The sequence below is a fragment of the Eptesicus fuscus genome, chromosome 13, assembly GCF_027574615.1.
Source record: "Eptesicus fuscus isolate TK198812 chromosome 13, DD_ASM_mEF_20220401, whole genome shotgun sequence".
NCBI classification, from domain to species: Eukaryota; Metazoa; Chordata; class Mammalia; order Chiroptera; family Vespertilionidae; genus Eptesicus; species Eptesicus fuscus.
In genome coordinates this window covers 14,731,811-14,875,989 of record NC_072485.1, presented here as the reverse complement: position 1 = coordinate 14,875,989, position 144,179 = coordinate 14,731,811, and the positions used below count along the sequence as shown (strand labels likewise).

The 144,179-nt window shown below is 41.1% G+C and overlaps 1 protein-coding gene and 1 pseudogene across 5 annotated transcripts; one reads left to right on the top strand and one right to left on the bottom strand.

Annotated features, from left to right (window-relative positions):
• Nucleotides 1-30,941: 30,941 nt before the first annotated feature.
• Nucleotides 30,942-123,189, top strand: RDX (radixin). 5 transcript variants are annotated; one of them, XM_054725760.1, is made up of 17 exons: nucleotides 30,942-31,155; nucleotides 34,725-34,751; nucleotides 47,786-47,861; nucleotides 58,942-59,025; nucleotides 63,744-63,839; nucleotides 64,332-64,606; nucleotides 67,661-67,744; nucleotides 67,936-68,082; nucleotides 71,771-71,867; nucleotides 72,702-72,865; nucleotides 83,138-83,268; nucleotides 88,228-88,388; nucleotides 89,078-89,170; nucleotides 93,255-93,497; nucleotides 94,695-94,855; nucleotides 119,289-119,382; nucleotides 122,633-123,189. In XM_054725760.1, exons 3-16 carry the CDS (start codon nucleotides 47,850-47,852, stop codon nucleotides 119,353-119,355), a joined length of 1,815 nt encoding a protein of 604 aa, XP_054581735.1. In that variant the 5' UTR covers nucleotides 30,942-31,155; nucleotides 34,725-34,751; nucleotides 47,786-47,849; the 3' UTR covers nucleotides 119,356-119,382; nucleotides 122,633-123,189. The 5 variants fall into 5 exon arrangements, with proteins under 5 accessions (XP_054581735.1, XP_054581734.1, XP_054581736.1 ...); XM_054725759.1 differs by lacking the exon at nucleotides 34,725-34,751; XM_054725761.1 differs by lacking the exons at nucleotides 34,725-34,751; nucleotides 119,289-119,382; nucleotides 122,633-123,189 and adding an exon at nucleotides 99,789-100,688 and having other exon boundaries at nucleotides 30,943-31,155.
• Nucleotides 123,190-138,382: 15,193 nt separating this feature from the next.
• Nucleotides 138,383-140,251, bottom strand: LOC103303068 (hydroxymethylglutaryl-CoA synthase, cytoplasmic-like; annotated as a pseudogene).
• Nucleotides 140,252-144,179: the final 3,928 nt, after the last annotated feature.

The window sequence follows — 144,179 nt, the reverse complement described above, 5'->3', positions numbered from 1 at the left end:
GCTTACTATGTAAGTCTGAGCATTGATCACATACTCAACATATTACCCAAAGTATGAAACATAATGTGACCATAACACACTCATGCAGCCAGTCTCCTTCCTGGTTTAATTTTACGATGTTTTGTTAGGTGTAATTTAAACATTTATTTGCATATAGTAAGAGCAAAATTCATTCCATTGTAAATTGGACTGCTTTTCATTTATGCAGAATGTTTTCTTGGTGATTGAGAAGACACTTGTTTCACATCAGTTTTCATTTCCATGGTCTCAAATGTAGGCTATGCTAACCACTGCGGCAGTGAGGATGTGAGGTAAAGGCTCAGTTCTTTCTTTCCTCCCTCTCTTATTACACCTCAGCCTTAAGCCCTTAATTTTAATTCTGGGACTGAGTTTGTTGATGTGCAGTGGGAGAGGAATGGCTATCTCTGGAGGAAAGTAGAAGAGAAGAGACGAAAGTGTATCTGTTCCTGAGAGAGCAAAGTACCAGGGTGTGTATATAAGGTTGTCTGGCTCTAAACTAATGGCCCAGAGTTACCAAGCTGCCTGCGTACTGACCCTTTTCTTTGCTAAATGTCACCAGCCCAGGGCCCACCAGTCTGGCTCACTGGGCTCCATCATTTTCGGATGGGTTTTATTTCCTCTCCTGAGTTTATCCAAGGTCAAAAATATATGGCACAAATTATATTGATCCTTAGCTACTTGGTGCAAGTCTACATCACTATCTCCTGCCTTCACTGCTCAATCTAAGTACTTCAGAGCCTGTAGGCCTTCACCCCCATCAACAGTATATATATATATATATATATATATATATATATATATACTGTTTTAATATACACACTTGATTTGTATTCCCACCTGTACAATTTTTATTTCAAGAGCAGGAATAGGTAAGCCTGTTCTGGAAACCCTAACACATATATAGGGAGATTAGGGTTGGAGTTAACCAGTTTTTCTGGAGTCAGAACATGGTGCACCATACTTGTGTGAGTGCCAGAGAATATGATCTGAAGAATTGGAGCCTTGGGTGATTGACCAACAAGGCATTGGCCAGGGACACAGAGAAGTGTGTCAAAGTGTTAGAGAACATGGGAACCTCTTCAGAGCCTGTAGGCCTTCACCCCCATCAACAGTCTTTCTAACTATCTCTTTTGGCTTTGCCTCAAGTGGACAGCATTCCAATTATACCCATGAGGCTCAGAAGTGGGAACTGCCCTCCAGAACAGCCAGGAAAGGGTCTGAAAGGCTGGAGCTCTGGTGTTGAGCTGAGCTCTAGATCCATGGTTCTTGTTTCTAGCAACCGGTTTCTAGTTCCTGCTCACTTCCTAGTTTTCCTGGGCCACAGAAGAGGCCATTCTCATATAAACACCTTAGAGATGACCAGACCATTTGTCTTGAAGTTTGTGAAGGGTCCAGTGGACAACTCACAACCATGGGAAACAGCTGCGCCTGCAATGTTTGTTTTCTTTTCCACTTGCAGCTATGTTCCCCTTGGGATAGAAGAGAAAAACAATCTCATTGTTTATTGCAAAAGTTTATCTCCTATCTCCAGTTCCTGTGGTCACGGCAACTTTGTCATCTCCTTACCAACGACTGCTGCCTTTCCCATCACCAATAAGGCCTGTTGTCCTTGGGCTGCAGCCACCTTGGCTGTTGTTGCCATTGGATTTATCACAAGGAGATATCATGGCACACACGTCACTAGACTGCTATGCTCTTGACCACTCCTGCCTCAGCAGCCATTGAGTCTGCTGTGATCATATCTGCCACCATCTTCTCCACCACCACCTCCTCAGCAGCAGCCACTGCCCCTGCCACCTGCGGGCCGGTTGTCAGCCTTCATGGTCATCTCCTCAGCTTCCACTCTCTGTTGCCTGTTTTCCCCTCTATAAGGGAAGAGTAGAATGACCTCTATGTCCCTTTTCCAAGAGGACGACTAGTCTATTCAAGTTGGAGGGTTTTTCTTGCACTAGTTGTTTACATCTCTACATAGGGAATAGATTATTTAATACAAGTAAGTTATATACTGTACTGAAAACTCTTTGATCACAAACAGGGCAGCTTGGAATAATAATTCTAACAAAAATAATCTACACGGCAAAGTCAAGTTATCTATTAGATTCTCCTGAAGAAGTGACTCTTTATAGCTAACAAAATTTGAAGCAGCCTGTGCAAAGGGGTAGGTATGGATCTGCCAACATTGAGCTGCCATAGACCTCCTCTTGGTAAATGATATTTCTTCACTAAATCCCTTCAAGAGGTGAGAGGCTGAGCAACTCCCTACCGTTCAGGCTTTGGTCATCACTAAAATGAATAATCTTTTGCTTTAAATTTTTAAAAAACTTTCAGCTATGCCTGATGTTCCAGAGTTCAAAGCCTGGCTGGTTCAATTTCTCCAGAGTGAACTTAGTTCCACTTTTCGCAGAGGTGAGGAAAGGGTCCTATAGTGGGGGAGCAGATCTGGATGTACTAACTGCTCCTTTCAACTAAACCTCCTGTTTTTCAGCCCAACCCTACACCCCTGCCTTCAAAGGTGGCTTAGGACTACATGCTGGATTGTTCTGTAATTCAAGGGCAGAAACTATTTCACTTCTGGTTATCTTCTCCCTGTAGGCACTTGGGTTATATTAGCAAGTTTCGAGGAGAAAAAAAAACTTGTCTTTTCTTTTGTTCATTCTATCAAAATCCCTGTTATTTTCCTACTGTATTTCACTTTTTAAAATTTCATCTTTGGTCTATCAAATATTAATTTTTGTGTGTGAAGGGAGATGAGGAGATTAGATGAATCTTGCTCTATATTAGGGCTAGCCGAAGCTCCATCATTTATTGAACATCCTCTTACTTGTAACACATAAGGGCGTAGCGTATACTTTGCCTCAGAAATCAGAAATGGCATCACAAATTTTACAACATTTTCTTTGGGTCTCAAATGATCAGGCGAGTAGAAATGTGTGGAGGGAAGTTATTAAGGCATAGGAAATGATGTGTGGAAACTGCATGGAGAAATAAAAACAGATGGGAAGTGAAAAATGAGGCTGCTAAGAAGACACTAAGACAGATCTTAAAGAGCACTTAATGCCATATAAAAAATTGAACTTTATGTATTGGACCTCCAGGTCATAATATAAGATAAGCCTAACATTTTAAGAGATACACACAAATCATCTTGTCATCAATTAATTAAGTGGCCTCCTGGAGGTCCCCTTTTCAATTATATTTGACAGGTAATTTTTTCAGCTTTTCCTCTCCCAAGCACACTTCATGATTCCATCACTGCTTATGCCTCTATGGTCTTTACTTCTTTTTCATCTGAATGTGACACCACTGAAAAGTTACTCATCTCACATATGCCAAATAAGCTCTTCACACATCAGTAGAAAGCAAAAGGCAAGGACCAGTGGACAATCGGCTAAGCTTTGAGTGCACTCCCCAACCACCACACAAATGAATCAGCAGTGTTCGGAAGCCTTAAGGCTTGGGGTGTTTGAAAACAACCTCTGTTGGTGTCCCTCATTAGGGCACCATAATGCTGGGGGTCTTTTCCCAGCCTTACAAAGGGTTCAGCATTCTGGAGAAAGGGGCTGTGTGTAGATGATTAAGAAGGAGTCCAAGGACGAAAGATATTTTTGAAAGGCATTGGGGGTCAGAGGAGCTTCAGCTGAAGGAGCTGTAAGACTCTCCTTGTCTCAGGACCCCATGCTTTTATTAAACACAATTTGTCCCAAGGCAAGGTGGAAATATACACTTCAAAGGGTAAGGTATCAAAGGGTACAGAAGCATTATCAGTTTGGGGAATAGCCTACAGCTGTTCAGGTGTTTGGCCAACAGGAGGCAATATAGTGCCCTGAGCTGTCTGGCAGCAAACAATCATCCTATTCAGGTTTGGGGAAAGTGCCTTTTCCCAACAGGTAAATTACATGTGACTCAACCCTGTTGAGCTCCCCAAGTCCCATCAACCTTTTGATGGAACTCTTGTAATTATTACATGCTGGAATTGGTTCTCGGCAAACCTCTGCCCAAATAACTGGCTGGCTACTAAGCTATGCAGATACAAAAATAAACCCTAAGAGGTTAGACTGAAAGAAATAAAAATTACAATTGAAATCCCAGCATACACATCAGCAGCTACATATTATGGGGAAGACAAACCCTGCAGTTCAAGTTCAGGAGAGCTACAACCCCTCTCCCCGCAAAAAAACCCTCAAAATTTGTAGTTGCTATAACATATTAGCTAAAATGTCCAGTTTTCTAAAAAAAAATATGAAATATGCAAAGAAAGTGTGACACATAGTTAGGAGAAATAAGCAATCAGTAGAAACTGACTTTTAGTGAGCCCAGATGTTGGCTTTATTAGGAAAAGACTTCAAAGCAACAATTACAAATAAGTTCAAAGAATGAAAAAAAAAAGATAATTTAACAAGTCAAGGATATCGATGGAAAAATAAAAACCACACACACACACACACACACACACACACACACACACACACACAAAGATTTAGAGTTGATAAATACCATGTTGAAATTTTTAAAATGTCACTAGATAGGCTCAACAACATATTAGAGATGGCAGAAGGATGGAAGTATCAGTGAACTCATAATAGAGCAATAGAAATTACTCAATCTGAACAATAGATTGAAAAAAAAAGATTAGAGAAAAATGAACAGAGCCTCAAAGACCTGTGAGACAACGTAAACATATACTAGAAAATCCAGAAAGAAAGAAGAGATAGAATGGGGCAGAAAATCGCATACAAAGAAATAATGGCCCCATACTTCTCAAATTTGATGAAAAACATAAATCTACAAATTCAAAAAGCTCAACTAATCCTATGTAGGATAAACGTAAAGATAGCCACTCCTAGACAAAGAAAAAAATATTGAAAGGAGGAAAAATATATATATAAAAATCCCCCCCCCCTTTTTTTTTGTCTAGATGTGGATATCTTTGTAACACACTTTAAAATCAAAGACTCAAATAGGTTGAAAGAAAAAGAATGGGGAAAGATACTTAATACAAACAGAAACTATATGGTGCTGGACTGGATTTATCAGTCAAAATAAACTTTAAAAATATATTTCTTGAGACCAACAGGAATATTTCATGATAAAGGGTCAATATGTTAGGAAGATTTAACAGTTGTAAATGGACAACACCAGTTCCAAAATACATGAAGCAAAACTGATAGAACTGAAAGTAGAAATAGACAATTCAACAATCGTAGCTGGGAATTTCAGTACTCTTCTTATAGTAACTGATAGGACAACTAGACAGAAAATTAGTGAAGATATATAGAGAAGACATGAACTTAAACCCCGCCCTTATAACCCACTTGAGATAAGCCAACCAAGCAGGAAGGAAGGGATTAGAGCAAAAGCAGGATGTCCGTGGGCCAGAGCCATAAAGGCTAAGCGGAGAGCCAGTGCTAAGTATGAATGCCGAAGATCAGAAGACAATCCTTACAAAACACAGAGGGAAATGATTTTTCTACTTAGAAGAACAGAGAAACGAAGCTGGGCCACAAGAGTCAGGGGTGGTATAAAGGAAAATCAGTTGAGGCCCACACTGGAACTGACAACAGAGGGCTGATCCCAGAGAACAGACACAGAAGTAAGTTCCAGAAGGAATGAAAAAATCCTTTCTGAGATTCCACCAGAGATCATTTGTTCCAAAGTAACGTTGGGCCAGAAATCTGAGGAGCTCGGTCCAGCCTCCACCCTGTTGGGCCAGACAGAGTGGAGGCAGGAAAAAAAACTGGAGCTGAACAATGGTGCCAATCCAACCAGACTATGGCTGGGCCTCGGTGAGATTAGGATAAAAAATCTCGGGTTTGTAAACCTATCCATTTGTCTGCTCTCATATTTGCTTTCTTTTCCTTCAGTTTTTTTGTTTGTTTTTGTTTTTTTAAAAAAATTCCAGCAAGTCCCAGCTGAACCCAGAGGAAAGCTGGGTTCCCACACCTAAATCAAGATAAACAGTGGACATGCTCCAGAAGCAGCAGTGGGGGAGCAGGACCTGAACACGAGGAAGTGGAGTGGAAAAGAGTTCCAACAAGAGACATACCAAGACCTTCCTGCCTAGGGATTTTTGCCTTTCCTTGTGCTTTTTCGTGAAGTTTGTGCTTACACAGTGGTCTTGGACATGAGGTGAAGGAGACCTTGTGACTTCCCATTGTCAGGAGAACAAATAGAGGATTGCCTTTGTGGAGTTGTAGAATGTTTATCATCCTAAAGAAAAGCATTTGTCTCCTCTCACAGGGAAATTCTGTCTTCTTATCTTAGACCAGCCCCTAAAACAAATAGTCTTCAGTGCCCTTCCCCTCCCCCCCCAGATTTATAGAAATACTAGAGGCCCAGTACATGAAATTTGGGCATGGGTAGGGTTCCTAGGCCTGGCCAGCAAGCCGGGCCGATTGGGGCCTTCCAGCTGCTGGCCGGGGCCTCCCTTCATTCTGTGACACCCCCTGGTGGTCAGCGCACATCTTAGCAAGCGATCGGTCTCCTGGTCAAACTCCCGTGGGGACAATTTGCATATTAGGCTTTTAAATCTATCTATAATACTAAAAGGGTAATATGCTAATTAGACCGGGCCAACCAGCCATCTTCCAGATGTCCGACTTCCTTCCAGACAAAGCCATGGTGGTGGGGGCCAAGGCAGAGGCCGTTAGGGGTGATCAGACTGGCAGGGGAGGGCAGTTGGGGGCGAGATCAGGCCGTCAGGGGAGGGCAGTTGGGGGCAACCAGGCCAGCAGGGGAGGGCAGTTTGGGGTGAGATCAGGCTGGCAGGGGAGGGCAGTTGGGGGCAACCAGGCTGGCAGGGGAGGGCAGTTTGGGGTGAGATCAGGCCGGCAGAGGAGGGCAGTTAGGGGTGATCAGGCAGGAAGTTGGGGGTGATCAGGCAGGTAGGCAGAGGGGTTAGGGGCAATTAAGCAGGCAGGCAGAGGCAGTTAGGGGCGATCAGGCAGGCAGGCAGGTGAGCAGTTAGGAGTCAGTGGTCCCAGATTGCGAGAGGGATGTCTTACCGCTGGTTGTGGGATCGGACCTAAACCGGCAGTCGGATATCCCACAAGGGGTCTCCGATTGGCGAGGGTTCAGGCTGGGCTGAAGGAACCCCCCTCTGCATGAATTTTGTGCACCAGGCCACTAGTATCTAGATGATTGACACATAACATTGTGTAAGTTTAAGGTGTACATGTATTTGATACATGTATATATTAAAAAATGATTATTACAATAAGGTTAGTGCCTGTAATACAAGGGAAAACCGTAAGCACTGGAAGGTTAGGTGACTTGTCTATGGGTAGAGGTAAAGTTCAAAAGCAACCTCTATAGCTGCTCAGGTTAACATGACTATGAAATTAAACCCTCTTACCTGATCCCAACCATGGTTCCTGCCCGGTGCTTTCCTTCTCCTCCCTTGCCAGGGAGCAGGATTTCAGAGGCTATAGATTGGAGTAGAGCATCAGGGCTCAACCCCAAAGATGGGAAATGGAACTCATTGACCAATATTGCTGTGAACTCCTAGTGTGTTTAAGAGCTTGGAGGTAGCCAGAAAAAGCTGTATAACCCAGAGAGTACTAGGATACTGTTGTGGGCACACAACTGCTTTCACGACTCTGAAATTGCCCAGATGTTGAGGGAAAGTCTATTTCTAGTTTTTTAAAACATACATATCTGGCTCCTTTGTGTTAAGATTTTAGACATCATTTTTCCTTAATCTCTTCCGTATAATATAAACAGATGAAATATGATATTAACAAAAAGTTGTTATATTTTGTGACTAATATGTAAATAATTTACAATGCTACTTCCTGTCTTTTTCTTCTTTACTTTCTATTGTGATGCTCACTTTTCAAAACACCTTTCCAAAGGAAATTTAGGAACTCAATGTCTTTGTCTTCCTATTTTTTAAATATATTTTTATTTATTTCAGAGAGGAAGGAAGAGGGAGAGAGAGAGAGAGAAATGTCAGTGATGAGAGAGAATCACTAATCAGCAGCTTCCTGCATGCCCCACATCCAGGCATGTGCCCTGACCGGGAATTGAACCATGACCTCCTTGTTCATAGGTCGATGCTCAAACACTGAGCCATGTCAGCCGGGCTGTCTTCCTATTTGAACTGTTCTTCTCTGCAGTCTTGTCTATAATAAATTTATGTACCCAAACCAAAAGAAAGCATAGTTATAAATTTATATAGCATAGTTTCTGTTATCATGCTTTTATAAAACCACATTTAGAGATTTGTAAAAATACAGTTAACAGGCTTAGAGTCCTATTGACCAAATATTTTTATTTCTAAAGAGGGCAGAAGTGGAGGATTTTGAGATTAAAATGCAAAGGAAATTTCAGCAAGAGAATTGTACAACCCTGGTAGTATAGAAGTTAAATGGTGGAAAAAAAGAACAGAGGACACAGTGAAATCTTAATTTCCAGAAGATGAAAGCTAGCATAGAAATTCTATGAGAATTTATTCCTAAATAAAATCAGGTCTCTTCTTTTTTTTTTAAAGATTATATAATTTTGTAACACTACCTCTAATTCTGTGTGCTAGAGTTAGTTTTCTCATGGCTTACCAAATATGATTTTGTTTATATTAGTGAAATTTAAAAGGATTCGTTGTCAAATCAAAGAAGGGAGAAAATGTCTCTACCAAAGATAAATGTAGCTGATTTTATAATAGCTAAGGCAATATGGTTTTACACATTTCCTCTATTTACCAATATTGGAAGTATACTCATCACATGTAAACCTTGCAAATTTTTTATCCAATGTATGTTTATTAAACAAACGAATTGTTATTTTAGACAAGTAGAGACTTTTAAGCTTCAGGCTTTTGATAAATTGCAGAAGCCCGTGTAACCGCCGAGGACCAATCTGACAGGAATTGGCAGCAATAACAAACAGAACAATGAAGGTCCATTATCTTAGAGTTCACAGAAAAATGACTTGGCACCTAGCCAGTTGCATAATCAGTCTATTTTAGTATTTATCACACAAACCAATGGATTTTTCCAAATAGTAGTAAATTAGGTGTGGTTCTTTTTTTTTTTTTTTCTTTTTTTAAAAAGAGGATTTCCTGACAATCAGTCAGGAAGTTATGATAATATCTTTGTATATTTTCATAATATGGTACATTATGCACCTATGATAAGAAACAATGGGCCCCTGGTATCAGCTTTTTTATTCTGCACTTTTGGAGAATTTTATTTTCAATGGTTCTTTTTTGACTTTGTTAGTCTACTTCAAGGATGACTTTACTATAGTCTAATTTCCTTGAAATATGTGCTTTGCCACACTCCATTGCAATAAATGAGGAGAGTCACATTGCCTACATGGAAGCCTGGCTTTCTCTCATTAGAAGAGGAGAGCAAAGCAGAGACAACACTGCTACTGAAACATTCCCTACAACATATAATTCAAGGGTCACTCATGTATGTATTTGAAGTCCAATACAGTATCTGTATTTATTAGCACTTTGCAGTAATTTCTACTTAAGTAACTTTTCTAGTTGTCACAATCAAAATTAAACTTTTAAGTTGTTGGTTCTGAAGAGAAAATATTCCTGAACCTCAAATCATTTAAGGTTATACCTAATATTGAATTTGCCATAAAGAAGGCAAATATTTGTTTTCAAATATTAATAAGAAAATTCTTGATTTTTATGAATCGAATATACATACTATAAACCTATTGACAGGTCTACCAATAAAATTAAAACATGACTTACTCTTGTATGTATTTAGTGAAAATTTTTAAATTACATTAAAATAATTGCTCAAACATCAAATAATGTTCAAAATGTTCAAATATTCAAAATCCATTCAAAATATGAGTAAGGAACTCCTTCATGTAAAATTGTATAAAGGGCAGCAAGAAAAAACTACAGCTAACATTATATTAGTGGTAAGGACTGAATGCTTTCCCAGAAGGAATGAGGCAAGGATATCTACTTCTATGTAAGACTGTACTGGAGGTCTTAGGCTGTGCAATACATTAAGAAAAAGAAATAGGAGGCACACATATTGAAAAAAAAAGTTAAGTTGCCTTTATTTGCAGGCAACATGATCACCTATAGAAAATCCTATGGAATTACAAAAAAATGCTACTAAAACTAATAATTGAGTTTATCAATGTTGCAAGATATAAGATCAATGTATAAAAATCAATCATATTTCTAAATATTAGTGAAAAAGCAACTTAAAATTTTAAAAAGGAATACCATTTAAAATAGCATCAAAAATATTAAGTTTTTAATGAGAAATTTGACCTAACATGTTCATATCCATACATTGGAAATTATAAAACCTTGAGAGAAATTAGAGAAGACTTAAATTAGTGGATACCTAGGGTGTGTTCACGAATTAGAAAATGTGATATTATTAAAATGTCAATTCTTGCAAAATTGATCTGTAGATTCAGTGAAATCCCAATCAAAATCTTAGCATTCTTTTTATCTGTAGTAATTCATAAATTGATTCTAAAGTTCATATGAAAATGCAAAGTACCTGGAATAGTCAAACTAAAATTATATAACATATTTTGCAATTTTCTTATTAATGCCCTGCAGAAGAGCAGTATGCAAGCTTTGAGTGATTTCCTGAGTGTAAATCCTGGCCTCACTGATTACCAGCTATGTTAACATCGCCATTTGTTTCCTTATATATAAAATTAAAAACAAACAAACAGGACTCCAACATCGTGGCTGGCAGGACCAGAGTGAGGGAGAGAATGAGTGAGGGAGTGAAGGAGAGGGTGAGTGTGTGGGCTTGCGGGGGGGGGGGGGGGGGGTGGTGTGGAGGGAGGGTCATTCAGATCTTGTGCAGGAGTCTTTAGGGAGGGTGATTCAGCTCTCCTGGCCTGGGAGCTGCTGCTACCCCCACAGCCACTCCCCTGGCATGGCTCCTGCTTCAAGATCTAACCATCTTGATAGTTTTACAAGGTCCTCCTGGAGAGGAAGCTGCAGGGAGCAGCAGGGGCTAGGCACCCAGCTTCACTGCCACCTGGACTCATTCCCGGCTGGGCCCAAACCCACATGCACCCCACCCTGAACTTTGAGCCAGAACATCAAGGACTCTAGCCAAGGACACTGTCCCAGACACCAAGCACCTGCAGAGGACAGGAAGGACCTGACATGCAAGACTGCCACTGACCAGGCAGGACTCTGGGCCCTGCTGTGGACTTATCAACCACCACCACTACTGTGCTGCCACCACTGCCCCAGAGCCCAGTGCTCTGCTCCACCTCCAGGGCTCTGGGCCCCAGAGCAGGACCTGTGCTGAAGGCCAGGTGGGTGTATGTAGTCTCCCTGCCCTGGACCTACTAGAACTGAGGACCTGGGGATACGAAGAGCTGCAGATCTGTAGGAATTTGTGCTGGAGAGCAGAAAGGGGACTGGATAGTAGGGCCAGGAAGGATGATATGCCCTGCCCACCTGAACCCAGGGGAGGTGCCCTCTTTCCCACCAGCAAAACAGCTGCTTCTGACCCAATCTGCAGCAACCTAAGATAAGGGGAACAGCCTGGTGCTGGAAATCTGTGCCCCTGCAGGTGGCAGCGAGGAAGAGCCAGCAAGCCAGGCAGAGCTGAAGCACTGGAAGGAGAGGAAGTACCTGTCCCCTTCCCCTCCCCTCCGCCCCCCAAGCTACTGGCACCACTCCCAACACTAGTCTGATCAAACCATCCTGGCCAAGGCCAGGATACCCCCCGCAGAGCCCAGCTCCATGGGGGAAGGGAGAACAGCTCAGAACAGGGAAACGCAAGGCATGAGACTCTAAGCAGACCCTTCCTCTGGGCTAAGGAGGCCCCACCCACTGGACTACTAGGGACTTCAACCGATCAGCCTCAATCAGGATGTCCAGGGCCAGTGACTCACAGTGACTGCACCAGAGAAGCTCCCGGGAGGCCCAGGATAAACATACCAAGGGACCAGATTCAACATCAGAACAAAATCCAGTGAGTTCCACAAATAGCGGACCCAAAGGTTTTTGAATGTGTGAGTGGTATGGTTTTGTTTGTTTTTTTGTGTGTGGGGGGGGAGTGGCTTTTGTTTTTGTTTTTTGTTGTCTGTTTTCCCCCATTTTTTTTTTTTTCTTCACTTTTTTTTTTTTTTTACTTTATATTTCTTTATTGATTAAGGTGTCACATATTTGTCCTCATCCCCCCATTCCCATCCCACCCCTCTCCCCACGCATGCCCCAGTCCCCTGTTGAACTTAACCGTTGGATAGGCTTTATATGCATGCATACAGGTCCTTTGGTTGAACTCTCCCCCTCCCCCCACCCTCCCCCTACCCTCCCCTATCCTCCCTCTGAGGCCCGATAGTCCGATCGATGCCTCCTTGCTTCTGGTTCTGTTCTTGTTCCTCAGTCTATGTTGTTCATCATTTCCCCTAGATGAGCGAGATCATATGTCACTAGATATATACTAATAAGAACTGAATGTGAGATGAGCAATAATAGTTATGCTGACAGGCAAATGAATCAATCTGTAGCGAGCTTCCCCCTGGACCAACAGTTCTTTTGAGACCCAATTTCAATGTCCAGTAGTTCCTTATGTGTACATGTCAGCACTGACCCCTCAGCTCTGGATGGTGGACAAATGGTGGTAATGGAGGTCCGACTCCCTCTGGTTTGGTCTCGGCCGAACCCAGGGGCACGGCGTCACCCGGATTAAGGGGCACGTGGCCTCACCCATACCCAAGGGGCGCGTGGTCTCACCCGGGCCTGGGACCCAGCCTCACCCGGATGGATCCAGGGGCGCATGGCCTCACCCGGACCCAGGATCTGGCTTCACCCGTACCCAGGGACGCTTGGCCTCTCCCAGACCCAGGGGCACGTGGCCTCACCCGGGCTTAGTTGCACAAGGCCTCACCTGGATCCAGGGACACATGGTCTCTCCCGGACCCAGGGTCGCTTGGCCTCTCCCAGACCCAGGGCCACTTGGGCTCACCCGGGCCTAGGTGCACGAGGCCTCATCCGGATCCAGGGACGCATGGTCTCGTGAGTGGTATGGTTTTGTTTGTTTTTGTGTGTGGGGGAGAGTGGCTTTTGTTTTTGTTTTTTGTTGTCTGTTTTCCCCCATTTTTTTGCTTTCTTCGCTTTTTTCTTGCATATCTGTAAATCCTCTCTTTCCTTTGATTCTATTATCTTTTTGTTTCTTTTTATTGTTTTAATTTTTCTCACTTTTTTTTATTCTTCTTTTCCCATTTAACTTTTCCTATCTATATCTTAATATATCTATTGTTACTATGTATTAAAATCATTATTATTATTTCACTTATTTTCTGTTTTCTTTTCCTTTTCCTTCCTCTACTGGTTCTTTTAGCTTTCCTCTGGTTCCCATATTGCCATCTTTTTTTCTTATTTCTCTCTCTTTCTTTATATCCCCTCTAAGTCTTTGGTCTCATGTCTTTTAGTATTATTTTTATTTTTTATTTTCTTTGCTTTCTCTTCTTTTTCCTTCTTAGTCTTTCCTGTTGTTGCTTTGAGTAACTTGATTTTCATGGTGTTTTGGGTTTATTCTTATTGTGTCTTGCTCTGTTCTGTCAGGGTCTGTATAACAGTTGGTACAATGAGGTTAGCCTCACTGTGAACAAGTCATAGGGGAGATCACTTCCACAAATTGGGCATCAATAATCAACTCCCAATTACAGCAGGAGAGCCCAAATAATGCAGACAAAAGACAATCCTAGAGCACCCAGCTCAGGATATCAAAGAGACTGCACCACTAAATCCTCAAGACACTTTCTACACAAGGCTATTCCACAAAGACTGGAAGACATAACAGTTCTATCTAATACATTGAAGCAAATACAAAGAGACAATTAAAATGGGGAGACAAAGAAACAACCTCCCAATGAAAGAAAAGGAGGACTCTCCAGGAAAAGAACTAAATGAAATGGAGGCAAGCAACCTAGCAGATAGAGTCCAAAGCAATGGTTATAAAGATGCTTAAGGAACTTAGTGCAATTTACAACAGCATGAGAAAGGAAATAGAAACCATGAACAAGAACCAGTCAGAAATGAAGAATAATATATCTGACTTCAAGAACACACTGGAAAGAATTAAAAGTAGATTGGATGAAGCAGAGAATTGAATCAGCCATTTGGAAGACAAGATAGAAATAAATACCCAATGAGAGCAGCAAATAGAAAAAAAAGAATTAAGAAGCCTCGGGGGGAGGGGAGGGAAGGGTGGGGGTAAAGGGGGAGATCAACCAAAGGACTTGTGTGCAGACATATGAGCCCAACCAGCGGTTAAGGACAACAAGGGGGTGGGGGCATGTGTGGGGAGGGGGGTGGGATGGAAATGGGGGGACGAGGACAAATATGTGATACCTTAATCAATAAAGAAATTAAAAAAAAGAAACTTCAAAAAAATAAAAATAAAAACTAGTAAGTGAGCAAAAAAAAAAAAAAGAAGTAGGGAGATAGCTTAAGGGAGCTCCAGGACAACATGAAACATAACATTAGCATCATAGGAATACCAGAAGGGGAAGAAAGTGAGCAAGGGACAGATAACCTGTTTCAAGAAATAATGATAGAAAACTTTCCCAACTTGGTGAAGGAAAAAGTCACACAAGTTCAGGAGACACAGAGAATCCCAGGCAAGATGAATCCAAAGAGACCCACACCTAGACACATCATTATTAAAATGGAAAACATTAAAGACAAAAAGCAGCAAGAGAGAGACAGAAAATTACGTACAAAGAAGTTCTCATTAGAATTTCAGCAGAATTCTCAATAGAAACACTTCAGGCCAGAAGGGAATGGCATGAAGTATTTAAAGTAATTAAAAGCACAGGCCTGAATCCAAGACTACTGTATCTAGCAAGGCTATCATTTAAACTTGAAGGTGAAAATTTTTTTTCCAGACCAAAAAAAAAAAAAAAAGATAAAAGGAGTACATTACCAGCAATGAAAGAAATGTTAAAAGGGACTGCTTTAAGAAGAAGAAAAGGAGAGAGGATCATAGTCATAAAGAAAATAAAAATGGCAATAAATAAATATCTGTCAATAATAACCTTAAATGTAAATGGATTAAATGCTCCAATCAAAAGATGTAGGGTGAGCCTTAGCTGGTTTTGCTCTGTGGATAGAGCATCAGCCTGCAAACTGAAAGGTCCCAGGTTTGATTCCAGTCAGGAGACATACCTTGGTTGTAGGCTCAATCCCCAGCTATGGTTGGAGCACCTGTGGGAGGCAACCAATTGATGTGTCTCATATCGATGTTTCCCTCTCTCTGGCTCTCCCCCTCCCTTCCACTCTTTCTAAAAATCAATGGGAAAATATCCTTAGGTGAGGATTGACAACAAAAACAAAAGGATTTGGTGACTGAATTGACAAAAAACATGACTTATATGTGCTGTCTAAAAGAGACCCACCTCAGAACAAAAGATACTCACAGACTGAAAGTGAAAGAATGGAAAAAAATATTTCATGCAAATTGAAAGGAAAAAAAGCTGGGGTAGCAATACTCATATCTGACAAAATAGACTTCAAAACAAAGGCCATAACAAGAGACAAAAAGGCCACTTCATAATACTAAAGAGAATGACTCATCAAGAAAATATAACCCTTGTAAACATATATGCACCCAATACAGGAGCACCCAAATATATATATAAAAAAATTCTTGATGGACTTTAAGGGAGAGATCAACAGCAATACAGTCATAGTAGGGGACTTTAACACCCCACTGACATCACTGACCAAAAAATCAGTAAGTAAACAGAAGCCTTAAATGACACACTGGATCAGATGGATCTAACTGATATTTACAGAACATTTCACCCCAAAGCAACAGAATATACATTCTTCTCAAGCACACATGGAACATTCTCAAAGATAGACAACATGTTAGGGCATAAAATAAGTGTATAAAAATTCAAGAAGATTGATATCATACTAAGAATCTTCTTGGACACCAATGGCATGAAGTTAGAAATCAACTACAGCCGAAACCGGTTTGGCTCAGTGGATAGAGCGTCGATCTGTGGACTGAAAGGTCCCAGGTTCAATTCCGGTCAAGGGCATGTACCTTGGTTGTGGGCACATCCCTGGTAGTGGGTGTGCAGGAGGCAGCTGGTCAATGGTTCTCTCTCATCGATGTTTCTAGCTCTCTATCCCTCTCCCTTCCTCTCTGTAAAAAATCAATAAAATATATTTTTTTAAAAATGAAATCAACTACAATAAAAAAAAAACTAAAAATACATCAAATACATGGAGGCTAAATAGCATGTTATTAAACAATGAGTGGATTACCAATGAGATCAAGCAAGAAATTAAAAACTTCCTGGAAACAAATGAAAATGAACACACAACCACCCAAAACCTAAAAGTGAAAGCCATCGTGAGAGGGAAGTTCATAGTATTACAGGCCTACCTCCAGAAAACCACTAATAAATTATCTAACCCTACAACTAAATGAATTAGAAAGAGAACAGCAAGAAAAGCCCAGAGGAATTAGAAGGAAGGAAATAATAAAGTTCAGAGAGGAAATAAATGACATAGAGAATTAAAAAATATAGTACAAAAGATCAATGAATCCAATAGCTGGTTCTTTGAAAAAATCAAATTGATGAAACCCTAGCCAGGCTCATCAAAAAACAAAGACCCAAGTAAATAAAATCAGAAATGAAACAGGGGATATAACCATGGACACCACAAAAACACAAAGGATTGTAAGTAAATACTATTAACAACTATGTGCCAACAAATTGGACAACCTGAGCAAAATTGACAAATTCCTAGAAACATACAATCTTCCAAAACTCCATCTGGAAGAATCAGAAACCCTGAATAGGCCAATAACAACTGATGAAATTAAAGCAGTAATTAAAATACTCCCAGCAAACAAAAGTTCTGGACCAGATGGATTTCAGGAGAATTTTACCAAACATTCAAAGAAGAACTAACACCTTTCCTCCTCAAACTATTCCAAAAAATTTAAGAGGAAGGAACACTTCAAAGCTCTTTTTATGAAGAAAATATAGGCAGCAAAATATCAGACATCTTGTCCTAGCCTATTTGGCTCAGTGGATAGAACGTCAGCCCACGAATCGAAGGGTCACAGGTTCGGTTGCAGGCTGGGTCCCCGGCCCCAAATGGTGCTCGTGCGGGAGGAAAGCAATCTATGTGTCTCTCTCAAATTGATGGTTTCTCTCTCTCTGTCTCTCCCTCCCTTCTACTCTCTCTAAAAAAAAAATCAATGGAAAAACATTCTCGGGTGAAGATTAACAAAAAATATCAGACATTTCATGTAGCAAAGTTTTCACCAATACATTGCCTAGGACAAAAGAAACAAAAGAAAAAATAAACAAATGGGACTACATCAAAATAAAAGGCGTCTGCACAACAAAAGAAACCAGCATCAAAATGAAAAGGAAACCCATTGTATGGAAAAAAATATTTGTCAATGATACATCTGATAAGGGTCTAATATCTAAAATATATAAAGTACTCATACAACTCAACAAAGAGAAGACAGCAACCCAATCAAAAAAATGGCAAGAGACCTAAATAGACACTTCTCCAAAAAGGACATACGCAGGCCAAGAGCCATATGAAAAAATTCTCAAGGTCACTATTCATCAGAGAGATGCAAATCAAAATGACAATGAGGTACTATTTCACACCTATCAGAATGGCTACCATCAACAAACAAGAAGTGCTGGAGATGCCATAACGTAACCGGTTTGGCTCAGTGAATAGACTGTCGGCCTGTGGATTGAGGGGTCCCGGGTTCGATTCCGGTCAAGGGCATGTGCCTTGGCTGTGGGCGCATCCCCGGTGGGAGGTGTGCAGGAGGCAGCTGATCGATGTTTCTCTCTCATTGATGTTTCTAACTCTCTATTCCTCTCATTTCCTCTCTGTAAAAAAATCAATAAAAAATATCTTTAAGCCCTAACTGGTTTGGCTCAGTGGATAGAGCGTCGGCCTGTGGACTGAAAGGTCCCAGGTTCAATTCCAGTCAGGGGCATGTACCTTGGTTGCGGGCACATCCCCAGTAGGGGATGTGCAGGAGGCAGCTGATCCATGTTTCTCTCTCATCGATGTTTCTAACTCTCTGTCCCTCTCCCTTCCTCTCTAAAAAAAATCAATAAAATATATTTTAAAAAATATATATCTTTAAAAAAAATAAGAAGTGCTGGAGAGGATGTGGAGAAAAAGGAACCCTTATATACTTCTGGTGGGAATGCAGTCTGGTACAGCCACTCTGGAAAACAATGTAGAGTTTCCTCAAAAATTAAAAATGGAACTGCCATTTGACCCAGTGATACCACTTGTACGAATATATCCCAAGAACTCTGAATCACCAATCAGAAAGAATATATGCACCACTATGTTCACAGTAGTGTGCCCAGTGTGCCAGTTCATAGCTAAGATCTGGAAATAGCCCGAGTGTCCATCAGCAGATGAGTGGATAAAAACACTGTGGTATATTTACACAATGGAATACTATGCAGCTATAAAAAAGAAGGGTCTCTTACCCTTTGAGACAGCATGGAGGGACCTAGAGAGTATTATGCTGAGTGAAATAACTCAGTCAGAGAAAGACAAGTATCACATGATCTCACTTATATGCGGAATCTAATGAACAAAATAAACTGACAAAGTAGATCCAGATTCATGGAAGCATCCAACAGACTGAGGAAATGGGAGTGAGGAGGGAAGAGATCAACCAATGAAGTTACCGTATTTTCCGGTGTATAAGACGACTGGGCGTATAAGATTTTCCTGGGTTAAAAAGTTGTCTTATACGCCAGAAAATACAGTAGTCCAATATATCTAATCCATTATATCTAATCCCATCAATATAGTCCAATATACCGTATTTTCCGGCATATAAAATGACTTTTTAACCCAGGAAAATCTTATACACCCAGTCATCTTATACGCCGGAAAGTACGGTATATGCCTTTTGGAAAGGAAGAAGTAAAACTGTCATTATTTGCAGATGACATACTATGTATAGAGAACCCTAACATTCCACCTAAAAACTACTAGAAATGATAAATCAGTTCAGTAAAGTAGCATGAGAGACAAAATAAATATTCATAAATTGGTTGCATTTTTTTTAATCCTTACCCGAGGATATTTTCCATTGATTTTTAGAGACAGTGGAAGAGAGAGGGAAAGTCAGAAGATATTAATGTGAGAGAAACACATCTATTGGTTGCCTCCTGCATGAGCCCTGACCAGACCCGGGCAGGGGAGGAGCCTGCAACCAAGGTACGTGCCCTTGACCGGAATCGAACCCAGGACCCTTCCATCCACAGGCCGACACTCTATCCATTGAGCCAAACTGGCAAGGGCTATTTTTAAACACCAATTTGAACTATCAGAAAGAGAAACTAAGACAACAATCCCATTTACAATTGCATTTTAAAAAATAATAAAATACCTAGGAATAAATTTATCCAAGGAGGTAAAACACCTGTACTCAAAAAATTATAAGACATTGAAGAAAGAAGTTGAAGAAGACACAAACAAATAGAAGCATATATCATGGTCATGGATGGGAAGAATTAATATCCTTAAAATGTCCATACTACCAAAAGCAACTTATAGATTCAATGCAATTTCTATCAAAATACCAATGGTGTTTTTCACAGAACTAGAACAAATAATCCAAATATGTGTGTGGATCCCCAAAAAACCCTGAATAGCCACAGTAATCTCAAAAAAGGACAAAGTTGGATATCATGCTACCTGATATCAAACTACACTACCGTATAGGGCTATAGTAATCAAAACAATGTGGTACTGGCATAAAAACAGGCAGATGGGTTAATAGAACAGAATTGAGAGGCCAGAAATAAACCCACACCTATATGGTCAATTCATATATAACTAAGGAGACATGAACATACAGTGGGGGTAAAGACAGTCTATTCAATAAATGGTGTTGAGAAAACTGGACAGATACATGCAAAAGAATGAAACTAAACCACCTTCTTATACCATATACATGAATAAATTAAAAATAGATTAAAGACTTAAATGTAAGACTCAAAACCATAAAACTCCTAGAAGAAAACATAGGCAGTAAAACCTGACATTTCTCCTAGCAATATTTTATCTGATATATTTCCTTGGGCAAGGGAAACAAAATAAATAATTAAAAAATGGGACTACATCAAAATAAAAAGTTTTTTCACAGCAAAGGAAACCATCAACAAAACAAAAAGTGAACCTACTGAATGGAAGAAGATATTCTCCAATGATACATCCAATAAGGAGTTAATATCCAAAATTTATAAAGAAGTCAGTCATACAACTCAACACCAAAAAAAGTACAATCTAAACCAGTGATGGTGAACCTATGACACGCGTGTCAGCACTGACACGCGTAGCCATTTCTGATGACACGCGGCCACATGCCGAGGATGAAACATTTGCTGCTCCTGAGGATGAAACATTTGCGACTAGAGTCTTGGAGTTAGTTTTTTTTCCTCAAAGTGACACACTACCCGAGTTATGCTCAGTTTTTTGGCGAAGTTTGACACACCAAGCTCAAAAGGTTGCCCATCACTGATCTAAACAAAAAGTGGGCAGAGGACCTGAATAGACACCCAAAGAGGACATACAGATGGTTATGTAAAGACGCTTAACATCACCAATCACCAGAGAAATGCAAATTAAAACCATAATGAGATTATATCTCACACCTGTCAGAATGGCTGTCATCAATAAATCAACAAAAAACAAGTGTTGGTGAGGCTGTGGAGAAAAGGAACCCTTGTGCACTGTTGGGAGAAATGCAGACTGGTGCAGCCACTGTGAAAAACAGTATGAAGTTTCTTCAGAAATTAAAAATGAAACTGTCTTATGAATCAGTGTTCCACTTACAGGTATATATCCAAAGAAATCCAAAACTGTAATTTGAAATAAATATGCACTCTTATGTTTATTGCAACATTATTTACAACTAGAGGCCCGGTGCATGAAATTCGTGCATGGGGGGTGTGTGTCCCTCAGCCCAGCCTGCACCCTCTCCAATCTGGGACCTAAACGGGCAGTCAGACATCCCTCTCACAATCCAGGACTGCTGGCTCCCAACTGCTCTCCTGCCTGCCTTCCTGATTGCCCCTAACCGCTTCTGCCTGCCAGCCTGATCACCCCCTAACCACTCCCCTGCCAGCCTGATTGATGCCTAACTGCTCCCCTGCCAACCTATTTTCCCCTAACTGCCCTTCCCTGCAGGCCTGGTCCCCCCAACTGCTCTCCCCTGCAGGCCTGGGTCCCCCCCAACTGCCCTTCCCTGCAGGCCTGGTCGCCCCCAACTGCCCTCCCCTGCTGGCCTAGTCACCCCTAACTGCTCTCCCCTGCTGGCAATCTTGTGTTGGCCATCTTTGACCACATGGGGGTGGCAATCTTCTGCAAGGGTGTGAGGGCTAATTTGCATATTACTTTATTATACAGAAATATTATAATAACTATTTTAGCAAATTAACTCTGGTTTCAGTATTGATAAGTCATTGTAGGGGACACAAGTTGACATGAGAAGATTAGTTAGGAGGTTATCGCTTAGAGTCCAGAAGAAATTATTGTGGTGTGACCTGACTGGAAGTGGTATAGATATAAAAGAGGGGACAGAGGCAAGAGGAGATAAAAGCAATGGTATAAATAAGAAGTTGAGTATGAAGGATGTGAAGGAGAATGAAGTGTTAATAATGGCTCCTACATTCCCAGCTGACTTTGGGAACAGAAGCACACCAGATTTAAGCAAGACAAACTTTGCAGATCTTAATTGCTGTTTCTGCAAAATAAGAGGCACTCTTTTCTTTCAAGTCTTGTCTAGTTCTAAAACTGAATGTTTATATCATCTAATTCAATCATTTTTTGAAATAAGGAGTGGGCTAATTAGAGTAGAAATATAGGTAAATGCATTAGTTATCTATTGTTATATAAAAAGTTACTGCATACCTTAGTGACTTAAAACAAGAAACATTTATCATCTCACAGTTTCTGTGGGTCAGGGATTCCAGAACAGCTTAGCTGGGTGGTTCTGGCTCAGGCCACAGCCAGCTGAAGGCTTGACTGAAGTGGGAAAAGTCATCTGCTTCCATAGAGGCCCCCATGGCTGTTGGCAGAAGTCCTCAGGTTCTCACTGGCTCCTGGCAGGCCTTCATTTCTCCCCATCTGGGCCTCCCTATAGGTTGCTTGAATGTCCTCATCACATGGCACCTGGCTTGCCCCAAAGCCATTCATCCCAGTGATCCCAGGGAGAGCCAGGGAGGAGGTTGCAGTGCCTTTTATGATCTAGTTTCAGAAGTCACATAACATCAATTCTACTTTATTCTAGTTGTTAGAAGCAAGTCACTATGTCCAGCCCATACTCACGGGGTAGGGAATTAGGCTCTAGCTCTTGAAGGAAGGAGTCTCAATTAATTTGTGGATGTATTTAAAAATCACCACAGTAAAATTTAAATCTCCTACACTTGAAATTTTGCAAAGTGCTGGTCACCTTTTCTCTATTGCAAATAACACTGTTTTTTTAAAAATATATATTTATTTATTGATTTCAGAGAGTAAGGGAAAGAGAAAGAGTGAAACATTAATGATGAGAGAGAATCATTGATCAGTTGCCTCCTGCACGCCCCCTACTGGGGATCGAGCCTGCAATCCAGGCATGTGCCCTGACCCAGAATCGAACCAGTGACCTCCTGGTTCCTGGATCGATGCTCAACCATTGAGCCACACCAGCTGGGCAACACTGTTTTATAGACTCAACTAAATTAAAATAAAATGGAAGTGTTAAAACAAGAAAGCCCACTGCATGGGAGAACATATTTGCCAATGTTATCACCGATAAGTGTTTAATCTCCAACATTTACAGGGAACTCATACAACTTAACAAAAGGAAAATAAACAACCCAATAAAAAAAAAATGGGCAACAGACCTAAATAGAAACTTTTTGAAAGAAGACATAAGGAAGGCTAAGAGACATATGAAAACAGGCTCAAAGTCACTAATTATCCAAGAGATGCAAATCAAAATGACAATGCAGTGCCATCTCATCAACAAATGAACAAACAACAAGTGCTGGTGAGGATGCATTGAAGAAGAAACCCTTGTGCACTGCTGGTGGGAATGCAGACTAGTGCAGCCACTGTGGAGAACAGTATGGTGTTTCCTCAAAAAGCTAAAAATGGAACTCCCATTTGACCCAGTGATCCCACTTCTAGGAATATATCCCAAGAAACTAGAAACACCAATCAGAAAGGATATATGCACCCCTATGTTATAGCAGCACAATTTACCATAGCTAAGATTTGGATACAGCCTAAATGCCCATCAGCAGATGAGTGGATTATAAAAGTTTGGTACATCTACACAATGGAATACTACGCTGCGGTAAAAAAGAAAAAATTCTTACCATTTGCAACTGCATGGATGGAACTGGAGAGCATTATGCTAAGCGAAATAAGCCAATCAGAGAAAGATAAGTATCACATGATCTCATTCATTTATGGAAGATAATGAACAACATAAACTGATGAACAAAAACAAATCCAGAGACAGAGAAGCATTGATCAGACTGTCAAACCTCAGAGGGAAGGTAGGGGATGGTGGGGGTAAGGGGAAGAGATCAACCAAAGGACTTTTATGCATGCATATAAGCCTAATCAATGGACATAGACAACAGGGGGGTAAGGGCATAAATGGGGGTTTGGGGGGTAATGAAGGAATAAGGACACATATGTAATACCTTAATCAATAAAGAAAATAAAATTTTTAAATGGAAGTGTTATAAATTAGAAAACAGTTGCCTAGAATGCTCAGTGCTAAAGTTCAAGAGAGTTTTATGATTTATATATTTACATATCTGTATTATTGAGTGTCATTGAGCAACAAACTAACAGATATTTGGGTCAAAACTTACAAAATATCATGGTAAGTGATTCTGTATATAAATGTTTGATTCCTATGTTGTAAAATACACAATGAATTCTAGAAATTACACCGTGTTATATATGAGAATCAAATATTTTACATGTGAATCAATTAAAGAATTTTGGAGCTTTAAGAAAGTTTACCGATGGTCTGTTTAATCCAGCTCCCTCATTTAATAGATGAGAAAACTAAGAGTCAAGTTTTTTAAAAACTGGTTTTTTTCCTAGAGCTTTCACAGTTAGTGGCAGAAAAACACTGTTGATGGTATGGCCATCCTATCTAATAAAAAAGTAATATGCAAATTGACCATCACTCCAACATACAAGATGGCCGCTCCCATGTGGACACAAGATGGCCACCACAAGATGGCTGGCAAGGTAGGGCAGTTGGGAGGGAACCAGGCCTGCAGGGGAGGAAAATTGGGGTGGACCCAGGCCTGCAGGGGAGGGCAGTTGGGGGGGACCAGGCCTGCAGGGGAGGGATGTTAGGGGTGACCAGGCTGGCAGGGGAGGGCAGTTAGGGACAATTGGGCCGGTAGGAGAGCGGTTAGGCGTCAATCAGGCTGGCAGGGGAGTGGCTAGGGGGCAATCAGGCAGGCAGGCAGGTGAGCGGTTGGGAGCCAGCAGTGCGATTGGGCCTAAACAGGCAGTCGGACATCCCTTGAGGGGTCCCAGATTGGAGAGGGTGCAGGCTGGGCTGAGGGACACCCCCCCATGTACAAATTTCGTGCACCGGGCCTCTAGTTTCACAATAATGTTGGAGAGGGAATTCAATGCTATTTTAGTCCTGCAAATCTGCATGTCTGAAAACAATCTCTGGGAAAGGCACAATAGGTATAACATTCTCCCTCTTTTAATGTTATTTGCAAGTAAGTTAGAGACTAGTCCATTGGCTCTTTCAAGTTTACTTAGGAACTTGCTTATAGAAATTGGGAATCAAGCCAAAGGTATAGATTGCCTCATTTAGACTCTTTTCACTCCTTTATTGCTTACCTCTGAAATTTTATTGCTGTTATCACAGACTAAATTGGCTTCATTATATAAGCAAAGATGGTTGAGTAAAAACTTTTACTTTGTCTTAGTTGAAGATTAAAATGCTTATATCTGTGAGCACATTATGAATTATGTACATAATAATTTGATCTTAGATAGGGAGAGAACAAAGCTAGAAATACTAGTATGTCTGCGGTTTCTTGATTTTTAGTTTAGGTACATTAGCCATGAAACCTCTATTGACTGTACTGAAATTTTATAGCTTATATCAGCAATTAAATTTGTATGGCTTTATAGGCATACAAAGCAAATGATAAGATAGTTTTATTTACCTTGTCTATTTTTTTCTCAAGGGCTATTATATAGGCAAACAAATTGTGAATATGTACTTAAATATGCAAGATAGTGTGAATAGGGTAAAATATCATGGTTTATAATAAAAAATTTTCTTTTGCATTTCTTTCTATTCAAAGGTTTTAAAAATAATTGTTATTTTAGATGGTTATGTCTTTTATAAAATGATAAATAAAAATTTTTGATGGAAAATTTTATTACATTACTATGCTTTAGCTTTATTCAATATCTAACTCTAGTAAAATCATTGGATGAAACTATATTTTTCAAAGAAATAGGAAATGAAAGGCGTTCTTAATCATGTTATATCTATAAGTTCATTTATTTAACAAGTATTTATTGGACGTCTCACCTGCCATTGTTCTTATAGTTCCTATATTTCCAGTTACTCAATATACATTTTTTCGTAGGTTGCCTATTGACACTTAAAAGTCAGCATCTTCCTAAACTGCCTAGTTATCTTGATCTCTCAGTTCCACTTCTTTTATACTCCCTACTTATCATAATGGTACCTACTGGAAACCCTGAAATCATTTTAATATCTCTCTCTTACTCCTCAAATCTTTTAAAAGATTCTACTTCTTCATCTTCACAACCTCCCAAGTTCCATCCCTCATCCTCTCGGTCCTCGACCTTTATAGCAAGTCTGTCTAAGGTGTCCCTGATGACCTCACCATCCTCTCTTGCTATCACACTCTTTCCCAAGCAACCCACATGGCTGCATTACTTACTAACACAATTCAGATCACATCATTCCTCTTTTGGATTCCTATTTCCTCAAAGATGAAGGGCAAATTCTGAACTTCCCAACCTCATCTCAATTCACCTTTCTGAAACCTCTGGTTATAAACATGTTTGTCTATATAAACATCAACCCATCTTGCTACTCAGTCTCCAAAGCTTATTCCCCCCTACCACTTCTTCCTTTAACTTCCCCTCCTTTGTGGCTCTCTCTTCTGTAGGCAGAGCTAATTGCCTTCTCTTCTGTCTCCCTCGACACACTTTGTCTATCTTTATTATAGCTCATATTGCACAGTTTGTTTGATTTTCTCATTACTGAATCTAGGGGGTAGGGACCAAGTCTTATTTACAGCAAAGGGTTGATTTTGTTCTATATCAAAAAACTTCCATTTATAAACCACTAGAAGCCCGATGCACAAAGATTCGTGCAAGAATGGGCTTTCCTTTCCCTGGCTGCCGGCACCGCCTTTCCACTCTGGCCCAGCCCCTTTCCGCTCCGGGAGCCACCTCTTTCCACTCCGGGAGCCACCTCTTTCCACTCCAGCCCCACCTTCCAACGCTGCCCAGAGGCCTTGAGAGACTGGGGGTGGGGCAGAACGCCTGCGTTGTCGCCATGGCGACGACCCAAGCGTCCTGCCCCTGTCACTCGGAGCCTGTGTATGCAAATTAACTGCCATCTTTTTTTTGGGTTAATTTGCATATCACTCCTGATTGGCTGGTGGCATAGCAGAGGTACGGTCAATTTACATGTTTGTCTATTATTAGGTAAGATACTTGCAAAAATGAATTTACTTCATTTTCAAGAAGTACTTTTATATGTGCTAGCGAGACAAATGGTTTGTAACTATTCCAGAATTCAGAATTAGACAACATATTGTGGTGGAGCACTGTAGGATTGTAGCAAAAAGACTTAGTAATAGATTGTTTTTGGCTTTTCCTTTTTATACATATTTTGTGCTATATATTTTTAAAAATTTTGTAACTACTGATGATAGCATCAGATTTTTTTTTTTTCTGAAAAAGGTTTCAGCAAATATATACTGCCCCTTTGAAATCTGAAGTGTTGGAATTAAACTGAGAAAGAAAATTGTCAATTGTCTCTAATATTTCATTTAAAAGTGCATATAGCCCTGGCAGGTGTGGCTCAGTTGTTTGAGTGTGGTCCTATGCACCAAGAGCTTGCTGGTTTGATTCCCAGTCAGGGCACATGCCTGGGTTGTGGGCTCCATCCTCAGTAAGGGGCAAGCAGGAGGCGGCCAATCAATGTTTCTCTCTCACATTGATGTTTCTCTCCCTCTCTCCCCCTCTCTCTTCTACTCTCTTTAAGATCAACTAAAAACAAACCATATTAAAGGTGCATATATTTGATGTAAGGAACAAGAAAACAATGGTCTTTTGTAGATGAAGTTATAGTCAATAGTAAACTTGACTCCTGACTATAAAATCCTGTCCACTCAGTTCCCAGGTCTTCACAGAAGAACCTCACACTTAGGAAACAGTGGCTTTGTTACCAGTGATGTTGGCTCTCAGTTCTTGAGTTTCGCAAAGAAAGAATTCAGAGTGCAAAAGAAAGTTTATCTATTATGCAAAGCAAAGGTACACTCCAAGGGAAGATTCCAGCGGGCTGCTCAGAGAACTGCCTTGGTCCTTTAGAAAGAGAGTCCCAGAGGCAGAAGAAGTGAGCCAGCTGGGCTGCATGGATTCAGGAAACAAGTTACAGAGGCAAAAAAAAAAAAAAAGGCCCCTGGAGAGAGGTTCAGGGGGTTAGCCCAGGACGAGCTGCCTCGGCCTGCTGCCCCCCTGCTTGCCCCCCCTCTATGAGGCCTCTTAGAGCTTAGAGAAAGAAAGCAAAGATAAATGTGTGAAGAAAGAAGGTATGGGCTTGCTCTAGTTTAGAGAGAGAGCAATTCGCTGGTCCTCTGTCTTTAGGGATTTTTAAAAATCTGTTTTCTAAAGGCAGGGATTCTAGAGGAGGTCTCAGGAATATTCATCAGCTTTCCAGGAGTGTCCTTTAATATGCTGATTCATCAAAATGAGCTTATAGAGTCAGGGTCATGGTTTCTACCTATTGGTCGGCACTAGGGTAGGGGGTCAGTAATCATTGCATCTGGTCCTCATGTCAGCTATCACGTAGTTTCCTCTGGTTTTGCTGTTTTTCTGGGCCTGGAGCTAAAACGCAACTGAAACCTAGATGTTATCTCTATTTTGACCAAAACTCTGTCTCTATGGTCAACAGACCCGAGGCTTTGTTCCCAAGATTATTTGATGCTGATCAGAACCTCATTGTCTTGAGGGCTTAATGCTTAAGGGAGTGATCATGCAAGGGGCAAGGAGGCAGGTGAGTCAGGGTGCTGGATGAGGCATGTTTGAATCAGCCACCTGTCTCCATTTCCCTATTCCACTTGCCAAGGAATTGTCCAAGCTTCTTACTATCCTTCCTCAGCTTTGCTATTTTTGTGTGACAACCCACATTGTAGTAACACTTAGATTTCTTTACACTGCGAAAGTAATGTAGAAAATACTGAAGAACAGAATAAAGGAAAAATATGCCCATAGAAACTCTATCGAAAGACAACTCTGGTTTCAATCTTTCTTTTTTTCCTAACACCTTATAGTGGTTGTTTTTTGTTTGTTTGTTTTAATCCTCACCCGAGGATATTTTTCTATTGCTTTTTTAAAGTGTATTTTTATTGATTTCAGAGAGGAAGGGAGAGGGAGATAGAAACATCAATGATGAGAATCATTGATCAGCTGCCTCCTGCACTCCCCCTACTGGGGATGGAGGCCGAAACCCAGGCATGTGCCCTTGACTGGAATCAAACCCGGGACCTTTTGGTCCGCAGGTCAATGTTCTATCGACTGAGCAAAACCGGCCAGGGCAGTGTTTTTTTTTGTTTGTTTTTTTTTGTGTGTGTGTGTGTGTGTTTAAACGTGGATGTGATCATACTGCATGGATAGTTTTATGACTTTCCCCCCCCACTTAATATTATAAAATCCCACTTGCCATGATATTATGTACATCATATAAACATTTAAAATTGTTACTAAAATGCTATAGAGTAGACATACTTTTTATTTTTTGCAGCTTATAAATAATACTGTGATGTAGAGTTTATGAATAAAGCTTTTGCTCTGTTTCAGATTTTTGCATTCAGAAAGAATCCCAGACATGGGAAGAAGTTTCCATGTACATTTTCGTAAGTTGAATCACAGTGCCAAATTGCTTTTTAAACAGGTTGTTTCTGTTTATACTCCCACTCAATGTCTGGGAGTATCCTATTTATCTCATTAGTCTTGGATATTATCTTTTACTTAAACATTTACTAATATGATAGCCAAGGGAAATGTTACAATTTCTGGTCTGGTTGCTGTTGCCTAGTGTGGAGTAAACTGAAGGTTTTGGAGTCAAATGTAACTGATTTGGTCATGGCTTTGCCACTTTCCAGCTGTTACATTGAGCAAATTACTTCACTACTTGGAGGTTTTCTTTAGTCATTGCCCTCCCCCCTCTATCCTCAAACACAGGGCTGTTGCCATTAGTAAAAAAAAAGTCATATAAAAGCATTTCACACCGGTGGGTGGCACATGATGAACAACAGTGACTCCATTTTCCATTGCAAAAGTATTTTATATACTTTTAATTCATGTACCACCTAGGAACTTATATGTTACTTTGACTATTATGCATGCAGCTTGATGTGGATAATTCTTCCAATCCAGGAAGAAGGTCAGGGAGCAATCTTTTAGTTAAAACACACACACCTGGTTTCCATCCTTGAGAAATAAGCAATCTAAAGGCTTTGGAGTTAAACTCTTGGGGCTTTTCATTGTTTGCAGGGCAGTTGTGGAAAGTCACTGAAGAGTAAGCACAGTCAAAGTGATCTACGGAGAGTTCCAGGAAAAGCTACTGTCTCAGGGAAGGCAAATGATAAGGAAGGAAGGATATGAGTTATTGTTCTATAAAAGTTAAGTATACTCGTGAGGTTTTATTTGAATCTAAAGTTTGTTCATAAAAGGTAAACCATATGAAGTGTTGCAAACAGGGCAAACTAGGCTAATCGGATTTTGTGCACTTGCTTTTTTTTATACTCATAGCAAGTTTTGGCCTTTGCGTCCCAGCAGAAAATAGCGAGGAGAGGGAGCAAGATGACACAACACTGACCAGAAATCCATCTACTCCCAGCCAGGAACACGCCTAGGCTAGTGTTATACTATGATCCGATGTCTTTCTCTAAATTTAGAATAATTTAGGTTTGGTGGCTCTTTGGGGGCCCCACTTCCAACTTTTTAAGGGACTCCACAACTGCCAAAGAATGTGTGGGTGGTGATACAACATTATCCAATGTCCTTGCCTGGATACAAATCTGCACTCTCGTTTGAGGCCGTATCCACCGAGGTTTTGGCAGAGTTTAAAAGACTGCCCCTGAAAAAGCAAGTTTTTCTAGTTGGGTAAAACCTGCCAAAATAACTTAAACGTTCTTTGTTGCAAATATAAATTCCCCTGAAAGGCCCATTTTTCTCTCCCGCTCCAGGCTTTGCAAGCCGAACGGCCGACGAACACGCTCGATTTGGTCCTGGGTTCCCTGCGGGAGGAATTCCTCCTCGGGGGCCGCGGAGACGCCCGCGGTGCGTTCTCCGGCACCAGCGGGAGTTTCAAGTTTCCACTCGTGGGGAGCGGCGGGCGCGCTCCGGGCTGTGGGTGGGGCGGCTCCACACAGCCGGCTTCCCTCCAGCCCGGCCCCGGATGGGGTCCCCCTTCCTCGGCGCGCGCCCCACTTCCCTCCGGGCTCCGCGGCCCAGCCCGGGCCGGCGAACCCCGCCGACGCCCCGCGGGGGGGGGGGGGGGGCAGCTGGGAGCCGCAGGGCAGGGCGGGGCGGGGCGGGGCGGGGCGGGGCGGGGCGGCCCGGGCGGCGGCGTTGGCGCTCTGGCCGCGGCGCGAGGCGGCCGCCGGCAGGGGGAGGCGGGGGGCGCGGGGCAGCCCCGCCTTCCCCCCCCGCCCCCGGAGCCGCCGGGCGGCCATATTGCGGAGCTGTCTGCGGCGGCGGCGCCTCTCCTCTCCGGGGCCCGGGCTCCTACCGCGCCTCTCCCTCCCTCCAGCCGCAGCCGCGACGCCCGGCCCGCGCTCAGCGCCCCGCCGCGCTCGGGTGGGAGGACCGCTCGCAGTGGGGTAAGCCGCCGGCGCCTCCCCCGCCCCGCTCCCCGCTCCCCGCTCCCCGCGCCGCCGCAGCTGCGGAGGTGGCGAGAAGTTGCGGGGCCCGCGCTGCCCGTCGGCCGCGCTGCTAGGGCCTCGCGCGCCTCCGTGCGCGCCCTGTGGGCCGCGGCGCCGCCCTAACGGCCGGGCCGGCCAGGCCGCTCCCGGGCTGGGGGGGGACCCGCGAGGCCGGCCCGAGTCGTGACCGGCCGCGGCCCGGACCTGCCGCCGCGCGATTCCCCCCCGCGGCGGGCGCGGGGTCCGCCTCGGGCGTCGGCCCGGACCCCGAGCTCGGGGCGGGCGGGTTCCGCCGCCTGGGCGCGGCCCGGCCCGCCGGCGCGTCCTCGGGGCAGTTTGGAAATGCAGACCGTGAGCGAGGGTAGGCGCCGTGCGGGGCGGAATTCAGGAGAGCTCCCCCGGCCTCCGGTGGAGAGGGAGGGTGTTGAGTTACTAGAGAGCGTGCGGCCGCCCGCGTGGCCCAGGGGATGGCGCGGGACGGGTTTGGGGCGCGCACCGCTCCCGCCCGCCCGCCCGCACCCCGCGCCGAGGCCGCGCTCCCGCCGCCCCGCTACCTGCTGCTGCCGGCCCCGGGGCCTCCGCTCTCTGAGACCCCACCGGACAGGTTGAGGACCCCCAGGCCCCCCTTCCTTCAAGGGGCTCTGCACGGAGTTCCCGGGCTAACTAGGAAACGAGGGGGGCCCCGCATGATTGCAGTTTAAAAAAAGCACCCCACTTCCTATGCAGATACCGTGGTTCTTGAGCCACTCCCATCATTTGGCATTATCTTTCCCTTCAGTAGTGGTTATTAATGGGGTTGGAAGTGTCAAGTCAACTTCATCCAATGTGATCTGTCTTTTGAAAGACAGTTGGGATTTCCAAGAAGACATTTTAATGAGTCCGGTGGCACCCAGACGGGCGCGATGTGAACCTGAAAGCCCGGGGTAGTCAGGGTGTATTGGGTCAGCGTGCACTTGGACATAGCAGACATGGCGAGCGATTGTTTACGGTGCATTTTTTCCTTTTTTTTTAGAACACTCACACTAAATAAATACCCTTTTATATTTCTGACGGAGTTCTGAAGGAACAGTTGCCCCGTTCATTTTGCTGGATAAATAATGGTTTAATCCCATTTGCCAAAACAGCATGATTAGGTTTGAGGAGAGATGAATACTCAGACTGCTTTATTTTCAGAATTCCGTTGCTTTCCCCAGTGTGCCCTGTCTCCCAGAGAGACTAACCATAATAGTTTACCTCCAGGAGAACACAATTTAGAACATTCCTTTTGAAGTCAATAGTATGCTGTAAAAAGGATTGCACTGCCTTTGTTTGTTTAGTCACTTTTATATAGGGTGGAATTTATAATAAGCAGTACATTATTAGTAAGGAATGAATATGTAATAGACAGTGGAATGCTTCCCAGTTTCATTTAAACGAGACAAAATTTGACGGTGGCATTTAGAAATAGTAAATTATTGCCCTTGTGGATTATACATTGTTCTGTGTACTCCCCTATCCTCACGTGGAAGAGCAGGTACGAGAACTCAGAAGTATTTGTAGGACAAGTGTAACTTGGGTGTGTGGAAAGTATATTGCATCTGCCCTTTGTTTTATGCATTACTTCTTAATTGGAAATTAAATTCATTCTTTTTCCTGGTGTAAGAAATGACAGGCTCTCCTATTCTTTCTCCCCCTTGCTAACTCTCAGTAGTCTCACGGAGAGGGAACAAGGGTTGTTTCTTGTTTATTGCTTCACTATTCCCCAGAGCAGAATTGGATTTTATTATTTTTATCCTTTGCAGGCTGTTGAAAGTGTACATATTTCGTTTTAATTTAACATATTTCGTTTTAATTTCAGTTGTCAATCTTTAGTCTATGCGTAGTCTGATACAGTAGAGTCTGAAATGTTGGATGATGGTAGGAGCCTTGGTTTTCATTCATTTCTAACTTACTGCATTTTAACTTATGCCATTTAAAAATGGCAAATTTTAACAAATACCTCCCAAAGACCAAAGCCTAAAAAAGAGTGTTCTATTAAGATTGTGAAGACTGAGTTGTGCTGGTAGAGCATACCTGATAGGGTATAGCTGATAGAATTTTATGCTACTTTTGTGAATCTAGGAAATAGATTCTTGGATGGTGTGGACCTCCTGCAGACCAAAAGCTTTTGCACTTCTTTTTTTTTTTTTAAAATATATTTTTATTGATTTTAGAGAGAAAGGGAGAGGGAGAGAGAGATGGAAACATCAATGATGAGAGACAATCACTGATAGGCTGTCTCCTGCACGCCCCCTACTAGGGATCAAGCCCCAACCCCAGAATGTGCCCCTGACAGGAATCGAACCCCGGACCCTTCAGTCTGCAGGCGGATGCTCTGTCCACTGAACCAAACCCACTAGGGCGAGGGTGCACTTCTTACCTACACTGATACTACTCTTGGGGTACTGGATCCGAGGAACTGGATTGAATTGCTGTGGACGCCACCCTTCCCAGGTGGTTTTAAGCCTCAGGCTGATACTGTTTGGGGAAGTTCCCTAGCTTCTGCAGACGGCAGTGTATGCTCACCTCTTAACTGGTAGAGGTGGCCAGTCTGACCCTGGAGAGTTCCTCAATGTCTAGCTTCTTTCAGAGAACTTCTGCCTTTCCTATTCATTTTAGTTCCTGGAATCTTTCTCAATATTAATTTATAGTGAACGTATATTTTAAACCATTTTAAAAGACTAAAGAAGTAACACATTTTAGGAGAAAGTTTAAAGACCCAAAAAGTTGTAAAGGGAAAAGTAGAAGTCCTCACTCCCCAGAACCCTCCAGCCTCTTTCCCAGTCATGTTTCTCATTGGTAATTGCTACTAGCAATTCCTTGTATATAGAAAAGGCCGGTACTTATATATATACTTTATTTTTTACTTTAAAGTCTGTAAAAATAAGGTTATTTTATAACAGTCATTGAAAGGGTGTTTATTACTGTTAAACATTAATTAATGTTTCTCAGAAGTTTATCATTTGAATAACACAATGGAATTTCCTATAACAGCTATTTTCAGCCGGGTGCCGCAAGAATTTTTAAAACATGCAATACCTGACTATTTAGTCAGGGCCACTGACCTCTTTTTCCTTAGCTTGTCAAATAAAAATGACAACAGCCAATACAGCAATAGCTGTCCAGTGTGAATGAATCAAAATTACACCAATTTTTTTGTCACATGGGCAAAAATATATATTTTTTGGTGTGCCCCAGATTTTAGTAATTATGTGTACCATGAGATGAAAAAGGTTGAAAACTGCTGTCCTATAGTAATTCTCAAATGTGCCTACATATATGTGCAAGTTTTCTTGGCTAATGATTAAAGGTGAAATTCACCTTTTGTTTTCATAGAGTACGGTATATAAATGCCAGTGGAAAATCGTGTCCTTTGAAAAAGGGTTTATGGTTTTGGGTGGTGAAATGTCCATATAATGTGTATCTTTGTACCAGGGATCTGTTTGGAAAGAAAATATGGTCCATTTGATTCACTTCTTTATTTCTTCTATTTTTAACTCTAATTTCAGCCTCCTGAAAAAGAGCTATTCATTCAGGTTAGATATATAGGGTAATTTTTTTTTCTCTGAATAATTACTATGTATGTATTGAAATCTTTTCAAATTCACTAATTTAAAATACTTATTTTTATTTGATGAGTAGATGCAAATTTGCATATGAATAAGTTTTATATTTTTTTCTATTGTAAATGTTACATTTTAACAGTATGTTATATACAAATAAGACTTTATATCAAGTGATCTACTGGGTATGAATAGAATGTGCAAGAAAAGTTTGTTACTTTTCTACATAATTTATACTAGTACACATTTTAAATAAACTTTTTAAGTTCTAGTAAAGTTGATTTGTTTAAGAGAGACATTCTTTACTGTAAACTATTTAGAGATCAGGTCAGCCAATTGGTTTGCAAGGCCAAATCCAGCCTGCTTTTGTAAATAAAGTTTTTTAAAAATCTTAATTCTCACCTGAGGATATGTTTTCATTGATTTTAGAGCAGTGGTTCTCAACCTTCCTAATGCCGCGATCCTTTAATACAGTCCTCATGTTGTGGTGACCCCCAACCATAAAATTATTTTCTTTGCTACTTCATAACTAATTTTGCTACTGTTATGAATCATAATGTAAATACCTGTTGTTTTCCGAAGGTCTTAGGCTCTGTCGTGACCCACAGGTTGAGAACCGCTAGCAGGGTCGCCAGTGGTCTTCCCTTCAGCTTCATAGTTAAAACTGCTTTCCCTTGCTTCCAATATGGCTGCAGCAGGGCTAGCATCCCATTCCATTCAGTACCCCACTGTTTCTCTTCCAGAAGCCACCCAGCAGATATCTAGTCTCATTGGCCAGGATTGGTACTTTATATACCTAACCAGTCACTGGCGATGGTAATGGAATTGCCCTTCTAACTGTTCCCATTAGATTATTTTCCTTAGTCATATACCAAATGTCTTGGGTTCTTTCTTACGCCCATTCAAAATCAGATCCAAGATTGACCTGTCATACATACTCTACCATGAATATGTGAGTTCATATCTTTATGGGTTCCACATTTACTTAAATTATGTAATGAAAGCATTGGTGCCCTGGCCGGTGTGGCTCAGTGGATAGAGCGTCGGCCTGGGGACTGAAGGGTCCCAGGTTCGATTCCTGGTCAAGGGCACATGCCCGGGTTGCGGGCTCCATCCCCAGTAGGGGGCGTGCAGGAGGCAGCCGATCCATGAGTCTCTCTCCTCATGGATGTTTCTCTCTCTCCCTCTCCCTCTCCCTTCCTCTCTGAAATCAATAAAAATACATATTTTAAAAAAAGAAAAAAAAGAAAGAAAGCATTGCTTTCCTGCTAAAATACTTTAAGGCAGGGGTAGACAAACTATAGCCTATGAGCCAAATCCAGCCTGCTGCCTGTAAAGTTTACTTCTCTGGCCCTTTACTGAAAAAGTTTGCCAACCCCTGCTTTAAGATATTTTTCATACATTCAGATATTTATAATCATATGCCAAATACTCTTTACATTTGAGGTGTAAACTACAGAGAAGGTCACACTCTGATGGAATATAGTTGTGCCATATTGTACATCATAAAGTGTGTTAAGCACTTTTGTGTGTATAAACAAGTAAATATTTCAGTGCAACAGATTTGAACCTATCTTTTTTTTTCTATTTTAAACATTTATTATATGAATTTTTTTTATGTTTCCATAAAGGTAAAATGAAGAAATTGGACTGGATTTAATTCTCTTATCTTTTGGTGTTTAAAATTAATCATAGCAAATGATAATGTTATTTGTTTTTCTACCTACCTTGGGAATAATACAGATATGGTGTTTCTTTTAAATTTATAAAATTAATTTAGAAGAGAATGTAAATTCAATGTAAACCTTTTAAAAATATTGTAGTTTTCCTTTATATTTAAGTTCTAGACATTGCATTTTCAGTAACATATTTTGCTAAAAATGTTGAATATTTCATTTCCTTGAAAATACTCTTGAACAAAAATAATTTGCTACAAAGTACTTAATTTCTTATTTAGAACTGCATATCACCCTTACACAAAATTCATTTACAAAGGTGATTATACCAGTATTAATGTGTTCTAGTCATTGCTTGGGATGAACTTGTCTAGAATGATGTTAGAAAAGGGCAGAATGTCAAGAGCCCAGGACTAGGATTTCGATGGACTTTTACTTTGTTAGCTAGCCTTAGTACTTGGTGCAAGTCATTTACCTGGATCTGCATTTCCTTATTAGAAGAATGAGGGGTTGTGACACCTATGTTGGGCAGAGGGAGGAAGGGCTGTTAGGAAAATTAGGTAATGTAGATAAAGTGGTTGAAGAGGGGGCATTCTACAACTACTCCCTCCATTCACTACCCTTGTCCTTGCTTTCGGCCCATTTCTTTATTTGCAAAATGGAGCTTAAAATTCTTGTCCTTTTTGTTTCACTTAGGGAATCACATGGCATTATATAGGTAAAAGTGCATTATTATTGCTATTAAATACAGTCTTAACACTGAGCTAAACATATAATAAACATAGTTCTGTGTATATTAGAGGTTTTTAGCCTATGGGTCTGTGAACTTGGATAGGGAAAAAGGTTACATCTTTACATACTTCTTTCATTATGAAAGTGGGCAGCAGTAGCAATTAGCAGTGGCAGAGACTGTTTCCAATAGAAATTGCTGATCCATTACTGTTGCAGATATCTTAAAACGACATTCATTCTCATCATTACTTATAAGTTTATTATTAGGCCCACTAATAGATATTGTTTTAAAGATTAATAAAGAAGCATATATATTACATTTTATAAATTTCTGCTTTTTATATTTTGATAATTTCAGTGTAATTTTTGGTGTTATTTTAGTGTGTGCATTTTAAAATTGTCACTTATTGATTGATTTTTGAGAGAGAAAGGAAGGGAGAGAGAAACATTGATTTGTTATTCCACGTGTTTGTGTGTTCATTGGTGGATTCTTGTATACGTCCTGACCAGGGATTGAGCCCACAACCGTGGGGGGACAATGCTAACCAACTGACCTACCAGGCCAGGGCCTGCTGTGTGCATTTTAAAAATACTTTTCCAGGAAGAGCTTCGTAGGCTTCTCCAGAGGGGCCTATGGTGGCAGAAGATTAAGAACTTTTTCTGTAGATGCTGTTAGTGTGTTGATTTGACTGCCAGAGTTACCTTATTAATTCATTTTATTGGCAGAGGAATTCTCTTGTCATTTTTTTTAGTCTGTGGAGAGACCAAAATTGTGTTCAGAGATTTCTTTTGTCTCAAAAAAAAACAAAACACATTACAGGTAGGTTTGGATAAAAGACAGAAAAATTACATTTAGGCTTGGGGAAAAGACTATCTTAAGAGTAAAATTAGGCAGCCTGGTATAAATTATTGAGGCTTTAATGTAGGCCTAGTCTGGACTAGACTTAACACCTGTTTTACCACCTGACAGGTGGGAAGAGTCTGTTTTGCTGCTGACTTGCTAGAGCTCAAGGTGTGAGTCTGAGGCTGTTTTTCCATTGTGTGAGGTAGAGAGGAGGCTGTTTTAGGGTCCCCGTTAGAGTTAAAGGACAAAGAAGAGAATGTCTTATTTATAAAATGTGACACATTTAGTGTTTGAGGACATACTCATACATGAAATTTTTTGGAAGTGGGACATGTATTCTGGCAGCCTCTCTTAATTTTTGGTTATTTTGCTGCCATGATTGTGCTTCATTGCTTATGGGGAGTCAGTATGGAAAAAAGGTAGGGTGAGACCACTCTAAGAAATTTATGAAGAGTGGAGGGAGGAGGAGGAACGACTTTTTCCTCTCAATAATTAGGTGTTAAGAGGGAAGAATAGTTGATATTTATTATATATCTTTGATATACAGTGGCTTAGGTGATTAAATATTGCCATTTTTTAGAAAGGAAGATACTGACAGTATTCAAGATGACTCAATTGGAGGTGGAACCCTATGACATGTATCTAAGTATCATGTCTTTTCATGTGACATTTGTCTGTTCTACTAACAGATGCCAGTTTCAAGAATAATATACTAAAATAATCAGAAGTTCTAAAAGTGTTCAATTGAGGTTAAATAATTTGATATATTTTTCAATCACTTAATTGGCTAAAACGTAGGTTTTAATTATATATATATACACAGCCTCATCCTAAAAGATTTAAGGCAGAATTCTTATCTATATCATAGTATACTAGAGTCCTGATGCATGGATTCGTGCACTGGTGGGGTCCCTTGGCCTGGCCTTCAGGGATCGAGCCAAAACTGCCCGGTGCATGGATTCGTCTAGGGCCGTGGTTGGCAAACTCATTAGTCAACAGAGCCAAATATCAACAGTACAACAATTGAAATCTCTTTTGAGAGCCACATTTTTTAAACTTAAATTTCTTCTAACACGACTTCTTCAAAATAGACTCGCCCAGGCCTTGGTATTTTGTGGAAGAGCCACACTCAAGGGGCCAAAGAGCCGCATGTGGCTCACGAGCCACAGTTTGCCGATCATGGGTCTAGGGCATGTCTGGCCCGTCTTGCCCAGTCCGGATCAGCCAGACCCCAGCAGTAAGCTAACCTACCAGTCAGAGCATCTGCCCCCTGGTGGTCAGTGTGCATCATAGCAACTGGTTGAACAGTGGAAAGAAGAGTTGGACACTTAGCATATTAGGCTTTTATTATATAGGATAAGCTAGTAACTGATATATACACAGTTTAGGGAAATAAATTCTCATCCTGTTTTTAAAATGAGGAACTTAACACGAATAAGACTGATTAGAATTAAGTGCTCAGTTCTGTATATCCAGATACCATTTGTAAGTTTATCTGCGTTTTTACTTAGTTATAAAGGGTGGTGCATATTCTGTCTTTTTGCTTACCTATGTAAATGTTGACAGTCTGTCATAATATACCCCACAAAAAACTAGTTCATGTCACATGGTTTTAACATTAATTGTGGTTTTAATCATTGGCTGTTAAAATGAGTGCTGCTGATAATATTTTGATATAGATTACCTTCTTTTGAGATATACAGGTAGTCCTCGGATTACGTTGGACTCGATGTACGTCGTTTTATGATTACGTCGCCATCTCCCATTTACAGTATTTATAAAAAAAAAAGTTCCCTCATTTCGACGTATGAACATATGTGCTTTATGTTTTTTATTATTAATTTACCACAAGTAAAGGTCAGGAATTATTATCTTTAACATTTTTTTTTTTACTGTTTCACTTCATTACTGCTGTGTATGTGTCCATGTGAGTGACGTAGGTGCTTATGTAGGTGGGTTCCAACTTATGGTGAAAATCACATTTCATCGCACTGTAGGAATGGATCTCAACGTAACCCAAGGACCTACTGTATTCCAGAAGCAGAATTTCATGTTCAGAAACACTTTTTAGCTTTTGCTATGTACTGACAACTTACGTGTTTTTAAAAAATATATTTTATTGATTTTTTTACAGAGAGGAAGGGAGAGGAATAGAGAGTTAGAAACATCGATGAGAGAGAAACATCTGATCAGCTGCCTCCTGCACACCCCCTACTGGGGATGTGCCCGCAACCAAGGTACATGCCCTTGACCGGAATCGAACCTGGGACCCTTCAGTCCGTAGGCCGACGCTATATCCACTGAGCCAAACCGGTTTCGCCACAACTTAACTTTTTAAAAAATATTTATATTTATTGTTAAAAATATTACAGATGTCTGTTTTTGTTTGTTTTTCCCCATTGATCCCCTTCCCACACCTGCCCTTTCCCAAGCCTTGGACACACTATTGTCCGTGTCCATGGGCTATGCATGTTTGCATAGAGATTCCCCCATCACCCCACCTCCTTAACAACTTACTTTCTGAAATGTGGAGCCAGTTTACAGTGCTACCAGCATGGACTCATCAGTACTGTCATGCATAATTAATAATTATTTTGCTAGTTTATTGAGTAATACTTTAAAGTTATTTTAATTTTTAAAAAATTTTAATGTTTAAATTTTTTTTCTTGGGGTGACACTCTTAGCCAAATTATACAGGTTTCAGATAAAGTTATTTTGATTTTTAGTTTTAATCAGCATAGTTGTGCTTCTCCCCCAACCCCCAATAAGATTTGTTGGTAAAGAGTTTCTCATTTAACTATTTTTACTGAGTGGGGTTCAAGTGATATCCTTATATATTTAATTATCTTTTACTTTCCTTAGTAACTTTTTGTTATGGCTGTTGCATATTTTTCTATGCTATTACTTTAATTTTGATATTTATTTTATTCTACCTATGTAGGGATTTTAAATAAAACTAGAGGCCTGTTGCACGAACAGATCCGTGCAATAGGCCTTCCTTCCCTTGGCTTCCAGCACTGGTTTTCTTCCAGCACCCGGGACCCAGGCCTTTGCTCCGGCCGGAGACTGCCATCTTCGCTGCAGACTCTGGCTGGAGTCTGCCATCTTCCTCTTCGCTGCAGATTCAGGCTGGAGTCTGCCATCTTTGTCTAAAATAATTTTTTATTTTAGAAATTTATAGATTAACTAGAGGCACAGTGCACGAATTTATGCACGGGTGAGGTCTGGCCGGCCCACCCCGATTGGGGCGATTAGGCCAGGCCGGCCGGGGGAGAGGTAGTGGGCGGTTGGCCGGTTGGCCCAGCCCCCTGGTCGAACTCCTGGTTGAGGGGACAATTTGCATATTAGCCTTTTATTATAGGATTCTGATTCTCTAGAGACTCAATATTTTGGAGCATGATCATTCTGCTCTATACTTTTTGAAAAGAGCCCTAGCCAGTCAGCCTGTGGACTGAAGGGTCCTGGGTTTGATTCCAGTCAAGGGCATGTACCTTGGTTGCAGCCTAGATCCCCACGTGCAGGATGCAACCAATTAAAGTTTCTCTGTCTCTCCCCCTCTCTTCCACTCTCTCTAAAAAAATCAATGGAAAAATATCCTCAGGTGAGGATTAAATAATAATAAAAATAAAAAGATGCTACTGTATATATGATTTTAAAATCTGCTTTTTAACTCAGTAGTTTGTGAATAACTTGCCATGTCTTTTAATATTTTTTTTATAACATTTTGATTGGCTGTGTTGCGGTCTAACAGACCCTACAAATATTTCTAACTCTTAACTAATCTCTCAGTATTCACGTAATTAACTTCTTAGTCTTATATGTATTCTTATAATAGCATTATAACTGGAATCTTTGCAACTATACCATTTACACATTTGTTATTTTCTTTGGATAAATATTCACAAGTGAAATTCTCACCTTTTTTAATACAAAAAAGAGAAAGACAAGTTAGTATATGGTAGAACTCTGGATTCCAGGTGTCAAAAAGACTCTTTGGTCACTTATTACCAATGTGATTTAGGACAAGTCACTTTTATGCAGATGTTTTTATAAAGTATCCATGATGCGACCTGTCTTAATTGTCTCCTAATTTTTGTTAGTAGAAAATTAAATGATGTATAAGGGCATATAACTATGAAGTATTCTATTAATATAAGGCATTGTTGAATAATCAATCTATATTCAACTGTTAAATGAGATAGAACAGCATTATTCTCATATAACTTATTAACTGCAGTAAAATAGGGTGAAGACTAATTTGAGTTTTAAGAGAGAACACTGGCCTGAAAATACACATTTTTAGAAGCTTCTTTTAGAAGTTAACTGAATCTGTCTGTATTTGCAAAAGCTTTGGTTAGGTCCTGCACTTCCCACAGTTTATTTAGATCAGTTAGGCTTGTTGGAGGTTTAAAAATGTAATTAACTTGTGTAAAACCTGGTTTATGTGTATTGATGTATCATATACTTTTATGTAGCAGAGTTCTTTTTAAATCTAAAACTTTAATAATGTATTATTTTGCTTCAAAGGTCCTTTTCAATAGAATACAACTTGAAATAATTCTAATATTGAAAACTTGGGTAAATTACTTCTTAAAGGAAAAGAACACAATCCTACCATTAGTATTTGAGTAATAAGTAGCTTCAGAAATTCTGCATACCCACAAACTTGGTATTTATTTACCTGATTAGCGATATTAGATACCCAGTATATATATAAGAAGAACTGCTGAATGAAAATAGAAAATGGGAAAGAAATAATGGCTAATACTTTTCCAGAACTTAGAAAAGCATCGGTTGTCAGAAAGCTTACCTAATTTTGAACAAAGTAAATAAAAGCAATTCTGAAGAACACCTCCATTCCCCCCAAAAAATCTTAAAGGGAAGCAGAGATGAAAGGCGTGTTACCTCAAAGGAATGAGTTAGATTGACAGCGGACTTCTCATCAGCAGTAACAGACCCCAGAAAAAGAATATCTTCCAAATGCTGAGGGAATAACCATCAATGTAGAATTCTATATGCAATTGCATCATTATTTAGTGGAAAAGGAAAGTATCCACTGGAGAGATGTAGCACTTGTAAGCTGCGCACCTAATAACATAGCCTAAAGCATATACATTTAAAAACGCCAATTTACAAGAAGAAATTAATATCCACAGTCATACCTGGGAAAATTTAATCTATTTTTTCTCAAATTGATTTAAGTACACTAAAATGAATAATAGTAGAAAGACTATAAAACATTAAATAGTTGGTCTAGCTTGATCTAGCTTATCAGATGCAGCAAGTGTGTTTTTATTTATGAGAAAGAAACTTTTTTTTGGTAAAAAAAGAAACAAAACTGACCAAGTTCTAAACATAAAGGATATCTAAATGAACTATTTGACTATAGTATAGAAACTTAGAAATAAATAATAAAAAGATAACAGTCTGCCCCCAGGCCTCTAACCATTTCATTTGAAAACTTAAAGTTCTTAGTAGTGATTAGAAATTATAATTGGAAAAATGAAACAGAGTTAAACAACAATGAAAAAGTACATATAAAAACATGTGGGAAACCACTATAATGACTTAGAAAAATATTATGGATTCAAATAGAAGGTAAGATATTTTCTCAAAAAATACTAGACAAGTTTATTTATATTTGTGTTCTTAGAAACTCATTTTAATTCTCATGTTCTCTTTCTCTTGAGCATAAGAAATCCTCACGTCCGTTTTTGTCTTGAACATGAAAGTTCAAGACTGGCACGTTGACCTGAAATGCCTTTTAGTACCTGTGAGTTTGGAAAGCTCAGAACTCATCTGATAAGAGGCAAAGAAATCTAGCACAGATCTGGTTCTAAAAAAAAAAAAAATCACTAAAAAGTAATACACTCTGGCTACACTGTAGATAGTAAAATATATCTCAAGGGTACAATAAGCAAGAAAGTCATAATATTTTATATAAATGAGTAGTTGTAGGCTTGGGATAAAAATTTTAGTGGTAGTATAATACAGTGATTCAAAAATGCTCATGTAATTTGGAAAATTAACTGTGATTCATAAAGTTTTGATGCACTCATGTCTTGTGTCAAAAATTTTCTATGAAATATGAGATAAAAAAAACAGTACTCTGTCTGACAAAATCAATAGTCTACAGTTTGTGTTTTAATATTTAACACATTGTGGACGGATCATGAGAATTCTGTTCTAAGGCTTGTGGCCAATCACGAGAATTCTTTAAAAAGATATTAGCTTGTAAGAACATGTAATAAATAAATGCTGTGGGTATTTAATTTTAAAGCGTGCCTTTAACATATATGTAAAACATTTTTTGTATTCATTCCATAGAAACTTATCTGGCCACTGGGTAAAACTAGCAATAAAACTACAGGTCCGCAATGTGTTAAGTATACTAATAAATATATATTTGCTTATTTTACATATTCAGATAAAATTATTTTAAAATATTCTAACTGGCAAAATAGGAGAATCATGTTATATTTGGAGCTGCCTTATACTTGGACATGCTTAGTTTATGACCTTAATGTGTGTATTAGAAATGAAAATAGATTGTAAATTACTTAGGTAACCTTTCAATTTTAGGGATTAGAAAATGAGCCACAGAGTAAAACCAACTAATGAAAAAAAAAATGAGGAGGAAAAGGACAAAAATTAACAAAAGAGAAGATCATATAAGAAACAATATCAAAACTGAAAGCTGGCCTTTAGACCAATAAACTAAGCAAACTTCTGGCAAAATTAAACAAAATGGAAGGCAAAAGTGGAATGAAAAGAGGTTTATACCTGCAGATGTAGTAGAGCTATAAAAAAACATGAACAAATACAATGAGTAATTTTCTAGAAATATTAGAGGCCCGGTGCACGAATTTTCATCCTCCAAGGGGTTCCAGATTGTGAGAGGGTGCAGGCCAGGCTGAGGGACTCCACTGGTGCACTATCGGGGTCCGGGAGGTGCTGAGGGAGGGCTCCAGGGCATGTCCAGCCCGTCTCGCTCAGTCCTGATTGGCTGAACCCCAGCAGCAAGCTAACCTACTGGTCGGAGCATCTGCCCCCTGGTGGTCAGTGCACATCATAGCGACTGGTCGACCTGTTGACTATCTGCCCCCTGGTGGTCAGTGCACGTCATAGCGACTGGTCCACCGGTCGACTCTCTGCCCCCTGGTGGTCAGTGCACGTCATAGCGAGCAGTTGAGTGGCCTTAGCGTATCATTAGCATACTAGAGGCCCGGTGCATGAAATTTGTGCACAGGGGGCGGGGGGTGGCCCTCAGCCCAGCCTGCACCCTCTCTAATCTGGGACCCCTCGAGGGATGTCTGACTGCCTGTTTAGGTCCGATCCTAAGAAGATCGGGCCTAAACGGGCAGTCGGACATCCCTCTCACAATCCAGGACTGCTGGCTCCCAACTGCTCGCCTGCCTGCCTTCTTGATTGCCCCTAACCGCTTCTACCTGCCAGCCTGATAATCCCCTTACCACTCCCCTGCCAGCCTGATTGATGCCTAACTGCTCCACTGCCAGCCTGTTTGCCCCTAACTGCCCTCCCCTGCTGGCCTGGTCACCCCTAACTGCCCTCCCTTACAGGCCTGGTCCCTCCCAACTGCCCTCCCTTGCAGGCCTGGTCCCTCCCAACTGCCCTCCCCTGCTGGCCATCTTGTGTCCACATGGGGGCAGCCATCTTTGACCACATGGGGGCAGCCATCTTGTGTGTTGGAGTGATGGTCAGTTTGCATATTACTCTTATTAGATAGGATTACGTTTTGATTGATTGAACGAACGACAGGACACTTAGCATATTAAGCTTTTATTATATAGGATATCATCGAGACTTTTATGGAAAAGCAGACTCAGCTATAGGGTAGGGGTTGAAGTGTTTTGGCCACTTTATATTTGAGATATTCTTTAGATGTTGAGCAAGCCACAACAAGGCTTGAGTTAGCCAAGCAAGTTTTGGGGAAATGTACAGACTTGGGGGTTTTTAGCTTATAGATGATGCTAAAAGCAGATCCATTTAGAGGCTGTTTTAAGACCTGAGATGATAAGGCTCTGAACTAAGACGATGGTAGGGGGACGAAGAGGGTATAGAATTAGAAGATAGAACTGAAGTACATTTATGTCTGTGAAAGTAGGTGAGTTAGGAAATGAGGAGTTTAGTAGATAAAAAATAATTTGGAAGGAAGTTCCCACTGTAGGGAGGTTTATTGGCATGTGATTGAGTACAATTTAGGGAAATTACCTTACTTCAATGCTTTTATTTCAGTTTAGGGAATTTTCAGTTTTATTAATTATAGCATCTTAAAAAGCAACTGGTAATATAATTTTAAAACACAAAACTAATGGCATACTAATTTAGTTGAAGCTAGTATAATGAATAAAGTTTCTTGGCAAAGATATTACCAGTATAAGCTGATTTCAAGTAATAAATTATCTGATACACTTCTTACTATAGGTTTTCAAATTGGAATGACAATCTTTTTTTTTTATGGACAGTGAATAATGATTAAGAATGTTTGATCTTTTGGTAGATTTGTAGGGTGAAAACCAGTTTTGTTAGATGTTTGTAAGAACATTTATCCTAAGATGAACTAGCATTATGATTTTCCTGGATTAGGGTTCACTTCTGTAGCCATAGAGGTGAAAAGATACAATTTAACTTTGGTTTTACCTACATTTCAGTGAAGGCCACTAACTTGTTGGTGAATAGCATGCAAATTGCAATTGTGCAGACTATGGCTGTTTTATAAACCTTAGGTGAATAAGCTTACTCGTGTATTTTCTCTATTGGATTTTTAAACTTTCAAAAAGAAAAAGTAATTTTCTTTAAAAAGTTATCGTTTACTAGAGGCCCATTGCACCGAAGATTCACGCAATAGGCCTTCCTTTCCCTGGCTACCGGCACCGGTTTTCCTCTGGCATCCGGGACCCAGGCCTTTGCTCTGGCTGCCGCCTTCCATCTTCGCTCCGGCCAGAGACTTCAGTCTTCGTTCTTCCTGGAGCACCACTCCTGTAGCTCCCTCTGCCCTCCGCCCTCCCTTTCATAGCAGGCATCCCACCCTGCCCGGCCGCTCCACACCTGCATGTGTGCTGCCCAGAGGCCCGGAGTGGCTAGGGGGGCGGGGCCGCCTCCATCTTTGTCGGGTTAATTTGCATATCACTCCTGATTGGCTTGTGGGTGTCACGAAGTGACGGCCAATTTACATATTTCTCTCTTATTAGTGTAGATAGTTTACATTAATCAGAATTTCCTTTGGTCTTTGGCAATACAGAGAAAAGGTTGGAAAGTATTTTTTGATTCATTTCTTTAACCTCTGAGTCCATCTATCCTCATCTCGACTCTCTGTGTCTAGCAGGCGTGGTCTGGGGGTGAACCTGACTCAGAGACAGCATTTGGCCCCATAGCAATCTTGTTTCCTTGATGTACATTGTTTCTAGAGTTTTAGTTGGTGATCAATATGCTTTACACTATGCTATTTGAGATGCATGCTATTTTAAATCATAACTATAAATATTTTTAGAGAATGTGAAATGATAATAGAAAACATTGAAAATTGCAATAAAACGAGACTACTATGTTACTTTAACATTTTAAAAAGTTTTAAGTTTTTAGAATTGTATACCAGAAACATAATTTTATTAACCAGTAATCCCAATAAATTCAATAACATTTAAAAAAATATTTGGACTTTATTTAATACGTATCTTTAAATAAAAACATTATATTAAAGATATAATAGATCAATTATGTGTTTTTTTTAACAGAAGGTGACAATAGGATTTATAAAAGTGAAGAATTTTTAAAGAAGGTGACAGAAAGAGAAGGAAAATGCCGAAACCAGTAAGTATATTTTATTTTACTTTTGCCACTACTTAATAAATAGCAATAAGTTCCTTGTTTTTTTTAAATATATTTTTATTGATTTAGAGAGGAAGGGAGAGGGGAAGAGAGATAAAAACATCAACGATGAGACAAAATCATTGATCGGCTGCCTCTTGCATGCCCCACACTGGAGATCAGGCCAGAAACCCGGGCATGTGCTCTGACCAGGAATCGAACCATGACCTCCTGGTTCATAGGTCGACATTCAACCATTGAACCATGCCAGCTGGCACTAAGTTCCTTTTGGAACAAGGTAAAGTATTGTAGAATTGTTGGGAAGAAGAAGGCATTGACAATATTATTAACTGGTTTAGATTAATGTGGCTGAAGTGCAGTATTCTGTGGGCCGGTGAAGAAGAGATATGGTAACGTTGTAGTTAAGATTAAAATTTATGGGTTCTGGATCAAATTGTCCTAGTTCTTGTTCAGGCTTTGTTACTTAATTTGAGTGTTTTTGTTAGATTAGTTCAGTCCCTCCGTTCTTAATTTCCTTATATAAGTGTGTGTGTCCCTCAGCCCAGCCTGCACCCTCTCCAATCTGGGACCCCTCGAGGGGTGTCCGACTGCCCATTTAGGCCCGATCCAGGTAGGTCGGGCCTAAACGGGCAGTAGGACATCCCTCTCACAATCCAGGACTGCTGGCTCTCAACTGCTCACCTGCCTGCTTTCCTGATTGCCCCTAACCGCTTCTGCCTGCCAGCCTGATCACCCCCTAACCACTCCCCTGCCAGCCTGATTGATGCCTAACTGCTCCACTGCCAGCCTATTTGCCCCTAACTGCCCTCCCCTGCAGTCCTGGTCCTCCTCCCCCCCCCCCCCCCCAATTGCCCTTCCCTGCAGGCCCAGTTGCCCCCAACTTCCCTCCTCTGCTGGCCTGGTCACCCCTAACTGCCCTCCTTTGCAGACCTGGTCCCTCCCAACTGCCCTCCTCTGCTGGCCTGATCGCCCACAACTGCCCTCCCTTGCAGACCTGGTCCCTCCCAACTGCCCTCCCCTGCTGGCCATCTTGTGGCAGCCATCTTGTATCCACATGGGGGCAGTCATCTTTGACCACATGGAGGCAGCCATTTTGTGTGTTAGAGTGATGGTCAATTTGCATATTATTCTATTATTAGATAGGATTAGATAGGATAGAGGCCTGGTGCACGCATGGGGGCCGGCTGGTTTGCCCTAAAGGGTGTCCCGGATCAGGGTGGGGATTCCCTTGGGGCGTGGAGCGGCCTGGGCGAGGGGCCTGTAGTGGTTTGCACGCTGGCCACACCCCCTGGCGACCCAAGCGGAGGCTCTGGTATCTGGGATTTATTTATCTTCTATAATTGAAACTTTGTAGCCTTGAGCAGAGCCAAGCCTCCTGCTGGCTCCATGGCTGCAGCCATTTTTGTTGGGATTTATTTATCTTCTATAATTGAAACTTTATAGCCTTGAGCAGAGACCAAGGCAGGTCAGGGCAGGTGGAAAGCTTGGCTTCCTCCATCGCCAGGGGCAACCCAAGCCTCCTGCTCTCTCCAGCTCTGTGGCTGCTGCCATTTTTGTTGGGATTTATTTATCTTCTATAATTGAAACTTTGTAGCCTTGAGTGTAGGCCTGGGCCGGCCAGGCCAGCAGGGAAGCTTGGCTTCCTCCATTGCTGGGGAAACCCAAGCCTCATGCTTGCTGCAGCTCCATGGCCGCAGCCATCTTGGTTGGGTTAATTTGCATACTCCCTCACTCCTGATTGGCTGGTGGGCGTGGCTTGTGGGGTAGCGGCGGTATGGGCAATTTGCATATTACTCTTTTATTAGATAGTATGGCGATACATATGGTGAGGATTTAGAAGAAGATGGTATACATTCAGTGGTCAGTAAATAATAGGAGGAATCAGAGGTTCATTATTATTTTTCTCATAATTCTGTTTGGTTTTATTTTAAAAAATCCTCACCTGAGGATATCTTTTTTATTGCTTTCTAGAGAGAATAGAAGGGAGGGAGAAGAGAAGAGAGGGAAGAGGGGAGAGAGATAGAGAGATATCAATGTGAGAGAAACACATCGATCAGTTGCCTTCCCTGTGTGCCCCTGCAACTGAGGTACGTTTACCAGAGTTGAACCCAAGACCCTTTGGTCTGAGGACCGATGCTCTAACCACTGAGCAACTGGTGAGGGCTTATAATTCTGGTTTTGATACTCATGATACCTGTGCTGATATTAGGTAGTCTTAGATGTTTTATTTAAGAATAAATGTTCTTTAAGAAAATAAGGGTGTTTTTTTTCCATAATTTTCTTTTGGCCAATTACCTTTTTAAAAAAATTATTGGTTATAATTATTGGAATTTTCTGGCATGGATATCAGTTTGGAATTACTTTAAAGACTCACCAGGTCAAAGTGTTCATTTACTGTTTGAGGAAAAGAGTATAAAGAAATAAAATTCATAACCATGAAAAAGGAAGAAGTAAATTTTTTCTATTTTCACATGATATGATTGTTTATGTAGAAAATCTTCAGAAAGAACAGCTACTAGAGCTAATAACTTAATTCAAGATTGTTGGACACAGGTTATATTATTAAAAATCAGTTGTCTTTGTTATATACTAGCAGTAAAATGTGAAAAATCATTTGCAGCAACATCAAAGATATAAAATACTTAAAAATAAATTTATAGAAACTGTACAAGATCTCTGTACTGAAAACTGAGAAATTAAAGACTTAACATGCACAAAAAAGTACATATTGTCTAGGTATGTCTGGAAAACATTAAGATGTTAATTATCCTTAAATGCAATGGTAGATTGAATACACTTCCAGTCAGTTAAATCCCAGCAGGCGTCTTTGACTAAAATTGACTAGGTGGTTGTGAAATGTTTATGGAACTGCAAAACCAAAATTTATAAGGAATAGCTAAAGCAAGTTTTCATTTATTATTTTTTACTATTAATTGAATTTATTGATGTGACATTGGCTCTCAAAACCGTACAAGTCTCAAGTGTACAAACTCAACAACATATCATCTGCACATTGCATCGTGTGCCCACTGCCCCAAGCAAGCAACAGTGTGATGATAGCCAGAGGAAAAGGGGGTAGGAGCTAGGTGGAGGTGGGCAAAGGGGAGGAAAACGGGGGCGCCATAGCTAAAGCAATTTTTAAAAAGAATAAAGTTGGAAAATATAACACTCCTGAATTTTAATACTTATTCACAAGCTATGAAAATAAGAAAGTGTGGTATTGTTGAAATAGGATCAGTGAAACAACATATAATGAAAATATTATGCTTTCAACAAGGGTATCACACAACTCAATGAGGAAACTAAATTATTTCCAACAAATAGTGTTGGAACAAAGAGTTATTCATACAATAAAACATGAACATTAACCTTTATCCCATAATTTACACAAAAAGTTAGTTCTAAGTGTATCATAGACTGAAATTCAAAAGCCCATATTATAAAACTGCTAGAAGACATAAGAAAACGTTTTTGCAACCTTGGGGTAGGCCAAGTTTCTTACAGAACACAGAATGTTTAAATCATTTTAAAAAATTGGATTTCATTAAAATTAGTAACTTTTGCTCTTTGAAAAACCCTTGATTTTGTGGACCTAAAGTGATTTAACTGACTGGAATGCTGGGATTGAACTGACTCGATTTGACAGACTTTGGATTTAACGGACACAATTTCTGGTCCATATGTCATATGTGAAAATTAACACTGTGTTAATTTTAAAATGCTTTTAAGCAAGATTTGCTTATAATTAAATTAACAGGTTATTTTTTGTTATTAATAACTTATTTTTAACAAATTTTGGTGGGTAGGCCACATGTTGGAAAAAACACTATAGTAATTTCGCCAACATCAATAAATACTAATATCTACAACTATAGTATACAGATTTAAATCCAAGAGTCACCCCTTATAAACATTGTTGGGAGAATGATTAGCATGTGATCATACGGCCTCTTGAGTGGTAATTGGTTCTATTGTCTCATGGTGTTACTTTCTGCAGCAGTTTTAACATCGGATATTCCTATATGTGCTCAGCCATGCCCCAGCCATATGTACTTGTTTACTTGCTGTGACTGGTAAATGCATGCATTTACTAGATCTATTTAATATCAATTTAAAATTATTCTAATACATAAAGAAAACTTTTCTGTGGAGTTAAATTTTTCATACATACTTAATTTTAATTACACAAATGTATCTACATAAGTAAAAACAGATGAACTAAATTTTTTTTAATATACGGCATTCAGAAAACTTTATCATATGACAGACTTTTGGCTTTAACAGACACCCCCTTGCTTGAATTAGTCTGTTATATAGAGGTTTTACTGTACTAAGAAAATGAAAAGGCAAGCCAGAATGGGAGAGAATAATCCTATGTAGTAAAAGGCTAATACGCAAATCGAATGGTGGAATGACTGGTCACTATGACATGCACTGATCACCAGGGGGCAGACGCTTAATACAGGAGCTGCCCCCTGGTGGTCAGTGCACTCCCACAGGGGGAGCACTGCTCAGCCAGTAGCCGGGCTCAGGGCTGGTGAGCGCAGTGGCGGTGACGGGAGCCTCTCCCGCCTCTGCAGCAGCGCTAAGGATGTCTGACTGCTGGCTTAGGACTGCTCCCTGTGGGACATCCCCCGAGGGCTCCTAGACTGCGAGAGGACACAGGCTGGGCTGAGGGACACCCCTCCCCCTCCTGCACGAATTTATGCACTAGGCCTCTAGTTGCAATATAAAGTCCTTCTAGAACTCAGTAAGACAAATTTTAAAAAGGGCAAAAACTTTGGACAAATGCTTCACAAAAGAACATATACTAATAGTCAACACATGAAAAGATCCTCAATATCTTTAGTTATCAGGGAAGCACAAATTAAAATTACAGTGAGATACTATTTTATACTCATTTAAGGGCTAAAGTTGAATACTGATGGAATCAAGTGTTTAGTAAGGATGTGGAACTCTAATATATTTCTCAGAGGAATGTGCAAGTTTTGCAGGTAGTTTGGGAAACTCTTTAGTCAGTATAATTGAGTGGAAAACATTTATTCCTTAGGGTAAGGATTCAAAATTATATATACAATTGGATATAAATTATGTGTTGTTATGCACACAGTTTCTGGAAGAAAATAATTTAAGATATTAAAATTAATGTATTTTTTCTTTGAAACTTTTGAGCTCAGTATTTAATTAGCCACCCTCTCCCCCCACTCCTCCAGAAATAAAAAGTCTAGTTTTTCAAAACACACAGTTGGAGAAATTTAATTTGATCTTTATATTTTATATTGATCTTATTGGCCCAGCTTTATACTTAGTAGACATGTAACCTAGGTCAAGTGACAACTTCTGTAGACCTTTTTTTTTTTTTATTGTAAAATAAAGTTGATTTAATAATGTACTTTGATTACTCAGAGAATTACTATTAGGATGACATGAAAAGGCTTTAAAGTTGCCTTATAGTGCTCTTATGTTAAAGATATTGATAAGTGACATTCGTATTGTTCATGTTATGTTAACATGTAATAGGTTTATTCTCATTACATTTAAATCAGTAGATATCTTAAATTTTTCTCAGTTTTAATTTTTAAGGTGGTAAATGTTGCTAGATAACCCACATAAACCAGTGTTTTGGGATGCTTTATAATTATTAAGAGTATAAAGAGATCACAAGACTAGGAAGTTTGAAAACTTCATAGGTCTAGCGCATTATTATCGTCTTCATAATTGAAGGTGCATTACTGCTCTGTCTGAGTTGTAGTCAGCAGGAAGGAAGGAAAAACATAGGGAAGCATGCGGACTATTTAATGCCTAGGCCTGGAAGTGGCCATTATCTCTTCTGCTCACGGTCGGTGGGTGAGAGCTTAGTCACATAGCCATACCTAATAGCAAGAAATATTGAGAAATGTTCTGTAGTTTTGTAGCCATGTGTCCACCTATAATTTTATTACATTTTGGTGGTTAAACAAGCAATCTCTGCCACAGTTAACATGGTTAGTTTAAAGGAGACATATTATGTGATAAACGTAGTGGGACCAGTTGCTAAAATTGAATATTCATGATTTAAAAAACAAAACCCAACACCTCTTAAGCCAGATAGAGAAGAGAAGCTGCAGCCGAAGTTGTTCTTAATGGGTTAGCACTGGGAGCATTTCTTTTAAAATCAGGATCGTGACAAAAGATACGTATGACCACTGTTGCTATTCAACACTGAACAGAAATGTGTATAGAGGAAGAGATAAAAAACTCAAGGAGTGGGAAGGAAGAAACACTGACGATATTAAGCTTGTTCTTTTATTATATAAAGGGTTGGCAAATTATGGCCATAGGCCAAATCAAGCCTGTCACATGTTTTTGTATAGCCTGTAAACTAAGAATGGCTGTACATTTTCAATGTTTGAAAAAGAAAATCAAAAGAAGAATATTTCAAATGTGAAAATTATATAAAATTCAAATTTCAGTGTCTAAAGTTTTCTTGGTACATAGTATGTTTTATTATCAATTAGAGGCCCAGTGCATGAAAATTCGTGCACTCAGAGGGGTGGTCCCTCAGCCCGGCCTGTGCCCTCTTGAAGTCCGGGACCTCTTGGGGGATGTCCACCTGCTGGCTTAGGCTCACTCCCTGGGGGATCTTTAGTCGGAACATCCTTAGTGCTGCTGCAGAGGCAGGAGAGGCTCCCGCCACAGCCACTGCACTCGCAGTCAGCCCAGCTTGTGGCTGAGTGGAGCTCCCCCTGTGGGAGCGCACTGACATCCAGGGGGCAGCTCCTGCGTTGAGCATCTGCCCCTTAGTGGTCAGTACGCGTCATAGCAACCAGTAGTTCCCCTGTCGTTCTGCAGTTAGGGTCAATTTGCATATTATACTTTTATTATATAGGATAACTGCTTTGTTGCTATAGCAGCATAGTTGAGTAGATGCAGCAGACTGTGTAGTCTGCAAAGCCTAAAATATTTACTCTTTGGTCCTTTACAGAAAAGGTTTCTTGGCCCCTGGTTTATATAAACAAAGATTTACAGGCTCATTATAACAGTTGGCAAGGGAACTCATAAAAGGATCGTTTTAAAAATAAATTGCATTTCTACAGAAACAAAACCAGAAAAAAATTGGAAAGATATTTTTCATTTTCACAATCCTGTATTTGAATCCCTTACGCTAGATGAGTTTCAGTGTTTGGGATATTTTGGATTTTAGAAAGGTGAATATGCTATATTTATGTGTACATGCCATTATATCATGAAACTTCCATTGAGGTCTTTGTATTACCCCAAAAACGTTAATGCTTCTATAGGACAATGCATGAATATTCATTTGAAGTAGGATGAATTAATTCACCAGTTGGTCACATTACTCCATGTCAAATTTTTGCTAGAAATTAGCTAATATACTTCAGTTTTCAATGTTTTTAGGATATCAAGAAATTGTGGACCTATATTTATAATAGCTACAAAATTATAATCAACTAGGGGAAAGATATCTAGCAAATGATTAATGTGATTTTTAACACTTTCTTTTGAAAGATATTAAAGAAGACTTAAATTACTGCATAGAGAGAACCATAGCCATGAATAGGAGAGCCAATTTTTAAAAGATGTAATTTCTCACTCCAAGAGAATTTGTTGTATTAATGAACTTAGTGTAGTTTCAGTTTAAATCATGATAGAGTATTGATTATGACTTATAATGAAAAGTTTACAATTTCATATGAAGTCAAGTGCAAAAACAAAGTGTCAAGAATAGCTAAGACAGTTCTGAAGATAATGAGGGAAGACTTGCTCTACCAGATATAAAGAATTATTTAAGGATATAGTAATCAAGACAGTACAATATTGGCAGAATAGTTAAATGCAACAGAATTAAAGAGCACAAAGTCAGATGCATACCTATAGACATTTGATTTGTGAAAGAGTAGTCTTTATCCTTATGGGGATTAAAAAATGAAATTGGACCTTTACAGATCATAAGTAAAAATTATTGAAGACAACTTATGATAAACAAAACTTTAGTAGGAAACATATAAAATGTATGCTGATTAGTTAATATTTTCATGATTCCAGAGTAGAGAAATAGTTCTTAAATGTGCACAAAAACACATTTAAATTCAATATCAAAATTAAGGATGTGTTTACCAAAAAGAAGGGCACTTTATAAAGTAGAATTACAAACTACTAACCTGGAGAAAAAATTTTTTGTAACAAAGATAACTGACAAAGTATCTAGGATACATAAAGATTTCCTACATAGGAGTTAAAAAAAAAAAAAAAAAAGACAACAACCCAATTAGAAAAATAAGTAGGAGCCCTGTCTAATTTGGTTACAAATTGGGGATTTCCATGATCCCCTCATCAGTTTCTATAATTTGTTATAATAGCTCCAGAATTCAGGGAAACACTTAATGCATAGAGAGAACCATAAGTTATTGTTACTGGTTAATATAAAGGATATTGTAAAGGATACAAATGAAAGATACAGATGAAGAGGAAGAAGATAGAGAGGGGGTGGCCCAGAACAGTCGGAGCTCAGGAGCTTCTGTTCTTGTCGAATTTGGATGCACCCTCTTCTTTGCACATGGATGCACTCACCAACCAGAACTCGCTGAACCCCCCTTCCTTGAGGATTTTTATGAACGTTCCATTATGTAGGCATGATTGATTAAATCACAGGCCATTGATGATGAGCTCAGTTCCCACTGTCTCTTCTCCCTGGAGGTTGAGGTGAGTGGCTCTAGTCACATGGTTGGTTCCTCTAATCATATGGATGGTTTCTCTGGCTACCACTCCCCATCCTGAAGCTATCTAGGAGCCAGCCCTTGTGGAGTCAAGTCATTAGTATAAACTCTGGTTGGATGAAAGGGGCTTATTATGAATAACAAAAGGTGCTCCTCACATCTGTCACTCAGGAAATTCCAGCGGTTTTAGGAGCTTTGTTAAGAACCAGCATGAAGATCAAATATGCATTTCTTATGTCACAATTGGTTTGATTTTATTATGCTTCATTGTTTACAAATCTTACATGTATTGTTTTATGTGTAACAATAGTTCCTAATAGATATTACATTAAAGAAGAAACGATCTGTAAAATTTATTTGATTAGAGAAGGTAGAGGGTCTATATTTGTAGAGATCATGGTTGTTAGAATGAGTAAAACATGTAAGAAATAAGTCTGATTTAGAGTTCTAATAGTGGCATTAAAGTTTAAAAAATATATTTGTACCACATCATGGTGAATTCTTGGTAAAGATGCTACTCTGGAGTTAAAATTATTTTGGTTAAGGCATGTTACATTTTTGGTGAGATAATGCAACTAGAAAAGGTGTTTACACAAAACACTGTAAAATAGAATCTAACGAATGGCATTTGATGAATGCTTTTTATAAAGTGAAGAATACATTTTCAGTATAAATAAAACTCTGATTTCTGTGTTTAAAGAAATATGAGATAATGACATTCAAAGAATTTCAAGTTATACCTCAGTTTAAATACCTACTCTGCATTTGATATCCATGTGTCGGCCAAATAATTGGAACTCTTTCAGTTTCTGTGGAAATAATACCTCCTAGTATTATTGCTGGGGTTAAATGAGAATATGGGAAGCTCATGGCCTAGTGCCTAGTGTATTTTCTTAAAAGAAGACTTCATAAGGTCTTTGTTTTGCAAGTAGATTTAAGATTTCTTGTGATTAAAATCAAACCTTATTACTTTATCAAAGAAACTATTAGGTGCAATTATGGAATTGCTCTTTATTGCCTGCATATTATATCACTTTATTTTAGAAATCAGATGAAAGTGTTTTCCCCTGCCTAATCCTACCTAATAAAAGAGTAATATGCAAATTGACTGCACCTTCAATATGCCCAAGCCACGCCCACCAATCAATCAGGGCGAGTATGCAAATTAACCCAACCAAGATGGCGGTTAATTTGCATACATAGGCGCCCTGAGCGGACCCTCTGCGACAGATCGCAGGGAGCTGGGTGTCTGCTCCAGCACCAGGCCCTCTGCAATCAATCGCAGGGAGCTGGGGGTTGCTTCAGCCTGGTGCTTTAGGCTTTAGGCGTGGGAAGGGGCCAAGCCTACGATCAGAGGTGCCAGGGGAAACCCCTTCCCAAGCCTAAAGCCTGGGGTGGAGGCTTTAGGCTTAGGAAGGGGCCAAGCCTATGATCAGAGGTGCCGGGGGGTGGAACCCCTTCCAAAGCCTAAAGCCTGGGGCGGAGGCTTTAAGCTTGGGGAGGTGCCGAGCCTGTGATCGGAGGTGCCGGGGGGGGCTAGGGGGGAGACCCCTTCCCAAGCTTAAAGCCTGGGACGGTGGCTTTAGGCTTAGGAAGGGGCCAAGCCTATGATCAGAGGTGCCATGGGGTGGGGGGGATCCCTTCCCAAGCCTAAAGCCTGAGGAGGTGTTGGGGGGGAACCCCTTCCCAAGCCTAAAGCCTGGGGCGGAGGCTTTAGGCTTAGGAAGGGGCCAAGCCTACAATCAGAGGTGCTGGCGGGGGAACCCCTTCCCAAGCCTAAAGCCTGGGGCGGAGGCTTTAGGCTTGGGGAGGTGCTGGGGGGAACCCCTTCTCAAGCTTAAACCTGGGGCAGAGGCTTTTGGCTTGGGAAGGGGCTGAGCTTGGGATCGGAGGGAAGGGGAAAATATCAGTGGAAACATACCCTTAGGTGAGGATAAAAAGAAAAAGAAAGAAATGTCATATCCTATGAAAGATACATCTTGAAAATGCTTAAAGAAATGTGTCATTTTTTCATGGTGAAGGGACTGGAGTCCGTGTTGATGAAAACACCTTGGCAGCTGCGGTGACTGGCAGTGGCTGCAGCAGTGGGGTGATGGGGCTGGCGCCTTCCCCTGATCAGCCCGATTGCCTCAAGCAAAGGGAGGCCAGACTGAGGCTTAGGTCCGCTCCCAATGGGGAGTGGGCTTAAGCCATCCATAGGACATCCCCTGAGGGCTCCCAGTATGTGAGAGGGGGCAGGCTGGGCTGAGTGACCCCTCCCCAGTGTACGAATTTTGTGCACCGGGCCCCTAGTACTTAATAAGTGTATTCTCTTTCCTACTGACTATTCTTTTTTCTTGTTACAGATCAACGTAAGAGTGACCACAATGGATGCTGAGCTGGAATTTGCCATCCAGCCCAATACGACTGGCAAACAACTTTTTGACCAGGTATCATTTAACCACATGAAGTATGCAATTTTTGACATCATAGTGTGTACTAGTATGCTATTGCACTTCTGTGTTTTTCTGTACCTTTACTGATAAGCAACATTATAGCACTGGAACTTGACACAATACCTATTTAGGTATCTTGAATAGCTGTAGAGATACTCTTCTCATTCCTAGATTTAAGGAGTAGGATTTTTAAAAAATAACTGTTAGCAGGTATATATTTAATATATATATTAAGTCATATTAATATATATGTTAAATCACAATATATATGTTAAATCCTATCAATATATATATTAAATATATATTTTGCTGTGCAAATCATTGTAATGAAGACGAAAAGAAATTCAGACATTTTACAAAGTGGAATGGGTGCACTAGACAGAGGGGATGGCAGTAGCAAAGACGGGAATTAGAGGCCATAAGTAGGACCTAACAGGAGGTTAGTGGCTCATTTGTTAGCCTGGAGTTAGAACATGGACGTCATGTTAAGGAACTTGTATTACGATCTTGTCTTTTTTCTCTCCTGAGTGCACATTTGAGTCCCTTCTGGCATTAAAAAAAGAAAAGTCAATACTTGGAAACTGCCTCCTGAGATCCTGATTTAATTATCTGGTGCCTACTTTAAACCATTAGTTTTTTGTTTTGTTTTTTAATTTAAGCTCCCTAGGTGATGCTGTATGTAATGTTCTAAAGTAATCTAACTTTATTGAGGAAAGGAGGAGAATGGGATTAGTGCCCAGGGGTCAAGTGATTAAGGTGAATCGATGATTGCAAAGAGAAGGAAAGTGATATATTTTCCATGGCCTGAGACTTCTAACTTTTGCATAAACTTTTACGCATGTACAAGAGCAACAGTCTGTGGTCAGACTAATGTGACCTTAGAGCAACGATTTTTAAAGACATGCAATACCTGACTATTTAGTCAGGGGCACTGACCTCTTTCTCCTTAGGTTGTCAAATAAAAAAATGACAACAGCCAACACAACAAGAGCTGTCCAGTGTGAATGAGTCAAAATTACATCTATTTTGTTTTGGTGGGGTAGCTCAGTTGGTTAGAGTGCCGTGCCCATATGCCAAGGTTGGGTATATAAAAGAATCAAATCAATGAATGCATAAATAAGTGGAACAGCAAATCTAAGTTTCTCTTTTCTTTCCTCTCTCAAATTAATAAGTAAAATTAAAAAATAATTATACCTATATTTATGTCAGATTGATAAAAATATATTTTTGGTGTGCCGCAGAATTTTTAATAGTTTATGTGTACCATGATAAAGGTTAAAAATCGCTGCCTGAGAGAATGGGGGTGAGTTTCTTGCATAACAGCAATAAATAACCAATCACATATCTTGGCTTTACTAGATGTCATTCTATCACATACCGATCCAAAATACAATGAAATTTAAAATTCCTGGAAAGTTGTTTCTTTCCTTGACAAAGTGGTATACTTAATCTCCTGGTTAGGTGATTAAGATCTTGATAGCCCCAAGAAAATCTTTTTGGAAGATGAAAGGCTTTTTTTGTGTGTGAGTGACCAAATTTTTAAAACAAAATTATAAGCAGCTGCATTCACCATACATAATGAACTAATATCTTGTGAACTGATATCCACTTTCGTTGATTATTGTAGGCCTTCTGTTTGTAAATATATAGCCTATCTGTATTTGAATAAAAATGTAAATAGAGTTAGCATTTATTGTACTTCATAGCAAGTTGAAATGTTATTTACATAATGAATGAAATGCTTGTGGTAGTCAAAAACTAGCCAGCAAGTGGGCCTTTTTGGTATTGATACTGAGAAATAAAACATTTGTGTCTTATTAAGCAGAATTGCTTTAGTTTGATACCAGGGAAAAGGAAACCCCATTTATTTAGTGAAGTAACGTGTAGCAGTTTAAAACGTGGGCTCTGGAGCCACATCTGCCTGCTTTGGAGACCTGACTACAGCTGTTCGACTTTGGACAGATTCCTATCTTTGCCTCATTTTTCTCCTTTGTTCAATTAGGATGGTGATAGCATTACTCCCTTAGAAGGTTGTGAGAATTAATTGAGACTCCATGTTAAGTAAATAGAACAGTATTTTGCATACATACATACAGCACACACATATATACTATCTACTATACTAATAAAACAGTAGTATGCTAATTAGACCAGGAGACCTTCCAGATGACCATCCAGACTCCTTCCTGACAAAGCCAGCCGAATGAAGCCGCCTGGCAGCAGTCCCGGTGCCAGTGCCTGCAGCTGGCTGCGGCTCGGGAGATGAAGGAGCTGCCTGCCCTGTGGTCCCAGCAGCCAGCTGGAGAAGCCGCCTGTCCCGTGGTCCTGGGGGAGATGGAGAAGCCGCCCGCCCAGGGTCTGGGCGCCAGCGCCTGAGGCTGGCTGAGGCCTGGGAGACAGAGAAGCCGCGCGCCCCGAGGTTCCAGGCCACAGCCAGCCGGAGAAGCCACCAGCCCTGTGGTCCCGGGCGCCAGCGCCTGCAGCCTGGGAGATAGGTTCCCTCTTCTCCCACTGCAGTCATTACTCCAATATTCCTCTTCTGAATTTCTCTCTGCTGCCCCGACCCAACTTCACTTTTCATCTGTAGGATAGAGAACAGAGAGAGCAGTGTTCAAAGCTTACATTTTTAAGCAGATATGGTTAGTACTTAAACATATACATGGAAAACTAGAGTCCTTAAGGTAACAAAGGCTAGAAAGGGAGGGGACAGGGACAGAGCGAGGCATATTATATCCAGCAGTCCATGTGGGGACTGAAAACTTTGCAATGATGACAATCAATGAAGATAATCAACTAAAATAGTTGGCAGGGGCAATTCTTCCATCTTTGAAAATATCTATGTCAGGTCTGTTTAAATAGATTTTCACCTGCATAATACAACACATTCTGACAAGACCACCGCCACCAATGTGGTCAGTGTTGTGCTGGTAAATGTTTAACAACTGGCTCTCAATCAAAGAAAACAAAACCCTGATTTATAGTATCGGCCAATTTCTGTGGCATAAATTCTCCCTCCATGGCTGATTTCGGCAGCTAATGTGATGCCACTAAATGCAAAGCTAAAGAGAAACGTGCAGTAATACATTATTATATTCCACCAGAAAGACCCAAAAGATAGAAATAATGTCAAGAGTCAGAACAGTAAAGTGTAGTAAATAATTGAGGAGTGGTGAATTTAGAGTATGTTTTACCTTTGGTTTTAATGTAATTTATTCACTTAATTTAGTTTTTAATAATGACCATGTTTAACAACCAGTTTGCAAAATTCCTGAAAGTTTGTGAGCGAGTAAGAGCAGGCTCCAGCACAATGCTGAGTGGAGTATAATGGTTAAAGGGCATGGCTCATAGATTGACACGAGACTCAGCCACTGTTAGGTTTCACTGGTCAAGTTACCTGATCTCTCTATACCTCTGTGTTCTCACCTGTGTAATTATAGTACCTACTGTATAGAGTTGTTGCAAAGATAAAATGAAATCTGTGTATGACACAGCACAGTACCTGAAACAATAATTCACTCAATTTGTTATAAACTGTTACTACCTCAATATGTTGTTGACAAAATTACTCTACTCATGCTGAAAGAATGAAATTTTATTGATGAGAAAAGTATCTTATTTTGCGATCCACATGGAGACAGTAAATTTTGCTTCCTAGGCAGTAGATGGTAATCTACTACTGGAAACTGTAAGGCAGAAAATGTATTATTAGCACATCAGTTGAGCTGAGCCTTGAGGAATAAATTATTCAACAGGTGGTAAAAGTACAGAAGAAACATTCTAGGCCCCTGGTCGGCAAACTGCAGCTCACGAACCAAATGCGGCTCTTTGGCCCCTTGAGTGTGGCTCTTCCACAAAATACCACGGCCTGGGCGAGTCTATTTTGAAGAAATGGCGTTAGAAGAAGTTTAAGTTTAAAAACTTAGGCTCTCAAAAGAAATTTCAATCGTCATACTGTTGATATTTGGCTCTGTTGACTGAGTTTGCCGACCACTGTTCTAGGCAGAAGAAAAAGTGTGAGCAAAGCCGTAGAGGGGTAAAATTCATGCATGTTCCAATAATGGTTTCTTGCTCAAAGAATGAGTGGGGGTGAAAGCACCAGCTGGAATATCTGGAGCGTGGCATTTAAATGTTTTCAGTGAATCTTGTCACCAAAGTGGTACTATTTTTGCCATGCCTTAACCAATAGTATAGTTGTGAGGGTAAATTGAACATAGGAGTGCATATATTTTTTTCAAATCAGTGTTTTGGGTTTCTTTGGATATATACCCAAAAGTGGGGTTGCTGGGTCATAAGGCAGTTCCATTTTTTTAGTTTTTTGAGGAACCTCCATGCTCCTTTCCACAGTGGCTGCACCAGTCTGCATTTGTTATGGGGGTAAATTGAAATAGGAAAATGGGATTACGACAACTCTGTATCTGTTTCCCTAGACTCTTGTTATCTGTTGGGATCATGATGGGAGTGGGCAGGAAAAGGAGGTATAAAAAGTGGATCAAATAGGATTGAAATGACACTATCAAATTTAATATACAAACCTGAATTTAAGTTTTAGGAAATGTTCCTTTAATTAATATGTTAAATTTAGTAAAGAGCTTCTGTATAGCAAAGGAGTATACCTGTAATAGCTATGTAGTTCTGTTTTTCTTTTGAAGTATAGTTCCATAGTTAAAGTATGAATGTAGAACTGAAATTGACTTTTTTTTTTTTTTTTTTAGGTGGTGAAAACAGTTGGTTTGCGTGAGGTCTGGTTTTTTGGGCTGCAGTATGTGGACAGCAAAGGTTATTCTACATGGCTTAAGCTAAATAAAAAGGTAAAGTATATATAATGGGACAATTAACTAATAATTAGGCTACTCCGAGGTTAATTATCTTGAATTTGTGTCAGAAAAGCTTAGTTACTGATCAGGCCTCCTTTTGCAGTTATCTCTGGATCATTAAAGGTGTCATGTCTTTTAATTCAATAAGGCACCATCAACTTAGAAAAAGAAATGTTCACTTTTCCTATTTGAAAATTTAAAACGTAAGAATATTATTAGTATAACTTAGTACTGACTTTGATTGAAACATCTGTAGCATAAGCTTCTCGAGAAGTTTCAGTTTGGTTACTAGAAGGATCGTGAGTTATAGGTCATATTTGTGAGCATAGAATCATCTCATATTTTTTACAGGTTTCGAATCTAACTTACAGATTTAGAATCTTATTGCTGTTTTACATCCTACTTCTAGAAAGAATTTGATGTGACTAGATTTAGTTATTTTGAACTTAAGATTTTTGTTGATTATACTTGAAATTACTGTTCCAGGTGACACAGCAAGATGTTAAAAAAGAGAATCCTTTACAGTTCAAATTTAGAGCTAAATTCTTTCCTGAAGATGTTTCTGAGGAATTAATTCAAGAAATAACCCAAAGACTCTTCTTCTTGCAAGTTAAAGAAGCTATCTTAAATGATGAGATATATTGCCCACCTGAAACTGCAGTCCTTCTGGCTTCCTATGCTGTCCAGGCCAAGTATGGAGACTATAACAAAGAGGTTCACAAACCAGGCTACCTGGCTAATGATAGGCTCCTCCCCCAGCGGTAAGTGAAGCATGTTCTTATGTTACAGTCTCTGAAAAATTACATTTCAGAAGTTTGTAAGTAGAATTTTTTTTTTTTTTTTTTAGGTTTCAAGTTGTCAGGTGAATTGGAGTATAGTTCTAAAAATAATGACTTAGTAGCCTCGTAGGTTTATAGTGCGCAACTACTAAACCTTCTGCCTCTTCTCTCCTCATTTCCACAAGATAAGCAATAAATAGAGATTTGAGCTTGGGGGAGGATGCCGCTGTCACTGCTGGGTAAAAACACAGGCAGATATGTGTTTAATAAATGCATCTGGAATAATAAGTAACAGCCTATGTGTCCTCCATAGAATAAAAATTAAGTTTCTAACTTAAAAAGGCATTTTAAACCTCGTTTTCAGACTAATAGTCTTGTACTCTGTTCTTATCTGCAGTATACTGCTGCCTCTATAAGTTTAAAGTAGCATGGCGTGAGAAAAAAAATCATTAGGCAGGAGACCTAGATTTTGAGTACTGATTCTGCTCTTTGCTAGTTATGTGATCTTGGGTGCAAAAACCCAACATCCCTGAGACTTGATATCTGAATTTGCATGATGGGGATGACAATTCTGCTCTGCCTACCCTTTAATTTATGATGACGTACATGAACTGTACAGTGTACAGTTTTAACTGTGAAGTGTGATACAAGTGTTGTTGATAGCATTACTGCATTGCTTAAGAAATTTAGAAAGTATAGCATCAGATATTACTTTTAACTATCTCAGTTCTTAGTTGTAGCACACATGTCTCTGATAATAGAATATACGTGGAGATCTTTTAGAACTGGAGAGAAGTTGTTACTGTTCTTAGTTCAAATTCTCAAATTTTAAAATTTCTATTTAAATTCAAAACTGTATATCTTTAATCTAAAACTTCAGTTCTGCACCACTTCTCATAGTAGTTAAGCTCTTAGATGTAGTTTCTTTTTCATAAGTACTAAATATGAAGAAAGACTAAGCTATGTTAATGTCTACTTTTATTAATTTCCTTTGATTATAGGCATCAATGTTTATTTTCATCTAACAGTGTATTCTGTTGATATAAGCTTTATGAGTTATTAAGTGCAGTAGCTTTAATATTTGATTATTAAATATTACTATTACAGTAATAGTTATCTTTGAAGGTAAAACAATGCATGTTGTTTACCAAAAGAATCAGGAATCTGAGATACTTATTAGTCTGTGTGTTTGTCTGTTTTTTATTACTATTCTAACCCAAAATTCTTTCTCTCAGATTTTTAAAAATATGTTTTCATTGATTTTATTTTATTTTTTTAGAGAGAGGAAGGGCGAGGGATAGAAAGATAGAAACATCCATGAGAGAAACATCATTGCTCGGATGCCTCCTATGTGCCCACTACTGGAGATTGAGCCCACAACCCCGGGGATGTGCCCTGACTGGGCATCAAACCAGAGACCTCTTGGTTCATGGGTCGATGTTCAACTACTGAGATACACTGGCTGGGCTTCTCAGGTTTTTTTAAGCACTGAGTTAAGAAATTGAGTATTGGCACAGTAGAATTTCATTTCAGATGAGGTTTAGTTTTTATTGTTAGTTGAACTACAATTTATATATAATAAAATGTACAGCAGATTAAGTTTTAAGTCAGTACATAAGGCAAATATTCTGTATAATCAAAATTACCCTGAATAATTTCTTAATTGTTCATCAAAAATAATTTTATCTCAACAAGTATAACATAGTTGTTCTTTCAGTGTTAAATCATATTTGGTTGAGTACCAGATGAAGTAATTGGTTTACAGTTCATAGTCGTGTGATTTAAAAAAATTGTAAACACACTAGAATCACACTTAAGCACAATTTCTTATTTATTTTTCTAAAATAATTTGTAAAGTATATTTTTATTGATCTCTGAGAGGAAGGGAGAAGGGAGAGAGAAACATCAGTGATGAGAAAGGATCATTGGTTGACTGCCTCCTGCATGCCCCCTACTGGGGATCAAGCCTGCAACCTGGGCATGTGCCCTTGACCGGAATTGAACCCGGGACCCAATATTTTATTAATTTGAAACATTTGAATTCTTATAAATTATCTGTATAATAACTTTTAAAGCAAGTTATGTAAAATAATTTCAGGATCCTAGAAACTTTTTATGCTATCTAATAAAGAGGGAATATGCAAATTGACTGTCACACTGTCATAAAGATGGTGGTGCCCACAGCAGAGGTGGGGTTTCCGTAACACAAGATGGCTGCGCCCACAGCGGAGGCCAAGTTCCCGTAACGAGCCTTAATGAGAAATCAGCAGGAACATGAGGCTGTGTGGCACTGGGCCGGGGCAGGGGACCTGAGGCTGTGCCCCCTGCCCGGTAGGGCTTGACAGGGGACCTCAGGCCGCACCCCCCACCCCAGCACTGGGCCAGGGCACCTGAAGGTGTGTTGGGGGACCTGAAGCAGCGCCCCCCTCCCGGTGGGGCTTGACAGGGGTGGTACTGGCCGGGTCTGGGTCTTGCCCAATGGGGGTGGAGCCAGCTGGGTCTGGGTCTTGCGTGATTTTGAGGTGCTGCGGGTGGGCGGGGACTTGACTCTGGGTCCTGCAGCATGCCCCAGACTCTGACAGGAGGAGATTTTCACATACATTTTACTAATTTTCTTTCATCTCTGACACTTCTATTATAAAGGGCAAATAGTAATATTAAAATATTTCCTCTAATTAATCCCCTTTTAATGTGCACGAATTTCGTGCACCGGGCCACTAGTTTTTAGATAATTGTAGATTCGCATGCATTTTTAAAATTGTGGAAAGATCCTGTGAATCCTTCTTCCAGCTCTCCCTTGCATAACTTCAATACAGTATCAGAATCATAATACTGACATTGATACAATCCACCTAACTTATTCAGATTTCATCAGTTTTACATGTAATCATTTGTGTGTGTTTATTCTAGGCAGTTTTATTGTGTATAGATTTGTTTGACAACCACCACAGGGAGGATTAACTTGTAAAGAATATTGACTTTTCAGTTACAGGATATTTTCATTGATTTTTTTTCTTCTTTTTTTTTTCATTATAGTGTTTTGGAGCAACACAAATTGACAAAAGAGCAGTGGGAAGAAAGAATACAGAACTGGCATGAAGAACATAGAGGAATGCTAAGGTATTTGGATGGCTGTTTTCTTAGTGTTTTTCTCAAAGTATTTTTATTCTATGACATTAATTATTACATCAGATTATCCTCAAAAGATCATTTGACTTATATGAATAAAGCACTAAGTTTTAATTCAAAGTATTTTTGTAATTTGCTATTACTCTTACTTAAATATATTATAATAAGCTTTATTTCAACAGGGAAGATTCTATGATGGAATACCTGAAGATTGCACAAGATCTAGAAATGTATGGAGTCAACTATTTTGAAATAAAAAATAAAAAAGGAACTGAATTGTGGCTAGGTGTTGATGCTTTGGGTCTCAATATTTATGAGCATGATGACAAGTAAGTTGGCTTGATTACCCGTACTGCTTTTTTCCAAGTTAAAAGATTAGTTAATGTCACATAGGCTTTCAGATATCATATTTTCATTGTCTCAACATCTTGCAGTTTTATTTTTTAATTTATTGATTTCAGAGAGGGAGAGAGAGAGATAGAAACATCAATGATGAGGGAATCATTGATCAGTTGCCTCCTGCACACCCCACACTGGGGATGTAGCCCACACCTTGGGCATGTGCCCTTACCATGAATCAAACCTGGTGCACAGGTTGACTCTCAACCACTGACAATGCTCAACCATTGAGCCACCTCGGCCAGGCGCTCAACGTCTTGCAGTTTTAGAGTTTACTTGGTATATTTATCAAAATGGGAGGATTCATTTTTATTTGAAGTTTGCTTCTTGATCTCTTATAAGTTATGTCTAGTAACTATTAAAGTTTGTCCTCCCAATAGTTGAAGAATAATTCTTTAAATGTCATGCCTGGCATATAGATTGAAATTGAAATTAGCATCTATAAGAAATCAGGTGCAATGAGTCAATGAAATTAAAAGATGTGTGATTTATTGTGTTTTGTAACACCTTTTTGTTGAACATTTATAGGAATTGTTTTGAGTATTTTTGACACTATTAAAGTAGAATATCCCTGTGTTAAAAATAGTGAACAGTGTAATTTTATTTTGAAATTGACCAGTTTTTTTATATTAATATAAAATCCATCAAGCTCTTTCAGCCCTTTTCAGGAATGATAGCTGAAATTGCTTCATACCTTTTTTTAATTTATTTACCATACCATGTAAGCATTCAAGTCTGCTAGTAGCACCTTTTACAAAGGCATTTCTCTATTCTGGGTTGGCTCCAAAACCTTAGTTTTATTATTACACATTATCTAATAAAACACACATTTCTAAGCATATACATGATTCTAAAAGAGAGCATTTTATTAAGTTTACACTGGTATATTTTTTCATTTATGTTACAAAGCAAGTTAAAATGGTATATCATTCAGAAGGGAAAGTTTTGAAATTTTTGAAAAGCAAAAATAATTTTAAGACTATTAAGAAACTTGACCCAACTGAAAAGAAGTAAGAAATGGTGGACCTTGAAAATGACTTCAGGTTTTCTCACTGCGCAGAATATAGTCCAAGACTGCTGCAAGTTAAATATTTCACCCTTTGTTCTCCCTGCGTGATCTACAATAATGACCTGCTTTGTGTTGATATTTACTGCGGTGTTGCTGACAATTACCTGAAAGAGAAGTTGGGGTGCTTCACTGGGCTGGAAAAAGTTTAGCTAAATCAGAAAGCAGGTCTAATTAAGCAAGTTTTTTCTGTATCTATAAAAGGCTAAGTTGACTCACTCATGCACGATACACATAAAGCTCTTGCTGGCACCAATGGCACGGGTGTATTTCCATCTGTCATTGTCGATGGTGAATTTGGTTGACACTTCTGTTATAAAGGGCGAATAGTGATATTAAAATATTTCTTCTAATTAATTTCCTTTCAATGTGCAGGAATTTGTGCACTGGGCCACTAGTTATATATATAGATACAGATAAAGATGGGGAATAGGAAAGAGGCAGGGCTTAGCTCAGGGCAGGAGGGAGGGACTGGGGATTGTGGACAAAGGTTTCTTTGGTCTTTTATGTAATGGTTTAATTTCTTTTTTTTTTTTAATATGTTTTTAATGATTTCAGAAAGAGGAAGAAAGGGAGAGAGAGATAGAAACATAGATGAGAGAGAAACATCATCTATTGGCTGCCTCCTTTATGCCCCCTACTGGGGATCGAGCCCCCATCCCAGGCATGTGCCCTAATCTGGAATCGAACCGTGACTGCCTGGTGCATGGATCGATTCTCAACCACTGAACCACACTGGCCGGGCTAATTTCTTGTTATGATGAGAATGTACTTAACTATTATTTGTATTTCCTTTTTATAAATATGCATATACTTATTGATTTCAGAGAGGAAGGGTGAGGGAGAGAGATAGAAACATCAGTGATGAGAGAGAATTATTGATTGGCTGCCTCCTGCACGCCTCCCTACCAGGAATTGAGTGTGCAACCCTGGCATGTGCCCTGACTGGAAATTGAACTGTGACCTCCTTGTTCATAGGTTGACATTCAACCACTGAGCCATGCCAGTCAGGCCCAAATTTTTTTTTAAATAGGGTTCAACTTTAAAGGTTAGTTAGGTTCTTTTACAGTCTCTATTACTGGTTATCTTTGTGACCCTGGTCAAATTATTAACTCTGAAATTTGTATAACTGCTAGGGTCACCTCACAGGATTGTTGTGAGAATTATACAAGGAAATTGCTTTAGAATTTGTAGAAGTAACATGTAAATGTAGTGTATAATGTTACCTTAAAAGTAGTGTTTTAACAGCCTCCCTTTTTACTTTGGTGGCCACTAGGGCACAGTATAAAGCATGCATATTGAATAAAGTGTTTTTTGTAGAAAAAATTATTTGCTGTACTGTAGTCAGTCTGCTTAAGAATTAAAAGGACAATAAATAGATAGAAATTCATACTCTGTTATCAGAACGCTGACTAAATATTCCTTTTGGCCAACATAGGTGTTACAGTCATTTCATGTTCTTGTTATTGGACAGCAGTGATGCATTTGATGGCTAGTCTGAAACAGTAAAATATACGAAAAGCAGAAACAAAATTACTTGTTCCAGTCTGGTTTCCTAAATCTTTGTATGTAGGGTGGTAAGCAGGGGCATCTGTTTTATAGCCATAGAGTTGGAATTTCAGTTCTATTTATCCAAACATTTGTGTATAGAAGTGTTTAAAATTTTTTTGTCAGAGATAGGTCACATACTATAAAACTAAGCCTTTTATTTATTTTTTATTATTATTAATCCTCTCCAGAGGACATGCTGAGAGAGAGAGAGAGAGAGAGAGAGAGAGAGAGATATCAATTAGTTGCCTTCTAAATGCACCTGACCAGGGGTCAAGCCCAGGTATGTGCCCTGACCGGGAATAAAACAGGCAACCTTTCGGTGCATAGGACGTCTGATGCTCAACCAACTGAGCCACTCCAGCCTGGCTAAAATTAAGCCTTTTTTTTTTAAAAAAAAATCTTTATTGGTGAAAGTATTATAGATGTCCCCCATTTTCTTCCCCCATTGACTCCCCTCCCACCCTCTGTCCTGCCCCCTCTCCCCCAGGCCTTCACTGCACTGTCGTCTGTTTGTGTACTGAAAATTCAGTATTTAGTATATTTATAAATAATACAAACATTTTAAAATTAAACAGGAAGGAAAACATTTTTTAATATTTAGTAACTTATGTCCATAATTCACATGAAAAGTTATAAAAGCTATCTTTTTCCCCACTCTCTTCTTAAACATATTTAAACTTAATAGTGGTAGTATCTTGACTCTAAGTAGAACTAGTGCAAACTCTGAGAGCTCAGTTTAACACTCTAGAACTAGATAGTTAATTTTAGGAAAATCAAGGTTCATGACACATTATGAATTTTGGGGGGATGGTTATTCTTTGTTTTATGTGATTTAACTGATCAAATTTTCCCCTTAAAAGATAATGTCAACAGTGTGTTATGGTTTTGAAAATCTGGAACTCTTAAGATCGGTCATTTAGATAAATTGGCCCACAAAAATTGATAGGGTTTTTGTCCATTGTTTCCTGCTTCTAACTAAAGGGATGCTCTCATTTTTTAAGGTTAACACCTAAAATTGGTTTTCCCTGGAGTGAAATCAGAAATATTTCATTTAATGACAAAAAATTTGTTATAAAGCCAATCGACAAAAAGGCACCTGTAAGTAAATTTTTAAAATATGTTTTATGTATTGTAAATTTCTGTGACTTTGCTATGGTATTACTTGAAGAATGACATTGTTCATTTATTGAATTGCTCCTGAGGAATATTCTTTTTCACCTTGTATTATATAATAAATGTTATTAAAAATTCAAGGTTCCAATTTTATTATACCATACAACTATTAGAGTTTTAGCTGAAATTTAACTGTTAGCTATTAGGAGGTGGTTGAAAATAATCTCCATTTCTAAGAAGCAATTTAGGAACGTTGGTGTTGGTGTTTGGAATGTAACAGCGGTAGCCCTATTCTGTTAATAGAGATTTGCATCATGAATGTTGTATTTTTGTAATTGGAAGCCTTAAACTTAAATCTTTATATTTAAATAGATTCTTTGGTTTCTATAGTGTCAAACATGTATCTTATTCTGTCAGTTATTGAAAAGGCAAAAGATAAGGAGAACATTTCTAGGTTAAAAAACTTGACCGCCATGAACAAAGGACGGTTTTGAGATAAATGTGATAAAAATTAAACCCTGAGGTGGAGAAACAGATACTAATAGTTACTTTGGAGAAGAAAAAAATAATAAATGACGTTTAACGTATTGTGAGTATAAGATTCTTATCCTCTTCACAAAACTGGTGGGGAAAGGAAAGGTTGGGAACCAGTTATATGAAAGTATGGCATACTCACTAAGAGATCAGAAACTTTATGGTATCTAAACTTTATGTAATGGGATGTAAGAATTCATGCCACATATTGAAATTTATCTACAGATTATTGTGTGAGAAACTATCCTTTAGGAAGATTTTAAACTCAGAGTACTTTATGTTTAGGATTTTGTTTTTTATGCGCCTCGTCTGAGGATCAATAAGCGGATTTTGGCCTTATGTATGGGAAACCATGAACTGTACATGCGAAGAAGGAAGCCTGATACTATTGAAGTACAACAGATGAAGGCTCAGGCTAGGGAGGAGAAACACCAGAAGCAGTTGGAAAGGTATGGAATTTATAGTTTTTCATACTCAGAACTTACATTTTAATGATGTTTTCATTGTATTAAAATTGAATGACGGTTACAATTTTCAAGTTAGAGATCTGACAGATATTTCTGAGTAAGTAGCTTTTCATGATTTCACAAATGTGCCTTTCCTTTATCATGCTTGCTTCTCCCTGACAGATATTGGCTTGGATGTAGTATGAAATTTTCAAGTTGATTTGTTTGTGACTTACATTTTTCAATTTTTCAGGGTAAGAATATGCTGAATGTTTTTTGGTTTTTTTTGCAACAATGTCATGGACATTGTAGAACTCAAAAAGTCATTGTACAGAGTATAGTAATACCAGTTCTCCTTGTCAATAACACTGATCCTTTTAACCATGGTTCATTTAGACTTCAAAAGAAGCTATTATCCTATCTAATAATAGACAAATATGCAAATTGACCATACCTCCAACACACCCACAAGCCACGCCCACCATCCAATCAGAGCGAGTATGCAAATTAACCCAAACCAAGATGGCTACAGCCACAGAGAGCAAGGTTTCCTAGGTAACAGAGGAAGCCAAGCTTTCCGCCTGCCCTTGCCAGGCCTAAGCCTCCACTTAAGCTATAAAGTTTCAATTATAGAAGGTAAACAAATTCAAACAAATGGTGGCAGGATGGAGCTTGAGAGAGCAGGCCAGGGTTGCTGCCGGCAACAGGGGAAGCAACGCTTTCAGCACACCCTGGCCGGGCTCACCCGCTTAAGGCAACAAAGTTTCAATTATAACCCCAACACAAATGGCTGCCGGCCTCGGAGGGAGCCCCAGACTTGGCTCTGCTCCAGGCTACAAAGTTTCCATTGTAGAAGGAAAATAAATTCCAGATACCAGGGCCTCCACTTGGGTTGCCAGGGGGCGTGGCCGGCCTGCAAACCACCACAGGCCCCTCGCTCAGGCCGCCCCACACCCCAAGGGAACCCCCACCTGATCTGGGACACCCTTCAGGGCAAACCAGCTGGCCCCCACCCCTGTACCAGGCCTCTATCCTATCTAATAAAAGAGTAATATGCAGATTGATCATCACTGCAACACACAATATAGCTGCCACCATATGGTCAAAGATCCTGCCCCCATGTGGACACAAGATGGCCACCACAGATGGCCAGCAGGAGAGGGCAGTTGGGAGGCACCCAGCCTGCAAGGGAGGGCAGTTGAGAAGGACCAGGCCTGCAAGGAAGGGCAGTTGAGAAGGACCAGGCCTGCAAGGGAGGGCAGTTGAGAGGGACCAGGCCTGCAAGGGAGGGCAGTTGAGAGGGACCAGGCCTGCAAGGGAGGGCAGTTGGAGGTGATCAACCCTGCAGGAGAGGGCAGTTAGGAGTGACCAGGCCAGCAGAGGAGGGAAGTTGGGGGCAAACAGGCTGGCAGCAGAATGGTTAGGGGGTGATCAGGCTGGCAGGCAGAAGCGGTTAGGGGCAATCAGGAAGGCAGGCAGGCAGGCAAGCAGTTGGGAGCCAGCAGTCCTGGATTGTGAGAGGGATGTCCGACTGCCCTCGAGGGGTCCCATATTGGAGAGGGTGCAGGCTGGGCTGAGGGACAACCCCCCTCCGTGCACAAATTTCGTGCACCGGGCCTCTAGTCTATAATAATAAAAGCGTAATGTGCTAATTAGACCGGACAGTCCAGACGAAGCTGAGGCTGCGAGGGCCAAGGCAAGCCGTCACGGCTGCAAGGGCCAAGCCCCTTGCATGAATTTCGTGCATTGGGCCTCTAGTTAACTATATTAAATTGAGAACTTTTGAAATGGAAAGATTGAGTATAATTCTTGTTGAGCCTAGAACCAGATTACTGGGTCTGACAACAAAATTTCCAAATCTGATTCTAGATTAATTTAAACTTTATGCTTTATTTGAAAAAATTTAGACACCAAACTAAAGTTAACCTTCATTAAATAAATCTTTGTAGAATAGCATGATAATCTGTGAAATAGAGTAGGTTCTAAAGAAAACAAAATTGAGGAGACCTAAATATGCGTAAATTTACATATTTCAAACATCCTAAAATTATATTATTTGAATCTAATAAATAGGCCCTCTACTAAATATAATTTTGCTTCCTATACTTTGAGTGTTTGTATTTAATGATGTATTTTTTCTTAAATGTTCTGTGTAATTCAGAACTTTTATTAATTCATATTACTCCCCTCAACTTACATGCCTTAGAGAAGTTTACTGTGTTTAAAACATATTTTATATAGGCATGAAACATTCCAGTAATTTAGCTTTCATACTGTTGAAGATACTACGTTGGATTGTTACTTTGACTGGGCTCTCTTTTTCACTGTTCTCAGGTAATTTAGGATCACATTGTGGCTCTAGTGTTACGTACCTTTTCAAATAGTTCTTTTTTGGGCATTACTTTCTATATATGTAGAAGTTACAGTCATCCTTCATGGGGGATTGGTTCTAGGACCCCACCGATATCCAAGTCCTTATATAAAACTAGAGGCCCAGTGCACAAGAATCATGCACTCGAGGGCCGGGGGGTAGAGGTACCTCAGCCTGGCCTGTGCTCTTTTGAAGTCCGGGAGCCCTCGGGATGTCTGACTGACGGCTTAGAACTGCTGTGGAGGCGGGAGAAGCTCCTGCCACTGCCACTGCGCTGGCCAACCGTGAGCCTGGCTTCTGGCTGAGCAGCGCTCCCCCTATGGGAGCTCACTGACCACCAGGGGGCAGTTCTGTGTTGAGCGTCTGCCCCCTGGTGCTCAGTGTGCGTCATAGTGACTGGTCATTCCGCCGTTCGGTTGATTTGCATATTAGCCTTTTATTAGATAGGATGGTGTAGTATTTGCATATGACCTATGTATGCTTTACATCATCTCTAGGTTACTTATGATACCTAATACAATGTAAATGCTATGTAAATGTAATACTCTATTGTTTAGGGAGCAGTGAAAAGGAAAATGTCTGTACATGTTCTGTACAGACACAAACATTGTAGGCCTAACTACATAGTACACATGAGTGGATAAGGAACCCACAGATACAGAGAGCAGACTGTGTTAGTGCATACTCATCACTCAGTGTCCTAACTGCTCTGCTTATCTGTAATGTTCATATGTTATTTATAATCTTAATATTTGTCTACTTGTTCTTTATTTCTTACATGTAGAGAGGAGTGCTATATGGTTTTGATATATGTAGTATGGATAGTATGTACCATTTGGTGGTAGTTTACTCTTAAGGTCTAGATGAAAGTGGAAAACATTAATAAGTTTCTTTTTTGCCACAAAAAGAATCCTGTGGTTCCTCTCTTAGATAAATTGTATAGCCTTTCATTAGCGAGCATTGTACACGGTAGGAATTCAGTAACTATTTAATTCACTCGAATGCCTAGAGGATGTTTTATATTAGCAACGTAGGGATTTGGCAGGTGTCGGACATAGCATGCCAAGTCTTCATTTATTCCCTGCTTTACAGGTCAGAGAGACAGAAATGACAGCTGTATATGTGGAAACAATTTTGGTCAAGCCCATTGGCAAAGTAGCCAGCAGACATACTTGTGGGAATGCTCGGAGGTATGCTGCCTGTGCTGCTGGACTCTCCTGGGCAAGAACAGTAGTTGGGAAGGGGCAGGGCAGCAAGGACGCCGCTTTCCCTACCATATGTTGGTGTATGTGGTCCTATTCTTTCCCCATGACTCTCCTAACTTTGGGTTTTCCACAATGAAAATGGTGTTAGATGTTACATACCATGGGTTACTGATCTCCGTAGTCTGTGCTCTGAAGTTATTTGCATCCACAATGATGATGATTCATTCAGTAATTCTGGACTTTTTTTTGTATGGCTAAAATGGTAACAAAATTTAAAAATGAAGAGACTCGAGTTTACAATTTAGATTCTGGTAGTTATGGTCAATTGTAGATTAGCTCTCGGATGTTTTGTGTCATGGCTGGCTGCCTGTATCACTAGGACACAGCTGGTGTCATACAGAGAATACAGGCTTTGGAACTAGATAAATCTGGGTTTCAATCCTCTTCCAACACTTGCTGAGAAAAACTTGTGAGCCACTATTCTGTTACCGAAAATAATAGTCCTACCTTCAATGTTTTTTTATGAGAAATAATGACAGTGTTATACAAACATTTAATAAGTAGTAGCTATTAGGGTAATTCTTTTTTATTACTCCTCACCCAAGGAGTGAGGATTTTGCCATTGATTTTTAGAGAGAATGGAAGGGGGAGGGGGAGGCAGCATTGACATAAAAGAGACACATCAATTGGTTGCTTTCTGCTGGCACCGGCCCAGGGCCAGGGATTGAACCTGCAACTGAGATGTATGCCCTTGACCCTTTGGTCCGAAAGCTGACATTCCAGCCACTGAGCCAAACTGGCCAAGGCTAATTCTTAATATTATTAATACATAGTCTGAATAGAAGTTTTATGTTAGTTTTTAATCTTCACTTAAAAATGTAATTGGATCCATCTGATAGTCTTTAAAAAGTAAGGTATTCTAAAATATTTTTTGCATGTTAGTACAGAGAATGGTAGTTTATTAATGTTATTTATATTCTTGAAATAGAAAAACTTGGTTTCCAAACATAAACTCTTAAACAAAAATACTTATATCTATGATTTAGATTTACATCATTACACAAGAGCTTCATGGGGAAAGTGGGACTTGACTAAGGCTTTAAACTTAGAAATAGACTTGAGAGTTAGAGAGGGGGAGGACACTTTCAGAAGAGGAAGCCAACATAAGCAAACATGTAGAGATGAGAATATGCATGGCTTGCCTAGGGGCCAGTGAATATACCTGCTTGGTCCTCCCAGTTGAACATTGCAAACTCTTCAGTTTCATGAGGGAGATAAGACAGACCTGCAAAACTAGGTATAACTAAGAGATGTGGAGAGCCAAAGGCATTTGTTTTAATTGAATACAGTGTTCGTTAGTGATGGCTGTAGTCAGGAGAATTCTTGTAAGATGTGAGACAGAAGTTTCATAAAAGTGCAACAGAGTAAACTGTATGTTATTATAAATATTATAATCAACTAGAGGCCCGGTTCATGAAAATTCATGCACTGGAGGGGGGCGTCCCTCAGCCTGGCCTGCCCACTCTCACAGTCCAGGAGACCTCTGGGGCAAGAGGCGACCCGGCGATCAGGGGAAGACGACACCCCATCACACCTCTGCTGCTGCCACTGCCAGCAGCACAAATCTCGGCTGGCCCTCGTTACCTGTGCCTCAGGCCGGCCCTGGGCTGTTGCGGGGGCTGAGGGGACCATGCACCTGCCGCCCCGGAGGGGCTGTGGGGACTGGGCACCGCCATCTTGTGGCTGTGGGTACTGCCATCTTTGAGGGCATGGCAGTCAATTAGCATATTCCCTCCTTATTGGCTGTGGGCACCGCCATATTTGAGGGCAGGACAGTCAATTAGCATATTCCCTTCTTATTGGCTGTGGGCACCATCTTTGCAACAGCGTGAGGGTCAATTAGCATATCCACTCTTCATTAGATAGGATAAAATATCTGCTGCACATTTATTCCATTTTTGGTACAAAGACTAGTCCTCCCACTCCATAACTTGTTTGTGGCCAAGTTACCTTCATTCTTTTCTTTCTGCTTCCATATCTCCTTTCCTCCATCCTTGAAGAAGAATGAATTAAATGTCAGTAGGGAAAAACTAAATGAAACCAGCACCCAAGAATTAATGGAATATTATTGTAGCCTTTAGGTCTTGAGATCTGGTTTGTGGTGTGAGCCTCGGGGAGGGCGGGAGGGAGGGGGGGGAGGGAGGGAGGGAGGGAGGGAGGTCACTGTCTTGGTGAACTGTGGCAGAGACTGGGGAGGCTAATCAACATCAAGAGCAAAGGCAGCTTGACATGATAAAAAAGAGTACCTAGAATTGTAAATTCTGTGAGGTTTCATTCAGCTAGTTGGAGAGATGTGGTGACTCCTAATGTTTGGTTTGGTGCATAGGAGATCACCATTTGTTATCTGTCTTACTCTTGCAGACTTGTCACAATTCTGTTTACCCCAAAGCTGGATCCTCTTTATTGGAGGTAGATAGGTATGTAGGAGTTGCAGAAATTTTTAAACTTGTATTTTACATGGTAAGGGAAAAAAAAACTGATGAAACTTTGCTGATAACATTATCAGAGACTGAAAGTTGAGAAACTACATGGCTTTGTGCCTGGCATTCAGAATGACATCAGATGACAGTGATGTCTTTTTTTGGGGCGTATTTTGACATATTCAGATAAGTTTGAGAAATGAAAATATAATCCATTTTTAACTAAAGAAAATTATTTCGATTAAAGTAGTGGTGATATTGAATATTGATTAAACTTATTAAATGGTAATATTTCTGATGATTAATATAACATCTCACCTAATTCTTATCTTTATATTTCTGGCCCTCAGCATACATAAACATTGTAGGTTCTTGGTAGATGATCAGTGAGTAAATTTGACTGTATTTAAAAGAAACTGTCTCATTAAGGCCCATGGCAGATGCAGCTAAATGAGGGAGGCTGTTTTTTCCACCTAGCTTTCATGACCTTTTAAAAATAGCATTCTAATGGTATTTTTCATTCTAATGGAATTGTCAAAGGAGACATAACTGATTTGTCATCTTGTTTCTAAACATGAATTGAATCTACTTTAGAAATTAATCTTGCATTAATTTATTGTTAATGATTGAAAATTGGTGCTCTCCCAGTATTTTACTGTTTAAAATAAAACAGCCTTGTGTGTTCCCTTCAACTTCCTGCTAATAAGCTAAAGAAATAATTTTTTTTGGCATGTCAACTGTGCAATTAACTCCTTTTGTGCTGACCTCTAATTTATTGTCAAAGTTCATGGAGTATGCAAGTGATAAGTCTACTTCCTTTTTCTCCATACAAGTTTGCACTAAAAAAATGTTGTGCATACAACGGATGTAGTTGACAGTTTTACTTTCCTAGCAGTTTTGAAAATCTGTCCTTTGAGTCTCTAAAATGGCTGTTTTTAATATTTTAAAAATAGTGGTTGACTATATTTATTGTGACCCCACATTAAGAAACACATTATAATCTAGTATATGTGTATGTAACAGGGTACTCCTGTATTATTTTTTTTTAAAATCCTTATCCAAGAATATTTTTTCCATTGATTTTTAGAGAGAGTGGGAGGGAGAGGGAGATACAGAGAGAAAGCATCTATGTGAGAGAGACACATCGATTGGTTGCCTCCTGCATGCTCCTGACCAGGGCAGCAGCCTGCAACCAAGGTACATGTCCTTGACCGGAATCAAACCTGGGACCCTTCAGTCTGTGGTCCAGTGCTCTACCACTGAGCCAAACCGGCTAGTGGATTTTATTTGTTTCAGAGAGGGAGAGAGAGAAACATCAGTGATGAGACAGAATCATTGATTAGCTGCCTCCTGCACGCTCAACCTGGGGATGTGCCCTGACCAGGAATTGAACCCTGATCTCCTGGTTCATAGGTCAACACTCAACCACTGAGCCATGCTGGCAGGGCATGTATTTTTAACAATATGCTATTTTGAATACAGCTGAATATAATGAAGACATAATATCCATGCTGTAGTTTCTTTTTAAAAAATCTTTATTGTTGAGAGTATCACAGATGTCCTCCAATTTCCCCCTATTGTCTCCCTTCACCTGGTTCCTGCCCCACTTCAGGCTTTTACCACCCTATTGTTTGTGTCCATAGGTAATGCATAATGCATATATGTTTATAAGTTCTTTGGTTAATCTCTTCCCACCCATCCCCCACCCCCACCCCCCATTCCCTCTGAAATTCGTCAGTGTGGTTTATGTTTCCATGCCTCTGGTTCTATTCATTCATCAGTTTATTTTGTTCAGTAGATTCCTTGTTCCTTTATTTTGATTTTTTTATTCAATTGTTGATATATATGTATTTATTGGCATTTTATTATTTATGTTTTTTATCTTTTTTCCCCCTTCTTCTTAAGCTTTTTTTTTTTTGTCTGTGAAGCTCTTTATCTGACCTTCGATTCTAAATGATAGCTTTGCTGGGTAGAGTAATCTTGGTTGTAGGTCTTTGCTTTTCATCTCTTTGAATATTTCTTGCCGCTCCCTTCTGGCCTGCAAAGTTTCTGTTGAGAAATCAGCTGACGGTCATGTGGGTGCTCCCTTGTAGGTAACTAACTGCTTTTCTCTTGCTGCTTTTAAGATTCTATCTTTGTCTTTAACTTTTGGTATTTTAATTACGATGTGTCTTGGTGTGGGCCTCTTTGGGTTCCTCTTGTTTGGGACTTTCTGTGCTTCCTGGACTTGTAAGTCTATTTCTTTTACTAGGTTGGGGACATTTTCTGTCATTATTTCTTTAAATAGTTTTCAATATTTTGCTCTCTTCTGGCATCCCCATGATGCAAATGTTGGTACACTTGATGTTGTCCCAAAAGCTCCTTACACTATCTTCATATTTTTGGATTCTTTTTGCTCTTCTGATTAGGTGATTTTTGCTTCCTCATATTCCAAATCACTTATTTAATTCTTAGTAACTTCTACTGCTGATTTCCTGTAAATTATTCTTTATTTCAGTTAGTGTATCCTTCATTTTTTACTGTCTTCTTAAATGTTTATGTTCTTACTAATTTCTTTTTAATTCTAAGATCCTTAAAATTCTCACTAAGTCCATTGAAGCTCTCATTAAGATCCTTGAGCATCATTACAACCATTATTCTGTATTTAGTAGTTTGCTTGCTTCCATTTCATTTAGTTCTTTTTCTGGAGATTTCTTCTGTTCTTTCATTTGTGACATGTTTCTTTGTCTCATTTTGGCTGCTTCCCTGTGTTTGTTTCTATGTATTAGGTAGAGCTGCTATGTCTCCTGGAATTGGTAGAGATACCTAGTGTAGTAGGTGCTCTGTAGTGCCCAGTGGCTCAGCCTCCACAGTAATCTGAGCTGGGCACTCTATGTGAGCCCCTCTGTGGACTGTATGCCCTGTCTTGTTGTAGTTGAGCCTTGATTGCTTTTGGCATCATTTGGAGGAATTGACATCCAGACCAATTGGCTGTGAGGACCAATTGCGACTACAGCGGAAGAGCTGCTGTGCAGGGGACACCCTTATGACGCAGATGCTCACTAAGTCTGCTCATTGAGTTTGCCACTTGTGAATGTGTAGAGTTGTAATCTGGCATGGTCTGAAGCTGTCCACCAGGTGCACTGGCTCTGGGGCTCCCCTGCAGGTGCATAGTCAGCCACTGCTGGTGCCCTGTCTCAGGCCACTGGTCAGGAGCTACAGAGCAATCTGCAGATGGCTGCTACTTGTGTTGGGCTTAGAAGTGCCTAAGAGAGACCAAGTGAACCAAGACAGGCTGCTGCTAGTGCTGGGCCTGTGGCCTCATATTGAGAGGTATGGGACACACTGATGCCAGCTCTTGCTTATTTGAGAGATTTGAGCAAACTTTGAAGCCTGAGCTAGGACAGACCATTCATATGGAAAAGCTGCTACAAACAGCTTGGGTGGGGCGGAGTCTCAGGGAATCACCAGGGCAGAGGGAACAGTGTGAACCAGGTGGATGGAGACTCAGATGTGGCACTTGCCAGTCAGCTTTCCGACGAGGGAGATCTCTGCATAAGAACAATGATGCCTGTGAACACCTCTGTCTGGGAGAAAGCTGCCCCTGAGTTCTTGCTCGGATGCCAGACAATCCAGTTTCTTCCTATATGTCCCTGGATCCCCCACAAGTCGCTACCCCAGTGCAGGAGCTCAGAGAGAGCAAGTCCAAGTAATTTTGTGCACTGGCCCTTTAAGAGGAACTGCCTGGGACTCCATTAGCCTCTGTATCATTCAACCACAAACCTGGCTGGTTTTTACAGCCTGAAGTTACATGGGCTTCTCTTCCCAGCTCTGGAACCCTGAGCTGGGAGTCTGGTGTGGTGCTGGGACTCCTTGCTCCCCATGGGAGGCCTCTGCAGCCAAGACATTCCTCCCAATTTAAAAAAATTCCACATGTGGGTGTCAGACCAGCCCCTTCCACGCCTGTGCACCTCCTACTAGTCTCGATGTATTTTCTTCACTTCTCTACTTGTAGGACCTCTATTCAGCCAGCTATCAGGTGGTTTTGAATGATAGTTTTTCTGTATTTTTGTTGTGATTTTGATGTGGTTGTGGGAGGAGGCGAGTACCTTGTTTACCTACCTTGCCATCTTGGTTCTTAGATCCTGTAGTTTCTTCTTATTTGATTCACAGTACTTAGGCATCATGTGAATATTTCTAGTTATTAATTTGTAACAAAGCAATTGCAATTCCTTTTAAGGGCGCAATTAGAGAATGAAAAGAAGAAAAGAGAAATAGCAGAAAAAGAAAAGGAAAAAATAGAACGTGAAAAGGAAGAGCTAATGGAACGTCTAAGGCAAATTGAAGAACAGACAATGAAAGCCCAGAAAGGTAAAAGTTGCTTTTTTACATTGGATTCAAAATTGTTGCTCTTTTGTTAGGTATAGAATTACTTAAATAAGTATTTTCAAGTGTACTATTACTCTATATTGTAAATGACTATGCATATTAATTTGTTTCTCTTGTTCAGGGTTCCACAAACAAGGACACATTTTCAATACTTCTAGCATTTAAACAAAAGAATTTATGCAGTGCTTTATGGAAATTTAAGTACTGTAAGACACCTAAGTAATTTAAGGCATTTTTAAGCTATTCTGACTGTAAACTCTTTTGGAACTCAGTCTCTAATTTTGATTTGACAAAATTCTGCAGTTTAGACTCTGACTGAGTAACTCAGTTGGTTAGAGAGTTGTCCTGATACGTCGAGATTGTGGGTTTGAGTCCCGGTCAGGGCACATACAAGAGTCAACCAATGAAAGCATAAATAAGCAGAATAACAAATCAATTGTCTTTCTAAATCAATAAATAAAAATTTAAAAAAATACTACAGTGTATAGAAAGGTTAGATTGGATTTGGAGAGAGTGGTTTTTATTAAATAACTCTAGGATTTACTACTTTCCAAACAACAAATAGTGAGGAGGACAAAAGAAAAATGGTGTTGAGCAAAATAAGATGTTTTCCTCCTTACTAAGGAGTAGTATCTCGGGGCTAATGTGAAATCTACACTTTATAAAATGAGAATTAATGCCTGCTTTCCTGACAACTCCTAGAATCAGCCATTAGTTCTGTTGGAAATAGAATAAGGATATTATTCTATTTAAGGTTTATTAAATAATAACATTGAATAAATTTTATTTTCTTTCCTTACACCAGCCTCCCATAGTGGGGAGTTCTCTTGAGCAGTACATTAGTAATTTGCAAATGGGTATCTAGAGAAGGAAGTCACAAAGATTGCTATAAATCCACAAACTGGTTGATCATTCCAATTTCTAAGGAGATTATAAATAATTTCTAAGGGGAAAAAATGACTCATTAGAAGCCTCACTTCTTAGAGCTAGAAGACCTAGGAACTATTTAGTTCAAAGTCCAGAGGAAGCAGTGACTTGTTCACAGGCCACAGCATAAGGGCCTGAATTCCAGCTCCATGTTGTTTCTGCCATGTTAGGTGCTTTTTTCATTAATTAAAGCGGACATTTATGAAGTGCCTGTTTTATGCTGCATTTTAGGAATGTAAATACATAGTGTATATGAGAGTGAAGTCTGTGGTTGGCAGATATAAAAATATTAACACAGTGAGGTATGAGTGCTAATGCCATGTGAATCATATAAGCAATACTTTTAGAGGAAGAATGCTGTAAAAACCCTGGAATAGCCCACGTGGGGGTGGCTCAGTGGTTGAGCATCGACCTATGAACCAGGAGGTTACAGTTCGATTCCTGGTCAGGGCACATGCCTGGGTTTCGGGCTCAATTCCCAGTGTGGGGTGTGCAGAAGGCAGCTGATCCGTGATTCGCTCTCATTGATGTTTTTATTTCTCTCCTTTCCTCTCTGAAATCAATAAAAATATATTTTAAAAAAATCATGGAATATACCAAGTTTGTTTTTAAAAAAACATTTGAAGAAATTGATGATATTGGTCTGATTTTAAAGAAAAAATTGAATGATAGCACTTTTATTTATACAATCCCTTCTCTGAGAGAACAGCTACTTACTAAATCCTTTAATCTAATTTATTTAGGCTGTATAATAAACATATTAATAATTTTCACACAGAAAACTACTCAAACACTAAGGAATATAAGGAAGATAGAACATAAGAAAGAATATAGAGCATCCCTATCAAGATAATTTCAAGTCAGTCATATTAAGGCAAATGGCATTCATTTTTTTTCCCTAATAATAAAGATTTTCCAGGCTGTCCTAAAATATGTATGATTGTCTTATAAATTATGCTAAATTCTCATTCAAATGCAGTAATTCTGGCCATGTCTAAGACCTGATATTTAGTAGATAAACCCATAAAAGTTTTTTTGAGAAGAAACTTTTCTATACTTTATTATTGTCATTTTATTTTTTAAAAATTTTATGTTATATTTTATGTATTTTTTGTTAGTCCTCACCCAAGGATATTTTGCTCATTGATTTTGAGAGAGAGTGGGTGAGAGGAAAGGGGATGGGGAGAGAGAGAAGAGAGAAACATCTATGTGAGAGAGACACATGCTTGGTTGCCTCCCACATGCACCCTGACCTGGCTGGGGAATCCAACCTGGACTTCTCAGTGGAAGTCAACAGTTCAGATCTTCTGCTTATTTTGCAGCATGTTCCCTCTCCTCCTATTGTATTCCTAGGTGATGTATTCCCTGGGCCATTCCTCGTTGGGAGTTTTCTCTTGCTGTTTACCGTGTAAGCTATACTTTTCCTCTCATCTTCCATAGCTCTCCATTCTATTTATTTGTAATCCTTTTCTGAATAGAGAGCTTCTGAAGAGGATCTGGAGATGGGGAGTCCAAGAGGAAGATCAGTTGTTAGGATGTCTTTGCTGCAAACTTCAGTGAGCTTAAGATGTCATAATAGTTTCTGAATGCAGCTTTTTTTTAGGGAGGGGGGGTTCCCTACCTCTCAAGCCTGGCTTTTAAAGATGTTCTTTCCTTATCCTTTCCTCCTCGGGCGTAGGAGGAGCTTCCCATGCTCTTTACACTTGCAGTTTTGCTGATTATTTGGTGGTTATAAATATTTTATTTTTTTTGCGGGGGCAGAGTTTCAATGCATGATTCTGGTGGCTCACTGTTTTGCTAAAATAAATTTGGTAGTGTATCTGGGTCTGTGTCTGAGAATTCATGAATTTTTAGTAGATGTTTCTCTGTGGATGGGCTTTGGATTATGAACCTAAATGTTAGAGGTAAAATGAAGTTTCTAGAAGATAGGAAAGGAGAATATCTTCATACCATACGGTAAAGATTGGTGCATTGAGTTTTATCATTATAAAGGGGACTTTGGCCCTTGGCGCCTTTTAAGGGGGTTTGTAAGATGTGTGAAGATCATTTTCTACATTATTGTAAGTGTTCCTCTGGACTTGGATCTTTTCCTCATGCTTTGCTTTTTTCCCCAGCTCTCCTAGATAGTCATCGGAATTATTGTAATGTCCTTATTTGCTATTTCCATTACAATCTATATATATAAAAGCCTAAGTGACTGTTTGACCGGTAGCTATGACATGCACTGACCACCAGGGAGCAGACACTTAACGTACAGGCATGGAAACAAGGAACATACTGATGAATCTCAGAGGGAAGTGGGGAGGGGAAAGGGGATTCGTGCACCGGTGGGGTCCCTTGGCCTGGCCTACGGGGATCAGGCTGAATCCGTGCACCCAACCTCTGACATCCCCCAAGGGGTCCCAGATTGCGAGAGGGCACAGGCCAGGCGAAGGGACCCCACCAGTGCACGAATCCGTGCACCAGGCCTCTAGTCCATTATAATACTGGATAATCTGTGGACTTAGTCTATAGTCTGTCTTTTCAGTCCCATGTCCTGGTATGCTTGGTAATTTTGGTTGAATGCCTACCATTGTGTATGAGACTGGGCGATGTTATTTTCTTTTAGAGAGACTTTAATTTTCCTTTGCTTGGCAGAATATGTGGAGATTATCTTGATGGAATTGAACTGGGTCTCAGGCTTTGTTAGGTTGGTCTCTCTGGTCTGTAGTCCTTTGGGGGTGCCACCTGAAAGACTGCATATTTGTGAGGGTCTTTCTATCTGAACTCCAACCTTTGATTCCACAGTTGCAAGAGAGTGATGATCTCTTTGCTCAGCTGTTTAGCCTTACAGCTGCCTTTTCCTTGTTTAGCAGTGTCTTAGCCATATGTGTATATTTTAGGAATTGACAAACATCTTGAGGGAAGTAGCAAGCAGATTTGGGGACTTTTCTATTCACTCCTCTTCAGGATCTTGGCATCTCAAGCTTTGGCTGCCTTGGCAGCCCCAAAGTCTAAATAAAATCTGTCTTCTCAGCCTGGTAGATCCCTGCTGGCCTCCTGCTCTGTGTTCTGCTCTCCTCTATCACTGTTCCACTCTACTAGGAAAAGGGCAAAGGAAGGGATAAATGGTGGTGGAAGGAGACTTGATACACAATACAAGTCCACTCCCCCCAGCCGCCCAGGGCTGGCCTGAGGCTCAGGCAAGCCTCGGATGGCGGCTGCCATCCAGGGCCACCCGAGGCTCAGGTAACCAGGACCAGCTGAGGCTTGCGCTGCCAGCAGTGGCAGCAGTAGAGGTGTGATGGGGCGTCGCCTTCCCCTGATTGCCGGGTCGCCTCCTGCCCCTGAGGGCTCCTGGACTGTGAGAGGGGGCAGGCCGGGCTGAGGGACCCCACTCCAGTGCATGAATTTTCATGCACCGGGCCTCTAGTATATAGATAATGTAGTATAGAATTGTACACGTGACACCTATATGGTTTTATTAACCAGTGCCACCCAATAAATTAAAAGTTGAAAGAAGAGCTTTGGAAAGATTATTATTATTATTTGGGTTAATTCTCACCTGAGGATATTTTTCCATTGATTTTTTAGAGAGAGTGGAAGGGAGAGGGAGAGACAGAAAGAAACATTGATGTGAGAGAGACACATCAATTGGTTGCCTCCCACACGCACCCCAACCAGGGCCGGGTAACCTGCAACGGAGGTACATGCCCTTGACCTGGGACTCTTCAGTCCACAGGCCAACACTCTATCCACTGAGCCAAACCAGCCAGGGCTGGAAAGACTATTTTTTAAAAAACAGTTGTGCAGGTTTTCATTTCTTTGTTACAATTTTTAAATTGTAATGTAGATTTTTTTAAAAATTACTAGTCTTCTTGGTAAGTTAAAAATGAAGTATATGTTCATTTGCAGGTGTGCTAATTTTTAAAAAATTATACAGATTAGATTCCTTGCTACTATTTTGACTTCTTTTGATAATGAGTATAATTGGAATTTACTGTTGTTGGGGGTGGGGCTTGTATATATTTACAGAACTAGAAGAACAGACTCGAAAAGCTCTGGAATTAGACCAGGAACGAAAACGAGCAAAAGAAGAGGCAGAAAGGCTTGAAAAGGAGCGTCGAGCTGCTGAGGAGGCCAAGTCAGCTATAGCAAAACAAGCTGCGGACCAGATGAAGAATCAAGAGCAGCTGGTAAGAAGCCTTAGCTCTTAGAGAAAAAGAAAAAAGCAGGGAGTGAACCTTGTAAAACTAAGTATATTATTACGGCTTCTGGAAAGCAAACTAAAGATATAAGTAACTTAATAACAAAGGGTGTAAATAAACGTACAAATGCAACAGAATAAAATACAAATGAAGCCTGTTGCTAACAAAAGATTCAGATTCACCTTAACCTTCACATAAGTCACTGGCATGTTTTGCTTTAGATAAATTGACAATATATTGTAGTTCCTATAAGATAACTGAAGGCCATAGTGATTGAGTTTTTGTTTAGTGGACTTGCAAATAATAAGGAATAGGCATGACACTTAGAAGATCATGGATTTGAATAAATACAATTTTTTCTTTTGTAGGCTTTAGCAAATACTTTATTGATGAAAGTTAAAAAATAGCTCCTAAGTTGCACATTTTGAATTCCTGGTCCTGAAACATGAATAAGTTCTTGTCTGTAGAATAATAAAAATTCTTTCACTTTTCTCCTTATTAGATCTACTGTGAATAAGATATTTATGAACTTAAAAGAAATTATTACCTTTTTTAAAATGGAAGACTAGGAAAACATAAAACAGCCCAATCATGTTCATATAAGCTTTGTTGACTTAATATGAATTATTGAAAATATATTGTTTTTTTAGTTTGCGTAATTATATTGTTTATTTTAGGCAGCAGAACTTGCTGAATTCACTGCCAGGATTACACTTCTAGAAGTAGCCAAGAAGAAAAAGGAAGAGGAAGCTAATGAGTGGCAACAAAAAGTAATCATTTATTTGTTCATTACTATCATTTATTGAATACTTACTTTTACCTAGCAATCTACTGATTTTATAGAGATGAATAATAGGATACTGTTACAATTTAGAGGGGAAAGATACCTGTGTGTACTGTAGTAAATATTAATCTATTGTTGTAAGCTAAGTACTTTGGAAACACAGGAGCGGTGAATGAGGCAGGTATTGAGGAAACATAAGTGTAAGCTGGGTCTTGAATAATAAACTCAATTTTGGGGTAGAAAAGATTGAGAATGGTTAGAGGACTGAAGAGGAAGTCATTCCAGACAGAGGGAAATGAATGAGTGTAAGAAGGATGAAAGCACACAACAGATTTGAGGATAGCCAGTGAGCAAGCAACTCAGAAAATTTGGGAGAGGTGGCGATGTTGGGTTCCAAAGATTTTAAAACAGGATTGTAACACGATCAAGTATCCTATATAATAAGAGAGGAATATGCTAATTATCCGTTACACCATAAGGTCATGACCAATATAACAAGTGGTGGAGAGCTACAGGAGGTTGGGGCAGCTAGCTAGGAGCTGGGAGAGCTACAGGAGAGCGGGGCAGCAAGCTAGGAGCTGGGAGAGCTACAGGAGGGCGGGGCAGCGAGCTACAAGCAGCGGGAGAGCTACCAGCAGCTGTGGGCAGGTGGCCACCTGAGGCAAGCAGCAGCGAGCTACTTGTGCATGGATTGTGCGCAGGGCTACTAGTAGTTTTATGAAATTAAGTTGGCAGTCAGTGTGAAGGATGGATTGAGATAGTGAGTAGGATTACTATAGAACTAAAGACCCAAACTAAGGATGTGGCCATGAGAATAATGAGGAACAGGAATTGTGAGAGACGTTTTGTGGTGAATTCAAAAGGGCATGGCAACCAGATGATTGGTTATAAAGTGGAATTAGAGGAATGTAGTGAAGATGATACTGAGATTTTTTTTTTGGGGGGGGAAGGGGAATTTGTTTGAAGCCACTATTGTCTGAAATTGCACAAAAGTGAAAACTAAGGCTATAGTTGGAGGAGTGGGAAATATAAGATGATGAGAGCTTAATTCAAACTTTAGATAACATTAATTCTTAAATATATACTTATATGACTTTTCTACAATAAAATGAATATGGTTTTCTTCATTCTTATATTTTCTTTGTAGCAGTTTAAATTTCATAGGAAAGTTTTTCATATATTAAGAATTATGTATATATGTATATATAATTGTAAAAAAGGAATAAAACTCTTAACCTACCTGTTACACTTTTTTATTAGAATTTTATAGAAACACATAAACTTAAAAAATAATATCCCGGGGCATAGGTGTGTCACACATATATGTTCAGAGTGAGGTCATACTTTATAGACTATTTTATTTTAGTCAGTTTTCATCTCATCTAATATTAGACTATTCAAAAAAATTTTTTAATTTAGCTGTAATTTACATTATATTAGTTTTAGATATACAACATAAAAATTCATATTTGTATACATTGTGAGATGATCACCACAATAAGCCACCATACACAGCTACAAATTTTTTCCTTTGTAATAAAAACTTTTAAGTTAACTCTCTTAGCGACTTTCAAATATGCAGAACAGTATTATTAACTACAGTTGTCATGCTGTACATTACATCCCTTGACTTATTTTATAGTTGGGAGTTTGTACTCTTTGTCATATTTTGCCCAATTCTGCCTCTAGTAACCACTAGTCTGTTCTCTGTATTCATAAGCTCAGTGTTTTTTTTCTTGTTTGTTTATTTTTTATTTATTTACTGCATTATGTTCTATCACCATCTATCTCCCCCTGAACCTTCCACAAATTGGTGAGATCATATGATATTTGTCTTTCTCTGTCTGACTTATTTCACTTGGCATAATGCCCTCAAGGTCCATCCATGATGTTACAAGTGGCAAGATTTCCTTCTTTTTTATGACTGAAGAATATTCCATTCTCTGTGTGTGTGTAGCTACACACACACACACACACACACACACACACACACACACACACACACACACACATTTTCTTTAATCCTTTATTCATCAATGGACACTCAGGTTGCTTTCTTATCTTGGCTACTGTTAATAATGCCGCAGTGCATATGAGGATGCACATCTCTTTTCAGGTTAATGTTTTTGTTTCCTTTGGATAAATATCCAGAAGTAGAATTGATGGGTCATATGGTCGTTTTATTTTTAATTTTTTAACAATCTCCATACTGGTTTCCATAGTGGAGGCACCAATTTACAAGTCCCATCAACAGTACATACACAAGGATACTCCCCCCCCCCCACATCTTTACCAACACTTAACTATTTCTTTTTTTATAATAGCCATTCTAACTGGTGTGAGGTACTATCTCACTGTGGTTCCATGTTCATTTCCCTTCTGATTAGTGATGTTGAGCATCTTTTCATGTACCTATTAGTCATCTATGTCTTTGGGAAAATGTCTATTCAATTCTCTGCCCATTTTTAAATTAAATTGTTTGCTGTTTTAAACTGTTGAGTTGCATGAGTTTTTAATATGTTTTGGGAATTAACCCCTTATCAGGTACGTAATTTGTAAATACAATCTCCCATTTGGTAGGTTGTCCTATTGTTTTGTTGATGGTTTCCTCTGCTGTGCAGAAGCTTTTTAGTTCAATATAGTTCCACTTGTTTATTTTTATTTTTGTTGTCTTTGCTTTTGGTATCAAATCCAAAAAATTTTCACTGAAACCAATGTCAAGGAAGCTTGTTGCCTATGATTTCTTCTAGGAGTTTTATGTCTTCAATTTAAATCTTTGAGTTGATTTTTGTGTATGGTGTAACATAGTGGTCCAGTTTCCTTCTTTTGCATGTGGCTGTCCAATTTTTCTAACACCATTTATTGAAGGATTGTCCTTTTTAAAAACACATATATTTTTATTGATTTCAGGGAGGAAGAGAGAGGGAGAGAGAGAGAAATCAATGATAAGAGAAAATCATCGATTGGCTGCCTCCTTCACACACCCCACTGGGAATCAAGCCTGCAACCTGAGCATGTGCCCTGACTGGGAATTGAATCCTGATATCCTGGTTCATAGGTTGACACTCAACCACTGAGCCACACTGGCCTGGCTTGTCCTTTCTTCATTGCATATTCTTGTCTGCTTTATCACCAATTAATTGAACATATTTGTGTGGATTTATTTCTGGGCAGACTATATTCAAAATTGACCCAAAAAGTATTTTATAGTTAATTTACCAGTGTCCAAAGTACAACTTTGCATTGCATCTGTTTGCTCTGAGCCTGTTTTTAAGTAGGACAGTTCTTTTTATGATATCGAATTATTGCAAGCACCCAGATTTTTCCTCCTTTTGTATTTGACCAGTTGCTTTTTCATGGTGTCATTCATTTTGTCCTTTTATTATCAATATTTCCTGTAAAGTGGAAGATAGACCTAAAAGCTTAAAGGACTCAAGTTAAAAGTTTTTGGCTATGATGTCTCATAGGTGAGATTTTCATATAATTTATTATCCAAATTAGAATATTTTTGAAAGTGAAAGGGAGGGGGTGTTATTAATAATTACTCCAAAACAACAGTGTAAAGCAGAACTTTTCAAGCAGACCAGCACATTATGATCACTCAAGTAATTGGTGATGGTGGATACTTCCTGTTGCATCATATCAGATGATAATATCTAGTTAACTCACCATTAAGGATTTTAATTGATTATTTGGATTAGAGTAATAACAGCTTGGTTCCTTCATTGGTTACAATTTCCCCCTTGTGGCTAAAGAAAGAAAAATGTAACCTATTAAATGTGGCATTCTTTGGCATTATACTAATATCCATTTCTCATCAACCATTTACAAAACAATTTTAGCAGCAATAATCCTTGCCAGAGTCAATAATTTTATTAGGATTTCCAAAGTAACATTTTTAAAAATTCTGTCACTTCTACCTGATGGTATTCTTCACTAAAAATAGAATTTTCATCAATAGGGCCTATTTTCATTATTTGAAAAATAGTTTCTGTTAGGAAGATTTACTTGATTTTTTTAAGTTACTGATTTTTAAAGTTGCCGACATACTTATTTTTGTTTTTATTCAGGCTTATGCAGCCCAGGAGGACTTGGAAAAGACCAAAGAAGAGTTAAAAAGTGTGATGTCTGGCCCCCCTCCACCTCCACCACCACCAGTCATTCCTCCAACAGAAAATGAACATGATGAACATGATGAGAATAATGCTGAAGCTAGTGCTGAATTATCAAGTGATGGGGTAATGAACCATAGAAGTGAGGAGGAACGTGTAACAGAAACACAGAAAAATGAGCGTGTTAAGAAGCAACTGCAGGTATTTAAAATTTGCAGTTGTATACGTATTTAAAATATAGTTTTCATTTTCCTCATTTGTCAAGACAAAGTTACTAAAAAGGAATATTTGATTTTTGGAAGCTTTAACACTAGCTGGACTTGTGATAGTTTGTGGGTGCTTGGCCTACAGGCACATCAATCATTTCTTTGGTTATATGACTCCATTAGCAAATGTTAGTTACCTTGTGTGATCAGCCCTTAACTAGTAAGTTATTCTTTTTTTTTTTTTAATATATTTTTTATTAAAAGAGGAAGGGAGAGAGAGAAACATCAGTGACGACAAAGAATCATTGATCGGCTGCCTCCTCCACACAGTGGGGATCAAGCCCGTAGACAGGGCATGTGCCTGACTGGGAATCGTGACCTTCTGGTTCATAGGTTGATGCTCATCCACTGAGCCATGCCAGCCAGGCAGTTATTCTAGGTTTACCCATGTTTAAAGATAGAAAATATTTAATGCTGTGTTTTAAAAACAAATGAATTTAATTTTTAAACGAAGTATACTAGTATATTAAAAAGCAGTAATGTAATAGATTACCTGTATGGCATTACATAATCTGAATTATTTACTTGCTGATCTAATCATAATTACATCAAAATAGGGTATTTTAATATTTCTAGGCTTTTTTCTTATTAAGTTCTCTAATTTTTTAATTGGTGAAATCTTCAGATATTAAAAAAAAGAGAATAGGGTTATTATTGTAATAAATATATTAAGATTTTTGGAGAAAGCTTTTCATGGTATAGATTTTAGACCTTAGAGTAACATTATTTTGTAATGGCTACATTAAATCTTTTGGTAGTCATTTCAAGTATTGTGGGAAAGTTATGGAAATTTAGATTAACACACAAAATCATAATGGTTAATGGGTGTAGAAATGGAAGGCCATGTGTATTCTTCCCTAACCACGGTCCCCATGATTACTAAAAGTAAAACAAACTTAAGGACTTTAAACCTTTTGCACTCGGATGTCGAGTGTGACTCGACACGGTTAGCATTAGAATAAAGGAATTGAGAAAAAAGCAAGCGAGTGCAAAGGGTTAAAGGTTTCACAATTGAATGCTAAATGTACTAAAAAGCAGATTTCTTATGTGTAAAGTGTCTTTAAGCCTTTTTCTTAAGTTTTTAAAAATCTAAGAAAAATAATCTTCATACTTTTTAATTTTTTAAACATAGGCATTAAGTTCAGAATTAGCCCAAGCGAGAGATGAAACTAAGAAAACACAAAATGATGTTCTTCATGCTGAGAATGTTAAAGCAGGCCGTGATAAGTACAAGACTCTGCGACAAATTCGACAAGGCAATACAAAGCAACGTATTGATGAGTTTGAAGCAATGTGAGAGCTGTTATTTTGCATACATGTTCTTCATAAGCTGAACCACCAACAGAGAAAAGCAGGCCTTTGCAGATGTGATGGAATGCATCCCACCTTGCCAAAGCACTTATACCAGTTTGACTGTGGTGGCTAAAAGACATATTTGAGGGGAGCTCTTCAGCATTAAGGCAGTGTGACATCATGCTTGGTTTTCTTTTTCTTTTGAGCCAGGGACTGGAGAACAGTGTTCATCATCTCCTTTCATATTTTGCATTTTCCATTTTTTTTTTCTGTTGAAGGTTAACACTAATTATCATGTCTGACAAATGTGTAGGTGTGATTTAAGCACTGTGTACATTTCAAAGGATGATGGTGACTTACTGAATGATTAGGTTGTTCCCTTGCCCCTTTCCAGTTTTACCTGCATGTAGTTCCCCATTCTTTTTCATTATGTTTTCTCAGTGTGCCCTTCTCATATCTTGCCATGCCCATAGCCATAATTCTGCTACCATACAGATCATTGGCAGTGTTTAAAATGAGGGTAGGTCACAGGTACACAGTTTTTGAACATTGTGTACAAGATGGCTGTGAATTATGAAAGGACAAGAAAGTTTAACTGTAGTGTGCAACTGGTGGTTAATTTTTTAAAATCCCAGTTGTATTACGTTATTGGGTATTTGGTACTTACTTACAGTCATCTTTGACAGCTGAATTGATTGGTGTTTCATTTTCTGTCATCCTTTGGTTTTCTTTGCCTACCAATTCACAAAGGTGTAGATAGCAGGTAGTAGTGCCCTAGGAGAGTGTATTGGTGAAATACTACCTGCAAATAACAGTTGTCTGATTTAAAAAGTTTTGTTCTCTCATAGGTTAGTTTAAACAGACATTTACTAAAAGAAAACACGCATTTGTTGGTAATTGATTATAATCATTAAAAACTTTGGGCCTTCCTGAAAGAGCAGCATATGCAAACATCAGTCCCCTGAGGCGACAGTGACACTACCTCACTACTGCACCTGCAATGACTGGTTGTTCAAGCTAATGTTTTATAAGCATAGTAGTACTTTCAATCATGAACAACTATGTTTGAGATTTCTTTTTCCTTCAGAATATCTTAGAATGCTAAATTTTTAGCTGCCTTTTTGTTGAGCTGAATTGTGGGACTCTGAATTGTATTAAAATTGTAAGCTCTCACTGGTATACAATCTCCCTGGAGAGGTGTTGTATGTCTGAAGAAGTTGTGTGTGTGTGTGTGTGTGTGTGTGTGTGTGTAAGAGAGATGTTGCCTTGTACCATCTGAAGAGTTTCTGTACCTTCATTTCTTGATATAATTGTTACATGATCATTTTAGCATATTTGGTTCCTAAATCATTATGCTTTTTTTCCCCAGTTTCTAATTAAGAGTACTTAAATTTGGTTTGTGAATCCTGTTTTAGAAATTATGATTTTAGGCAATACTAAGTTCAATTATGTCTTAAGAAGAAATCTTTCCAGTTTGAAAGATGTTCTAATATTCACATGTTCTAACATTTTCTTTATTGTGTAAACATCTGGATTTGGAAATAAGGAAAGCCTTTTTTTCTCTGTGTGGTTCAGCTACTTTTTATTTGGTATTATGCATTCAAATTGACATTTATCTATTAGAATTGCCATTTTATTAAGACATTTTCATGCACAGTAGATTCAAGTTGTGTCTGAAAATATCTCTTGTGCTTTTTTGATTTTGCTGACTTTAAAAGGATTAATCTGGGCAGACATTATGAAAAGGAAAGGTAGCATTTAATATATTTTTTGGACTTTGTAGGACAAAATATAACTGGTTAACCTTGAAGTGACTGTTGTACAGTGGTTGTGCACATGCTTCAAAACGCTGTGGAGGAAAGTGTTTCTACTTTGAGCACATAGAGGAAGGCATGGTGAACCTTCTGGCCATGCTTCTCCAAAACATTAAAGCAATTGCCATGACAGGGGAAAACGTGGATTTTTATTAATTTTTTTCATTTTGAATATTGTGCACTACCATTGCTACATGAGTTTGATATCAGTGTTGAAAAATTACCAGTTATATTGGCTGTTTATAATCTATTTGTAGATTAGGATTAAAATGGAGTTAATCCATTTTTAAAGCTGTGTGAATTTTTCTAAACAGGAAAAACTATTTGCGATATGGATTTTCATAGTGATTAAACCAATTATAACTTTTATTATTAGCAATTGAGAGCACATGTTCATATAGCAATGTAAAATTATATTAATGAGTATTCGGTAAATTTCATCAGGCTTTTACCAATAGCATAATTTTGTGTTGTACAATTAAGTTACAGTTACATCTATAATTTTGGATAACATTCATTGGTTAACAATAAAGTGACAAAAGCTCATGCCTTTAAGGTCCACTGTTGTTATTTAACATGGATTTTGTTTTTGTATATTTCCTGAAAATTAATCTCATCTTAAAAATGAAAAGTGGTTAGGAAAAATGGCAAAAACCTCATGGAGTTATTCTTTCCCCTAAATTATACCTATTCTAATATGGAAATTATAGTGCTTATTAATTCTGTGGAAAAATTAAATTGATAGATTCTTTTGATAACAGAAATCAGGATTTTAGCTAAGTGTGAAAATAGGAAAAGCCAAATGTCTACTCAGTTTATAGCAATATTTAAAAAAAATATTTATTGATTTCAGAGAGGAAGGGAGAAGGAGAGAGAGGAGAGAGAGAGAGAGAAATATCAGTGATGAGAGAGAGTCATTGATCAGCTGCCTCCTGCACACCCCACACTGGGGATGGAACCTGCCTGCCCGCCCCACACTGGGGATCAAGACTGCAACTCAGGCGTGTGCCCTGACTGGAATTGAACTGTGACCTCCTCATTCATAGGTTGATGCTCAACCACTGAGCATGCAAGCCAGGCTATATTAATATTTAACTCACTTTTTTATTGCTATTCTCAAAGGCAGGTAGTGATTTCTTCTGATCCTGTCGGAAGGGAAAAATTTTATAAGATTTTGCTTTGTATCTAATCAGAATTTTTCTCAATTAGAATTTTCACTTACAAAGTATCTTCTAAGGAATTGGAACTCTCCCAATTATTATTAGAAAAGAGTTTCAATATGAATATTCTGATTAAAAATAAAATATGCCTACCACTTTCTCAGTTTTGATTATCTTGATCTTGTTAGAAATGAAGATAAAAAACATTTTAGACCCAAAAGCCTCCCATTCTTTGTATGTATGATGAAAACAATTAGGTTTTTTTTTTTTTTTTTAATCTAAAGCTTAAAGTTGAAGTATAAGGAATTACCACCTTTAGCATTTTTAAAAATATATTTCATTGATTTTTTTTTACAGAGAGGAAGGGAGAGGGATAGAGTTAGAAACATCGATGAGAGAGAAACATCGATCAGCTGCCTCCTGCACACTTCCTACTGGGGATGTGCCCGCAACCATGGTACATGCCCTTGACTGGAATCGAACCTGGGACCTTTCAGTCCCCAGGCAGACGCTCTATCCACTGAGCCAAACTAGCTAGGGTCTTTAGCATTAATTTACTGAACTGATTAGATGTCTTTAATAAGGATAAGGGAAAACATTTAAATACGGAGCTACACTGGTAGACAGGTTTCTTACATTCTAAGTGAACAGATCTTTAGCATTTTCTTATTCTGTACTTTTTTAAACTAGAAGATTATGCATCAAATGTTCTGATGTGGTTTATCATGTAGAATGACAGTATTCTAGTACATTTCAAAAGCCCAGTGGATTCTGCAGATGTTTGATAACTTCATAAAATGTCAAGGCAACCTGACTCCTCCCATTCTACACTGGTAACCAGGAAAAATTGGCTCTTAGTGTTTCCTTTATCAAAGCTTATCACTTTTCCACCCTTGACTTTTCAACTTAAATAATCTCAACTCTCATTTTTTCCTAGTGGACCTACTTTTTTATATGCCCATCTTTCAAGGTTTTAAGAGCTGCTATTTTCCCTCTGGAAATCATAACTTCTTGCTTGGTTGCCTCAATATTTTGACCTCTCTTTAACTGTGTGATAGGAGACTTCTGATTTCAGGTTACATACACTGCTGTAGGAGTTCAAGTATCCATCACTATTTTCCACAGAATTTTAAGGTCAAAGATCATGACTGAGATAATTACCCTGTGGCACACCTTTTAAATTCAGGTTTATGTTGGGCTCTGGACTTCCCTAGCTGCTACATGGTTCCAGGTTTTTATTTAATGATCTTCATGTAGCCAATATGCTTTCATTAAGTACCAGCTATGTTCTGGGAGATAGAAGCCAGATTAGAACGGCTATGACCCTTTGTGATGGCCCGTCTAAAAATGTGGAACTTCAAATATTACCTTAGCTCCTAGACCATTTGCCTTAATCTGTTACAAATACTAGATTGTTTTTAAAATAGCAGTACCATTTTGTTGATTCATATTATTTGTATGCCCAGATTCCTCCACGCTTGTATCTAGTCAGTTGCTTCCATCATGTAATTTATTATTTGTATGTTATGTTTATTTAATGTTCATTTAAAATTTAGATGTACTTTGATATTTATGCATGTCATTTAGTTTGCTCTTAAAAATAGTGATACTGGTTTTAGTTTATTTTTACTTAGTCAATATAGCCAACAGTCTGTCTTCCAAGTGGTAATATGGGATCAGAGTTTCCAAGATTTATGTGACAATCCTTGGAAGAATTCCTTTTGATAAAGTGTGGGTTTATTATATGAAATTTTTGCATCTTTATAATGTATGCCATAATATATCCCTTTTAGTTTTTTCTGTTTTAGACCTGGAAATGCATGTATGCCTTAGACTCACAAGGCAATACATCCTTCTCCCTTTCCTGTTGTTTATACTGAAAAGTCTGTAATTCAGGCCTAGCATTTGAATCTGTATGCCATCATTCCATTTATATTATTATTTACTTTACAATTTTAGCTATTTTGGATAAAAGATGCAGTTTTGTGATGAAGGAAACTACTACAACGTAAAGAAGATCAATAGAGGAAAATTAGTGACGGAGAGAGAATAAGAATACACAGTATAGTTTCTCAAGTATGCTTTTTCTTTGATAAATTACTTCACATTTTATAGCTCAAATATTAAACACTGGTCAGTATTTAACCCTTTGCACTCACTTGCTTTTTTCTCGATTCCTTTATTCTACTCGGGATTTAATTTTTTAAATACCCCAGATTTTACAAAGCACGGCAGTAGAATAAAAAACTGGAGTTTCTTTTCATACAAACTTATTTATTTGGATTTTTTTATATTTCAAATTATTGATACATTCAATAACCGTCACACTCGACATCCGAGTGCAAAAGGTTAAAGATACCTTTTAAAAAGTGCCTAGTTTTAAGTTTTTCCAACTATATAGGAAGATTTGTTCTGTACCCAATTGATAAACCATTCAAGTATCATAATCCATAATAATCTGTATAAATATTTGAGAAGTTTAATGGTGTTAGAAGTTTGGGTTTGAATTTTTTGTGTGTTTAAAATACACATAAAATTTTAACCATTTTTCAAGTGTACAGTTCAGTAATACTAATACATGCACATTGTTTTGCAACTATTAACACTCGCTTCTCCAGAACTTTCCCAGCATCCCAACAGAATCTCTATTCATTAACCATTAACTAACTTCCCATTCTTCCTTCATCTTAGGCCCTGGTAACCACTGTTCTACTTCCTGTCTCTGAATTTGACTGTTCTAGGTACCTCTTACAAGTGGATTCATAATATTTGTCCTTTTGTGTCTGACTTATTTCACTTAACAGAATGTTTTCAAGGTTCATCCCTGTTACTGCATGTACCAGAATTTTATTTTATTTTTTCAGAATTTTATTTTTTTAAGGCTGAATATATTCCATTGTATTTAGTACTGCATTTTGTTTATCCTTTCATCAGTCAGTGCACATTTGGATTGCTTTCACATTTTAACACTTGCCAACAATGCTACTGTGTACATTGGTGTATAAATATCTGTTCAAGTCCTTGCTTTCAATTCTTCTGGGTATATACCCACAAATGAAATTGCTATGTATAATTTTTTTAGGAGTTGCCATACTGTCTTTCATAATGGCTGTGCCATTTTATATTCCTACCACCAGTGCATAAGGGTTCCAGTTTCTCCACATCCTCACCAACAGTTGTTATTTGTTATGTTTGTTTGTTTGTTGATAATAGCTATTTTAATGGATAAAGTGGTATGTCATTGTGGTTTTGAATTGCATTTCCCATGGATGCATTTCTCTATGATGTTCAACCAATCTTTTCATGTGCTTATTCACCATATTTATATCTTTGCTGAAATTTTTATTCACATTTTTTCCATTTAAAAAAATGTATTTTATTGATTTTTTACAGAGAAGAAGGGAAAGGGATAGAGAGTTAGAAACATCGATGAGAGAGAAACATCGATCAGCTGCCTCCTGCACACGCCCTACTGGGGATGTGCCTGCAACTGCAACCAAGGTACATGCCCTTGACCGGAATCGAACCTGGGACCCTTTAGTCCACAGGCCAACGCTCTATCCACTGAGCCAAACCGGTTAGGGCTTGCTTGTCCATTTTTTAAAAATTGAGTTTGTTTTTTGTTGTTATTGAGTTGTAGCTCTTTGTTTTCTGGATAATAATCCCCTATCAGATACATGAGTTGCAAATGTCCTCTCATTCTGGGGTTGCCTTTTCACTCTGTTGGTAATATCCTCTGATGTACAAAATTTTTAAATTTTGATGAAGCCAAATTTATTTTTTCTTTTGTTGCCTGTGCTTTTAGTCTCCATGTGTTTTAAAGGAGGAAGAATAATTTTGATGAAGCATATGTTTTACTAAAGAGAGGCAGACCAGGGTGGATATGATGTGCACTGGTTAGAGTCGAGGGATGAAGAGAAAACTGTCTCGACTGGAATAGACAGTGGGTCACTGTGCACTCACGCGGATGGTAAAGCTGGTGTGGGTTGGGCCAGATTTATGGAGCCTTGAATCCTGTGCTTCAGGTGGTTTGGGTCTAATTTACAACCATCTGGTGCCTTTGGGACTGACTGACAGAAGGGAACAATTACCAAACTTAGGTCCAAAGCAACATTCTTGCTGCTGCGTAAGGTCTACGAGAAGTTCAGAAAATAAAGAAAGCCTAGTAGAACTGCGTGTACTGTGATTAGCCGGAAGAAAGGCTGTGGTCACGACAAATCACTACCTTCTGAGAACTTAAAGGAAATGTCTGGGTGTAACTTGCTCTCATGTTTGCAATGTGTAGTAATGTTTTTCCTTCTGCTTATTTTTCAAGTGACCTCTTTTGGGACAGTTAAGGCCTCCATTTTTATTCTTTCATCCAATCTTTTGGGGATGGGTTCTTCAGTGGCACAAAAGAACTGGAGAGACACCCAAGAAAAAATAGAAATGGATTCTGAGTTCTAATTCCAGATGTTATTCCCTCTTGTCTAAGTTTTATAAGCAGTTTCATAATTCTGAATTAGATGATTTCAGAACATTTCTCTGGAGTCAGATTTAGACACTTCTATTCCAGATGCATTGTCTTCCCCCAAATGTAATGCCTGACCCCAAAGGTCAGTGTCCGTGTACTTTACATTTTAGTGCTGGCTTATAGTTGACCACAGAGCATGCTTACAGCAACAGTTCTGTCAGTATTCTTTCTGCTCAGATGGTCCTAATTGTGTTGTGACTAGAAGATACTTGAAGGGTTTTTAAAAACAGGTTTTTAAGGAGTTAGGAAACTTGTTCTTAAAAGATCATTATGAAGAAGTAATATTCACCAAAACAGCTTAGTGAAGATGATCTCAGAACATACACACAATCACTGGCTTTGACAGCTTTGAGTAACAGGAGATTTCTCTAGGTGTTCTCAAGTTCGGGATCATATTTGATCATGCTTCATCAACTTAGCTTTTCCAGAGGTGTGATTCGATGCATCTGCTTATGCTCAAATGACGTATTTTTTCCTCTTGTTTTTGTTATTTTCCCCATATAATTGCTAATGCAATATATTTCTCAATTTTTAGGCTATAAAAGTATTTGAATATAGGTAAATAGAATATTTGGTAATCTAAGTTACAAATGGATGGTTTTCCTCCCACTAGGTTTGTAAAATACAACAACTTACTGTTGGTATGTAGATAATACTTGACAGTAGCTCCTTTTAGTTTCCTAGAACTTTTAAGTTGATTGAACTATCATCCCCCCTCCCCTCCAGAAATATTAATATCTTTTCAAAGTAGTTGATCATAAGTATGGAAAACGTTTTTGTTGGTGGGTACAAACAAATCATTATTTGGTAGTTTATATGCATTCTTAAAATATCCCTAGAAAATACCTCCATTTTGTAAAAATGGAGTACCAGGCAGTATAAAACCTAGAATTAGAACCCAAACCGAAAGTTTATAATCTAGTTTCATGTACTAGGACACATCACATTCTAAGACAAGCTGATGTTTTAAGGGTATTTATGATGAGTTTGGGGGATATAAGCTGTGTCAAAGGCTTTGCATCAACTGTAGACACTGTATCCATTAGGAAAGGAGGTTTGCATCTTTAGAGGAGATGATTGGCATTAATTTTTTTGGAATGTTCCCTAGCATTAGGAAGACTGGAAGCAAGTATGTCATCCAGATTACTGGTATGTCTACAGGTAAGAAAACGTTCTCTATCACCACTTATTTTTGAACCATTGTGCTTTAGTTCTTAGATATTAGACATTTAAAAAGTTTTCAGTTTAATAGTGTTATGAAAGGAATGCTGAATGGGAGACGACAAGGAGGCACGGCATTTTCCCTCATAAAGTAACAAGAGTAATACATAAGTACATATAGTCGTGCATTCTTCCAGACACACAGTAGTCTCTATTTATGCAAAGCACTGTTAGAGTTATGGGAGATAGATGAGACCCTGTGACTATATTGTGGAAATTGTTGTTAAGTCAGGGAGTTGAGACATGGACTCAAATTAAGATATAGAAAGTAAAATAGTAGAATACTGGAAGAAAAAATGAGATAAAATGTGCAGGGGTTAGAGAAATGAGAAGTCACTTGGTAGGTGCCAATTAGCAAATAAGCATGATATTAACTAATAAGGCTGGAAAAAGTTTTCTTCATTTGTAAATTACAGCTGCTGGGGAGCACCACAGGGTATAAATCCATCACTACGTAGGCCAGCTAATAGTTTAGATTTGTTGACTTAGTTGTCTGCCACTAAGAAATTGCATATTCTTTCATATCATACAAATGTGGTTTTCTTATAATAAAGCCTTTTGAATATGAGCAATCTTATTGATAATGGTTTATATTAGAATAGCCAATATTGAAACATAATTAAAGTTTTCTCAGTGGCCTTTTTTGTTTACTGCATTTAACTTGCCATTAAGTTTACAGTTTTTTTACTACAAATTATTTTTCTACTTTACATAGCAGGATAGCCATTATCTCAAGCAGTACAGGTAGAATTTCCTTCTAACAATTGTTAATTGTGTGGCTTTTTGCAAGTTTATGTATAATAGCTTGTATCATAGCAAAGCATCAGAAAACTGGGATATTTAAGGATTTTTTTTTTTCTGGGGTGGGGGCAGGGAGAAGGGAAAGGCAGGGCTGCTCCCAGGAGCTAAGGATTTTTCTTAGTATATTTTTAATTGGAGATTTTTTTAAAGCATTAAGTCGTTAAGTTATTACCAGATTTTCTCCTTTTCCATTAAAATTATTTTCCAGCTCCACTTAAAGAAAATTATGTTATTTTTTTACTTGAAAAGTATTAAATTACAGGTATTTTTAGGAGAGTATATTTTTCATTGGCTTCTGATATTATATTACAGAGTTGCCTAATAATGAAGGTGCTTTAAGTCATATATTTTATGGCTAAAGCCTCAGTTTAAAAAACTTGGTGAAATCATTAAAATTCTTTTAAAATATATTATAATTAATAAAAGTGTGCCTACAAATAGAGTGATACATAAACATAAAACAAAATTCAGTAGGTGCAATAGGATAACATTTACAAACAAGCCTTTCTCTATCCTCTAGTCTCCAGGTCTCCCCAGAGCCTACTGTTTTCAACGTGTGCCTCTTTCTGGAGATTACCTAGACACGCACAGCATACATGTACTATGTGGTTTTTGCTATTTACATAAGTTATAGCATTCTATAAACACGATTTCGCAGTTCTTTCAGGGAATACTGTATATTTTAGAAATCATTACATATCGGTACAAAAATATGTGCACCTTCTAATGAGCATGTATGTTTAAAGTATTACATATGTCTCCTTTGCCCCCTGAATATTTGTTTTGACCAAGCCTTTTCTGTTTCAAGGAAGACTGTGATGTATTCTTACACAAACATTGCCTGTGTTTTATCCTCTTTAAGAACTTGCGTTATCGTCAGTGGATAGGCTACGTTTATATAAGATTTTCTACATCTTACACATTCCTAAAATATAGGACGTTTTTTACATAAATGATGTAGGTGTACTTTTTCATTTAAAAATTAAATAGTAGTATGCTTATTGTACACTTTCTGTAAATTGAATTTCTGTGTATGTCAGGCTTGCTTAAAAGGTGACACAGCTATAGTGGTCATAATGTTTCATTTTTCAGAGGCCAAGTGAAAAAGTTCTGCCAGTAACTAATATTCTGATTTCTGCAAATTCTATAACAAAACATTATTTTTAAAAAGAAGCAAATCAATATGGCAGGATTTTCTAAGTATACTGTGGTAGTTTTTTTTTTTTTTAATGTCTGGGACTGGATACCTATTTATTTTGGCTTAAATTTATTAAGCACTATTGTTTACATTCTTTTTTTTTTTCTTTTTTTTTTGAATTTATTAAGGTGACACTGGTTAACAAAATTATACAGGTTCCAGGTGCACAATGTACCACACGTCGTCTGTACACTGTATTGTGTGTTCACCACCCCGAGTCAAGTCTCCTTCCATCACCGTGTATCCTCCCTAACTTGGGTAGCTTCTTTGTTTTTGATTTACTTTACCACCATTTCCTCAGTGATTAGAGTTTTCATTTGCCTGTTTTTGTTAAAATGGCAAAAGACAAACTCAGACCATCGCTCAACATGCTAATACATAATGTAAGACACTACCATGCCACCAAACGACAGCAGAAGTATTTAGAAAAAAAATTAATAATTCTGCCTGTTTTCTTTGATTTGTAAGGAAGTAGATCAATTTGAGTTTTTTGAACATAACATCTTCTAAGTTACAATATATGTACATCATCCCCTTTGAAAATATGTTTATTGATTTCAGACAGGAAGGGAGAGGGAGAGAAACATCAATGATGAGAGAGAATCATTGATCGGCTGCCTCCTTCCTGCACGCTCCCTACTGGGGATCGAGCCTGCAATCAGGCATGTACCCTGACCGGGAATCGAACTGTGACCTCCTGGTTCATGGGTTGGTGCTCCACCCCTGAGCCACACCGGCTGAGCATATGCATCATCTTTTAATTCAATGTAGTACTGTAATTCTTCTTCCTGAAGTTAAAATGTCCTTTGATTTCAGGGCTTTCTTTTGTGTCTGTAAACTAGCTCTCGTATTTAACTTCGGCCAAGTTCTCAAATGATTTTCTTGAGCCACAAACAGCCTAGATTTGTTTCAGAAGTTCTAATGCTATCTCATGCTAGTCAGAAGAAACATCCATTTCAGTGGTGTACAGTCTCCCTCTCCCCTTCCCAAGATTCACACTGAACTCAGAGCGGGTATATGAGAGGCTCAGAATTCACCATCCTCTGGTGCCCTTTCAGCCGCCCAGTGCCCCTCTGTGTCTGCAGTTTTTCTAGAAAAGCTCAGATGCTGTCAGTAGTCAAGCTATGTACCATGGCTCTCCCCAGCGAGGGTACAAGGATCTTTCCCACATTCTCCTGCTGCTTCCGCACATGTTTTTGTTGTTTTACCAAAGATCCTAAGCTCTAGGTTTTATCAGTTCAGAGCACATTAGATCAGTGGTCGGCAAACTGCAGCTCGCGAGCCACATGCGGCTCTTTGGCCCCTTGAGTTTTTAAGCAAAGGCCAGCTTAGGAGTACCCTAATTAAGTTAATAACAACGTACCTACCTATATAGTTTAAGTTTAAAAAATTTGGCTCTGTTGACTAATGAGTTTGCCGACCACTGCATTAGATGCATAGCCTGTCTGATTGGCATTCAGAGAGTTTGGGGTAGAAGTGAGGTAGCATAATGTACAGATAATCACATGAGTTTGGAGTCCCACATTTGGGTTCAAAAGGCCCAACCACTTACTGTTCGTGTGACCTGGGGAAGCCACTCAGCCATTTGGAACCTAAATTTCCTTGTCTCTTAAATGAGAGTAACAATTGTGATCTTGTGAGCACTGATTGTAATAAAACACATGAAATACTTTGTTTACAGTTTGGCATATTAAAGGTTTTAATAAATAGTAACTGCTGTCATTTGTTTTTCATAATATTTTTGCTTGTCTGTCAGTAGTATGGACATGAATGTTTGTATCCAAGTCCTTTGGATTCCATTTTTATTGTCTTCTGTTCGCCTTTTAAAGATTTTACTTGTGGCTCCTGGAAGGTCTTGCTCTGCATATGTTACTAGAATGTGGGCCGGGCCTGTGTTAAGTGTGTGGTCTGTCGAGAGCAGTAAACAGTTTACAGTTTATGCCCAGTAGACATAATTTGTGTTTGTGTTTTATGGATAAATGGGGCTCCCTTCTCAACCTGTTAATATGGGGGTGCTCCAAGGCCCAGGTCTACACTTGGCTCTCTTAGTGACCTTATCCGGTGTTCCTTTCATCCGTGAGTCTCCAGACAGACTTGTCCCCTGAACTTTGGGCTTGTATCTACCTGGAATTTCCACTCTGATATTAATAAGCATCTCATACTTAACTATGTCAAACCTAACTCAAGAATTCTACCTCTCACAGCTTTGCTCATGCATCAACCAATAAATGGCAAGTTTGATCAGGGCAGGTGATCAGGGCCAATCTGTGGGGTGACCGTTGGGGTGATTGGGGGGCCCCCACAGGCACCCACCTTGGCCGGCCTGGCGCCGCCTGCTCGCCGGCCCAACTGCCTGATGGCCCTGCCACCGCCGCTGGTCGCCTCCCTCTGCGGGCTACCAGTGGGGCAATCGAGGGGGGCGGGGGGGGGGGGCTCCCGCTGGCACCCGCCTTGGCTTGGCTGGGGCAGCTCCTGCGTTGAGCGTCTGCCCCCTGGTGGTCAGTGCATGTCATAGCAACCCGTCATTCCGCTATTTGTTCTGCCGTTTGGCCAATTTGCATATTAGGCTTTTATTATATAGGATATCCAGAACATGGCCACTTACTTTATCATCCTCACAGCGATCACCCTCCCATTAGAGCCTTCTGATGGGTTTTCTTGATTTCTGTTTTGCTGTTCAGTCTAAGTGCCTTAAAAAGGTCAGTCTGATCCCATCGCTTCACAAATTCCGTCAGGTTTCCTGTCTCAGAGCAATAGCCTCATCCTTCTCCATGGCCATCCAGAGCCAAACACAGTCTGGTCTGTCACTCTGGGGCCTCATCTGCCGACTTCCCCGTCTCTCCTTGAAGTCAGCTGGCTTCCTTGTTCTTTCTTTAGCCAGTGCTCCTGTTACCTCAGCTGGAATGCCTTTTCCCCCAGATATTTTTATGCCAACTGCAGGATTTTGCTTACATGTGGCCTTCCCTTACTGCCCTGTTTAAAAGTGCACCTTGCCCGGTATCCTCTGCCCAGTTGCTTTCATTATTTTTCTCTATAGCTTAGCATTAACATAGTTCACCTATCTGTGTTGTTTATGACTGGTTTTCTCCCACTAGAAGGCAAGCTCCATGAGGGTAGGAGTTTTGCTGCTTTGTGCAGTATGTGCTCAGTGCTAGAGCCACCAATGCCTGGCACACGGTAGGTAGTCAATATTACTTGTTAAATGAATGGGATGGGTGAGCTCTGGAATCTCAGAAGGAAAGCACCTAGTCTTGCTGGAGGGCTCCAGGGAGACTTCCTGGAGGAGGTACTCCCTAAGCCAAGTCTTTTAAGGACCAGTTGTTCTTGTCGGGGGGGCAAAGACAGGAAGACTATCCAGATGGAAGGAACTGTGATGAAGTAAACACATCAAGGCACAGAGTAGTGGACCTGCCAGTCTATACTGAAGAAATACAAAGTTTGAGATTCAGAACAGGATAGAGTGAAACACGAGGAAATCATGCGGGGAAGCAGGTGTGGATGGACTGGCATTTCCTTGGACACTTTTAGTTTGCTGATGGAGTGTCCGATGAAATCCCCCCGGGACCGTGTGAGGAAATGGCTTAATACAGAACCGTGGTGAGCACCACCATGTGTGTCCCGCCAGAGCAAGAGGGGTGATCTGGTCCAGGAGAGGATGGTGAGGACCACAGCGGGGAGGACTGCACAGAATTACCGGACAGAGAGGTGGCCAGCCTGTGTGAAACCCCCCCCCCCCCCAGTGCCAGGAAACAGCTCTAATACAGTATTTAAAATGTGCCCTGGTTTTACTAGGTGTACCGGTTAATAGTGCGGATTTTGTAATGAAAGAAAACACGATAATTTCAAGACAAGCACCAGAAGTGCTTTATTCAAAGTAATGTCCATCGCTAGCTACACATTTCCCCATCTTTCAGGTAATTTGTGGATACCGTTCCAACAGAACTTTTCTTGTTTTGAGGCAAACCATTCAGAGACCCAATTTTCCACTTCTTCATACGTTTTGAAGTGCTGCTCAGAAAGTGCGTGTGCTATCGATCGAACAACTGGTAATCTGAAGGAGCAAGGTCTGGTGAATACAGTGGGTGGGTTAATACTTCCCAGGCAAGACCTTTCAATGTGTCTTTAACTGGTTTTGAAGTGTGTGCTAGTGCGTTATCATGAGGCAAAATTACTTTGCTGTGTCTTCTGGAACATTCTGGTCATTTCACGATCAAAGCATGGTTCAAATTGATTATTTGTTGTCGGTAGCGATCAGTATTAACGGTTTCACTTGGTTTTAGAAGCTCATAATACACCACACCTTCCTGATCCCACCAAACACAGAGCATTGTCTTCTTTTCAAAGTGATTTGACTTGGCCTTGCAGTCGATGTTGATGGTTGACCTGGATCAACCCATGATTCTGTGCATTTGGGATTCTCAAAATAAATCCACTTTTCATCACCAGTCACAATTCGATGCAAAAAAGACTGTCTTTCGTGCTGTTGAAGCAACATTTTACTGATGACTTTTCGGTTTTCCATTTGTCTTTCTTTAAAATCTTCCCCATTGCTTGTAAGTGATCAGAAATTGTTTGCTGAGCAACGTTTAATCTTTCTGCAAGTTGTTTTTTAGTTTGACACGCATCTTCATCCAATAATGCTTGTAATTATTGGTCTTCAAACTTTTTCGGTTGACCTGGATGTTCTTTGTCTTTCACATCAAAATCATCACTTTTCAAGCGTTTAAACCAGCGTTCACAAGTATCTTAAGATGGAACATGTTCACCATAAGCTTCCCGAAGTATTCAGCAGCACTTTTCTTCAAAATAAAGTAATGAATTAAAACTTCCCACAAATGCTCTTTTTTTGGCATGATTAAGTGTAAAAATATGATGTTAACACCTTCAGAAAATTTGACATATGAAGTTTTGAAGCTTGTTGTCAATACAACAATATAGCATACATATCAAATCGCATATATATCAAGGTATGTGTAACTCCAACTATTGAAAAAAATCTGCATTATTAACTGGTATACCTAGTAGCCACACTGAAAAGAGCACTTTCTTGGCATTAGAAGTTTTTACTTAGCTTACTAGTAACTGCAGTGTATTTTGCAAGTGTTTCCCACAAACCTATGCAAAGAACAGGAAAATGCTCTTTCTAGGGGTGTCCTCTGTCTGAAGCTGGCACTCCAGCATGAACCCCACCCCTCCCCCATGGGATTATACCTACTCAATAAAAATGTCCCCGTATTTGCCTTGTAGGGATGCGCTGCGTGGCACTTGCATGATTTAATCCATTCAAATAATTTTACTCATTCATTAACCATTAAGTGCCCAAAGTTAGGTCCTGAGGATTCATAGGTAATTTTTAAAAGCAGTCATAGTGTAGAGGAAACAGGAGAGTTAAGTTTGACAAGGCAAGCAAACAAGAGCCTACACACGAAGGTCGGGGGAGCCACCGACCTCTTGCTGACATCCCTGAGGCTATTGTAATTGTCAGCATTCACCTCAGGAACAAGTATCATTTCCCAGCTTGTTCCAGGGCTGAGGGAGGGACATCTCAGTGGATGAGCAGCACTGACCGCAGCGCTGGTTTGCACAGGCGCTCCAGGAAAAATCACACTTCGGGAGTAATTTCCAACCCCAGGACCAGGGCATTAGCTCTGTGAGCAGAAGCTGACGAAGTCGGACTAGATTCAGCTCCAGCGCCGAGTGGGCAGGCTAGGGGCGGTAGGACTGCCTTGGGCTGTGGTCGGGAAAGCCCACTTGTAACATGGCTAATTCTAGCGATCTCAGGTCAGGAATTTGCATTTCATGAATGTTCTGGGGCTGCTGAAAAACTTTTGGTGGGGGGAGTCCTTTCATCTATTCATCCAAATATTTCAGTGCCTCAGATCTGCCAGGTGCTCAGTGAGTCATAGTCATTGAGAATATAACAGCAACTTAGACTTAATCCTTATCCCAATGGCTTAGTTTCTATAGGAAAGCAAAATAAACTTGTTTAAAATTGTATTAGATCAAATCGTGAAATTGCAAATATTTGAACCATCTTTGACCTGTAAAACAGCAAATTCATATCAAGTTGATATGAAAGAAACAAGGGACTGAGTTGGGGAAAATACAGGGATGGTAATTTGGGGTGGCAAGATCACAAAAAGTCTGAGAAGGTGGCATATAAGTTGCCACGTGGAAGAAGAGAAGGCTAGGTCCTCTTCTTCTTTATTTTTTAAATATGTTTTTATTGTTTTCAGAGAGGAAGGGAGAGGGAGAGAGAGAGAGAGAGAGAAACATCAATGATGAGAGAGAATCATTGATTGGCTGCCTCCTTCACATCCCACACAGGGGATCGAGCTCGAAACCCGGGCATGTGCCCTGGACCGGAATTGAAACTGGGACCCTTCAGTCCACAGGCCGATACTCTATCCACTGAGCAAACCAGCCGGGGCCTCCTCTTTTATTTAAATCACGATGGTGATGCAGTGCCAGGGGCTGCGGGGCGGCAGCCGGGCCTCACGCCTGTCTGGACGGCCCAGCTCCTCAGGCTCATGTTGTGTTGGGCTAGTTGCACCTTTTCATTTTCCTAGATAAGCCAAACATGGCTTTTTAAAAAAAAAAAAAGCATTTAAAGAATAATGCTTTAGATATTTAAGTTGAAATGTAGTTTTATGTGAAATCTCCCAAATTTTATGTCAGCTTTTATTTATTTACTAGCAGCCCAGTGCATGAAAATTGGTGCACTCGGGGGAGGTCCCTTAGCCTGGCTTGCACCCTCTGGCAGTCTGGAACCCCTTGGGGGATGTCCACCTGCTGGCCCAGGGGATCGGGCCTAAGCTGCAGTTGGACATCCTTAGCGCTGTTGAGGAGGCGGGAGAGGCTCCCGCCACGGCCACTGCACTCACAGCCATCAGCCAGCCTGGCTTGTGGCTGAGTGGAGCTCCCCCTGTGGGAGCACAATGATCACCAGGGGCAGCTCCTGCATTGAGCATCTGCCCCCTGGTGGTCAGTATGCATCATAGCAACCAGTTGTTCCCTGTCGTTGGGCTGTTAGGGTCAATTTGCATATTAGCCGTTTTATTATATAGGATTTATTTATTTAAAAAATGTTTTGCCAGCCAAACAATGTGTCTGCTTGCCAGGAGCGGCCCACTCGACACCAATTTGCAATCTTCACTTGAAAGCATTCCAGGTAGAGGGAACAGCATGTGCAAAGACCGTAGGCGAGAGAGGGCTTGACTTGTTCAGGGAACAGAAAAGAGGGCAGTAAGTCCAGAGCTGAGTGACCCCGTAGGAGAGGGTATGTGAGTGAGGCTGGAAAGGAGCCAGACCCCAGGAGCTCACCGCAGTATAGGGGCAGAAGTGCAGGATAGAAGTATGAGTGTAGTGGGTGCTCCACTCGACAAGCGTGTACCCAGGACGACAGAGCTGCATCTGCCTGGAGGAAGGGGTACCTGTTCCTAAGCCACACAAAGATGCCATGAATGCTGCGGGTCTCCCTGCATTTTCCCATTTTACAGTTCAGTAAGCGGCCCAAAGGCACCCGTAGTGGACGAGTCTGCATCTGGCTTTGGTTTTTTTGGAACTGGAGGCCCATGCCCTTTTGACCACGAAACACTAACTACCTTTCCGATTGAGATCTGAGTCCATGACAGTGCCCTTTGGAGGGTGCTCGTCGGCGTCACTCAAAGGGAATGCACCCATTAATGTAGAGGCCAAAGAAGGACTTTAAATATTAAGTTGCGTATAGAGTAACAGTGAGCTGGAGGCTCAACCCCACCACACTGAACACCAGGCCCATTCAACTATGTTGTGTTGGGCTAGTGACACCAACCTGTTAAGGGTGAGTGCCTCGTTTTCAAGGAAAGGTGAGTGTAGCCTTAAGATTTACAGTTGAAACATATGAATTACTCTGGTGAGGAAGCATCCTTTTCTTCTTATGGAGTGCGAAGGCCCTCAAAATCAAAAGGGTCTCTGCTCAGGGATCTTAGAAATCTAGAGGAAGATGAAATTCAAGAAGTAAAGGTGGATATGGATAAAAATGGAATTTTTCGGCCACCCAATAGGTGTTGAATAAACATTTCAGGAATTCAGTGAGCAGGTCTTGAGTGGTGTGATATGAACTTGGCCTGGAAATGTTCAAGAGGCCGAGGATCAGAGGGAGCAAGGCTTCAGGGCGTCAGGGGGACGGAGGGCAGTGGCCACAGTGGGAGGCCGGGGAAGAAGTCCGCGTGCAGCATGGAGGGAGATAGCAGTTAGGTGAAGCACCCGAGGGAGCGGGTGGGAGGACGCTGCATTAGCTTTCAGCACTGAATGTGGAGAGCTCTTCATGAACACCCACCGCCGGTTCTTTGCCACGGATTAGAATATTTGAAGAGAGAAAGCATAATTAATAACATTTCCCAGATGCTCTATGTGGGTTATTTACTTTGTAGATAGAAATGGATCTGATTTAATGATTTTTATTATTTTTAAGCTGATAGATGTTTTTACCTGTAGAATTAAAATGAAAATTGTCTTTTTAAAATAAAAATCAATATGGTTGCCTATATTTTGCTTTTAGATGGATAGATTCTAATTATTGAATTAAAGCAGAAGTTGGCAAACACTGTCTATAAAGGTGTAGATATTAAATGTTTTCAACATCGTAGGCCAAATTGTCTGTCTCAACTACACAAGTTGCTGTTTTAGTACAAAAGCAGCTATGGGCATATGTAATGAATGCTGCTGGCTGCCTTCCAATGAGACTATTTACAGACACTGAAACTGCATTGTAATTAATTTTCACCTGTTATGAAATATTTGTCTTTTGATTAAATTTTAAAAATTATGGTCTCACCCGGCCGGTGTGGTTCAGTGGTTCAGCACCAACCTATGAACCAGGAGGTCATGGTTCAATTCCTGGTCAGGGCACATGCCTGGGTTGCAGGCTTAATCCCCAGTGTGGAGTGTGCAGGAGGCAGCTGATCAGTGATTCTCTCTCATCATTGATATTTCTTTCTCTCCCTTTGTTTCTGAAATCAATAAAAAAAAATACAGTCTCTACAAAAACAGGTCGGGAACAGATTTGGCCCGTGAGCTACAGTTGCTGACCCTGCATTAGAGGTGTTATAAAACAGTCATGTTCTTGCGAAGGCCCGTGGTCTGCTTTTCTCAGCTGTCAATAGTTTTGATCAGGGGGGTCTTGTTTTGTTGTAATGAGAGGTTGCCTTACACCAGTGGTCGGCAAACTCATTAGTCAACAGAGCCAAATATCAACAGTACAACGACTGAAATTTCTTTTGAGAGCCACATTTTTTAAACTTAAACTTCTTCTAACGCCACTTCTTCAAAATAGACTCTCGCCCAGGCCGTGGTATTTTGTGGAAGAGCCACCCTCAAGGGGCCAAAGAGCCACATGTGGCTCGCGAGCCGCAGTTTGCCGACCACGACTTTACACATTAAAAAAACTTCCACTTGAGGTGGAAGAGGGCATAGAGGGGATGGAGAAAAAATAAAATGAAAACCAAAGCATCCCGGCCGCAGTGGCTCAGTGGTTGAGCGTGGACCAGGAGATCACGGTTCGATTCCCCGTCAGGGCACACCCCCAGGTTGTGGGCTCAGTCCCTAGTGGGGGGCGTGCAGGAGGCAGCCTATCAATGAGTCTCTCTCATCATTGATGTTTCTATCTCTCCCTTCCTCTCTGAAGTAAATAAAAATATATTTAAAAAACCACACCCAAAACTTCCAGTAGTGATTCTCAAACTGGCTTGCATCAGAATCACCTGAGAGTTTGCTAAAATGCAGACTGAGGGCCTGCACCCTGAGTTTCTGGCTCAGTAAATCCACGTGGGGCCCAAGCACTTGCACTTGGAGCAGGTGAGGCCGCTGCTGCTCTGGGCCAGCACTTTGAGAACCACTGCTTTAGAGATGAGGGTGCCCCGCTCTGTGGGAACAACAGGTGGCCTCTTCTACTCGGTGTCCTTAGAGTAACTATTGACTTTGCTGCCTCGATGATTTCTGTGAGACATCCAAAATTCTAATAGTTCGCGACCAAAGGTAATTGGAACCAAATGGATAACTTCCCCATCTATTGTAGTATTTTTCTGCCATCAACTTCTGTTTTAAACACCTAAGAACTAGAGATTGTTTTACAACAGTGTTGGGGAAAGATGTGTACCTAGGAGAATTATAAATAAAGGAATATATATTATTATGTATAGTATACATTATGAAAACATGTAATTATATATGTAATAGATACTTTCTATCAGTTTTTATTTTTATTTTTTAATATGTTTTTATTGATTTCAGAGAGAGGAAGAGGGAGAGATGGTTAGAAACATCAATGATGAGAGAGAATCATTGATCAGCTGCATCCTGCACACTCCCTTCTGGGAATGGAGCCTGAAACCTGGGCACGTGCCCTAACCAGGAATCGAAGCTTGAACCTAAGACTTTTTGTTCATGGGTCTACACTCAGTCACTGAGCCACACCAGCCTGGCTGATTTAATATTTTGACATTTGAATTTTTACAGCTATTTCCTTTCTTGCTGTGCCTTCTCTTTTCACATTTTTATTATGGATAAAAGTTTTAAATTTGATTGTAGCTTAATTTAGAAAATTTTGCCCTTGTGATTTGGGGAAATTATTTTGATGTGTATCTTGTTTAAAAACTTCTCTTCTTTGAGGTCATGAAGATTTCTCCTATATTTTCTTCTAAAAGTATTGAATTTTTAAAATTTCTTCTAAAAGTTTCGTTGTTCTTACTCTTGAGTCTTTAGTCCAGCTAGAAATAACTTTTGTTTATGGTGTGAAGTGTGAATCCATTGTTTTCTATCTGGATGACTAGTGTCTTAATACTTTGGCAGTTCATCCCTCCCCCACCAATGGCATTGCCACTTCTTACCTGTGTCAAGGGAGCACATGGATAGCTTCTGTTCCGTGGCCAACTTGTCTACCCCTGTGTCAACACCATTCCGTCTCAGTTCCTGTATCCTTAGCTTTATATGAGCCCTAATGACTGATAGAACTTTCTTTAAAAGTCTCTCCGGCTTGTTTTGATAATAACTCCTGGTTAGTTTGGGCTCTTTGTTCTTCTACATAAATTTTAGAATACCTAAAGTGTATGAGGAAAAAAGACTTTTGGTTTGAGATGTATTAATAGATTAATTTGGGAGGAAGTTACATCTGTTTAATATTAAATATTCCTGGTCATGAATATGTTAATTCTCTCCACTTATTGATGTCTCCCTTAATGCCTTTCAGTAAAGTTTAATATTTTCCATTAAGATAATATATTTTTTGTTAGGTTTATTATTAAGCATCTCATTCTTTACTATCTTTTAAGAGTCACATTTTAGCTGAAACCAGTTTGGCTCAGTGGATAGAGCGTCGGCCTGCGGACTCAAAGGTCCCGGGTTCGATTCCGGTCAAGGGCATGTACCTTGGTTGCGGGCACATCCCCAGTAGGGGGTGTGCAAGAGGCAGCTGATCGATGTTTCTCTCTCATCGATGTTTCTAACTCTCTATCCCTCTCTCTTCCTCTCTGTAAAAAATCAATAAAATATATTTTTAAAAAAAAGACTTACATTTTAAAACTCTTGGTGGCTGGTGTATAGAAATGAAATAGATTTTTGTTTGCTTACCTTATATTCAGGAACCTTGCTGAACTTTTATTGTTTTTAAGCATTTCTGAAGTCTTTTGGGCTTTCTACAAGAATAGTCATCTTTTGCAAATAATGACAGTTGTCAGTCTTTCCCAATCCATAGAACATTGACTTATTTTCCTTATCTTACCGAATTGACTGAAACATTCAGTACGACGTTCTACATAAGTGGCATCTCATTTCTGACTTAAGAGGAATGCTTCTAACATTAGCCACGACGTTTGCTGTGGGTGTTTGGTACACGCCCTTTATCAGGTTAATGAAACGTCCTGTTATATACATTTGCCTATTCTGCTAGAGGTTTTTTGTTTTGTTCTGTTTGTGAGTTGTGTGTTTTTGAAATAAAAAGGTTTAAAATTTGTCAAGTGTAATGTCTGTATATAGTGAGATAATGTGTATGTGCTTTTTGTTTGTAACTTACTGATCAGATAAGTAGATTTTCTACTATTAAACCAAGTTTGCACGCCTGGGCTAACTTGCTATGTGATCTCTAACCTATGGCTTGGCGCTCCTCCAATCCTGAGGCCCTGTGCTGAGAATATTCTGCTCCTCTGATTTGTGTGGATCTCCCCCTCATTCCCTTTAAGGGCGGTCTTCAACCAAGTAGTTTTAATCTCATGGCGCCATCTTGTGGCAGACTTTGGAAATTTCTGTCTTGCTATTCACCTTTCTTCTCAAGGAAATGGAGTTTCCTAGGTTATCACTGTATTCTGTTTTCTCTCTGGTACCTTACATTTATCCACTTCACTCTCCTTTCTCTTGATCTCCATGTAAATCATTCACATTTCCTTCCTTTGCTCTTTCTCCCTTCATTCCTTTAGTTATGAGCATAAATCAACTTCAGTTATGGTTAATCATGGTGACTAAGGAAAAATACAGTAATACACTTTTAAATGACATTTGATATGATAAAGTGGCAGCTCTGCTAACCTTCCAAATCCTAGAAATACTTCCAAGTCCCTTTAAAATGTTCTTAAATCTCCAGTACTACTTAGTCATCTAATTAATTTTTCCCAGTTTAACGTTAAGCCGAAGTATCAAAGGGAAATTATAATAGCGTTAGTATGTTTCATTGTTTCTATCTTCCTTTATTACTGGCCAGGACAGATTTGGGGGTTCTCCTGTATTTTACTGCAAAGACGCCATTTTTCATTATGGGTTACACTGCCTGGATAACATGGTTTCCATGGGCAACAGCCCACCACAGGTGCTCTCGTGGCACATAACTGATTTATAAGATAGACATCACCAGCCGCTGACTTCCTACTTGTTTAACCCTAAGCGTAAAAATACTGTGAGCAATGTTCTTCCCACTCAGAGGACTGGCACTTGGATCCCCGTGGCTGGGGTAGCGGTTGCTTTGTGGAGTTAACTGTGACTGTCCTGTTGTCTGAGAATGGCTGGCGAGTCAGCTGGAGAAGACGGACCAGAGAAAGGAGGGCTGACCCTGATCTCTTGGCCAACCTGGCCGCAGGAGAGGTTGCTTTTATTGTTTGTCTTACCCCACACCAGGCTTTCAGTCGGCAGGTAGAGGGTATTGAGCACTTGCTTATTCCAGCATAGCAACTGTTGATTTCAGAGTAGGCACCCCAGAGTATTTGGGGTCCCTAAGTCTGATCGGTGTTTAAAAGACATTTTAAAAGTGCCCGTTAGGGGTGGGTAATGGTAAGATATGTACACATATAACACCTCAATAAAATATTAAAAAAAAAAAAAGTGCCTGTTAGTCAAGAGAACTGCAGGTAACATATACACTCACTCTCAAGCAGTGTTCTAATACGTACAAAGCTTTGATGTGTATGGCTTTGAGATCCATTATTCTTGTGAAACTGAATAGTTTGTGTAGAGTGCCTACAACTGTTAGAATTCTAACATCTATTTAAAAGGAAGGTTTAGTGTTATTTTTATATTGGAAAAATGGGAGATTCAAAAGTGGATTGAAAAAAAAGATTAAGAAGGAGATGACATTGGCGATTTGGTTACCAAGAGGCCCCCCCCAATCCAGGGTGACCAGTCCTCCTGGCATTCCGTACTGCGTGTCGTCCTTCTGTGTTCTTTTGCTAAGTGCTTTTTAACCTCTTGATGTCTCTTTTGAAAGGTGGGGACCCAAACTGTACGCATTCTTCCAGATCCGTCCTTGCCAAAACAGCATAAAGCAGATGTAACAGGAGGAAGGCTCCCTCCTTCCCTAGGTAAGTACAAGCAGCAGCTGTGGCCAGGGCCGCCCACCTTCCCATTAGACCTGCCACATCTGTTTACTGCCAAGATGCGAGGACCCCACAGTATGGGAACGCACAGTCCAAGGAGCTGACTCAGAGCAACCCTCCCATTACAGCATCTAATTCCACCCCCTCCAGATCCTTCTCAACTGCTTACATCTCCTGGGCTCTGTGCCAGTCAAAAACATCTTCTTCCAATTTAATAATATTGAGGTCAGATAGTTTATCTTATTATTATTTTTGTTGTTGTTAAGCCTCACCTGAGGATATTTTTCCCAGTGATTTTTAGAGAGTGTAAGGGAGGGAGGGAGAGAGGAAGAGAGAGGGAGGGAGAGAGAGAGAGAGAGAGAGAGAAAGAGAGAGAGAGAGAGAGAGAGGGAGAGAGAGAAACTTGATGTGAGAGAGACATATTGATTGGTTGCCTCCCACACATGCCCCAACCAGGGCCAGGAATCAAACCTATGATCCTTCCTTGCACAGGCCAGTGCTCTAACCACTGAGAAACGCAGGCTAGGGCCAGAGAGTTTATTCAACTGAGATTTTACTTATAATCCTGGTGAACTGCTGCTTTAGACTGTTCTCTTACCTTTAAAGGAACACCCTTGATGGGGAGTGTTATAGTGCGAGCTCACACATATGCCACTTGTGTGCTGCTGCTGGTTTTTCTCTTATTTTAAGAAAATATTTAGATACACTTAAAAATGAAGGGGGGCCACACATACATATTGAGTACAAGAATTCCAGAACTGGTTCATAAGCCAGGTTAGTATTATGCATTGATCTTAATTTGGAAATATTTAAAAATCATTGATCAACATGATTACCGTGACAGCAGCTTGTTTTAAATTCATGGATTTCTTTGGCAGACACTGTTTTGGCCCATCCCTTTCTAAATAAAACCACAGCGATGCAGTTCATCTTGTAGATCTGGAGTGGTTCTTTTGAGTTCCTTCAGCTTGCTGATTAAGCCTCCCCACGGTCTGTAAACCTAACACTAGCTATAGTATGTGAATTTATCTGATCTAACACTTTAAGATCTGGAATAAATGTCCATAATAACTATATTATTTTTTAGATTTTTTTTCATATGGCACAAAGAATGATCATATATGTTTGCTGTAGGTGGGGAATTTTTTGAATGATTTGCTTCTTTGGCCTTGAATTTTGGATTGCTCTGAAATGAGTTGAAGGTCATTCAAGAATCTGACAATCCACAACATCACCAAACACTTTGCTGTTTCAAATTCACTTGAGGGGCTTGCGCCATATCCATCACCATTCACTCATTTTGAAGGGGGTGGAGCGATTGTGAATTCTTGCAATCCAGTCAGTCTTAGTCCTGATATTTCAGCTAAAATCCTTGGTTAAAACCCATTCGTAATGTTCCATAGATCGCCACCAATTCTCAGCTATTCTTGTTGATTTTTTTATTTTAAAAAGTGTTATGAATTTATTTGAGCCAAACTGACAACATACCCTGGGGAGCAAGATCTCAGATGCTTCGGAGAACAACAGTTTTGTAGCTGCTTTTACGAATTTGAAATTAAAGAGTGAAAGAAGGAAGATTATATGGATGTGGGAGAAAGCAAGGAGAGAATTGTATTATAGGATAGTTAACAAGATTATGTGGTCTCTTGAGGGGTCTGAAAGAGGCATTTCAAAGGTGAGTTCACCCAGATGCACAGAGACAACGGACAGGGACTCTCAAGGCAACAATAAACCTCCTTCTAAAATGTTGTATGTTTGGGGTGTGACTACCCACCATGTCCACTTAGCAATTTATGATCCTTTAAACCATTCCTTCCAATGCAGGAATTTATGTAGCTCTTTCCATTTTGTTTGCTGATTGGTAAAATCCCCCAAATTAAAATTTGCCTGATGTTTTGCAGTTTTTCCTCATTGACTTTTAACCGATAATGGTTTGACTCCATCCTGTTGTCGTCAGAAGTAGGAAAATCAGTTTTCTGAATGACTCACCCCAAAATAGTCAAGATCAAATGACTCACCCCAAAATAGTCAAGATCAAATGACAGAGATTAACTTATCAAAGGATCGCAGAATGGGCACATCGCGGGCAGCCTCAGAAGTTCTGGGCCCCTTCCTCCCCAAGTGATCATGATGTTACTGACCCAAGAAAAAGGACAGGGACTTCTCAACTGATTTTCTGGTCCTTCTCCTCCAGACTTTGGGGTTTCTCCATCAAACTCTCAGCCTGCCTTTTTGTGGCCCATGGGATCGTGGTGGTGAGAAATCAGGGGCCCATCTAAAGGCACGGACGAGCTAGAGCTGGCGGTTTCTTCAGCGATAGGACGCCCTGCAGCCTCGGGTACCAGGCTGTGCAGCCTAGTGTGTTTAGACCCACAGGCTTCTTGCTCTCACCTGCAGGCCTTGTCCTTTCTCTGAATGCAAGGCTGATTGCAGCTCAGGAGGCTGCTAGACCTGAAGACACTCTCTCCTTGACCCCCCGGGTTGGGGAGTGGCCGGACGAGGGTAAGACGGAGCTGGTGTAAATACAGCGAGCTCACCCCCTGGGCACACATGCCCCCGGGCTGCTCTGAGGCCTCTCTTATGATTCACGCCACAAAGGTTTATATGACTGATGTGAGGACGTGTCTTTATACCAGGATCTCATATCCACATCCAAATTCTGGATCTGCAGGTTGCAAGATCTATGTTAGGCTCCCTTTGAAACTAAACATCATTCTAGCCTGGCTGAGCTCAGAGGGCAGAGTCTGTGGCCCACCCTCGTTTGGGAGCAATCTGTACGTCACGGTGTTGCATCCATTCGCCTTCCCAATTCAACAGTGAACTCAACCAGCTAACTGCTAATTATGACCTGTGGAAAGGTTTTCAGGGTCCTGCCCATTTCAACCCCATAATGGTAATACTAGAGGCCTGGCGCATGAAATCCGTGCACAGGTACGGTCCCTAGGCCTGGCCTGTCATCAGGGCCATCTTCCCCAGCTGCTGGCAGCCAGTCCTGTCCCCCGCCCCCACCCTGCACCACCCCCACCCCCAGGTTCCCTGTTCGCCATCGGGCGATCGGAGCCTGCAGGCTAGGGGGAGGGACTGAGAAGTGGTCAGTGCGCCTCATAGCGACTGGCTGAGCATTCGTTCTGGTCATTCCATTTGGCTGATTTGCAAATTACTCTTTTATATAGATTTGTCTCATTTTCTTCATTCTTACCCAACTTTCCTGTTCACTTTCTCTGTCTTCATGCAGGTCCCTGGCATCTGACATATGGTGAGCTTTGGGATACGGACTTACCAAGACATGCCTGATATTCTGAATGTGAATACCCCCCAAAGCCAGAATCCCAGCCGGAACCAGATGGGCACGTGTCCTGAAACCAAGGCTCTTACGGATGGTTCTCTCCACATCTCAGTTTCCTGTTGGTTTCCCTTTCTTGCTATCCTGTCTCTCTCCACACCCCTCTCAACTGCCTTTCCTAGGGACAGAGCTTGGAAAGATGGGCCGGGACTGGAGGACTCTGCATTGCTCCCTGCAGCCCTGAGCCAGCACCTATTGCATCCCATCTCCAAAGCACCATGCCCCAGGTGTGCCGGAAGGCACCAGCTTCTGAGAGCCCACTTTTTCTCTGCATGACTAGCTTGTAAGGAGAGAGAGAGAGAATTTCCAAGAATTTTCCACTTTTTCAACAGCTCTGATTACTTGCTCATATCTGTGAAATCTGGAGACACTGATGCAACATTCCTCTTCCTGTCTGGGCTGTTTGTATAATTGTATATAAATGTAGCAATAAATCTATTCTAACATCAGCGGGGCACTACTTTCCACTTGACTCTGCATGGTGATGGTAGGCGGTGACTATCACGTTCTCAAGGAACTGCCCTATTGCCCCATCTCAGGTTCTCACCGTCTCTGATTTCACAAAGTGTTAGTTTGAATTGGCCCGGGTGTGGAGAAAGAAGATTGGGGAGTCCGGTGTCAGAACTGGGACATGAAGCAGCATGATTAATTCACTAGGTGGCACTATTCCTGGCACTCAAGGTGGCTTGAATGTCCAGGGCTGAAGCTCAGAGGACTGGGTGAAAGTTTGAGACATGAGTCAGCTATTTTTGTAATCATTCTTACATCCTTCAAGAATGCATTGTGGGGCCATTATGTGGCAGGTGCTTACCTGCTGGGCACAAACATACCCCTAAAAGACTCTCAGAGATACTACACAAAATCTGCTAATGTGATACTGAATTTTCCATCTGGGTAGTTTTCCTGAAAGTCTTTAAGGCATATCTTTGTGCCCAGCAGGTAAGCACCTGCCACATGATGGCCCCACAATGCATTCTTGAAGGATGTAAGAGTGATTACAAAAATAGCTGACTCATGTCACAATGCGATATTGAATTTTCCATCTGAACCTGATGTTTTCCAAGAACACTGAGTCTGGCTGTGTTAGAAACAGTGTCCTCCGACAGGGGACGCATAAGCCAATAACCTTCCATTTGGCAGAAGTAATGTAGTTTGTCTAACATTAAGGAATATTGGTTCCCAAAGGAGTCTCATAGTTTATTTGAAGTCTTTAGTTAGCAGGCATGCCTATCACTTAAAAAATACTTTGTTGTGGTTTCTTATCAAATTGCTGTGTCTCAGGTCTCCCCTCCTTCTGCCCCAAGGCCTGGGCGCACCGTGGAGCCAGAGGCGTGACCTAGCGCAGGGCTCGGAGGCAGCACGTGCAATACCACCTTTTATGTATTAAAACATACGGACCGGAAGCACTTGACGGAATCACCTGGTTGAGCCCTCAGAGCCACTGATCAGATAACCATCGGAAGGATCCATCACGCCAGATCTGGTCTCACTTTCACCTTTTAATAGACCGGAGGCTCGGGGTCCAAAGATAAAGCTGCTGCCTTCCACAGCAAACGCCCGTGGGACACCACCGGACACACCCTCCTCCGCACAGACAGTTCTGGCAGGACTGGTGCCACAGGGAGAAATCACTTTAAAAGATACATGGCAGCCCTAGCCGGTTTGGCTCAGTGGATAGAGCGTCGGCCTGCGGACTCAAGGGTCCCAGGTTCGATTCCGGTCAAGGGCATGTACCTTGGTTGCGGGCACATCCCCAGTAGGGGGTGTGCAGGAGGCAGCTGCTGGATGTTTCTCTATCATCGATGTTTCTAACTCTCTCTCCCTCTCCCTTCCTCTCTGTGAAGAATCAATAAAATGTATTTAACAACAACAACAAAAGAGATACATGGCAAATAACCAGGAGCTCCTGGTGATGGTGTGATACGGGATGAGCCCACTGTGGGTAATGCCGTATCAGCAACGGTTCATGAGCGTGTCTGCGGAGCTGAGGGCGGCCAGCCTGTGGCTGTTAAACCTGGATGTGGGCTGTGGTTCTGCCACTAATTAGAGGTTAAACCGGGACACGTCACTCCCGCTCTCTGGGCCTCTGATTCGTCTGCTGGAACACGAAGTGTTTGGACTGAATGATGTCTAAGGTTCTTGTTCCTTGAGTCTCTCCTCCTCTGGGAAAGGGGAGGGGGTAGCATACTTTTTAATGCTAAAAAGGAAGGTCATGGGATGGCAAACGTGGGCCACAGAGAGGCAGAACACAGGCGTGAAGGTCACTGATTTTCAGCCACCAAGATGCCTGAAGTCAGAGCAGCACCTGGCCAGCCCCGCCTGGGAGACAATCTATTGAGCGTTCCCTGTGCACACCCATCGACTGGATTTCTCCTTGGCGTGCCTTCCGCAGAGGGCCGGCACCAGGGCTGCGGTCTGGACACCAGGACAAACCGGTGGAGGTTGAAACCTTAAAATAAGAGTCCGCTTCTCTTCCTGAGCCGCCCAGCCCATCACAGGCCGCACCGCGAACAGCGCCCCTTGGAAAGAGTGGACTTCAGTGCAGGTCAACAGGCAGAGCTGAGGGAGTGGAGCCACCGAGGGGGATGCGCACCCTTCCCATCACTGACAACCGCACCCACAGCGAGGGAGCACGTGGGTGGGGTGTTTCCCTCCTGCAGGGTAGACACAAGGTGGGTCAGCACGGAGCTCCTGCCCTCCTGGCCCTCAGCCCCCTCCCAGCAGGTGGGATGCGGTGCTTGACAGGGAGTGTGGGGAGGGGTGAGAGCCAGGTCTGCAGGCAGCACACACTCCGGCTGCTCCTCCAGGTTGTAGTTGGACAGAGGCAGGCCGGGCCCTTCACACAGGGGAGGGCTCTCTAATTTGGGGTTCAACATTAGGAAGCTAGTTGCCAGGGGAGGAGCCCGCATTCTCCCCTGTTAGCTTTATCAGCCGCCAAGGTCCATGGCCTTCACCTGCTTTTTCTTTTGCTGTAATTCCCCATTGGTTAGCACATGTTCTCACTTGTGTTAAAGCGCCCCCCCACCCCATGTCAGTCCCTTCCCCACCCGTACCCCCAACCCCCCAGAGCCTGTGTCTCTGGCCAGGTTCCCCGGGCGAGGCTGTGGGCCCGGCTGCTGAACTGGGACCACACTCACAGGCGGGGGGACGGAAGTGGGGGCGAGGGAAGGGGGTGCCGGGCGGAGAGGAGACTCCGGAACGGAGTGTCCGGTCCTCGCGGCTGAGTCAGCGGCGTCCTTGGGCAAGGCGGGCGCATGAGTAACCGACACATCAATCTCCTCTCCCAGCCCACGGCCTTGGGGAGAGACGAATGGTGACGGAGCAAACTCATTGCTGTTCTAGGGAGAAAGCGGCGGAGCCAAGGCCAGCCATCAATCCGCCTGAAATGCCAAGTTACAAAGACTCCCTCGGGGACGTGGGCCGCTCTCCTTCCTAAAACCTCGCGCGCAGATGGACGCTTGGGCGGGGCTTTGCGGCAGCGAGGGAGCCCGTGCCCTGGGGAAGCCTTTCATTGACATACAAAACACAAACCCTTGCGGATGAGCGGACAGGTCTCCACGGACTGAGCCCGCGTGGGATCAGCGCCGGCCGGGACAGAGAGCTGGTCCCCGCAGCCCCGCGCCCCGCCCGGCCGGGCGAGCTGCGTTCCCGCGCTGGGCGCCTCCTGGAATGCCGCGCTCGGCGCCTGCTCTCGGGGCCTGGCTCCCTCCATTCAGCCGCGCCCAGCTCCCCACACTCACTGTCACCCGTCTGCCTGCCGCCCACCGCGCCCCGCGCCCCGCACCCATGCAGAGCTGCTCAGGCCTCCGCTCCGGGTGGGGTGGGGTCGGATGGGGTGCGGGGGCCGCGCCGCCTGCTGCTCCCTCCACTTCCCTCCGCAGAGCGGCTGTTCCAGAGCCCGGCTCCCCCTTCACTGTCACCCCTGGGCCTCCCACCCCCGGCCTTTCTCCAAGCTGCCCCGGCGTCAGTTTCCATTCCCCAGGAAGGTCAAGGCCATGGCCCGCACGGCGCCCACGGCTCAGAGGCTCAGCCCTGGATCCGGGCGCTGGGGCTGCTTTGCTTCTCCCAGGGCTGGGGACCAGGTTTCCGGCCCCGCGAAGGGCACCACTGCAGGGGCGCAGAGGGGCGATGCCCACAGGGCCTTCCCACCGCCGGCCCGGGAGCTGCCGCCCCTTCCCAGTTACTCACAGAGGGAGTGCGGGTCATGCTTGGTGCAGGGGCCGGGCGGCAGGGGATACTGGTGAGCTTCCCGGTCTCTGCCACCGACTTTCCTAAAACCCGAGCATGATTCCCTTGGCCCTTTGAGAAGAAGGAAGCCTGAGTGACATCCCCACCTCCTCCAGCCTCAACAATTCAGCGGGCAGCATGCCCAGGGCCTGCTCCGGCCCTCCAGGCTCTGGGCACCCTGGAGACACCGCAGGGGACGCGTGTGCCCCAGCCCTCTTGCACCCTGAACCTAACCTCTCCACGGCACTGCTTCCCCCCCCCCCCCCCCCTTTCTGGTTAGCTGGTGGTTGAACGAAGGCGAAGGCTACTCAAGTTAGAGCCAGTGAGTCATCCCTCTAAAGCGAACAGGCCGCTGTGGCCCGAGAAGGAGGCTCATTCTAATGCCCAGCTATTTTCTGCTGTGCACCTTTCAGCAAGTTGTTAACCTCTCTGGAGGTTATTTCCACCAGTAAAACAATTGATTTCTATAACATGTTGGTTTGTTTTTCCTCTTCGACTTGATAAAGCCTGTAGGTGCTCAGAACCTATTTTGGATTCCCTTCGTGTTAATTTAACAGCAATGCGGCTCAGGGGTGGTGTCAGCCCTGTGGGACCTGTGCCAGGGGGCCCTCAAGACAAGGGCAGGGACTTCGGTACAAGTTCTGAAATACAGGGTCACCGGGAGAATGCCACGCGTGGATCCATTCATGTGAAAACTACTTAGGACCCGCGGCTGTGTCCTGGGCACGGCTGTCAGATGAGTGGTTGGCAAGGACCTCTGTCCTGGAGTTTCTGCCTCTTCTCCTCCAGTGGCGCTGGGCAGGGCTGGTGGTGGTCATTCGTCCTCACTCGCTGGCGGCTCCAGGCAGGGTGTGAGGCTGGCAGTCCATGCAGACTTAGAAGGGGCAGCACTTTGCTCGGGCGGTGAGCCCAGCTGCTGTGCCCACCTTCTCTGAGCTTGGGCCTGGTCCTGAGACCAGCCAGGGAGGTCCCGGCGGCTTTGAGAGGGACTGGAGGGGTCAACAGTCTGTGGGGCCATGTGACCGAGGCTTATATCCACATCATCAAGCGGGGAGTCCTGGGTGTTTCCTGGGCCTGGTGGTGAGGAACAATGTTGGGGAGTAGACGCAGCCCTTTCTCCAGGGTGGGGGCTGAGGGGGGGATGATGAGAAGCGACTCTGCCCTAGTACCTCTCACCTGTGTGGCGGTAACTGGTGCAGCTGCTCCCTTTCCTTGCTCTGCTGGGAGATGCTAGCTCAGCTCTGGCCGGCACAACCGAGGGCCTGACTATTCATTCCCCTCCCCATTCAGCCTTCAAACCCACACGTCACAGGGCCCAAGGCCAAGGCCCCATTCCTGGCCAAGACCGGAGGCTCACCCCCCACCCTGCCCACCCAAGACAGGGGCCGTGGGAGATGTAGGGAGGGGCCAGCCTCAGGTACCTACCCACCCAAGACAGGGGCCGTGGGAGATCTAGGGAGGGGCCAGCCTCAGGTACCTACCCACCCAAGACAGGGGCCGTGGGAGATCTAGGGAGGGGCCAGCCTCAGGTAGCTCAGGACCTTAGAGGGCTGGGTCCCAGCCACCCCAGCGGTGCTCGCTCAGGCGGATCCCGACACATTCCAACGGAGCTCTGTTGATTTGCTCATCACATGTGTACGGAGCAGACAAATAATTCAATTCCCTGCCTTCGTGGCCTTCCCCCTTCCAGCTGAGGGAGATGAGCGACAGACGAGCCACAGGTGTGCTGGGTGGTGAGCAGACAGGAAGTGGGCGCCTGGCCGGGCGATGCTGGGGAAGGCTCACGGACAGGGCGTGGGAGTGCAGGGTGGCAGGTAGGTGACACCTGCTGTGAGGGAGGGGGCAGGAGAGCATGTTGGCAGGGGATGCTTCCTGCAGGTCTGGCCGTGAGAGGTGCGGAAGCTTCTGGAAGGTGGGGCCAAGGAGAAGCAAGGCCAGGCCCAGCGCCGGCTAACAGGGAAAGCCTGGGGTGTTGAGGGAAGAGGACGTGGCCCCTCTGGCGGGCTCACGGGATGATGAGCTGAAGGACAGGGTGAACCTGCACACTTGGCCGCAGACTTTGCAATGGGACAGCTTTCATGCAGGACAGGCAGAGCGGCCTAAGGGAGGACGCATCTCCCAGCCGAGTCTGCAACCCCCGGAGGGTTTGCAGTAGGTGACTGACGGGCCTTCTTTACAATATGCTGGGTGCTATGTGGGGGTGAATGGTGGGGGGAGTGGAATTGGGAAGATGAGTTCTCAGTGTTCTAGAGAATGCATAGGCCAGGGCGGCGGCGGGAATGGCCATTTGCTGGGCAGCTCTCTGGGCCGTGCAGTGCTGAGAGTGCGGTATTAGTGCTGATTTTACATGGCACCGTGGCCACGTGGCAAAACCCTGGTCCAATATTCACCCAGTAACAATGCGGTGTGATTCGGCTTCAAGGTCTCCTTCCCCCTTCTCCCTCCCCACCCCCCCCGCCACCGCTGCCCCCCAGCTTCTTTTCCCTTTGACCACTTGCCCACTGTGTTGGCTTTGTCCCCTCTCCTGGGGATCTCCCCACTGCTGACGCTCCTCTAGTTTCATTGTCCTTTTCTTTCTTTTTGGGGGGTATTTTTAAAAAATAAATATTGTTGTTATTGTCCTTTACAAAACTGTGATCTGTTATTTACTTCCTGTTTAAGAACCTTCAGCGTTTTGAGTGGCCCTAGTAGTGCCTATTTTCAGGGACGGCAAACCCACACGTCTTCAGGAGTCAGGCATGATGCAATCAGGGGCCAGGGTGGCGGCCCCATCGGAGAGTGCACGCCTGGCCAGGGGCCGTCCGTGGCGAGTGAAACGAGGAAGTGGTGCTGGCCAAGTGGCTGCTCCCTCATCCTGTCAGGCTCCTGCGCCCCTACGTGTCCCCCTCAGTGTAAGACCCCGTCCTGAGTGTCCCCAATCTGGCCTCGGCGTGCCTCCCAGCTTCCTCCCCAGGAACCAGTCACTGTCGACGCCTCTCTGTCCTTGGAAAGCGCTCCGTCCTGTCTCCTTGCCTGGTGCACGGTTTCTTGGCACTTTTATATCTGCTCCTCAAAAGCAACCAACCTCTGGGACCCAGGTCCAAGGTCACAGCATTGTTCCTGGTGGCAAGTATGCTGGAGCGCTTCCCTTGCTGCCCTTGGACTATGATCTCCTCACGGGCAGAAGCCGAGAGAATGGCAGCTGAAGTAGAGCCCTGACCATGAAGTAGGGGGTGCTAGCCATTAGTTCTCTCCCCATTCTCTTCTCCTTCGGCACCTCGTTTTGCAACTGCTCACTCAGCAATTGCTACATGAATGAATGAACAAATCAATCAAAGAAAAAATGGAACCCAGCCACTAATCTCGTGTCAGACACTGCTGATGTGGGCAAAGGGAGGAAGACGGCGGGTAAGCAAGCAACCCACCTAAATACAGCGTCAGGACCCAGCAGAGGCCTGCAGCGGGGGAGGGGGTCGAACTCCTGTGGGAGGCCTGAGGAAGGCGGGAGGCACAGGTGGCATTTCTGCTGCTGAGGCAGAGATGGCATTATCTCAGGGGGAGGAGCCTGCAGGAGAGGCTGGAGGGAGGGGAGCACTGGCATGCATGCTTGGGGAGGGGTCGGTGGTCTGGCTTCCATGGCAGGTGCAGGGGACAGAGGGTGCACCTGGGACGTTACTGTGATGGGTGGGCGTTGAACATTATGATAAGGACTTCTGGCTTCTTCGTGCTGGCAGCGTGTGGAGGAGGGGGTGTGGGGTTCAAGGCTTCTAGGAAGTGTATATTTAGAGGGTTGACTCTCATTGGGGTCCAGGGGGAAAGAGGACTTGAGGGAGAGAGAGGCAGTGGGGAGACTGGGCACGAAGTGTCCCCTGTGGCCCGAGCCAGAGCAGGGGGGTGGGCAGAAGTGGTGGACGCTGGATCTGTGAAGGGGGCTGAGCGGAGGGCTTGGGGAACCCTGTGTGAGGAGTGAGGGAAAGGGCCCCCGCTGGAAAGGGAGTTCACGTCTTTCAGCAACTCTTACGTCCCAGGCCCTGGTGCTGACACTCGGCACAGGTATCTTATTTATACGGACACCCTTTTTGCCTGGGAGGTGGGTAAAAAGCTTCCCTTTTTTATTAGAGGAAGTGGCTGAGCTTCAAGATCAAGGACCTACTCAAGGTCCTCAGTGAGGCAATGGGGGCACCAGATCGGCAAGCAGGTGTGTCTGGCTCCAAAGTCCCTGCAGTTCCTGCTGTACCCACCATGTCACCTTCCCCACCCCAGTAGCAGGGCCAGCTCTGAGCCAGGGAGCGGCTGGAAACCCCCCCCCCCCCCCGCCCGCCCTTTGCTCACCGGCTGGAGGTGGGAAGAATCAATTCTCCTCCGTGAGCCCCTGCCTCCCTCTACCCAGCTCTCCTTGCTGTAGGGTTTTCCTGCTCTGCACGAGGCCTTGGGCACGTATTGCTGGGAACCACAAGGTTTTCCTCTTCGACCAGAAAGGGCCAGTGTCTCCCAGAATGCATTCCTTTTCCTCTTGAGGATACTGTTTCCTCAGAAACACTGGGCCCTTGGATGGAGGGTCAGGGTGGGGCAGGCAGGGGAGGCCGCACTGGTGCCTGGGTCACAGGGTCACAGGGTTGGGCAGAAGGCTGTCTGCAAGACAGGCTGTGAGTCAGGGAGTGCACGGGCCTCCTGGCTCCTTAGCTGAGGAAATGGTTGGGGGGACTGTCCGCCCCCTCCTCTAACTTCTGCTTGGGCCCCTAGGGCCAGCCGCTCAGCCCTCCAATACCATGTATTCTAACACCTCACTTGAGCTGTGGCTAGATCCAAATGCCCCTACACCCCCCTTTACCACTGGCACTTCCAGTATGGCTCTGGGAAGCTCCGGTTAGGAGCCGGCTGCTAATTCTGATTAGAGGGATGGAGGGGGAGCCTTCCATCCTCCTCTTCCCCACCCCAGGGCCCCTGCTGCCTGGGTGACCTCAGTGTCCCCCGAAACCCCCGGCTGGAGAGGGTGAGGAGCAGAGTTGAGAATCGGCCCTTTCTAGATGGCTCAGGTGCAGGAAGAGATGGTGGGGCCCCTGCAAGAAGGCAAGAGCCAGGGCCTGCAGCCTCGGAGGTTTGTAAGAACCGGGGGCTGGTGGCGGGGCTGACGCTGACGCTGTCCCTGGGCCAGGGCCTCCTCCAGTCCCACTCAGGCCCCCTCCTCGGCTCTCCGCCTCCCTAGCTCAGCACAGCCCCTGAAGATGAGCTGGGCCCAGAGCAGGCAGGCCGGCTCCCGGCCTTAGAACCCGCAGTGCTTCAGGTGTGTTCATGCACAGCCGCACAATGTGCTTCCTCCTGCTCTTGGTAATTTGGTAACAAACATGGCAAACCCGTAAGTCTCCTCCTGAGCTTTTCATGTAGTTACAAAGTTGTATTTGCCGTCTCCTTCCATCTTTTCACATGCATATTTGAAACAATTAGTCAGATGAATGATAATCACATCTTGGAAAGCTGAGCGAGAGGGGACAACTTTGAAGGCTGAGGTGTCTGGGTCCCTGAGGGTGACCCCCTGAGCAGGGTGAGCACTGAGACTCGCCAGCACAGGCTCTGGACAGAGCAGGGCAGGCCGGGATTTGGCCAATGCAAAGTGCATTTAACCATTGCGTGTCTTATTCTCTCAGTAATCTGTCTCTCACTGAGCTCTCCTGGGGCACTGGGAAGGGAATCTGTTCGAACGCTTAATTAAACTTCTCTGTTTCTAATCTCGTGCTGATTTTGTGCAAATAGAAAGCATGGGAAATGCAAATGGCAGCTGCTTCACATAAAAGGTTTGTTTGCAACAGGTGTGGTCAAGTCTGCAAGCTAAGTGGGCCTCTAGAGAGACACGGGGAAGGGCTCTGCGCATGGCTGGGACTGACCCTGCCGCCTCTGCTCTCCAGGACCAGGAAGGATGGAGGGATGCGAGGGAGGGGCCGGGGCAGTCCGGACCGAAACACTCTTTTTCCGGCAGGAACCAGCCAGTCTTGCTTATCAGGAGGGACGGGAAGTGGGTTTTCCTGAGGCCCTGAGCCCTGGCCAGCTGGCTGGGTCCGGGTCAGGGCGGTCATCACAGCCTCTGGACAGGCAGGTAGGTTGCTGGTAGTCTTTCCCTCCAATGCAAGAGACACCTTGTCATGACTTTGTAAGCAAAGCAGAGTGTTGAAGGTATGTGGTCTATGGAAGTTCTAATTCATATTTTCCTCGTCTTTCCCTGCCCCTAGGTGGTCATGCATGTTTAAGTATGTGCAGTTACAGCATCACTGGCATTCATTCCTTGGGCCTGAGATTTTATAGACTAACCCACACCAGGGTGATCCTGGGCCCATCCCTAGAACTGTCTTGCGGCATAGTGAAAGGAAAAAAAATTGGAAGCATGTGGAGAGGAATTTGCCTTCGAGCTGTAACGTTTTTCTCATTTCTAAAATAAGGAGGATGCCTATTGCATAGGATTTTAGTTTAACTTACCTACAGTACTGGACCCTCCACTGTGAGTGGTCTCCTACCAGCTCCATCTCTCCGAATTGAGAGCAGCAGCTATAAACTAGAAGAGGCTCAAAGAGAAAAACAATCACCAATTTCATCTGCCATTTCCCCAGAAATGTGCCCTGGCCACCTGAGGCCACAGGGCACCTCTGTTCTGTCCAGATTGGCTCTGTAGCTTCCCATCGAGAGGGAGGACTTCCTCTTTTACTGGGGTCAGGGGGAAACGGCTGCAGGCAGGTGATGAGTGGCACCTCAGGAAGGAAAGTAGAGCTCAGACGTGTCAGCAATGCAGCCTTGAACTATGAGACATGAACTGTGAGATTCTTGGTTTACCTTCTGTTTCATCATCATTATTCTGCTATTCCATTTATTTCCCTACTAGAGGCAAGGGGCTCGGCCCTCACAGCCCCGGCTTCATCTGGAAGGTTCTTCGGCTGTCTGGTCTAATTAGCATATTATGCTTTTATTATTATAGATTATGATTGATAGAAAACCCTTAACCGAAGAAGGTTCTAACAATGGAGGTAGCAAGAAAATGGGGTGCCACGGAGCTATTTTTTTTTTTTTAGTTTATCTCTAATTATAGTTGACATACAATATTAGATTAGTTTCAGGTGTAAAACATAGTGATTCAACAATTATATTTTATGAAGTGATCACCACCGCAAGTCTAGTACTCATCTGTCACCAATATATTATTAACTAGATTCCCTTTACATCCCTATGACTTATTTTATAACTGGAAGTTTATACTTCTTAATCCCCTTCCTTCTTTTTATTGTTTTTCATCCTCCATCCCCCTTCCCTCTGGCAGCCATAAGTCTGTTCTCTGTATCTGTGAGTTTGTTTCACTTTGCTCATTTGTTTTGCTTTTTAGATTTCACATATAAGTGAAATCATATTATATTTGTCTTTCTCTGTCCAACTTATTTCACTTGACATAATACTCTCTACGTCTACCCATGTTATTGCAAATGACAAGATTCCATTCTTTTTTATGGCCATGTAATATTCAATTATATATGTACCACATCTTCTTTATTCATCTAGCAATGGACTCCTAGGTTGCTTCCATATCTTGTTTTTTGTAAACAATGTCGCAGTGAACATAGCAGTGCATACATCTTTTCAAATTATTTTTCTTCACATAAATACCAGAAGAGAAATTGCTGGATCATAAGGTAGTTTTATTTTATTTTTTTATTTTTGAGGAACCTCCATACTGTCTTCCACACTGGCTGCAGTAATTTACATTCTTTTTTTTTTTTTTTCAATATATTTTATTGATTTTTTACAGAGAGGAAGAGAGAGGGATAGAGAGCTAGAAACATGGATGAGAGAGAAACATCGATCAGCTGCCTCTTGCACACCCCCTACTGGGGATGTGCCCGCAACCAAGGTACATGCCCTTGACCAGAATCGAACCTGGGACCTTTCAGTCCGCAGGCCGATGCTCTATCCACTGAGCCAAACCGGTTTCGGCAATTTACATTCTTAACAACAGTGCACAAGCGGTCTCTTTTTCTCATCCTGCTGCACTTGCTACTTGTCTTTTTGATAAGAGCTATTCTGACACGTGTGAGGTGATATCTCATTGTGGTTTTAATATGAATTTCTCTGATGTTTAGTGATGTTGAGCATCTTTTCATGTGTCTATTGGCCATTTGTATGTCTTCTTTGGAAAAATGCCCATTTCTTAATTGAATTGTTTGGTTTTTGATGTTGAGTTGTATGAATTCTTTATATATTTAGGATAGTAACCTCTTATCATATATATGATTTGCTAATATTTTCTCCCCTTCAGTAAGTTTCCTTTTTGTCTTGTTGATGGTTTCCTTCACTGTGCAAAAACCTTTTAGATTTATTTAGTCCCATTTGTTTGTTTTTGCTTATGTTGCTTTTGTCCAAGGAGATATATCTAAGAAATATTGCAAAGTCCAATGTCATAGACTTTACTGATTATGTTTTTTTTCTAGGAGTTTTATGTTTTCAAGTCTCACATTTAAGTCTTTAATCCATTTTGTTGTGTTGTTGTTTATGCTGTAATAAAGTGGTCTAGTTTGATTTTTTTGGATGTATCTGTCCAGGTTTTTTCAACACTATTTATTGAAAAAAAAACTATCTTTCCCCACTGCATATTTTTGCCTCTTTCATAGTAGATTAATTGACTACTATTAAGTAGACATATATGTGAGGGTCATAGTAGATTAATTGACTACTATTAAGTAGACATATATGTGAGGGTTTATTTCTAGGTTCCCTATTCTGTTCCATTGTTCTATGTGTTTGTTCCAGTACCATTATCATACTTTTTGATTACTATAGCTTTGTACTATAGTTTGAAATCAGGTAGCATTGTACCTTAAACTTTGTTCTCTTTTCTCAACATTACTTTGGCTATTTGGGGTCTTTTGTGATTCCATATAAATTTTAGAATTATTTGTTTTATCTCTGAAAAATGACATCGGTATTTTGATAGGGATTGTATTGAATCCCCACATTGCTTTGGGTATTATGGACATTTAAATAGTATTCATTCTTCCCATTATAGAATATGGTATATCCTTCCATTTACTGGATATTCTTCAATTTCTGTCTTCAATGTCTTATAGTTTTCAGAGTACAGGTCTTAGTTAAATTTATTCCTAGGCATTTTATTCTTTTTATTTAATTGTAAATGAGATTATTTTCTTAATTTTTTCTGATAGTTTCTTATTAGTTTATAGAAATATAATAACTTGTGAATGCTAATTTTTTATCTTGCAACTTTACTGAATTAACTTATTAGTTTCAATAGTTTTTTGGTGGAATCATTAGGGTTTTCTATATATAGTATCACAAAATCTGAAATGGTGACAGTTTTAGGGTTTGCAATATATAGCTTATCATCTACAAGAGTGACAATTTTACTTGTTCCTTTTTAATTTGGGTACCTTTTATTTCATTTTCTTGTCTGATTTCTATGGCTAGGACTTCAATACTATGTTGAATAGAGTGGTAAAAGTAAACCTTGTTTTGTTCCTGATCTTAGGAAAAAGCTTTTTGATTTTCAACACTGAGTATGATGTTAGCTGTGGGTTAGCTGTGGGTTGTCATATATGGCCTTTATTAGATTGAGGTATATTCCTCTACACCCACTTTGTTGAGGTTTTTTTAAAAAATCATTAATGGATGTCGAATTTTTTCAAATAGTTTTTCTGAATCTGCTGAGATGATCATATGACTTTTATCCTTCATTTTTTTTAAGTAGTGTATTGCATTGATTGATTTGTGGATATTGAACCATCCTTGTTTCCCTGGAATAAATCCCACTTAATCATGGTATATGATCTTTTTTTTTTTTTTTTTTTTTGCCATATTTCTTTAAAATTTTTTTCAAAGTTATTCACCTCACTGTCAATAAGGTGCTTAGTTAATTCTGTGCCACTATTACTGGGCCTGCCCATTGCTGGCAATGGACTTTGAGAAAACCTATTTTCTGACACTCAAAAGTTAAATTACTCTTTTCAAAACATACTGAACTCCCAATACTTGTGAAAGTATTGCACGCACCAATTTCCCATCGACCTTTAAATCTGAACTTTTGTTATTAATCTGTATCAGTGGATGTTAAAATGAAGTCATCTTAACAAATGATGACTGTACAAAACAAAGTACAATCACTTAATGTTATACAAGAGTATTTTACACATATTACATTACACATTACCTTGCAATTTGAAACATTACATTTCATATTAACGTGTACATTTATTTTAGATAACAGAGACTTCACATATTTAACAGCAAATAAAGTTTTAAAAATTGAATTCTGTACATTAATTACAACCAGCTCTATTTTACAATCTATAAGGCTCATGTTAGTTCAGCACCAAAAACATCTACAGAACTGTCTAACCAGACTTATTCAGACCTTGTGATGGTTTTTTAAGGTGGACGTCTGAGAAAATGCTTCAAGATCCTACTTCCAGTTCTAAGTGGAATACTCATTTTGGCTGATCAAACTATGTAAAAGCTTGGGTTTTACCTTTTTATTTTCATTAAACAGATTTTTTTTTCAAAGGGGAAAGAATACTTTTATTAAGTTAGATGATCAATCTTCCAGTTGCATTTATTACACTGTCACACCAGAGTAACCAAGTGCCTAGCCCCTATCTTTCCTTAAAAATAGTTTTAGAAGGCAGCCACAAAAATATTTTATTTATTCTCCAAAATAAGGTACAAAGAAGGATTGCAGCGACGAGCTTCCTCATGCACAAGCTCCAGTAACATCTCGGTGTTGTTCAGCCTAGTCCAGCGTGGACGGACGCAAGGCAGACCTCGAGCCACACTCAGAGCTGAAAGTGTACCAGGCCGCCCCTCCCAGGCCTGCTCAGGGCCAGCCTCTCGCTCAGGGCCTTTGCAATTCCTCCTCACTGCCGCCTGGGCTGAAAGCCACAGTCCAGTTTACAGAACCAGCCACCCTCCCAACTCTTCTCTTCAGAATGTACAAAGTTTAGAAAAAGAATATGTTTGTCTTGCCATTTTCAAACAGGGTTTGTGCATATCACATGTAAGAGCACATTCCTTTTATTTTTTTCTTAGTTTTTACCTATGGTTTATTTTTTTTTTCTTTTATGGCTATTTAAATGTTTTTAAAATACCTTTATTACATATGTCCTCCTTTTTCCACCATTGACCCCCTCCAGCCTGCCCCCCTGTCCCAGGCCGTCACCACCCTATAGTCTGTGTCCATGGGTTATGCATATAGGACACAAGTTCTTTGGTTGATTACGTCCCGCCTACCCACCCTCCCCTGCCGTCCTTCCGAGATTCCGCACTCTGTTCCATGCTTCCATGTCTCTGGATCCAGAGCACATCCCTTAAACTAGAAACTTATTTTCAAAACACACAGGTGCTTTCAGTAATCTTGTTTGTTCAAAGTATAAAGTTCTTACACATTCAAAAAAATTAAAATTGAAGACCAGTACCTCTGCTCCTTTTTGCCAGAAGCATGCGACTCAACAAGCCACATTTAAAAACTAAGCTTCGTGCACACGAATGGCACGAGAGGTATGAAGTTTTGCAGAGCCCTAACGCCATGGAGTACAGTAAACGTTGGTTAGACTCAATAGGAAGCGTATCAGCAAGCTGAGCAAAGAGACTTTCCCAAGAACACGATAGTTTTCCAGGCTCCGTGTCAGTCACAAAATGTTGAGCAACATGTAATCCTTTAATATTGCCCTCAGACATCCCATTCCTGACCATTCGTGTGCAAACCCCCTCCTCACCCGGCCCCCTCGGGTCTTCCCCGCACAGCTCCCCGTTGCTAAGGACAGCTGCCTCCGGCTCTGCTGCTGTCCCTGGGAGTCGTCGTACTTTCTTAGCAGGACTTGGGCTGTGCTGGAATGCACAAGTCCTACTCCTTCGTCCAAAGTGTCGGCATTTGGAGTGGGTCGCCGGGCACAAGTTCTCCTGTGCTTTTCATCCACTCGAACCAGGTACCATGCTCCTTCAAAGAGGGACTCTGTGGAACTCTGGGGGATGCAGCTGACCAGGTGCGGAGTGTCCTCTCTGAGCTTCATGCTTTCTGCAAAGACAGCTGCTGTCACACACGTTCTTGAGTGGAGCCTCGATTTCCGATCACATAGACTTGCTGTTATTTTATCAAGAGCAGACCCTGGTGTGGCATCTTGGGTAACTTTAAGGGAGTGGAGGGTGGCAGCCAAGCCAGAGCCATAGGAGAACACGCCAGTCCTCTTCCCTGCCAGCTGCTGAGGCGAGTCCCGTGCAGGACAGAGGCGAGGGAGCCATGCACGGAAGACATGGCCATGTTTCCATTCTGACTGGATATGAGCCAAGATGCCTTCGTTTTCTGATTAAAGAGGCCAGAACCAGCCTTCATAAATGCCTTTTCCACGTCTCTATCAAAGTAGGTGTCTTCTAATTTAACATCCCCAAAGGCTTCCAGGCCACTGTAGATGCTATTTTTATCCGTGTTCTGGTCATTCAGGAAGTCATTCAGCATCATCTGAGCCAGGGATTTCTGAACCAGTTTACAGTAGGGTGAGTGGAAGATCATGACGCTGAAAGCATTCTAGGTAAAATCTCTATTTATGTCCCTCTTTCTGCCCCGGGGCATGGATCTTTTAATGGTAGACAGAGCAGCGGTCTGATGCGCTGAGGTGTCACTGGATGGAGAGTTTCCCATCTACTGTGGGACATTCAGAAAGCGGATCGGGCTTGTGGAAGTCATAGGCATGTTGCATGTGTGTCCCAAGAAGTCCTCCTTCAAAAGTCAGAGGAGCATTTGGCCCAATGATCAGAGCAATGTTTCTGACTGCTCCTGTGGCATATGCAGCAATATCTGCTGCAACTACCAGGGCACACCCTCCATCCCTCGAGCTGGACTCGATCCAGTTCACAGCACTGAAGACAGCGGCTGTGCCTCTGTAGCAGGCGTTTGTGGTGTCTATTCCTTTTAGATCCGTGTTCCCAGCCTCCTCAAAGAGCTGCATCAAATTGGTCTTCCCTGACTTGCATTTGTCCACGATTGTCTCTGTTCCAACTTCTAGCCGCCCAATGCGATCCTAAGAAAGGCGATTTCTCTCCATGAGATTCTGAACCACAGTCATGCAAAGAGCTGATATCTTCTCTGTCCGTGCAGAAGGCCATCCTGGCCTGGCCCAAGCCAATGGTATACTTTCCGGCACCCACACCTTCGTACTTTCCCATCTTGGCTTGATCAACATATTGAGAAGGAAAAGAGATCTATAGGCCAACCATCCCCACATCGTTTGGCCAGCAGGCTTCTGTATTCAAAGGAAGTGACCCAGGCATATGTAAGAGCTGTGTGAGGGACAAAGAACTTCCGTCTTCATGTCTGTTTCCTCCGTCAGGCACCAAAGGTGCCCGGGGGGCAGTGCAGGAAAGGGAGTGAGCCTCGAGGGCCCAGGGCACAGCGACTCTCCTCACCACGCCACCAGCTTTACAGCCGCCCACCCACTGGATTCGGCACCACCGGGAGGCCGTGTATGATCTTTCATTCACGCAGTGGAATTTGCTAATACTTCGTTGAGGATTTCTACACCAGGGGTATTGGCCTGTAATTTGTTTTTGGCAGTGTCTTTCTCTAGTTTTGGTATCGGGGTAATGCAGGCTTTGTGGAGGAAGTTTGGGAGCTTCCTCTCCACTTCCCTTTTTAGGAATAGTTTGAGAAGGACAGGTGTTCGTTCTTCTTTGAACATGTTGTAGAATTCACCTGTGAAGCTGTTTGGCCCTGGAGTTAGGTTTGTTGGGAGTTGTTTGATTACTGATTCAATTTCATTTCCAGTACTCAGTCTGTGTAGATTTTCTGTTTCTCCAGGATTTATGGAATTTTATATATTTCTAAATGTATTTCTAAGAATGTATCCATTTCTTTCTAGGTTATCCAATTTGTTGGTGTATACTTGTTTATAGTATTCTCTTATAATCCTTTGTATTTGTGTGGTGTTGATGTCACTTTTTTCATTTCTGATTTTATTTTGGCATTCTCTTTTTAAAAAATTTTTATTGAATTTATTGGGATGACATTGGTTAATAAAATTGTATAGGTTTCAGGGTACAATTCTGTAATACATCGTCTGTATTGTTTGTTCATCACCCCAAGTCAACTCCCCTTCCATCACCATTTATCCCCCCTCTACTGTCTCTTACCTCCCTCCACTCCCTTTCCCTCTGGTAATCACCATACTTCTGTCTGTGTCTATGAGTTGTTGTTTTTTTTTTCTTTGATTAATCCCTTCACCTTTTTCACCCAACTCCCCAACACCCCTCTCCTCTGACAGCTGTCAGTCTGTTCTCTGTATCTGTGACTCAATTTTTAATTTGTTCATTGCATTCCACATGTAAGTGAAATAATATTTGTCTTTCTCTGACCGAGTTATTTCACTTAGCATAATATTCTGTAGGTCCAACCATGCTATCCCAAGAGGTAAGATTTCCTTTTTTTTTTTTTTTTAAAGTGGAGTTGTATTCCACTGTGTAAATGTACCACAGCTTTTTATCCACTCAACTACTGCTGGGCACCTGGGCTGCTTCCAAATCTTGACTATTGTAAATAACACTGCAATGATTAGGGGTGCATATACTATTTCAAGTTAGGTTTTTGAGTTTCTTCCGATATATTCCTAGAAGTGGGATGACTGGGTCAAAGGAGAGTTCCATTTTTAATTTTTTTGAGGTAACTCCGTACTGCTTTGCACAGTGACTGCTTTAATCTGCATTCCCACCAATAGTGCATGAGGATTTCCTTTTCTACACATCCCTGCCAATAGTTGTTGTTTGTTGTTTTATTGATAGCGATTCTGACAGGTGTGAGGTTATATCTCATTGTGGTATTAATTTGCATTTCTCTGATGATTAGTGACATTGAGCATCTTTTCATATGTCTATTGGCCATCTGTATGTCCTCTTTGGAGAAGTGTCTATTCAGATCCTTTGCCCATTTTTCAATTGGATTGTTTGTTTGTTTTTATGTTGAGTTGCACAAGTTCTTTATAATTTTGAATTTTAACCTCTTATTAGATATATCATTGGTGAATATGTTTTCTCATTCAGTGGGTTTTCTTTTCATTTTGTTGATGGCTTCCTTTGCTGTGCAAAAGGTTTTAGTTTGATGTAGTCCCATTTGTTAATTTTTTCCTTTGTTTCCCTTGCCTGAGAATATATACCAGAAAAAGTATTGCCGTGAGACATGTTTGATATCTTACTGCCTGTGTTTTCTTCTAGGATTTTTATGGTTTAGAGTCTGACATTTTAGTCTTTAATCCATTTTGAGTTTATTCTTGTGTATGGTGTAAGGAGGTGGTTTAATTTCATTTTTTGTACCTATCTGCCCAATTTTCCCAACACCATTTGTTGAATAAACTAAATTTAACTCATTGCATATTTTTGCCTACTTTGTCAAATATTAATTGACCATAGAGGGATGGGTTTATTTCTGGGTTCTCTATTCTGTTCCATTGATTCATATGCCTGTTTTTATGCAGTACCCTGTTGTTTTGATTACAATAGCCTTGTAGTATAGTTTGATATTAGGTAGTATGATTCCTCCAACTTCGTTCTTCTTTCTGAAGATTGCTGTGGTTATTCAGGGTCTTTTGTGGTTTCATATAAATTTTTGGATTATTCTAGTTTTGTGAAATACACCATTGGTATCTTGATAGGAATTGCATTCAATCTATAGATTGCTTTGGGTAGTATGGACATTTTAATGATGTTAATATTCATATCCATGAACACACAGTATATTCTTCAATTTATTTGTATCTTCTTCAATTTCTTTCTTCAGTATCTTATATTTTTCCAAGTACAGGTCTTTTTTTTTTCTTCTTAAATATATTTAATCGAAGGGAGAAGGTGAGAAAGAGAGAGAGAGAGATCAGTGATGAGAAAGAATCATTGATCGGCTGCCTCCTGTAATGGGGATTGAGACTGCAACCCAGGCATGTGCCCTGACTGGGAATCAAAGCTTGACCGCCTGGTTCATAGGCCAATGCTCAACCACTGAGCCATGCCAGCTGGGGTTAAGATACATGCCCTTGACTGGAATTGAACCCTGAACCTGGGACCCTTTGGTCCTCAAGCTGACACACTATCCACTGAGCCAAACAGGTTAGGGCCAAATACAGGTCTTTTACATTTTTTTTCTCTTTGAATTAGAATTAATTCTTTTTTTGTAATTACCTTTTTTAAAAAAAAATTCTTCTTTTTTATTGTTTAAAGTATTACATATGTCTCCTTTTTTCCCAATTGAAACTTCCCTGGCCACTCCCCACACCCCCAGGACAAGCCCCCACCGCCCCAGTGTCTGTGTCCATTGGTTATGCTTATATGCATGCATACAAGTCTTTTGGTTGATCTCTTATTCCCCCTCCCTCCCCCCCGCCTTCCCTCTGAGGTTTGATGGTCTGTTCCGTGTTTCTCTGGATCTATTTTTGTTTATCAGTTTATATTGTTCATTATATTACACAAATGAGTGAGATCATGTGATATTTCTCTTCCTCTGACTGGCTTATTTCGCTTAACATAATGCTCTCCAGGTCCATTCATGCTATTGCAAATGGTAAAAGTTCCTTCTTTTTTATAGCGGCACTAGTGGCCCAGTGCACGAAATTCGTGCACATTAAAAGGGGATTAATTAGAGGAAATAATTTAATATTGCTATTTTCCCTTTCTCTATAATAGAAGTGTCAGAGGATGAAAGAAAATTAGTAAAATGTATATGAAAACCTTCCTCCTGTCAGAGTCTGGGGCACACCATGGGACCCAGAGTCAAGTCCCCGCCCACGCACATGTGCCTCAAAATCTCGTGAGACCCAGACCCAGCCGGTCCCCACCCCCATTGGGCTAGATCCAGACCGGGCCAGTCCCACCCTTATCAAGCCCTGCCAGGCAGGGGACGTAGCCTCAGGTCCCCTGGCCTGGTGCCAGGACAGGGGGAGTGGCCTGAGGTCCCCCATCAAGCCCCGCCAGGTGGGGGACATGGCCTGAGTACCCCTGTCAAGCCCTGCTGGGTGGGGGACATGGCCTGAGATCCCCTGTCAAGCCCTGCTGGGTGGGGGGCATGGCCTGAGATCCCCTGTCAAGCCCTGCTGGGTTGGGGGCATGGCCTGAAGTCCCCTGTCAAGCCTCGCCAGGCGGGGGGGGGGGGTGCAGCCTCAGGTCCCCTGGCCTGGTGCTGGGGTAGGGGTTGCGGCCTCAGGTCCCCCGGCCTGGCACTGGG

What these genes read in the sequence shown, in the direction of transcription:
- RDX (XM_054725759.1), top strand. An exon ending in GATAGGCTCCTCCCCCAGCG is followed by an intron (nt 64,607 to 67,660) that starts GTAAGTGAAGCA and finishes TTTTCATTATAG; the next exon opens with TGTTTTGGAGCAACACAAAT. An exon ending in CAATCGACAAAAAGGCACCT is followed by an intron (nt 71,868 to 72,701) that starts GTAAGTAAATTT and finishes CTTTATGTTTAG; the next exon opens with GATTTTGTTTTTTATGCGCC.